General features: G+C 40.8%; 1 protein-coding gene across 1 annotated transcript; it reads right to left on the bottom strand.

Annotated features, from left to right (window-relative positions):
* Positions 1–6,200: 6,200 nt before the first annotated feature.
* Positions 6,201–93,686, bottom strand: cwc22 (CWC22 spliceosome associated protein homolog). Its single transcript, XM_072261771.1, has 21 exons — positions 93,499–93,686; positions 66,701–69,168; positions 60,481–60,671; positions 56,923–56,990; positions 53,881–53,994; positions 46,977–47,213; positions 44,816–44,944; positions 42,090–42,258; positions 41,920–41,973; positions 33,868–34,003; positions 33,575–33,781; positions 28,543–28,605; positions 27,381–27,482; positions 25,347–25,431; positions 21,983–22,043; positions 16,390–16,467; positions 16,023–16,175; positions 13,857–13,984; positions 11,083–11,184; positions 10,775–10,998; positions 6,201–7,167 (listed from the first exon to the last, which is right to left on the bottom strand). Exons 1-21 carry the CDS (start codon positions 93,507–93,509, stop codon positions 6,578–6,580), a joined length of 5,370 nt encoding a protein of 1,789 aa, XP_072117872.1. The 5' UTR covers positions 93,510–93,686; the 3' UTR covers positions 6,201–6,577.
* Positions 93,687–125,511: the final 31,825 nt, after the last annotated feature.

Raw genomic sequence — 125,511 nt, 5'->3', positions numbered from 1 at the left:
AGCTCAACAATACCTTACAATTTGTAATGGTGTGATAAATATACTATTACAATCTCCAATTATGCATGCCCACAATTCTCACACAAGCACAATTATATTAACTACAAAACAAAATAAACAATTCTCTTGAAGTTGCTTCAGTACTTCATTACCATTGATCAAATCTTGGAAATCATGATTAAAACAAGTAAAATCAAAAATGCCCTTTCTTAAGAAAAGAAGGTATAAAACATTAAACATTTATGCATTCACTGAAACATATGTGATCAGTTTAGCTATGTAAAACTTATATTTTACTTGGACAAAAATTCCAGCATACTAACAAACTCATATAAGTTTACAAGGTCATGCAAATTCTTAACCTGTTCAAAAATTATGCTGTCCTAATTTTTCAACATTTAAAAATAGTAAAATATTCAATTTTTGGTATTAGTTTGAAACTGAAGGTGTAAAAAAAACAGCAAGTGCTCTTCACAACACACGTTAATGCAAATTTAGATACCAATTAATTTACACTTTAAACATTTTTAATTTTAAGACAATTTAGCAGCCTATGAAACTAAAATGGTGGGATTGATCAGACATCCTGTCGTTTGGCAATTGCCACATTTCACACAAAAAAATTGAAAATTGCGGCACATTGTCTCTCAATTGCTGAGGTAACATTAATCCTCAAACTCAGACTGGAGTAATCCCAATCTGTAAAGGGTTGCATACGTGGTTCAAGATCCTTCTACAAAACCTGAAAACCTCAGTGAAGGAAATGCCTCCCAAGCTCCAGCAGGTTTTTAAGATATACCAATGATGAACTAGATGAAGAACTACTTCGGTTTAGCACTTCCATGTATCATTTTATTGCTGCTCCTCTCAAATGCTCCCATCCCTTTTTGTTTCTGCTGCTCTAAGTTCCTCATTGAATGCTGGGCCACATATCCAAGATATCCCAATCCCTTTTGATAACCAATACAATTTCAATTCTGTATCTGAGTTTCAAATTTCCTGACCCTCATTTATGGTTTCTCTCTTACCAGTGAACCATCTAAGTTCTTTACACCAGATCCCCTTTCTCCTCAACCTTGGCTGTGACCTGTTTCTGGCCCACTCTATCTTACTCATTCTCAGTCTTTCAATTGCCCACCCCTGGGTTTTTATCTCATGCATTTAATTTTTTTGGTAATTCTTTTCCAGTTGAGCCCAATTCAGCCCCAGAGCTTGTCCCACCTCCATTTTAGCTGAACTGCAATCAGCTAACAAGTGAAATTGTTTTGCAAGCCTTGTTGCAAAATTTAAAAGGTTTTTGTCTCATGGAACTTTCAAAGCAGTACCCAAGTTTGGGAAATCCATATATCATGTACTGTGAATTAATCTTTGGTGTTGCATCCACTTGATAACCCTAGTTCACCATGCAGTTTAACTTGGTCAACATTCTTTGAAACCTTCATGGAACGAGAGAAATCTTACAATGTGACAATATATGACATGCTGTTTTGAAGGTAAGAAAAATTGAACACAGTGTGTCATCTGTTCAGAAATACCTCACTTAAGTTTTCTGAAAGCCAGTGACAATTTAGGTACTTCAACAAATACTTGTCCAAGTGCCTTGAATAGTGATAACTGTAAACATGACAAAGACTGTGATGCACTCAATTTACCAACACTCACTACACGCTGGAGGAACTCAGGTCAGGCAGCATCCATGGGAACGATCAGTCACCGTTTCCAGCCCGAACTCTTCATCAGGACTGAAGAGGGAAGGGGCAGAGGCCCTATAAAGAAGGTGGGAGGAGGGTGGGAAGGAGAAGGCTGGTAGATGCCAGGTGAAAAACCATTAAGGGGAAAGATAAAGGGGTGGGGGAGGGGATAGGCAGGAAAGGTGAAGAAGGAATAGGGGAAAGCACAATGGGTAGTAAAAGGAGGCAGAACCATGAGGGAGGTGATAGGCAGCTGGGGGAGGGGGCAGAGCGAAACTGGGATGGGGAGGGAATCACTGGAAGTTGGAGAATTCAATGTTCATACCAAGGGGCTGGAGACTACCCAGACTGTATATGAGGTGTTGCTCCTCCAACCTGAGTTTAGCCTCATCATGGCAGTAGAGGAGGCTATGTATGGACATATCCAAAAGGGAATGTGAAGCAGAGTTGAAGTGGGTCGCATCCGGGAGATCCTGTCTGTTGTGGCGGCTGGAGCGGAGGTGCTCGATGAAGCGGTCCCCCAATCTGCGTCGGGTTTCACTGATGTATAGGAGGCCACACCGGATGCAATAGATGACCCCAACAGACTCACAAGTGTTGCCTCACCTGGAAGGACTGTTTGGGGCCCTGAATGGTGGCAAGAGAGGAGGTGTAGGGACAGATGTAGCACCTACGCTTGCAAGGATAAGTGTCAGGTGGGAGATCCGTGGGAAGGGACGTCTGGACCAGGGAGTTGCGGAGGGAACGATCGCTGCGGAAAGCGGAGAGGGAAAGATGTGCTTAGTGGCAGGGTCCTGTTGAAGGTGGCGGAAGTTGCGAAGGATAATGTGCTGGATCCGGAGGCTGGTGGGGTGGTAGGTGAGGACAAGGGGAACTCTGTCCCTGCTGTGGTGGCGGGAGGATGGGGTGAGGGCCGAAGTGCAGGAAATGGAGGAGATGCGGGTGAGGGCATCATCGATGACAGCAGAAGGGAAACCACGATCCTTAAAGAAAGAGGACATTTGAGATGTTCTGGAATGGAAGGCCTCATCCTGGGAGCAGATGCGGCAGAGACGGAGGAACTGGGAATAGGGAATGGCATTTTTGCATGTGGCAGGGTGGGAAGAGGTATAGTCGAGGAAGTTATGAGAGTCAGTGGGCTTAGAGAAGATGTCAGTGGACAGTCTGTCTCCAGAGATGGAGACCGAGAGATCGAGAAAGGGGAGAGAAGTGTCCAAGATGGACCAAGTGAATTTGAGAGCTGGGTGGAAGTTTGAAGTCGATGAAATTGACATGGGTGCAGGAAGCAGCACCAATGTTGTCGTCAATGTAGCGAAGGAAAAGTTGGGGAGCAGTACCAGTATAGGTTTGGAGCATAGACTGCTCCACATAACCAACGAAGAGGCAGGCATAGCTGGGGCCCATGCAAGTGCCCATAGCTACACCCTTGGTCTGAAGAAAGTGGGAAGAGCCAAAAGAGAAGTTATTAAGTGTGAGTACCAGTTCCGCCAACCGGAGGAGGGTAGTGGTGGTAGGGAACTGGTGAGGTCTATTGTCCAGAAAGTAGCGGAGGGCTTTGAGGTCTTCTTGATGGGGAATGGAAGTGTATGAGGATTGGACATCCATAGTGAAAATGAAGCGGTCGGGACCGGGGAACTGGAAGTTACTGAAGAAGTGGAGAGCATGGGATGTATCCCGGATGTAGGTGGTGAGGGGCTGAACTATGGGTGACAAAATGGAGTTCAGATAGGCAGATACAAGTTCGGTGGGGCAGGAGCAGGGAGAAACTATGGGTCTACTGGGACAATCAAGCTTATGGATCTTGGGGAGGAGGCAAAACCGAGTAGTGCGGGGTGTGGGAATTATGAGTTTTGTGGCTGAGAATGGAAGGCCTCTGGAGTTGATAAGGGCGATGATGGTATGGGAGACAATGGTTTGATGTTTTTTAGTGGGGACCTGTTCCAGGGGTAAGTAAGAGGATGTGTCAGAGAGCTGCCGTTCAATTTACCAGCGGTCAGTGCCTTCACAAGCACTTGATGCATTCGACATGCAGAAGTTGTTGGCTCCTTCAGAGACTAGTGCTGCTTCATTGACATTCAAGACTCTTTTAGAACATTAGAACTACTTTATGTTAAGAAAGAACTGTAACCTTTGAGACTTTATCAACATCAGCAATATTAGTAGGGGGAGTGACTACCACACAGTCCACATGAACACAAAATCGTTTCACTTTGAAGATTGCATTGTACAAGATTAGAAAAGTTAACAATGAGGTGAAATGATATGCATCACTCAAGGGAAAAAAAAACAAATAGCAGTAACATGACACTACATATACCGTAACATTGCAGTAGAGCAAGAGATATTCCAGATTGATTTTAGTTCAATGAAGTGAGCATGAAGATGAACACGTCAACAATAACTATAGATAATAATTGTTGAACATACTCCACCTCCTTGTCAAAATACAGCCATTACAGTCCATGCCTTTTCTAGAAAAGCTATCACAGTGACGTTTACCAAACTTAAAAACTCTTCGTGTATTCCCCCCCTCCACATCTTGCACCTCCAAAAGCTGAATGCCTGAATGATAGACCAATGGCTAATTTAAGTTTGCACCAATCATCACTAACAGAAGGAACCATTAACTGCCCCCTCAAGGGATATTTACTTAAGAATTCTAAGTTGTATATTATCAGCAACACTCAAATTACAGGCTTCATTACAGCCTTATTCCAATCGTGAGAATGAAAGCTGATTAGGAGAGAGAGAGAAAAAAATCAAAGGGCACCAAGTCAAAATAGATATGATTACATTTTAACTCTGAATTCTGTTACAATCCAGGTTAACTGAGGCACTAGGTGAAAGGGATGCAGGAAAATGTCTTGCCTGGAGGCTACTATCACGGTTTCACTTCTGAAGGTTCCGTGAAGGGTTCCTTTGACCTCGGTAGTTTCATTACTGGTCTGACATAAAGTTGAATGGACATTAGCTAATGATTCGGCTTCGTTCTGAGCTCTTCTAACAAGGTCAAAGGGCTTAATAATTTACTGCACAACTAGACCAATAACTATACCTGGGTTGATGACTGGAAATTCCAACTAAGGACCAGATGACACTTCTTTACACCAAAGTGCAGAACAATAATGATTGAACAAAAGCTGGCCTAAACCTGACCAAAATAACGAAGTGTTTACACTTCAGCAGATTACTTCTTGAGATTACTCTCAGCAAGGCTCATTCGGCTTATGACAGTTTATCTGTCATTCACCTGGAGGGGTGCAGCTGCAGCATCATTTAAGAACTTCAACTTCGTTCTTGATCAAGAGGCAACCTATCTGCGAAATTCAATCTTCTTTTGCTACAAGGTATAATGTAGAGATGCCCTGCAAATAAGACTCACTTCAGAAACACTGGCAAATGTCCTGATTTTGAAAACTGGCAAGAACCTTAATAAGCTATGCAAATATTATTACTTTCTACTTCTCCTTGTCCCCCATACTATTCTGAATTGGATGTGCACTGACATCCTTTCTTTAATGTTCCGTCGATATTCAGGAATTCCCCATCTAAAACAATCAAGAGAGCTGAATCAATAGAAATCCTACCGTAGTTCAAATATTCTCATCACCATCACCTCCTCAGGAAGTAGTGAATGAGGTCTTAGCAGTATCACCCAAATCTAGAGAGAATACTTTTAAATTTATTAAGTAGGTCAGTTTTTTAATAGCTACAAGTAGACTATATTTTGGTAATTTTAAACATGTATAAACTATTGTGAAAGGGCCACTTTCTCATAAACACGATGAATACGACCAAAACAAATAGATCTCATGTAGCCTTTTTGGAAGGCCAAGCTACCTCCAATAAATGCTTCAATAGTGAGCTGAACTCAACAATGAAACTTTTTTTTTGCCTATTACAAAGTAACATTATGCGTTTTGGCTTCCATCATGCAAGATAACAAAATAAAAAGGAATTGATTTTGGTATCTGGTTAACAAAAAACACGAAGTACAACAAAAATCAACATTTTTCTTTCCATCGAGTAGTTTTGAATAAGCTAGATTTTAAATTTTCAAAAGCAAAACTAGGCTTTAAACTATCCAGGCAAATAATAAAATGAAACAATCACATTTCACAGTGGCAGCACTGGAATATTGTTAACATCTCAAGATTAAAGTAGTAGTGCAGTGTTTTCCAGGACAATTTGCCTATATTGTACATCAATTAATGTTAATTATCCAAGCTTCAGAAAAGGCACTTTAAGATATTAATTTGAATATCTACTATACATATACACTAGGTAAACATAAATGTAGACAAATTTTTATGGCATACACGTCAAATTAATATAATACATATATCCTAACATTTAAAAATACTATGGCACATTTTCAAGAAACAAACTATATCTATGTATTTCCAAGTCAAAGGTATATTGGTGACTATTTTAACCCGTTTTAAATGCTAATGTAATATAGATCGTAGAAAAACAAAAAAAATAGTTGATTAAAAACCTCCAAAATGGTGACATATCTGCACGATTTTTATTTGAGCTGACAAACAAAACATTTACATGAAATAAGAGAATGTCAAATCCTCTATAAATCCATTATCAAATGTATCACTGTCCACAAAATAAATCTGCACACCTTCCAGGTTTGTCCAAAAAGAAGACTTGGTTGAATGTATTTACTCATTCTTTTTAAATGCAGATTTCACTAATTACAAAAGATGACAACTGGAAATAGCAGTTTGTGAGATTCCAGTGGAAACTACGTACAGATCGGCAGTTCTATTCAAGACCTGGTTCCTTTTTCTTTAGTTATTGGATTTCTGTGGCCTTCATCAGAGCTTTGGCAATGCAGTTTTTTAATTTTTGCTTAGTAGCAGCATTGTAAATACTCAGTGTCTTCTTGGAGAACTTTCCCTGTACCTGCCGTCATCTTTTCTGTAGTCCTTAGAACGTTCTGAATATCTACTCTCAAGACGATCGTGCTTTCCAGATCGCTTATCTACACCATTTTTTGGGCGGTCTTCTTCACTATTTCTCGAGGTTTGGATTTCTTCACGACACTTCTCTCTAGATTTTGACAATTCTCTGCTATGACTGTAATGATCATTGCTATCCTTGTTCCTGGAGCTGTTCCTATCATTTTCAGAACGAGAATGGTTCCTTGCATCTTCTTTTCTGTATTCAGTATGTTTATCTGTAAAGTCACGGTTTCGATCATGTTCTTTATACCTATCACTGCGTTTGCGATCTCTTTCATTCCTGTCCTCCCTATCATGTCTGTCTGAGTCATCTCTTCTCTCTCTAGGTTTCCTATGTGTTCTGACACTACTTCTTTCCTGTTCCTCACTTCCACCTCGATATCCACGTTCTTGCTCTTTTCTAGATCCTTCTCTCTCACGTGGCCTTTTTCTGTTGTCTATTTTTTCTTCACCTCGGTCCTTTTTGTTCTGTATTTTCTGGTTCTTTGAATTTAAATCATCTGGAAAAAAAGGATTTACTCAGTCACTTTCAATGTGCAGACTATAAATATTTCCTTTCTCAGCAAGCAATGGAATTAATATTTAAATATAATTCTCGATCACTGGATTTCCTGAAAGCGTAGCTAAGAGTCGCACAATCATTACAAGTTCAATGACATTAGTTGTACAATCACTATGTGTGAGAAGCCGACATTTATATATCAAATGGTTAGTCAATATATTCCATCCAACTGCTGGTGGGAATTACAATTTCAGTTAAAACAAATACCACAAAAGCAACATGCAGTAAAGCTTTAAACAAAAAAAAAAATGAACCTGCACTAGCATTGTAATAGGCCAACAAAACATTGAATATGGATTTTTACACAACGAGCCTTGGCACGACTAAAGAAATGAGGATCTTAAGAATGTAACTAAAAGCAAAACAGAGTAACACTTTTATGCTCAGTTACTGTTGATATTTACAGATGAAAGCCCAGCTACTCAACTACAGGTCCGATGCACTTGGCCATCTGTCCGGTTTGGCTGGGCTCAGTAAAAATTTAAGCTGCAAATGCTGAACCCTAAAACTAAATGAGAAAATGATGTAAATACTCAAGAGGTGCTTCTGACCTACACCAGTAACTTTGTTATACTCTCCACAGATGCAGATGCTGAGTATTTCCAATTGTTCCTGTTTGGTCAGGGTGGAATCCTGGCAAGGAAGTGGAGGGTGAATTTTGCTAAGACTTGGGACACATTTCTTGAATGTCAGTTTCAAGTTTAAATTTAGTGCCACCATCAGGTGGTGACAGGAATCTATTTCAGTGGGGGGACTGTAAAGGAATTGTTCCAGCCTACACCAGGACTGCCTTTTCCTTTCATGGATATCTAGTATGACTCAGTGTCAGTGTGGGCGTGATATGCTGTAAAAGACTCTGATTTGGGTTGTGTATGAAAAACAAACGCAAAAGCAAGACTCGGCATGTTGATAAAATGCTTGTGGGAAAGCTGGAGAAGTGAAAAAAAAATCTTTTACAGAAGGATATTTTGTGACTGGCTCAGTTTTAGTCAAACTATGAATATGAACAATAGTTTTGACAGATTGCCTGCAGCTATTCTGAATTATTGGACAATTTGTCTGTGTGTGTACACATTTAATATTGCTTCCTTCAAATCGTTGGTGCAAAATTAATCCCCAAACATATCACTACTAACTGAATTTCCAATCTGTTTCCTAAATTTCAATCACATTAAAGTAGATCTGTTGAGAATGATGGCACAACATAATTATTACACTTCATTATCTTTCTGTTAAATTTTTACCATTATTCAAACTAAATACTGAATGTAAAAATCCGGTATACCTCGGGAAAAAAAAATGTTGCCATCTTGAGAGTAAATTAAAATTGCCCTTAACTATTCAGGCAATTCAATAAGCTGGGGAGTAACATCGTTGCTATGATTTGGCATTTTAAAAATACAAATAATATGAAAGACTAAGCTCAGCTTCACAGAAGAATAAATCAGTGGAGATACATGGCACCTCATTTTCAAGTTATACCAAATACTTCTACAGATCCACAGCTGTCCATATGACAACCACTAGACCCGCAGTGGGTGATTCAATTTGCTTTTCTGATTTTATTCTTGGTATGTTTTAATAGGCCATTTTTTCAAAATTACTCTTAGGAGTTTGAGGTTGCTGGCAAAACCCTTCTTAATTATCCTCAGAAGGTGATGATGCGCTGCTTGCCTGAACTACAGGTCACGGTACTCCAATGGTGCTGTTGGATAGGGATCTTCACAACTTAAAACCAGTAATAAAGCAATAGTGAATTTTTCAAATCAGCAGTAAGATGATATTTCCATGTGTTCCCGTCCTTATACTTGGTGGTTGGGAGTGCTGTGGAGGAATTAGCCTTTGTGAGCAAATTTGGTGGATGGTACATACTGCAGCCATGATGCAATTAGTGGTAAGAAGTATGAATTTTATGAATATCAATTTAATTGAAACATTCAAGATGCAGAGTACGCGATCCCTGGCTTCTTGTGGGGTGGGGTGGGTGAGAGTGGGACAGATATAATCAAAGAGAAAGAATACACACTTGGGACTGAGAATCTGCCATGATCATACTAAATTGCAGAGTAGGCTCAAAGGGCTATTTCTATTTTTTTGTTAACATTATGATAATGGGATACTGTGCCCTGGATATTACCAAGCTTACTGAGCTGCTCTCATTCAGGGAGGTTGTACGTATTCCATCATGCTCCAAATTTATGCACAGAACACGACGCAAAATCTTTCTGATACTTGCTACAGAATACCAAGTCTTTTCCCCCTTTTAAAGTTTTTGGTATGATCTTTGTCAATCAAAACAGTACAAATCGAAGCACTTCACTTCAAATGACATTCACTTACTCCGTACATTTAGATCACAAGTGCAAATCACATTTATGCAGGGTTAGAAAAAAATGAGGGATTGTTTTTTTCCTAATGCCTTTTATGTTTTTGACAATCGTGCATTATAAATACAAAGCCATGAGATATAGGAGCAGAATTAGGCTATTAGGTCCATCAAGTCTATTCTGCCATTTCATCATGGCTGATCTATCTTTCTTCTCAGCCTCAACTTCCTGCCTCCCCACACCCCACTCCCAAGATGGAATATAAAACAGAAGATGGAAAACTACATTTTATATGTATTAACAACTTACCAAAAACTTATGAAAAATAGTTATTTACTCAAGTTGTTGATGATTCTTGTTAACTAGGAAAAAATTAAAATCATTTAACGTAATTTGAGTTTTTAGGCTAATAAACTGGTTTAAATGGTGAGCCTACTCAAATGACTTCACTTCTCTAGATAAAAGCAATCAGAATGGATGATAAAACATTGGGCTTGCCGGTGATCCCCTAATCCACAGATTAAACAAGTTTAACAACAACAGTCAAGCTTTCTTTCCCTACCAACTGCTGGCACTCATTCCAGACATTCTAAGCAATTGAGTCCATTTGAGCAATCAGAACTCAATTGGTGCACATGGAAGCCTACCTCATCAGACATTATTGAGGGCAAAAGGGCTTCTGAAAATCTTGTTCCCAGAAAAATCATGTTCATGGAACAATTGTCAAATAATTTCTGATCAGTTTAAAGTATTTTAAATATGTGTTTACAAAATACTTCAGTTGATATTCTAACTTCACAACGTAGGCTTACACATTCCCAACTTTTTCTACAAAATATATATAAACACAATTTAAGAGTAAATTGAAATCTCTTCAACACAGTAGAGATCAAATTATCTCATTTATATTGTTGCTTTTGAATCATGACCCTAGTATCTGCCAAAATTAATTATGACCAAATAGAAGAAATTAAATTTTCCCTTCATAAAATATGTCTTTATTCATAGTTGCATTTTATAATGAGAGGAAGAAATGAGAAGCCACAAATGAGGAACTTCACAAGATTTTTGTCATAGGTTGAAGAAATAAATTCCGCAACAAAAGTAACAGAGGTGAGAGAATAATGTGCAAAAGGATTTGTCTTATTTTTTCCTTCTATGTATGTAAATATTCTTCAGTATGGAGCAAGGCTCAAAAGCTATCCATGAAGAACATACCTGAATCACTGCTACTGCTGGAAGATGAGCTACTGCTAGATGATCCTGAACTGCTATCACTATCACTGCTACTTCCACTACTTCCCGATTCTGAATCGGAGGAAGAATCTGAATCAGAGTCCGAGGAGGAAGAGGATGAGGAAGAAGAATCTGATGATTCAACATCTTGCTGCTGTGTCATTATGATTTTCGGAGCATTTTTTAAATGTTCTCGTAATTCGTCTCTGTATTGGAAAGAAGAAACTAATATTATTGGAAGCAGAAGACAATACTAATCTTGTGAAGGAACCAAAAAAACCTATACATACGTTAGTCCTCCAAGACCAATAGAGGTAAAGAAATTGATAGCAAATCGAGTATTGCGTGGATTATCCCTGGGAAAGAGACCTTCAAAGAAAGGCTGCAGAGTTCTGTAATAAAAACAATAAGAAAAACTACTTAAAAAACAATATTATGCTTTAAAGCAATAGAAACTTTAATACAAGGTCAAATAATCTTGGTTAGCTGTATTATACAGTGCCTTGGAAAAAGTACTCAGCCTCCACAACTATCACATTTTACTAACTCAGTTTCTAAAGTTAAAATATATTGAACTAGTAATTTATTTGAGTGTATCTACAAAATATTGTGCATGTCAAATCAAAAGAAAAATTCCAAAATTTGTCAATAATTTACTAAAAATTAAAAACCAAAACTGTGAATCTGAAAATGTGCACATCCCTTTGTAATTACTATGCTAACTTTCCACAGGTGTAACAATGTACATTAAGAAGAAGAAGAAGAAGAAGAAGAAAGCCCTTAACTCCCATCGGGACGCCGTCATGACGGTGTTTTTTTTAAGCTTTCTTATTTTTACGAGGCCGAGTTGCTAGCTCGACGCTCAACCCAGCACGGATGGAAAGCGTGCAAGGGAGCCGGCTGTATTCGAACTCTGGTGCTTTTGCTCCGAAGTCCGGAGCTGATCCCACTACGCCACCAGCCGGCTAACAATGTATATTACCCACCCAATTTGTTGATATAGAAAATTGGAGAATTATCTGAATAAATACCCCCTCCACTCTACGTTCCAACAGTATGGTAGATTTTTAACAGACCAAACCAAAATGCAGACAAAAGAGTATTCAAGGTAAGTCAGGGAAGTGCTATTAAGAGAAGCACAAATCTGGGGAATGATACAAGACCATTTGAAAGGTAGTGAACATACTTTGGTGCTCATTGCTCAGTCCATCATGAAAAAGTGGGAAAAATACGAAACCACAGCCACATTACCTAGGTTAGGCCACCCCTCTAAATTTGTCGTCAGAGAAGAAAGGCATTTGCAAGAGAGGCTATTGAGATGCCAACAGTTACTCTGAATGAGCTGCAAAAGTCAATAGCAGTAAATGGAGATGAAATTCATGGTTCCACACTCTTAAGGCCTTGAACAAAAGGAGCATTTATGGAAGAGTAGCAAGGAAGCAGATCTGGCTTAAAGAAAAGCATTTGCTTGCCTGTAAAGACTTTGAAAAGTGTCACTTAGAAGGTACCATAGATATGTGCATGAAGGTCATGTTGCAGATGACAGTGAAGTGGAATTTATTAAGTGGCAAATGTGGCGTAAATCTAATACTGAACATCAGGCAGGTAACATCATCCCTACAGTAAAATATGGTCGAGGAAGCATTATGCTATGCTTTTCAGCTGCAGGGACTGGAAATCTGGTCAGGATTGATAGGAAGATGAACGCTGCTAAATACAGACAGATCCTGGTAGCCTCTGCCAGAAAGCTTAAACTGGGAAGTAAGTTAGTCTTTCAACGGGACAATGACCCAAAACATACTGTCAGAGCAACCATGGAGTGGCTTCAAATGAAGAAAAGTGATTATCAAACAAGAGAAAATCTGCAGATGCTGGAAATCCAAGCAACACACACACACACAAAATGCTGGAGGAACTGAGCAGTCTAAGGGAAGATTTAAACTTCCTGCCGAAGGGTCTCAGCCCAAAACACTGACTGCACTTTTCTCCATAGATGCTGCCTGGCCTGCTGAGTTCCTCCAGCATTTTGTTTGTGTTGAAAGTGATGTCCTTGATTGGTCCAGTCAGAATTCTGACCTTGATCCGACTGAACGTCTCCAGCAAGACCTCAAGATTGCTGTCCACTGCCACTCCTCAATTGGTCTGACACAGCTTGAGCAATTTTGCAAGGAGGAATGAGCAAATCTTGTTCCATCACATTGTGCAAAGCTAAGAGACTTAACTGTATCCAAACAGACGACTGGCAGCGAGAGGTGGCTCAACTAAATACTGAACAAAGGCGAATGAATGCTTTTGAACCACTGACAGGTTTTGAATTTTTAGTTTTTCACACTTTACACAGGTTTTTCCCAAAAAACTTGGGGAAAATTGTAAAGCAGCATGTGATTCACAAATAAAAATTCTCAGTTAAGTTGATCCCTAGTTGTAGTCCTCATTTACGTGAACGAAGGGTTGGAGGCTGAAAATATTTTTACAACACACTGTACAAATACCATTACCCCACCTCTGCTCAAGACTTTGCCGGTTTTCCTGTATTGGAAATAAAGTGCTCAAGCAAGTCCATGCATTTCTATTTGACATCAATGTTATGCAAATTCAATCCAGGCTAATCCAACTTCTATCTTGGTAGCAAGCATATGAGTAAGCACATCTTTGACTGAATATTTATGGAAGTGACTCCAATAAAAAAGATTTTTAAAAAATAGACCACTAAGACCAAAGTACTGTTACTATCCATCCCTAAACACTTTCAGAACAAATTTAAAATGAACTATCATGCATTCTTTTAGTCATCAGCACATGCAGCAATTAAGTACATGCAAATATTTTATTTGAATAAAAAACAAAACTAAGGCATTGAGATATATTTCAAGAGTACAAAAAAATCTAAATTACTGGATCTCTTAGATCCCCTTTTTGACATCAAATCAGCAATATAAAAACATGAATGAACATATAATAACTGAAAAGAAATGCATGTTGGAGCATTCAGCCTATTTAGAAATCTTAATTCAGCATAGAACTCAAAACAAAATACACTGTCCTGGAGCACAGTTACACATACATGTCCTGTAGTCTTTGATTTAGTTTGGGGAGTCCCATATATTCACAAAGCTCTTGAAAAAGGATCTTTACAAAGATTCTGCTGGAAGATGTTGTTGTTTCTTCACTTAAATGGACACATTCGAGAACCTACAAGTATGCAGGGAAACTGAAATGAAGTTTGCTATTTAATTAGCTACTTTTAAAACATATTTCATTCTTCAGCAGTGTTTTAAACAATTCAAAGACAATAAATACAATGACATTTATATAACTCGACCATTTACCATAAGACACAGGAGCAGAACTAGGTCATTCAGCCCATGAAGAGTGCTTGATTTAATTTTCCATCTCTACACCATACTCTTCTCCTCCCAGTAACCTTTGACATGCTTACTAACAGAAAGCCATCAATCTCTGCTTTATTATACTCAAATGATTTGACCTGCACTGTTGTCTGGACATTGAATTCCACAGATACAGCACCTTCTGGCTGAAGAATTTCTTCATCCGTCTTATGATATGCCCTTCTATTCTGCGGCTGTGCCCTCTGGTCCTAGACTTCCCCACTACTGGAAACATTCAATCCACGTCCACTTTATTCAGGCCTTTCAATATCCATTAAGTTTCAATGAGAATCCCCCTCCCCATTCTTCTAAATTCCAATGAATTTTAAGGCCCAGAGCCAAACACACCTCATAAGGTAACCCCTTCATTCTCGGGACCATTCTTGTCAACCTTCTCTGGGCCGTCTCCTATGCCAGCACATCTTTTCTTAGATGAGCGACCTAAAACTGCTCACGATATTCTTAAAAGTGGGGTCTGACCAAAATCACAAAGCATTAGCATTATATCTTTGCTTTTTATACACTAGTTCTCTCAAAATGAATGCTAACATTGCATTTACCTTCTTTATTACCAACTCAACCTTGAAGTTAACCTTCAGGGAAATCTGTATAAAGACTCAAGTTCCTCTGCACCTCCAATTTCTCAATGCTCTCCCCATTTAAAGAATAATCTACACATTTATTCCTTCTATAAAAGTAGATGACATCCACTTCACTACACTGCATTCCAGCTGGCACTTCTTAACCCATTTTCTCTACCTAAGTCCTTCTGCAGACTCCCGGCTTCCTCAGCACTGTCTGCCACTCTACCTACCTTTGCACCATTCACAAACTTGGCTCCAAAGCCATCAATTTCATCAGCCAGATCATTAACATACAACATGAAAAGGAGGGGTCCCAACACCAACCCCTGTGGAACACCACAAGTCACTAGCAGCCAACCAGGAAAGGCCCCCTTTATTCTCACTGTTTACCTTCTGCTAATTAGCCAATCTTCTATTCATGTGAGTACCTTTACTGTAATACCACAGGCTTCTACCTTGTTTAGCAGCTTCATCTGCAGCACCTTATCAAAGACCTTCTAAAAAAGCAAGTAAACACCCGACTCTCTTTTGTCTATCTTGTTTGTAACTTCCTTCTCCCCTTCAGGAAACCATGCTGACCTCTGCCCATTTCAGCATGTGTTTACAAGTACTCCAAACCTTCTCAAGATTCCTTTAATTTAAACTCTCAAATCAAATCTGGTTCATTGCACACACCAATTCCAGGATTGCCTTTACCCATAATTGCATGACCACAAGCTGCTCTAAATAGCCACCATCTAAGCATTCTACAAATTTCTTCTCTTGGGATCCAGTGCTAATCTGATTTTCTCAATCTGCCTGCATATTGGAAGCTCTCGTAACATTAACTTTGCCTTTCTTACAAGCATTTTCTTTCTCCATCTATAACCTGAATGTCTGTTGCTGGCAATAGTTAAAAGATAACAAGAAACTGCTTAGAAAATTCCGTATTGGAATTAGTAACTCGAGCTAAGATGATGGCAATGCTTAGGTGTTTAGCATACAGTGTGATAAAAAGGAAATAAAGGAAAATGGGTAGGGCAATAATAATGTATTACCACTAAGTAAAAACTAAACTGACTGGCTCATTACAGAGCAAACCTTTTACTCATTTATTATTCTGTTCAAAAAATATATTTTCATTTTCTGATATAAAAGGTATTTATTTTAACCTTAATCAACCTGAAATATTCACTGGGCCTCAAGATGTATATCGGAGAGAAAAAATCTTCAAAGAAAACACAAATAAATGGAGTACTGCCTCTGACCATGACTTACACTCCAAGGAATTGAATCTGTGTACAGGAGGTGTGCAAACATCTTGGCCACATTGCGCAGTTTGTTGGTTTCTAACCGATGTATAGTTTCATACTGTTCTTTGTAGATTCCTTCAAAAGCTTCCATATAGTCCTTTTTTAACATGCAAAAGCGCTGCAATGATATTGAAACAGAGCGTGAAGCATACAATTCCCCATTTACCAGAATAAATGCTTGACATATTATGTTCAGAGAGAAATAGGTAAAACATTTAGAATTTATGGACTGAGGGATACCACAATACAAAGCAATTTTAGCAACAGTTTTTACATGATCAGTTCTTAACCACTGACAAAACACATACAGTAATATTTACAACAATACTCACCCCAGCCAAAAGACCGAAAAATTTTTCATATGTTCTTTGTTGTGCACAGCAATCTAAAATCATATTGCATAGTTCTTTCTGTGAAGAGAAAGACAGGTTCAAAGCTTTAAAAAAAAAAACAAAATTAAGGTGGCCATGAAAACAATCAGGAGAGCAAGACCAAGAAACATTGCGGAGGAAAGTCTTCTATGGGGAAAAATATCAAACAAAAGCTTGATTTTATTATTACAGAGTTTAATTTAGACCATATTTTTACAAACGTATAATCCTACTATTACACATTAATGATTATTCCATTTGTCATGTGAATTGTAATAAAACACACATTTTAATTTGTGAAAATAGGTTATATATTTTAAATATGTAAATTTATAATGCCTCCATTTTACTCATGTTATTTATTTGACCAAATTGAAATCGTACTGTTATAACCACTCTATGATTGTTTTAAATGATTTCATTTTAAAAGCTGCATTCAATGGCATTTTATTAAGTACCATCTTACCTAATAAAGTGGCCACTGAGTGTATGTTCATGGTCTTCTGCTGATGTTGCCCATTCACTTCAAGGTTTGACGTGTTGTGCATTTAGAGATACTCTTTGACACACTACTGTTGTAAACCGCAGTTATTTGAGTTACTGTCACCTTCCTGTCAGCTAAAACCAGTCTGGCCATTCTCCTCTGACCTCTCTCATTAACAAGGCATTTTGCCCACAGAACTAGATTTTTTTGGGGGGGAGGGGTTTTTGCACCATTCTATTAAATTCTGGACTGTTGTGCATGAAAATCCAAGAGTTTTCAACCCTTCCCAATTTAAATTGTTAGCATAAACTACAGTAAAATTCCAATAGTCAATTGATTGGTATCTGGTTCAATGGGACCTGTTTCTACATTACCATCAAACACACCAGGGCCCCACTCCTCACTGGGATCCCATTCCTGCACTCCCTTTAAACTCGTTTGATTCACTTTAAAATATACCACTGCACAACATCTCAAAAAGGTCGATAAAAGTACATTGGTATATCAGAAAGGGTAACAGTCGAAAGTCTGGAAAAACTGCCAGTGTAGCACCAGAGTTCCTAGGATACGATATACCGTGTATGGAAGCTAATGCCCTCTGCACCCTCTCTAGAGCCTCTACATTCTTCCTGTAATGAGGCAGCCAGAACTGAAGACAATACTCCAAGGGTGGTCTAATCTGCATTTTATAGAGCTGCAACATTACTTCATGGCTCTTGAACTTAATCTCACAACTAGTAAAGGCTAACACACCATACATTAAACAAAGAAAATGTTAAATCCAAATCCCAAAATGACATAAAAAGTTTGAATGTAAGGAAAAGAGACAAATAAATAATGAGTCTGTGCCAGCTCCTGAGTGAGACAGCTTGTTTAATTCATCCCTGCAACACCTTCAAATGCAACCCCTCATGCTAGGTAAAGAATTTGCGTATCTTGAAAAACTCCCCCAGCGGGCACCTTCAAACTCTAAAGCAAATTGTGGGACATTAGAAATTGATTGTTAAATTCAGTCACTGAATGTTAAATAGAAGGCCCTGTAGCACCACTTAGTGGTTACTACACTTAATTGTTGATAATTCTGTGATCAGAATTTCCAATGGAATATTTAACAAGACAAAATTCTGACAAAAAAAATAGAAACCATGTTAACAAGTAGAAACCGCTGAAGTTTGAATATTTTAAACCATATTTAGAAATTAAAAACTGCTCACCCTTGAAATAATTGCTCTAGATTGCATTAGTTCTTAAATCCACAATGCATGATTCACAGTTTGGCCTCATCTGGTTTCTAATTCACCAGAATTACATATATTATAATTTCAAATTAGTTTCATTCCACTGTGAAAAAAATCTCAGTTCATTTTGAATGTTATTCCTATTCATGTATTTTAACAATTTGATATTGGTTTTTGCATAAGTAGCTTTAACTTTTTTTTATGAACAACCTGGAATATCTTGCCTGACATGTACTTCATAGATACTTCTATTTACTGTTAAGTTAGAAACAAAGTAAATGTTTCTATACTGAAAAATAATATGTACAATATTTGTATGTTTCAATATTGCACTCCTTAAGATTTTGCCCATATGCCATATTCATCAACTAATAATATCGTGATTGTTGTGTAATATCCAACCAAACTCTTGGAAACTCATAAGTGACCTTGGATTTGCGATCATTTCAAGTTTCAAGGAGTGCCATTGGAAAGGCATCCTCTGTAACTCTCAGTTCAGCTAACGGCTTAATCTAGGGGAAGACAACCCACGGCCTGGCCAAACTTAAGAAATCTTTTTTGGGTGGATGCTGCGCGAAGTGTCACCTGTTACAAATCAGTACCACAAAATAACAAACAGTACACAATATGCGATTAAATGATTGAGCTTTATAGTTCTTGATTTGAATATATGGTTAGTAAAGATACCAAAAAAAAAGGAAAGGGCCCATTCTCATGAAACAGTCTAAATTGAAAAAAAGTTTAAGGAGTAAATGGATAATTTCAAAACTATAACTGAAAAGTATTCAATCAAGAAGCAAAATTGCAAATCCATTTTATTTCCTGCAAAACCTGCAATTGATTTACTTCTGTCAACAATAGGTTTTCAATAAAACTAGTGTTTTTTTGTTTAAGAACTAGTGACATTAAGTAACACCATTATTTACTGTGTAAAACGCAAACAGGAATTCTGCAGATGCTGGAAATTCAAGCAACACACATCAAAGTTGCTGGTGAACGCAGCAGGCCAGGCAGCATCTGTAGGAAGAGGTGCAGTCGACGTTTCAGGCCGAGACCCTTCGTCAGGACTAACTGAAGGAAGAGTGAGTAAGGGATTTGAAAGTTGGAGGGGGAGGGGGAGATCCAAAATGATAGGAGAAGACAGGAGGGGGAGGGATAGAGCCAAGAGCTGGACAGGTGATAGGCAAAAGGGGATACGAGAGGATCATGGGACAGGAGGTCCGGGAAGAAAGACAAGGGGGGGGGGACCCAGAGGATGGGCAAGAGATATATTCAGAGGAATATAAGGTGTTGTTCCTCCAACCTGAGTGTGGCTTCATCTTTACAGTAGAGGAGGCCGTGGATAGACATGTCAGAATGGGAATGGGATGTGGAATTAAAATGTGTGGCCACTGGGAGATCCTGCTTTCTCTGGCGGACAGAGCGTAGATGTTCAGCAAAGCGGTCTCCCAGTCTGCGTCGGGTCTCGCCAATATATAAAAGGCCACATCGGGAGCACCGGACGCAGTATATCACCCCAGTCGACTCACAGGTGAAGTGTTGCCTCACCTGGAAGGACTGTTTGGGGCCCTGAATGGTGGTAAGGGAGAAAGTGTAAGGGCACGTGTAGCACTTGTTCCGCTTACATGGATAAGTGCCAGGAGGGAGATCAGTGGGGAGGGATGGGGGGGACGAATGGACAAGGGAGTTGCGCAGGGAGCAATCCCTGCGGAATGCAGGGGGGGGGGGAGGGAAAGATATGCTTAGTGGTGGGATCCCGTTGGGTGTGGCGTAAGTTATTTACTGTGTGTCTGGCTAATAGAGCAAAGTGACCTAAATATGTTTCCACTAAAACTACTTTTTTTTAAATAACTGTCTACACCTTATAAAATATATTTTTCTTGTACTGAATGATGACACCATTTTTATGTTTTTATTCCCCTTTCCCTGCTCCTTCCTGTAATGCACACAGATTGTCCAACAATAAAGGAATAACAGGTCATTATCCTAGTCAGTGAGTCTGTCTGAAATTTTCAAAGGCAGCCTTGTATCACTGCTGTCCATCATGAGTTGGAAAACCATAGAAAACACGTTCTAAATGTTGCAGCCCTAGATGAAATAAAGACTGTACAGAGCCCTCCAGAAAAGCTAAATAAAGCACAGGTCAGTATCAAGACCATAGATGATGAATGGCAAAGAGATTTTTCAAGAATATACTTGTCAATAAATAAAATATATTCCCCCACATTAAAGTTTGAAATTTTAACCCATGTATTTATTAAAGTGTAGAGTGAAGCAGCTTAATGCATTTCAACATTTTGTTTCAGTTACCTATATGTTTGCTAGTAACAAGAATTATATTCTTTCCAATGCTGTTTTCAGATAAATATACAAAAATAACATTTAAAGTTCTTCAGAGCAACAACTTGCAATTACCAAAGTTAGCAAAACAGAAGGAATATGCATTTTGGATAACCAGGTATCCACCTTGGTACATACAATGGAAGCAGCATATTCCTTAAATGGAGACGAAATAACATGAATTAATGAAGAGAAAAGTAACATTACATCAGTACACAGACACAATAAGTAATTAGGAAAACAAAACTGAAGTGTTTTTTTTACAAAAGGCATGGAGCAAAAATATCAAATTTCTACTTCATTCAAATGAACTGAGCTTAGAACATACCCGGAGTGCTGCAAACAACTTTGGTCGGATTTGATCGACGACAGTTCTGCATTCAATAACATCCTCCCAGTACTAAATCAATGCAGACTGGTAATATCTCCTTGCTGACAATCAACACAAGCACACCTCAACCTTAGCCCACTGCTCCACTCTCTCTGCACTTACGACTGTATGGCTTGGCACAGCTCAACCACCAACTAGAAATTTGTCAATGAAACCTCTGTTGTAGAATGTCAAATGGCAACAAGGAGGTATAGAGGAGTGAGACAGATAGGCTGGTTGAGTGGTGTTGCAACAACAACAACCTTGCACTCAATATCACCAAGTCCAAGGAATTGATTGTGGACTTCCAGAAAGGGAAGTCAGGAGAACACACACTAGTCCTCATTGAAGGATCAGCGGTGGGACAGGCAAGCAGCTTCAATTTCCCAGATGTCAATATCTGAGAAGATCTGCTCTGGGCCCGATACATTAACACAATCATGAAGACAGCATGCCAGCAGCTCTATTCCATTATGAATACTCTTGCAACTTTCTATAGATGTATAGTGAAGTTCATTCTGTCTGGTCGCATCACAGCCCAGTATGGAAGTTCCAATGCCATGCTCTCTTCACATTACTACCATCAGGGAGGAAGTACAGGAGCCTGAAGATGCACGCTCAACATTTGAAGAATGTTGAGCATTATTTAGTTTTTGTAACTTCGTAACTTTTTTTAAATGCCTTGTACTGTACTACTGTCACAAAACAATAAATTTCACAATGTATGTCAGTGATAATAAACCTGATTCTGAACCTGTAGAATCAAAAACTCCACCCACGCTGGATACTCTCTCTTCTCCCCTCTTCCATCAGGCAGAAGATACAAAAGCCTGAAAACACATACCACAAGGCTCAAGGACAGCTTCCACTCTACTGTAATTAAACAGTTCCATTGTATGATAAGTTGGGACACCTGAACTCATAGTCTATCTTGTTATGATCTTGCATCTTATTTTTATCTGTACTGCACTTTCCTTGTAACTGTAACACTTTTATTCTGCATTTTGTTTTACTTTCTTCTAACTCAATGCCAGTGTGAAATGATCTGATCAATAGGTACCAACACAGATTGCGCCCTCCTGCATCAATAGAGAAATCCAAAACATGCAAATTAATACTCACAGTTTGACTTTCAGGAAATTCCATCTTCAATAATTTATGTGCACATTCTTCGAAATCCAAACTATAGAAATACAATAATGTTCTCTTACAACAAAGTCCCAAAGTATGACCTGACCAAATTTTAATTCAATTCAAATATGTAGAGATAAATTAACCAATGAGAGGTAAAATGCAAAAGATGAATACTCAATTTTATGAACTAATCAGTTGTTCAACATTACACAAATCTTGAAAAGTACCAAAATGTCAAAGTTCTTGAAGATCATAGCACGCACACTATTCGAAATATTATTGCCTTATGCTTAAGAATCCATTTCCATTTGTGACCCAAGGTAGCTTTGTACATTCCACTGACCCAACCTCAATTCTCTATCCTGACCCAAGATGATATTTTTTTCAATTTACAGTTCAAACTGTTAAGCCTATCTACTGTCACCTTAAAGTGATGCCCCAACAAAAGGCAATTGATTGAAAACCTTAATAACTTCAGAGTAATTGAACCAAACTGCACATTTTATGATAAGTAGATTAATGCCGATATGCTATTTTCCTTTTATGTACTTTGAAATGGTTCTTATGTATGCACACTGCATCCTAATTTAAATCTTCTACAATTTCACATCCACAACTTTCAATATATTACAAATTCCATTACATTTGTTATATCAAATCTAATACCACCTTCAATGATCTATATAGCTACAAATCAAGATCCCCTCAGCCCATATACATCAAATAGAACTGCAGTTTCTCTAACTTGTATTTTCATAAATATTGTTTGATTTTTTTTTTACACTGAACTGAGTCAATAATAAAGCAAGTTCTTCAACAGTATGTGGGCCAAGTGACCTTTTGTATTTCGGTAATCCCAAAGGAAACAAATTTGATAACATTAGGAGAGAAAGCGGGAAGAATGGATAGTAGAAGAAAAAAAAACACTTGAGGTATGCAAAATCATGTGATTTGTTACTTGTTTCATTATATGCAGTCACCATTCAATCAGCCTGGCACTGTCCAGAGAGGAGACAAGTTCTTCAGGTTAGATAATATTTCTCTTTGGAAGATTAATTTTACATTGTGCACTTCACCTCCTTAGTGCCACAACTGTCACATCAGGATACAGGGGGAAAAAAAAAAGTCATTTCAGATTATATATTATGATAATGTAATGATAAGTAATACAATTAACTCAGCACTATTTAGATTCTTGGTGATACACAGTATCAGTATTGCATCTGAAACACAACTCAAATTGTTACAGCTGTTGAACATGTATCCAGTGACCAAGCAGCAACAGTAAATATAGTTGCAGCATAACTCCCTGTTCTTACAATCTAAGCCTTGGCTAATGAAGGCAATATCTTCAAAGGAGCCTATTTCAGGAGGAAGTCACAATCTGAATCATAATAAAACCAGAAGATCTGTCCTGGTTTAATGAGGAGTGAAAAAAAGGTCTGCTGGAAGCACTAGATGCGAGCTTAGGGAAGTTGTAGAAAAGGAAAACGTGGATGGTGAAGAGCAAAACAATGCAACAAAAAAATCTAAGCAAATGTGCTGGCAACACATTAGTTAAATGTTCTGCACTCCTGCTACATGGCTTCATCTTGAGATCTCCAGCAAAGAAGCCAGGCTTGAGCCAATTCAATCCACTTCAAAACACATCAGGAAATGACTGGCAGCACTGGAACACAGCAAAGAGCATGGGATCTGATATTACATAGGTTGAAACACAGAAATCTCGCACTCCATAACCAATTGGTACACGAGCCTTAGGACCCATACCACCAGATTCAGGAACAGTATTACCCTTTAACCATCAGTCCACTCTCAAGTCATTAACCTGGACCCACATATAACCCAAGTGATATCCAAGCTACACATGTGCAAGCCAATGACTATTTCCAACAAGAATCTAATCATCTAACAGTAACATTAATTGCTCTACTATCGCCAAGTTGCCATGTTATAAACATCTTGGGGAATCACCCAATTCAATCGGACTAGTCAAATACTTTGATTGCTTCGTGTGACTTCTGTGACCAGTAACTCACCTCCTGATACCAAAGACTTGACAGCAAAAACAAGGCACAAGTTGAGATTCTGATAGAATAGTCTCTGCTTGCCTGGGTGAGTCTTGCTTTGACAACAAAGAGGTCTAACACCATGCAAGACAAAGCAATTGGCATCCTATCTACCATTTCAAATAATCACTTTTGTCATCACCAGCACACAGCAGCTGCATTATGTGCCATCTATGAAAAGCAGGACATTTACTCAATCAGGTCACTATGAGAGCACCTCCCAAACAAACTACCTTTACCACCGAGAACGAGGACAACAGACTCTGAAGTTAGCTATCTCCAATCTTCATTTCAAATCGCACAATATCATTACTTGAAACACATTGCTGTTCATTCTGGAAGTACATTCCCCTGGAGTACTGCAGCAGTTAAAGACTGCTGCTCACCACCATCATCTCTTTAAAGGCAATAATTGCAGGCCTTGCCAGCAATGCTCAGATTCTGATAAATGCATAAATTTGTAATAAAAGAAATCACTGCTTAAAGCAAAGAAGGATTTAAACTTATCCTACAATACTGGCAACGAAATAAGCAATACTGCAGCTGGGAATGATTGAAAATGGACCAGATTTTACTCGAGACGAAATTCACATGCATAACAAATTTGTTACCTCAAACAATATTTTTCCTCAGATATGTAATAATAGGATCAATTTAAAATTAATGTTTAATCCCTCTCCCTCTTTTGCAGTATCTTGTAACACTAAAGAAAAATATCCTAAAATATCATAAAAGCAAATCAAAATATCTACTGCAAATACACTTTGTCATTTTTATTCACCTCCCAAAATTTCTTAACATTCACTTGCTCTCCAATTAGATAATTTCAAGAATATATTTTCCAGAAACCAACTGGCAGTAGAAAATTGAATGCATAATTTGGACTCTGTTTTTACACTGTTACATGTGGATTCTCTTTTGCCAGTGCAGCTTTGGATTTTTAAAAAATCTCTAATAATTGTACCAGCTTAGCTGGGGCAACAGCAATAAATCTGTGGGAAAAGATTTGTTGCTGCATTCAATGTCAAGATGATAACCAATTCAACAAAATAGACAATAAATTCAGTGTCCAATGTGTTTAGTGTTCATACTTCCTTAAAATAAAATCAATGCACCATGTCCTTCTTATTAAAGACAAAGTCTACACAAAATCAGTTCAAAATAACCATACTATCTTTAATTATTGCTATTTGGAATCATAAATATTTTTTAAAACTTTTACAAACAATGAGTTCCGATAAAAAGGTGAAAATATTCAAGTGGCACTGAAGACATTTACTTACCTGGACTGGATAGCAAGATAAATGGTACGACGAAATGAAACAAGGTTTACTTCAGTCTTGTCATGTATGGTTATTTTCTTTACACCTATAAGTAAAATAAAGTAAACTTCAGCTTTTTGTAAAACTTAAAAAGTGATTTGTGGTGAAAATCTGCCATGTTCAGTGCTCTATTCGTCCTTTTCCGTAAGTTCTACATTGATCTCTAACAGACATAGAACACAGGCCAGGAACAGGCTATTCGGGCCACAATGCTGTGCAGAACCATCATAAAAGCAAATCAAAAACACTAATCCTTCCTACCTATACCATGTCCATATCCCTCCATCTTCCTTACATCCACGTGCCTATCCAAATGTCTCATAAAAGCCTCTTCCACCATACCAGGCAGCACATTCCAAGCATCCAGGACTTGCTGCATAAAAAAAACTTACCCCTCACATCCTCCTTGAACCTATCCGCTCTCACCTTCAATGCATACCCTTTGGTATAGACCTTCCCATCCCAAAAAACATTCTCTGTTCACTATGTTTCTCATAATCTCGTAAACCTCTATCAGATCTCCCCTCAGCTTCCAGCGCTCCAGAGAAAACAACCCAAGTTTATGCAGTCTCCCGTGATTGCACATTGCCCTCCAAACCAGCCAACATCTTGGTAAACCTCTTCTGCACCCTTTCAAAAACCTCACATCCTTCCTATAGTAGGGTGACCAGAACTGTATACTATACTCCAGATCTGGCCTAACTTGAGCTTTATAAAATTGCAACTTCTTGACTTTTGAACTTAATGCCTCAAATAAAAAAAACAAGCATTCCATAAACATCCTTAACCACCTTACCAAACTATGCAGCCTCTTTCAAGGGCAATGAACTTGGAACCCAAGACCTCTTTGCTCAGCGACACTGTTGAGGACTTTGTTATTAACAGTGTAACGTCCCCTTGCATTTTCCCTACCAAGATGCCACACCTCACATTTATCCATGTTAAAACTCCATCTACCATTTCTCTGCCCATATCTGCAACTGATCTATATCATACTATATTCTTTGCCAGTCTGCTACACTATCCACAACTCCCAATTGTGGTATCATCCCCAAATACAAAAATAAAAAAACACAGAACTATAACTTGCTTAAATACAAAGCACACGAAGACAAGACCAGAACAGCTACGACCCAAGGAACACAGACAGATAAATCACAAAGTAAATTGAAAAAAGGCTTCAGAGAAATAGATGCCATTGGTATGTTTCAGAAGCAACTCCATTCATGCAGCCTCTGTCACCAAGAACAAGAGCAACAATTTTGCAGCAACAGCATCAACATCAAGTGACATATTGCCCAAAACATACATTACAATAATAACTACATTTATTGAAATAGTTCTGTAGTTCCTGGTTCCCTACCCACCATTAGCCCTGTGGTCAAACTAACCACTTATTGTTCACAAACAATTAAAAACACTCAAAATGAATTCTAAAATAACTTCAAATATATTTGAAACAGTAATTACAGCAAATTATGAAAAATATATCCTGAGAGAATAAAAAAATGTTAAAATTACCATTTCAATGTAAGTTAACTGGCATAATGCTATGGCAAAAAAATACAAAGTTCATCCATCACTTCAGCTCAAAAAGATACAAATCTCAATAGTACAAGAGCACAGTGAGAGGTTTTATATATATATCCACATCTGACCTCAAACACATTTTATACTTGGTGTTCATGCATGGAAATCTCAGTTTCCAATGAGCTATCTGTACAAACTGACCTATTTTTAAAAGTTCCCAAAATGTTCAGGAGACAGAAATGAAGAAACAAGGCCAACATCAATTGGCCCAAAACAGTTAGAAATGGATGATAAATTTAATCAACACACTGAGAACAAACTAACTGTCAAAATCATCTTTTGCAAATGAAGGCAGCATTTTTAAAAAACTTGAATTTGAATAGCTTGAAAAAAAATCTGACAGAATCAATAGAAAGCACACATATGAATAAACATTGTAGAACTAAGCAACAAATATTTGCATACCTTCCTCGGTCTCAGCTTCATCTTCATCATCATCACTTTCTGTATCATCATCACCCTCTTCACCACCAGAAGCAGAATCACTACTACCTTCATCAAGAATTTCTGTGGGTAATACATTCATAAATTACAATCAGCAATACGAAACCTGTTTACTTCCCAACACATTTGAATCTTTTATTGCAGCAGCGCTGCTCCACAATCTTTATTGAAACAGATTTAAAAGGAGAACAGATGAGCAATATGAAAAGAATAAATGAATGACAAGCAGAAAATCAAAGACCAAATTTATTCTTGATCAAAATTTCAGTGAAATCCAGCAGGAGTTGAAGAAATATCTGTTTTGCATGCAGTAGGATATTTGACCATCAACAGAGATATAAAAATAATAATTGCGGGTGCAGCAAGAAATTAACAAGGGTAAATACGTTGTGTTAAAAAAAACAGAAAACATTGGAAATCTGAATTGGTCATCTGTGGAGAGACACACACTGAGTTAACATTTCAAGTTGTTTATAGAATATTAGCTCAGAACTAACAGCTGCTCAAACTTCTGAGTATCTTAAAACAAATTCGGGTTTGATTTCATATTTTCATGTGGCCTTTTTATTAGTTAATATCAAATGTTGAGATGAGGGGTTATCTAAATAGACAATTGACCAAGCTTAGTTAAAAACTCACTGAAGTCGACAAAAACGTGTTTCATCAAATTGAAACATACAAGTTTCAGAGAGGGATGAACAAAGGAAATGTTGAAAAATGGTTTCTTTTCAATGGAATTTCAAAATGTATAATATAGTTTCAAGATAACAGATCAGCCAGTTAAAGAATAAGATGTAGAGAAATTACCTTTACTTCAAGGGTTGTAGGTATTTGTAAATCTCTACATTGGTGAAATACAAATACTGTATTGAGTTGCTCAGCAAATATTCTTACTAAATGGTAAGAGTAATCAAAGGACAATATGGACAACTGCTCCTACCATGTAAAATGTATTGCTATTTATACCTTTGCATCTACAGAATAAAGTTAATAGTGCAGGTCATTTAAAGATCATTAGCCCGAAATATTAGCCACTGCCCAAGTTTCATTATTTGAAACAAATAAAGGTCTTTTTTTCCCCCTCAGACTAGCCTGTGTATATAAATGGAGTTCGAGATCTCACCTCTTTTTAGATCCTTGTACTTCTGTTCATTATCAAGGAACTCTGAATCCATCCTGAAGACGTCTGTATTTGAAAGAATATTTAAAAGGAAAGATTTAACATTTCAACCATCCAACGTAAAGTTTACCACGTTTATCACGTTAAATATAAATAACCAAAGGACAACCTAAATTAGAAGATAAACTTAGAAAAAAAATTGCAGTGGTGATGCAGACAAAACAGATCAAGTGTGAAGTGGTTCATTTTGGTAGGTCAAATACGATGGCAGAATATAATATTAACGGTAAGACTCTTGGCAGAGTGGAGGACCAGAGGGATCTTGGGGTCCGAGTCCACAGGATGCTTAAAGCAGCTGCGCAGGTTGACTCTGTGGCTATGAAGGCGTGCGGTGTATTGGCCTTCAAACATGGAATTGAATTTAGGAACCGAGACATAATGTTGCAGCTATACAGGACCCTGGTCAGACCCCACTTGGAGTACTGTGCCCAGTTCTGGTCACCTCGCTACAGGAAGGATGTGAAAGCCATAGAAAGGGTGCAGAGGAGATTTACAAGGATGTTGCCTGGATTGGGGAGCATGCCTTATGAGAATAGATTGAGTGAACTCAGCCTTTTCTCCTTGGAGCGAAAGAGGATGAGAAGTGACCTGACAGAGGTGTATAAGATGATGAGAGGCATTGATCGTGTGGATAGCCAGAGGCTTTTTCCCAGGGTTGAAATGGTTGCCACAAGAGGACACAGGTTTAAGGTGCTGGGGAGTAGGTACAGAGGAGATGACAGGGGTAAGTTTTTTTTTTACTCAGAGTGGTGAGTGCGTGGAATGGGCTGTCAGCAACAGTGGTGGAGGCGGATATAATAGGGTCTTTTAAGAGACATTTAGATAGGTACATGGAACTTAGGAAATAGATGCCTATAGGTAAGCCTAGTAACTTCTAAGGTAGGGACATGTTCAGCACAACTTTGTGGGCCAAGGGGCCTGCATTGTGCTGTAGGTTTTCTATGTTCTATGTTCAAATTGCCAAAAAGTTATTTTTATCATAATTGCAGAAATATGCAGAGGTCAGTTCATATATTTTGAAGAGGTGATTGTGAAAACTAATATTCATGTGAAAAGAATTCAAATTACACTATAAATCACATTGAAATTTAATCTAAGCAACTACCTTTCTTTACCCTCCAAGTACACATACATCAGTAAATTGCACCGGTGTGAACTGGTTTCCTCTGCAGGAATTGCTACATAAAGAAGAGACTCTCTGGAAGTTTTTATAATTTATTCATCGATATAGACATAGCCAACATCTATCAGCTATCCCCAAATTGCCTGTGAAAAAAACAGTTAACTTCAAAGAGAATGGTGGGCTTCCAGTTTTATATAGACTAGCTTGATTATGAAGAGGTTTTCCCTCCCTAAAGGATATGAATGAATCAGAAGGGCTTTGTTGTCAACCAAGTAGATTAATGGTTATTGTTATTGGGTGAAATTTAATTTTTTTTATTTAAGTGTTTTCTTTGATTTAAATTTTCTAGTTGCAATAATAAGATTCAAAATCATGTCTCTGGATTGTGACAAGAATACACATAGATTAAGATGTTAGCTGGCCTGGGCTGGCACCAGTGGGATCAGCAGTTGGTCTGCCACCTGTCTTCAGGAGAGAGAGAGATAAGGAAAACAATGGACCAGCATTTGGAGATGTGTAATGAAGGGACGGGAGAGAGAGTAACAGAAGGAGAGAGCTGTCAAGATCGGCTCCCCCTTTGAACCCTGAACTGTTTGAAGTGATGGACAGGCGATACCCCAGCAGGGGGATAAAAAGGGACAGGTTCAGGCAAGACACACACACGACACCCGAGGTAACAAGACCCTGGAAGCGGTGCGTCTCTCACAAGTCGGTGGGAAGTTTTGGAAGGCTGGTTGCGGGACCGGGCCATAGACACACAGGGTGGAAAGGCACGATCGGCGGGAACCTGGTGGTGTCCACCCTTGCCTGGGTGCCAGGTTCACCGCAGGGAAACGATTGTATCTGGAAATGGAGGGGTCACGGTCGATGACCTCAGATGACATCACAAAGGACTCGCCCAAAAGCTGACTGCGAAGGTCTGTGTGGAAGCCTTGAATATTCATTCGTTTTGCTCTCTCTCTCCTTCCCCCCACTGTCCATCGCCACGGCAGCCATTACTGCGAACTGAACTGAACTAAATTGAACTGAACTTTGCATCACTTTGAAAATGGTCATTTACCCCTAGACAACGATAGAGCTTGATTGATCCTGTTATCTTAATTCTGTGTACATGTATGTTTATCATTGCTGAACTGCTGCATTCATTATCCTTTTGATTAGAGTACTGTGTTGCTTGTTTCTTTAATAAAACTTTCTTAGTTCTAGTAATCCAGACTCCAACTGAGTGATCCATTTCTGCTGGTTTGGCAACCCAGTGACGGGGTACGTAACAGGATCAATAGTCAAACTAGTTACACCCTATGCTCCTGAATGCACTAAGGCAAGGGGAAGGTAGAAGAGCTAAGATGGTGGATAGTCTGGTCCACTTCCCAACTGGTGTGATATTGCAAAATCCATAATATCACAACTGAACATAGAACATAGAATAGATCAGCACAGTACAGGCCCTTCGGTTCACAATGTTGTGCCGACCCTCAAACTCTGCCTCCCATATAAGCCCCCAACTTAAATTCCTCCATATACCTGTCCAGCAGTATCTTAAACTTCACTAGTGTATCTGCCTCCACCACTGACTCAGGCAGTGCATTCCACGCACCAACCACTCTCTGAGTAAAAAAACCTTCCTCTAATATCCCCCTTGAACTTCCCACCCCTTACCTTAAAGCCATGTCCCCTTGTATTGAGCAGTGGTGCCCTGGGGAAGAGGCGCTGGCTATCCACTCTATCTATTCCTCTTATTATCTTGTATACCTCTATTATTTCTCCTCTCATCCTCCTTCTCTCCAAAGAGTAAAGCCCTAGCTCCCTTAATCTCTGATCATAATCCATACTCTCTAAACCAGGCAGCATCCCAGTAAATCTCCTCTGTACCCTTTCCAATGCTTCCACATCCTTCCTATAGTGATGCCACCAGAACTGGACACAGTACTCCAAATGTGGCCTAACCAGAGTTTTATAGAGCTGCATCATAACATCGTAACTCTTTAACTCTAGCCCTCAACTTATGAAAGCTAACACCCCATAAGCTTTCTTAACTACCCTATCCACCTGTGAGGCAACTTTCAGGGATCCGTGGACATGTATCCCCAGATCCCACTGCTCCTCCACACTATCAAGTATCCTGCCATTTACTTTGTACTCTGCCTTGGAGTTTGTCCTTCCAAAGTGTACCACCTCACACTTCTCAGGGTTGAACTCCATCTGCCACTTCTGCATCCTATCAATGTCTCTCTGCAATCTTTGACAATCCTCTACACTACCTACAACACCACCAACCTTTGTGTCATCTGCAAACTTGCCAACCCACCCTTCTACTCCAACATCCAGATCGTTAATTAAATCACGAAAAGTAGAGGTCCCAGAACAGATCCTTGTGGGACACCACTAGTCACAATCCTCCAATCTGAATGTACTCCCTCCACCACCACCCTCTGCCTTCTGTAAGCAAGCCAATTCTGAATCCACCTGGCCAAACTTCCCTGGATCCCATGCCTTCTGACTTTCTGAATATGCCTACCGTGTAGAACCTTGTCAAATGCCTTACTAAAATCCATGTAGATCACATCCACTGCACTACCCTCATCTATATGGCTAGTTACCTCCTCAAAGAACTCTATCAGGCTTGTTAGACACCATCTGCCCTTCACAAAGCCATGCTAACTGTCCCTGATCAGACCATGATTCTCTAAATGCCCACAGATCCTATCTCTAAGAATCTTTTCCAACAGCTTTCCCACCACAGACGTAAGGCTCACTGGTCTATAATTACCCGGACTATCCCTACTATCTTTTTTGAACAAGGGGACAACATTCGCCTCTCTCCAATCCTCCGGTACCATTCCCGTGGACAACGAGGACATAAAGATCCTAGCCAGAGGCTCAGCAATCTCTTCCCTTGCCTCGGAGCAGCCTGGGGAATATTCCGTCAGGCCCCGGGGACTTATCCGTCCTAATGTATTTTATCAACTCCAACACCTCCTCTCCCTTAATATCAACATGCTCCAGAACATCACCCTCACTCATATCATCCTCACCGTCAAGTTCCCGCTCATTGGTGAATACCAAAGAGAAGTATTCATTGAGGACCTCGCTCACTTCCACAGCCTCCAGGCACATCTTCCCACCTTTATCTCTAATCGGTCCTACCTTCACTCCTGTCATCTTTTTTTTCTTCACATAATTGAAGAATGCCTTGGGGTTTTCCTTTATGCTATTCGCCAAGGCCTTCTCATGCCCCCTTCTTGCTCTTCTCAGCCCCTTCTTAAGCTCCTTTCTTGCTTCCCTATTTTTCAATAGGCCCATCTGATCCTTGCTTCCTAAACCTCATCAATGCTGCCTTCTTCCACCTGACTAGATTTTCCAGCACACTTGTCACCCATGGTTCCTTCACCCTACCATTCTTTACCTTCCTCACCGGGACAAATTTATCCCTAACGCCCTGCAAGAGATCTCTAAACATCGACCACATGTCCACAGTACATTTCCCTGCAAAAATATCATCCCAATTCACACCCGCAAGTTCTAGCCTTATAGCCTCATAATTTGCCCTTCCCCAATTAAAAATTTTCCTGTCCTCTCTGATTCTATCCTTTTCCATGATAATGCTGGCCATTCTGCACAACCAAACTGATGACTTTGTTAAATAATGTGCATTGAATAATTTTGATTTAATTTTGTGACAACAGTTTCCTTTGTATTCTAATGTATTACCACATTCTTTCAAATAGGTAAATATTTCGCAAATCCCTTTAAATTTTTACTATACCAAGCAGAACTGGGAAAAAAAATGAAAAATGTCACAGTTCATGAAAAATGTTAATAAATTTAACACTGGCAAGTTTGAAGACATACTTAACGCATCTTCAGGATTATAATCATCCTCTAAGGGAAGCATATGAGTAAACTGATCATCTTCCTCAACCAGATCGAGACCTTCGGGTATGACGGGGTGATCCTTAAATCCATCCTTACGAATTGCAAACATAACCTCTATCATGTATTGGACTCGCTTGTCAATTTGAGATTCATGAAGGATATTCCGAAGACGTTCAAATATTGCTGAAATAGGAACCAAATAACTTTAGCAGCAGCAAAAGTAAGAATTAATGGGTTCGCTATATTACACAGGTTCAAGTCACAATTACCATTAATGCCTCTGGGAGAAACCTCTGTCAGTTTCATTCCACACTCTTTCAGAAAAGCAATTGCCACTTCAACACTGTCATCCGTAGGCCGTTCCAGTAATAATGTGAGCATTTCCAAAGATAAGACTTCATGGGCCTAATGTGAAAGAAATAAACACGTTTTTTTTCAAATGTGCTGTTCCCTTTAAATCTCATGCCTTCATTTTAAGTGACATTTCTTTTCATCCATTGAAACAGGCAAAGGTGTCCAACTTTACTTCGCTTCAAATACTTTTAGCTTTCCCTTTCAATTTCCTACATTTCCATTGCATCATTATTTAGTACAGTCACAATACATTTTCTTTTCAATGACTGACAAATGATGGATTCATTTTTATTTGAAAATAACACATACTTAAGCTTCTCTTGACAATGGGTAATGTCATGAGACAGAGGGTAATGTCTATAAATCATACTAATACTTTAATGCAACACTGAAATTCCATATACTGAACTTAAGGTAAAATATTTAAAGAAATTTAAATGAACAAATCAAGCAGGTATTAAAAGAAATGAGCCAAGTTTCCTCAGTGACTTGATCAACAATGTCCCCTTAATGAATTTTGCTAAAAATTGGTAAACTAAGCTCAATTTACCAAAATTCTGCTGCTTATCTGAAACTTAAAACCACAATTACATCAAAATAAAATTCATAGGTAAGTTGTTAATGATTAAACATCTCTGTGCAATGAATAAAACAGGTAGACATTATTTGATCAGATTTTATTAAATTGAACCCATCATCAATACCAATTAAATGCAGCCTGCATATTTGAATTATTCTGATCTCACCATACTGTTCATGCTTCTGAAAACGAATGCTTTTGGAAAGTTACCTCAATTTAATGCACATTTTCAAATGGTTTTGGCAAAGTTCTCCTCAATAAAAAGTTTTATTGGAAAGAAAGGTCATCCAACTCCTCAAAGGACCTTTGCCAACAGTGATTACTGCATTTCAATGCAAACTTGATTAACTGACATTTTTAATATAAAAACATTCCTTCCATTATTGATATTTGCACAAAAAGATCCCAAAAAGATAATGACATGGGACAAGTGTTTTCAACATTCATTTCATCTTCAAGGAGCGGTGCCTCAAAAAGGCAGCGTCCATTATTAAGGACCTCCAGCACCCAGGGCATTCCCTTTTCTCATTGTTACCATCAGGTAGGAGGTACAGATGTCTGAAGGCACACTCTCAGCGATTCAGGAACAGCTTCTTCCCCTCTGCCATCTGATTCCTAAATGGACATGGAACCCTTAAACACTACCTCACTTTTTTTATATATATTATCTCAGTTTTTTGCACGGTTTTTAATCTATTCAATATACGTATACTGTAATTGATTTACTTATTATTACCTTTTCCTTCTCTATTATGTATTGCATTGAACTGCTGCTGCTAAGTTAACAAATTTCACGACACATGCTGGTGATAATAAACCTGATTCTGATTATAACATCTTTAACAGAAACATCCAAGATGCGTCATTAAAGGGAAAACAAACATAAAAGATAGCTGGGAAACAGTTAACAGCAGGCTGGAAAGTTCTCAGAAGTGTGTAATAATACATAGTGAACTGATTTGATGCTGGCTAAACAATGATGGAATTATCAGTCAAAAAGTATTGAAGGCATGAGCTAATCGATGGAAAGACAAGGGCAGAGATGATGCCCAATAAGTTAATGGGCAATGTGAAAGTTAAAGTGCCAAGAATCCAATGAAAATCAGGAGAGAAATTAAAATCTGAACAAAGCTATATTTGTCTACTCATGAAAAGAGAATCTCACTAGAAATGCCAATATTTATTATGCAACCTCAGCTACAGTTGATATGGTGATAAACCACCCTTATAAATCATTGGGTATCCAAGTCACTCCCACTACTGTTAGGTGGGCATTTCCAAGATTTTAAAGCAGCTCTGATCAATGAATTGCCATTTATAAAAAGGGAATCTCATATAGAGTCAGAGTCACAGAGCATTACAGCATGGAAACAGGCCTCTCAGCCGAACAAGTCCATGCTGACCATGGTGCCTACCGAGCTAGTCAAAATTTCCTGCGCTTAACCCATATTGTTCTAAGTTCCAGCCCTCCAACTACCTACCCAAGTGGTTTTTAAAGGATACTATTCAACTTACCTCAATGCCTTCTGCAGCAGCTAATTCCATATACTCAACACCCTCTCCGTGAAAGCATTTTCCCTCAGGTCCATTTTAAATCTTTCCCGCCTCACCCTAAATTTATGCCCCCTTCCCAGCTTTGGTCTTCTCTACTCTGAGGAACAGACTGTTACCATCCTCCATTCCTATGCCTCGGCGAAGGCTAAGGATTTCAGATTGTATACTCTATCCATTCTTTGACATTAAATTGAACCAGTGAACCTCTCATAATCTCAGTGAACACTTCTTCAAGATCATTCCTCATTCTTTTACAGATTTAAGGAACAAAGATCTAACCCGGCCAACTTCTCTCATTACTCAGGCCTTCTAGTCTTGATAGTATCCCTGTAAATCTTCTTGGCATTTTTTCAAGTTTAACCACATCCTTTGTATTATACCATAACCAAAACTGCTCACAGTACTTCAAGTGCAGTCTCATCTAAGACTTAAATCGCTGCAACGTAATGTGCAAGTCCTATATTCATGTGCGAAGTACCTTTTTCACCACCCTGTCAAACTTCCAACACCACTTTCAGTGAACTGTGCACTTGTATTCATAAGTCTCTTTGTTTCTTTACACTCCCCAATACATCCTTTCCCTGCCCCTACATAGTACTAAGTTGTTTTGACTTTCCAAATTGCATCACCTCACACTTATCTGTATTGAAATCTATTTGCTACTCTTCAGCCTATCTCTCAAATTTAACCAGGCCAGCTTGAAATATGTCTAACTATCACCAACATATCACCTATGGAACCAGAAGAGCCAACACCCTACCACTGTTACACCACCATCAAGGACACTTGCTTGGCCATCCCACGCCCACACCTTAGGAAGTTTGATCACCTGGCTGTACTTCTACTTCCGACATACAGGTATGGTCAAGGGAGGCAGAGGAGCACTTATTGGACTGCTTTGAGTCTGTGGACTGGATAACGTTCAGGATTAATCTCGGATCTGAATGAATATGCAACAGTAATCACCGACTTCATCAAGACCTGTGTCTATGCGAGGAGTAGTGCCCCACACAGACTTCCAATCTGCACCTTGTAAGGCATGAAAATGCCTGATGCAGGTCTCTCATGGTCTGAGTCAACGTTCCCTCCCCTCCCCCTCATCAAGACCTGTGTGGATGAGTGTGTGCCTGAGAACATAAGCAAACCAAAATGTAATGTAATTTGTCATGACTTGTAGTAACAACATCAGCCAGTGATGAACTTCATTCTGATCAAGATCTCCTTGTAATCAATGATAGCCTTCTTGATGATCAACACTTCCCAATTTTATGTTTTTCACAAACCTACTGATCAAATCTTGAGCAATTGCATCAAAATCGCTTATAAGTAACAAATAACAAAGGTTCAAGCACCACCTAGTCACTAGCCTCCATTCTGAGAAATAACCTTCAAACACCACTCTACCTCCAGGCCAATTCTGAAACCCTCAATTGAGCTCCCCATGGACCACATAGCACTTAATCTTCCACACCATGTGCAAACTTGTTGAAAGCCTTGCCCTACCATCCATCGCCCTACCCTCATCTACCCTTTCTGTTACCTCTTCAAAGTGGGACCTTTCCCACCACATGCCTGCTGTTCCCTGGTTTGTCTGTGCTTCACTTCTTAAACAACAACACATTAGCCACCTTCCAGTCGTCTGGATCATCAATTGTCAGGCCCCGGGGAGTTATCCACTTTAATGCCCTGTCAGTCTGTAAATACACCTTCTCTGTTAATATGAATGTTCTCCAAAACATCTCCATTTGTTTTTCCATATTCTCTGACCAACTATGATTTTCTCCTGAGTAAATACCAAGGAGAAATATCCTAATAAAAATCCCACCCATCTCCCGAGGCTCAAGACATAGGGGGCCCTGCAGATTTATAAGGGGATCTGGATTCTCCCTGGTCATCCTTTTACTCTCATAATGCAGTTTTCAAAACTTTTAGGCTTTTCCTTTACCTTGCCTGCCAAATCCATCTCATGACCTCGCCTTGCCCTCCTGATTTCCCTCTCTAAGAGTACTCCTAATCTTATTATAGTCATCAAGGAATTTGCTGGATCGCAACCTCCTACACCTAATGTATGCTTCTGTCTTTTTCTTGAGAAGAGCATCTCTCTCTCTTATCAGCCAAGGTTCCCTCAACTTGCCAGATTTACCTTTCACCTGAACAGGAAAATGTTGCTCCTAGGCTCTTGCTATCACTCTTAAAAGTCTCCAACCTGCCATTTGACTTCATTAAGATCAGCGTGGATGAGTGTCTTCAACAGCATACTGACTATACACAAAACAGAAGCCCTGGATGAAACAGGCTGCTGCGAGCTAGATCAATGGCTTTCAAGACAGTGAACTACAGCCCAACAAGTCAATGTATGACTCATGAAAGGCCACTGTGAAAACAAAACTGCAGCTCTCTGTGAAGCTGAATACATAATCAGATGCATGACAGCTCTGGTAGGGTTTGCAGGCCATTAATTCCTACAAGGTGAAAAGCTAACAGCATAAATGGCTATATTGCTTCATGCCCTGATGAGAATGCTTTTTATGCACGCTTTGAAAGGGGGAAAAAAATTACACCTGTGCAAATCCCAATAGTTTTTGGCGATCCCATAATCGTTGTCTCGTTGGCCAACATTCGAACATCATTCAAGAAGGTGAACCCTCAGAAGGTGTCAAGCCCCAAAAGTATACCTGACAGGGTACTGAAAACTTGTGTTGATCTACAAGCTGAAGCATTTGAGCACATCTTCAACTGCTTACTGCTACCGTTAAAAGGTCATCAATCATATCAGTGCCCAGTAAGACCACCATGGCAGCACCTATCAACAAGGACCCTCACAATCAAGAATATGTCCTCATCTCGTTAGGAGGTGGAACCTGAAGACCCATACTCAACATTTTAAGAAAAGCTTTTTTTTTTTCCCCTCTGCGATCAGATTTCTGAATGGTCCATGAATACTACACCGGTATTCTTCTTTTTCACAACTGACTTATTGTAACATACAGTATTTTTTAAATGTTCTGCACTGCTTCCACAAAATAACAAATTTCATGAGATATGGTAGTAATAATAACTCCAATTCTGATTCCCTTCAGAGAGGCTCACCCAATCAACCTCTGCAAAATCCAGTCAAATTCCTCCAAAATTTGCTCTACTCCAGTTTAGGACCCTAGCCTGTGGACCTGTTTTATACTTTTTCATCACCAAAGTACATCCTGACTTCCATATCATTTATTTTCCTTGCTTCATTTCTTAAGAGGTCCAGAATTGCACCTTTGAATCAGTGCCCTTTCTATATACATTGGCTCAGGAAACAATGTGGAACATATTTCACAAATTCCATCCCATTTAGACCCTTAACACTCTCACTAATACAACCCAATTATTCTTACAACTATGAGCAATTTCTCAACACAAACACACCTGCTCCTCAAGTTGCCACTGACTATTGAGGGGGGAAAGGGGTCTATAATACATCCCCTCCTCACTTACCTTTACCTCTTCCATACTGGTAGCATCTGTGTTATGGAACACCAAGCTGCAGTCCCACTCTTCTCTCAGCCATGGCTATAACATTCCAATTCTCAGAGCCAATTCATGTTCTGAGTTCATCTGCCTTACCTATTAAATTTCACGTTTGAAAATAAACCGAGTTTTTTAACTGAGTATTCCTTTCCCTGCCTTTACTAAGTCTCTGGCCGTCAGATTGCTAGAATTGCTTTTGCTGACTTCTGCTTTATTCCACAACTTGCTCCTGTTCAGAATTCTACCCTCTGCCAATTTAGTTCAAACCCTCCTGTGCAGCACAAACAGATTTCCCTGCAAGGATATTGGTACCTCTTGTCGAAGTGCAACCCATTGCTCTTGTACAGATCAACCGCATGAGGAAGCCTACAGTTATTTTTACAGGTTATTGTTTGAAAGGTGTTGTCAAAGAAGCTTTGGCAAGAACTACAGTTCATTTTCGTAATGAAGCCATCGTGTTCTTGCATTGAAGGAATGAAGTTTAAAGGTGTGGATGGATGCGACTGCCTAAGGCAAGTGGAGAATATTCTTTCATGCTCCTGACTTGTGCCTTGCAGTCAATTGAAAGACGCTGGGGCGAATTTTATGCAGCCTGTCCTTTGGGTCACAACCTGGTTGCATCACTTGCGTTTCTGGTCAGTGATGACCCCTGGAATGGTGGTGGGAGAATTCAAGGGTGATGCCAGCAAATGTCATGGATAGTTAGATTTTCTTTTATTGGAGATGGCAATCTACTGACATACACCTGGCACGAATACAAGTTTATCTGTCAGCCCAAGTCAGGATCTTGCTGCCTGTAAACACGCATGCACTTCTTGCTAAGGAATGGTCAAGTACCAAAGAACTAACAGAGTTGAAGTTGAACCAAGAGGGAAACTGCAAGATCTGCAAGGTGAATGCTATTAATGAAATACAGGCCTATAGAGGAGAGGTATTACAAATCAAAATGATAAAATCACTCAAATGTATACACCAGTAATGGTCAAAAGGATTCAGTAATTTGATGTTCAAAAACCAAACTAAAACGACTTTGTATTTCATTCTGTTATTGTCAGAGTTGCCAACTGTGCTCACATCTTCAAGATTTCAGCTTACATTTAAACTAGAGCGACTAATTCTGAATTAGATGCTTTTCCCCTCGTAACACAACTTCAAAAACTTAATCTACACTAGTTTGAGCTCAAACTCATTTTGGCAATCTGAAACCAAATGGAAACTTAAATGGCATATGCTTTCACTGGACATAGTCCCACCCCTGTGGGTTTCAAAAGGTGACCAATTTCTGAGAATCTCCTAAAGTTTAATCTAATTGAACAACACATCCAATCAAAAAAAATTAGTAAGACCCGTGCATTTCATTCTTGCTGAGAAGAGCTCAAAAGTTAAAATTGTTTTGTTCTTTTGTAAGGATCGGGGTTATATTTGCAAGGCCAGCACTTTATTTACACACTGAATTGAACTGACACGTTTCCCAGGCCATTTCAGGGGAGTAATCACAAGGGTGGATTTTGAGTCAAGTAAATGTTAAGAGTAAGATTTTCTCACTTTCAGGAAATTACATACAGATGGAACAAAAGTCATTCTAATTTTCTAATGACTCAGTCTGTTAAAATTCCAGCTTGGGAGATATGAAAACCTGAATTTAAATTCCATAGTTGTCAAGATGGTATTGGAATGTCTATCTTTGGATTTCCCCGACTAGTCACTGATTTACTAGCTTTGTAATTCAGAAATCACGCCATTCCCACACAGAGTAAAATCTCATTGATTTATGGACTAAAATTAAAAAAAGAATGTTACAGAGCTTGATATGATGGGTACAGGGAGCATGCTTCCCCCTGACAGGTATCCAGAATCAGGCATATCCATTTAAGATTGAGACAAGTAGAAGTTTCTTCACTCCAAGGGCGGTGAATCCTAAACTTCTCTGTAAAGCTGTGAAGGCTCAGTCATCAAGTTCATTGGTAACGGATTGATAGTTTTCTGAAAATCAAAGGATAGAGAGAGATGGTGCAGGAAAATGGAGCCTAGGCAGATGATTTTGACGAACAGTAAACTAGCTCAAGGGCAAGATGGCTTACTAATCATGCTCACATATAAAAGCTAAACATTCCTGACTCCAATAATAGGAACTCGCCATCATACCAAAAATACCAGAATTACCTTGCAATTTGTAGAGGAAATTAAAACGTTCAGCTAATTCCCAGAATGTTCAATAACTCCAGCTAAAAGCAAATGCAAATCAAGTCCCACTCTACAAATGAAACTGAACAATTTTCCTTACACACACTCGCAGGAACAGAAATTTTGAAGCCATACTTACAACGTTCTGATTAACAAGATGACCTACAAACTTGCAGGCTGAAAGGCACAGTTGCTGGAAAGAAAAAAACAAAAGTGTTAGATTTTTAGTCAGCAAATGGAAAAAGGTTTGTGGATACTAAAAACCTTTTCGATATCTAACTGGTACCTCTAACAAAAATACCTGCTCACCTTATCATTTCTGCGATAACCTTTGCGAAAGTTCAAAATCAATCTTTTGAGAATCAGCTCCCCAATTTGAGGAAACTTAGAATTTATGATTGCCACAACAGCAGCATAAACATGTGTAAATATAGGAGATGCTGTCTGTGCCTGTATAATATATCTTGAAATCAATCCCCTGTATGAAAAGAACACAGAGATGAGTACTGGAGAGCAATATATATTATCAAAGGTTTATTTTTGAACACATTTTGAAATATTTGGAAAACAGAATCTCAGTACCTTCAAAGTGTTGAGATTTAAACTTAACTCAATTTGAAATATTACTGAATTTAAGAATTTCTCTCTTATTTCCCGTTATCCATACTAATACTCCTACCGAGCAAATCATTTTGGTAACAATCACAATAAATCTAAATATACAACATGTATAAATCTTACATATGCTTCTTTACAACAATAAAGCATTAGTTTTTATTTAAGAATGTGAAAGTAGTGGTTACATTTTTAAGTTTTGGATAAATTTTCTATAAATGCCAAATAAAGGTCTAGGGTTTTCTTATAAGTGCCAATGCTTCAACATGGAATTGTTAACATTTTCTCACCCTCACTCTTCGTTAGCATTGTGCCAATAAGGGGATCTCAAGGGCACGCGGGAAATACTGAAAATTCTCAATGTGCTTGTGATTTGATGACTGTCCACACATGGAGTTAAGAGGCAGAGTGCTAACTATAACACAGCTTATCATGTCAGACCTGATGCAGGTTCAATAACTCCATTCACTTTCATGGAGAGGAAATGCTGCAAGGCAGAGCAGTAACAGATTTCCTTTTAAAACTGCAAAGAAGAGAAAATCTGCAGACACTGGAAATTCAAGCAACACAAACAAAATGCCAGGCAGCAGCTATGGAAAAGAGTATAGTCGAATTTTGGGCCGAAAATCTTCATCAGGACTGGAGAAAAAAGAGAGAGGTCAGTGTAAGATGGGGTGGGGGAGAGCAGAGTGGAAGAAATAGGTAGTAGGTGATAGGTGAAGAGGGGGGGAGGGGTGAAGTAGAGCTGGAAAGTCGATTGCTGGAAGAGATAAAGGTTGGAGAGGGGGGAATCTGACAGGAGTGAACAGAAGACCATGGAAGCAAGGGAAGGAGGAGAAGCACCACAGGGAGATGATGGGTAGGTAAGGAGATAAGATGAGGAAGGGAAATGGGAATGGGTAATGGTTTGGGTGGGGGGGGGGTATATTACCAGAAGTTCAAGAAATTGATTTCATGTCATCAGGTTGGAGACTACCCAGACAGAATACAAGGTGTTGCTCCTCCAACCTGATTGAGGCCTCGTCGTGGCAGTAGAAGCGGCCATGGACTGACATGTTGGAATGGGAAGTAGAACTAAAATTGATGGCAACTGGGAGATCCTGCTTTTTCTGGTGGACAGAGCGTAGGTGCTCATCGAAGTGGTGTCCCAATCTATGTTGGGTCTCACCAATATACAGGAGACCACACCGAGAGCACCAGACACAGTATATGACCCTAACGGACTTAAAGTTGAAGTGTTGCCTCACCTGGAAGGAATGGCAGTGATGGAGGTGGTGTAGGGGCATTGTGGTACTTGTTCTGGTTGAAAGGATAAGTGCCAGGAGGGAGATCATTGGAGGTGGACAAATGGATAAGGGACTTGCGTTGGGAGTGATTCCAGTAGAAAGCAGAAAGTGAGGGGAAAGAGATTTGCTAGGTGGTGGGATCCTGTTGGAGATGGCAGAAATTACAGAAAATTATGTGCTGGATGAGGAGGCTGGGGGGGGGGGGGGGGTGATAGGTGAGGACAACAGGAGTCCTGTCCTCGATGGGGGTGGTGGGAGGATGGCGTGAGGGCAAGTGCGTAAAATGGAAGAGATGCGGGTGAATGCAGTGTTAATGGTGACAAAGGGAAGCCCCTTTCTTTGAAGGAGGACATACTCTTAGTTTTGGAATAAAAACCTTCATCTTGAGAGCTGATGCAGCAAAGACGGAAGAATTGAGAGAAGAGGATGGCATTTTTTTTAAACAAGTAACAGGCTGGGAAGAGGTATAGTCCAGGTAGCTATGAGAATCAGTGGGTTTATAAAAGATATAAAAAAATAAGCTGTCTCCAGAGATTAGAGACAGAGAGATTGAGAAAGGGGAGGGAGGTGTCAGAAATGGATCAGGCAAATTTGAGGACAGGGTGCAAGTTGGATGCAAAGCTGATGAAGACAACGAGCTCTGCATGGGTGCAGGAAACAGCATCAATGCAGTCATCAATGTAGTAAAGGAAAACTTTAACACTGAGTCAACAATGGATTTTATTACTCCTGCAGTTTGATTTTTCCAAAGGATAGTTTTCTTTCAGCAAATAATTTAATAGCTGTGAATGCCATTGTTACTGTCATAATGGGGAACGGCTTAACCCACTGTCAAAGCATTATGGCCTTCCCACATGATGCTGTTTAGATGATACAATAGCCATGCACCACACTGGGTCTCACTTAAACCAGTGTGGTAGATAAAGTAGTATTCAGGCCATACCCTTCAATTAAGAGGAGACCGAGAAGAAGGGAATCAGTGAACATAGAATACAGAGTATTTTTCTGGAACTCCAGCCGAATGTTTGCAGTTATGTAAAACAATAATGACACTTAACCTACGAGCTACAAACGCTTTAACAGAGCACAAAAAATTGCTCAGGATGCAGACATATGAAGTGCACACATACATACCTTCCCCGAACAATATTTTCTTGAAGAAGTTCATGAATAATATTAGCTATGTTTGAGACATTCACTTTGTTGATGAGACCATTAATTGACTTCTTTAATGCTTCCCAACTCATTCGCTGATATGCCAAACTACAGCAAAAAGACAAAGTTTTATCAGCACAGAAACAGACCTCAGTGCATTAAAAGGAAAAGAAAAATAATAAGACATTGAAAAAGGGAAACAAAAGCAACTTCTAAATTATTTGAACTTAGAAAAACAAAAGTCCTACAAAGTTAGTAGCTTTGGAGGTGGGAGTGGTGAGAGAAGAGAAAACCAGAGGCTAGAGGACATTACAAAGGGAACCAAAGACATTTACTTATACTAAAGTTAAACTGGATAACGTAACATCAAACAGACAGCTATGCAATGGAACCAGTGATACGGATGAATTAGTAAATCTGGCATTTATTGTTAGCACATGGATTGTGAATGTCTGATTTTCAAGATTTCTCAATAAAGAAAAACTGAAGGTGTTGGTCACTAGGTCAAGAAGTAGTTAGGTTTTAAAAGGAAATAGAAAATATGTAGACAATACAAGTCAAGGATAATTGATCAGAAAGATCCTTTCTGGTGATCCAATCAATGTATTTTCTACATGCAAATAAGCAATAAACTTGCTGTACTCTTGATAGTTTTCTGCTCATCTTTCCTTTTTATTCACCTCACCTCACCCTCCAAAATTCGAGACTTGGTACTTCCACCCTTTCTCTTTGTAGCAACATGCTTACCCTGAACTCCCCAAATTTCCTCCTTAAATGCCTCCGGTTGTTTTGAGAGAGACTGGCCTTCTAGCCTATTCTTGTTCAATCATTTCACAGTTCAGTACCACTAGTTCTTCCAGTTTGATTCACAGCAAAGCTAAATTTTCTGTTATGATCATTGCCTTAAAACTGCCCTCCAATTAATATTCTTTCTATCTAGTAGGCGCTAAGCCAAACTCAGAATTACCCACCATCTTGTTCGGTTCGCTAAATATTGCTAACGAAAGTCTTGTGCTTTGTAAATACTTAATGTATCTCAGTTAGTATTGGCATAATTCTAATCCAAATACTATTCTGCTGTTTTTGCCATTGACAAAATTCGAAAACTCTTTTACGCTTCTGTCTCAAACAGTATGTTTGGAAGTCTCGGGTGTGCTCCCAATAGTTGTTCCTCACTGATAATCCTCCTAATTTATCATCCTTTCCTGTGACCATGACCATTTTAACCAAAACTACCAATCTACAGACTCCTAATCGCTTTACTCCTATCCACAACCCATCTAGGCAGCACTAGCGCCATATACTCCAGAACCAATCCCAAAGACAAGTCATCCCAAATGCATCTCAGCAGTCATGAATTCATGTGAGCACTCATGAACTTGCTGACATTAAAATAATCTGGATATTATTACCTTTAAAATTGAATAAAAAATTAAATGGGCTGAAATCAACAAGCATTGGAAACTAGCTTCAGGACAAAAAAGAACAAGTTTTTTCAGGCTGAAGGAAGGTGTGCAATGCCAATCACCAAGGATTCATGCTAAAACCACAGTTTTCCTTGAAGTCTACTAATGTGATGGATGAACAAGACGGCACTTCACAACCAACAGGTTAGGTGAACCAACTGCTGTAGAAAATGAGGACTTTTGTGGCAAATTTCCCATGTATAGTGAAATGCAACTGTAAGCAGGAGGTGAAATTATGCATTTGGTAGGATGAATGAAGTAGGGTGATATAAATAGAAAGGGTACATTACTGAAGGACATGCAGAAAAAAAAGAGACCTGAACATATGCAAACCCAAATTCTAAGGTGTCAAAGCAGGTCGAGAGCATGACTACAGCACACAGGATCACATGCTCCTTTGGTTGGTGTTATAAGGCAACTTGACTGAGATAATCAACATAATGGCAGCTCTTAAAGAAGAACTGCTCTTGATAGAAGTATTAAGAACCAGAAAACAATGACTGAAATTTTAGGAAAAGAAAGAGCTAGGTTGAAAAAGGCTTCGATATTGAGAGAAATCATAAATTAAAATTGGGGTAAAAAAAAAAATCAGAGATACACTACTCAGAATACTATATTTATTCACTGCCTTAGTTATGCAATTTAGAAACAGATTTTGACAATTTACATCTTACCTGCTTTTGTCTGCAATTTGCTCTTGCATCATTCTTAGTCTTGCAGGAGGAATGTACGCCCCACCTGTCCGTGTTAGAATAGGATCCAATTCTGCCTTTTTCCTTTTCGATGGGGGCTCATTGGAACTTTGAGTGACATCATCTTCCTCATTCCTTGTTATAGGTGATGGTGATTTTGTCCTCTTCTTGTGATCTGATTCACGATCTATGTTTACGTGTCTCTCTTTGTCTTTATTTCTAAAATGAAAATATCTTTTTTTTTTAGAAGTCCATACAAAATATACACGGTAAACAATTTCCAAATTTGGCAGGTTATTTATTGTATCCACAAAACGTACATTACTGTCCCATTTGTTGTGAAAATTTCAAACATTTTCATTTACAAATACCCAACATCACATTTGTAAACTGTCCGTGGAAGTATCTTGTTTTAAATGTGAGCTGGATTGAGAAAAATTAATGTTGCCCATTGATCCTACTCTACGAAATCAAATCTAACTTGATCCACCTCTTTGCTCTTTCCCCTTTCCCCAAAGCTCTGCTGTTGGTTTCCCTTCATGTATTTATCCTATTTCCCTTTGAAAGTCATACAATCTTTCATTTGTCTCAGTGTAACTAAAATCACTTATGTATTTCTCTGAATTATTTCTAGTGACTGTGATAAAATTCTCCTTGTCGTATTCGTGTTTTCTTGCAATTTTGCACGTCCCATTTCTTCAAGCATGCACAACTCCACCCACCTGCACATCTTTGACCCACTGTAATTTGCCTACCATCATAACAGGTCCAAAGTTACCTTTCCCCTGGCCCAAACGACATCTCTGGAACACATAGACAGTAAAGAGAACTACAGTTTACGAGAGCTTATTTACTACAACTCCACATTCTATATTCCAAACAAACTCATCTCAAAACTTCTAGACCTGGGACTCAATGAGCTCCCTTTACAACTAATCAAAAGACTTGATCAAGCATCCAGTGTAACGAATGACCCGTTCCATCCTGAATATTCTCTCTCCCCTCCTCCACACATCAAGCAGAATATACAAAAGCCTGAAAGCAAATACCAACAGGCTCAAGGACAGCTTCTCTCCTGCTTTTATAAGACTATTGAAAGCCTTCTCTGGAATGATCAGATGAACTCTTGACCTCACAATCTACCTCATTATGGCTTGCACTACCCTTCTGTAACTGAATACTTTATTATTTCTCTTTACTACCTCAATGCACGCACAATGGTGTGATTTGCTCGATTACTGTAATGTGAAAAGCATACGTGTGTTATTATTAAACTTTGTAATGTTACAAAGGAGTATTTGTCAAAAGAATATTGAAGTAGAATGTGGACTGCATGATATCCGTAAGTGCAACAGACCCTTCTGCAAAACCAAATGTTCTCTGTACCTCAGTTCATTTGGCAAAAATAAACCAATCCCAAATTTGCCAATTTCATTCGCATAATATCCTAGCCAAATGGCAAACTTCTACTGCAAATCAAATGGACTGAGAGATTAATACCAACCCATATAACCTATTCATCCATTTGTCCAGGAACAAAATAGTCCAAACCAAAACACATGAAGATAAATTACCTTGTATATCTTGAGACTTGTTATTTCAAAATAATTAAGTCCAAAGTACTTATGAAAAAATGACCTTTAGTACTATATCAGCTGTGTAAGCTTTTAAATTCCTGACATAAAATTTTGCATAAAGAAAACATGTCTTTCAAAGGTCCAAGAGGGCAAATGTTAATTGCATGAATATTGAAATGAAAGGTTTTGCTTCAGTAATCTGCAAGAAACCTATACAAATTACCAGAAAGGACTCAGCTAAACTTTCCAAGGACCGAAGACATTGGAGCAGAATTAGGTCATTCAGCCCATCAAGTCTGATCCACTATTCCATCATGGCTGACCTCTCAACCTCATTCTATTGCCTTTTCCCTGGAACCTTTGAAGCCCTGACTAAACAAGAAACAATCAAACTCCTTTAAATATACTCAATGACCTGGCCTTTGCAGCCATCCATGACAATGAATTCCACAGATTCACCACACTCTGGCTGAAGAAATTCCTCATCTCTATTCCAAGGCTGTGTTCTCTGGTCATAGACTCACCCATAGGAAACATCCTCATCATATTAACTCTATCTACACCTCTCAATATCTAATAGGTTTCAATAGGATCACCCTCATTCTTCTAAATTCCAGCGAGTGCAGGCCCAGAGCAATCAAACTCTCCTCCTCGCTCTTTCATTCCTGGAATCATTCTCATGAACCTTCTCTGGAGCCTCACCATTGTCAACACACATCTCTGATAAGGAGCCCAAAATTGCTCACAATACTCCAACTGCGGTCTGATCAATGCCTTATAAACCCTCAGCTTCTCATCCTTGTTCTTACATTCTAGTCCTGTCAAAATGAATGCCAACATTGTATTTATATTCCTTATCACCAACTCAACCTGCAAGTTAACCTTCAGGCAATCCTGCACAGGAACTTCCAAGTCTCTTTGCACGTCTGATTTTTGAAACTTCTCATTTGGAAAATATTTACATCTTTATTCCTTCTACCAAAGTGCATGAACATACACTTCCCTACTCCGTATTATATCTGCAATTTCTTTGCCCAATCAGTCTAAGTACTTCTGCAGACTCCTTAATTCCTCAACACTACTTGACCCTCCATCTTTGTATTGTCTGCAAATTTGGTCACAATTCAATCAATCTGTCCTCCAAATCGCTGACATATAATGTGAAATGAAGCAGTCTTTATACCGACACATGCAGAACACCACTAGCCCCTGGAAGCCAACCAGAATAGGTCTCCTTTATTCTCACTCTTTGCCTCCTGCCAGTCAGCCAATCTTCTATCCATTTTGTATCTTTCCTGTAATACCATGCAAATATATTATTAAGCAGCCGCACGTGTGGCACCTTGTCAAAGGCCTTCTGAAAATCCAAGTAACAACATCCACTGACTCTCATCTATCCTGTCTGTTATTTCCTCAAAGAATTCCAAAAGCTTTGTCAGGCAAGATTTCCCCTGAAGGAAACTGTGCTGACTTTGGCCTGCTTTATCATGTGGCCCCAAGTACCCCAAAACTTCATCCTTAGTAATAGACTCTAACATCTTCCCAAACTTTGAAGTCAGGCTATCTGGCCTACAAATTCCTTTCTGATTAAATCTTGCCTCCCTCCGTTCGTATAGAGTGGAATGACATTTACAATTTTCCAGTCCTCCAGAAACATTTCAGAATCTACTGATTGTTGAAAGATCATTACTAATGCCTCCACAATCTCTTCACCTACCTCTTTCAGAACCCTCGGGTTTAGTCCGTCTGGTCCAGGTGACTTATCGACCATTAGACCTTTCAGCTTCCTAAACATCTTCTCTCCAGTAATATCAACTATACTCACTTCTGCCCTCCGACACTCTTGAGTTTCTGGCATACTGCTAGCATTTTCAGCAGTGAAGACCGACTGAAAATACTTAAGTTTGCCTACTGTTTCTTTGTCCCTCATTACTACCTCTCCAGCATCATTTTCCAGCGGTCTAATATCCACTCTATTTTGTTCTTCATATTTCTGGAAAAAAATTTTATTGGCTAGCTTAGCTTAATATTTCATCTTTTCTGTTTAGTATATATTTTTAGTTGCCTTCTATTGGGTATTTTTAAAGCTTCCCAATCCCCTAACTTCCCACTAGTTTTTGCTATATTACATGCCCTCTCTTTTTCTTTTATGCTGTCGTTAACTTCCCTTGCCTCATCCTCCCTTGAGAATATTTATTCATTTTTGAGATGTATCTGTTGTACGCCTTCCAAATTGACACCAGAATCATCAGCAATTGATGTTCTGCCGTCATCCCTGCTAGTGTCCCCTTCCAATCAACTTTGGCCAGCTCGTCTCTCATGCTGTAATTCCCTTTAATCCATTGTAATGCTGAAACATCTGACTTTAGCTTCTCCCTCTAAAACTACAGGTTGAATTCTATCATATTATGATCACTGAGTCCTAAGGGTTCCTTTACCTTAAGCTCCTTAATCAAATCTGGTTATCATACAACTCCCAATCCAGAATTTCCTTTCTCCTCATAGGCTTAGCCACAAGCTGCTCTCAAAAGCAATCACATAGGCATTCTACAAAATTCCCCTTTTAGGATCCAGCACCAACCCAATTTTCCCAATCTACTGGCATGTTAAAACCCCCCATGTCTATTGTAAAACTGACTTTCTTATTTGCCTTTTATCTCCTGTTGTAATTTATATCCCATATCCTGGCTCCTGTTCGGAGGTCTGCGAATAACTCCCCATCAGGGTCTTTTTACCCTTGCAGTTTCTAACTCTATCCACAAAGGTTCTACATCTTCTGATCCTACATAACCTCTAAGGATTTCATTTCATTTTTTACCAACAGAAGTAGCCCTCCCCTTCTGCCTACCTGCCTTTTGATACAATGTACATTCTTCGATGTTAAGCTCCCAACTATGATTTTCAGCCACAATTCAGTGATGTCCACAATGTCATATCTGCTAATCTCTAACTTCACTACAACACCATCGACCTTATTCTGTATAGTGCATGCATTCAAGTATAACACCTTCAGTCCTGTATTCATCAGCCTTTTCAAATTTGTCCCCGTGTTAAACTTCAACTCATCCCACTGATTGCAATTTTGCCCTATCATCTGCCTATCCTTCCTTACCGTCTCACTAATAATGCATCTACTTATATTTCTCCACTGCCCCATCCTTCAGTCCTATCACGCCAGTTCCCATCTCCCTGCCAAATTAGTTGGAACCCTCCCCAACAGCTCAAATGAACCTGCCCACAAGGATATTAGTCCCTCCCTTGAGCTCAGGTGTAACCCTTCCTTTTTGTACAGATCATACCTTCCCCAGAAGAGATCCCAATGATCTAAAAATCTGAAACCCTGCCCCCTGCACCACTCATTCATGTGTACTATCATTCTATTCTTGGATGTCCCATTCTTCCAGCCTCTTCCTTAACTCCCAACTCTCTCTGTACAGGACCTCTTCCCTAACTCCCAACTCTCTCTGCACAGGACCTCTTCCCTCTTTCTAATCATATCATTGATGCCAATGTGTACTACAACCTCCAGTTGTTCACCCTCCCTCTTGAGAATCTCCTGCAGTTGCTTTGAGACATCCTTGATCCTAGCAGTTGGGAAGCAACACAACATCCTGGCGTCTCTTTTGCAGCCACAGATTCTCACGTCTGTCCTCCTAACAATCAAGTCTCATGTTACTACCGCTCTGCCTGGCTTTACCCTTCCCTGCTGAGCCTCAGAGCCAGCCACATTGTCACTAGCCTGGCTGCTGCTTCTGTCCCTGATGGATCATTCCACTCCAGCAGTATCCAAAGGGGGTATACTTGTTGCTGAGCAGAATGGCCACAGAGGAACCCTGCACTGACTGCTCACTCCCCTTATTTCTCCTGGTCGTCACCCATCTACTATCTGAAGTCTGCACTCTGGGTGTGATCACCACAGTAAAAGCCTCATTTATGAGATTTTCAGCCTCCCTGATAATCCTGACTACATCCACTCCTGCTCCAGTTCCTTGACCTTGTCAATTCTGATCTGAAGCTGCGTGCACTTCCTGCAGATGTAGCCATCAGGAAGACAACATGTAGACATCAGATGGCCAGTCCACTTACACCTGACTCTTGTTTATTGGCCCCTTCTGAGTGCCTGCTGAAAAGATCTAAAAGGCCCCAAGCTCGTTTTAAACCTCATGCTGCCTCACTAATGAGCAACTTCTTGCAATGATTGCAGCACACCAAAAAAAAATTGATATACTCTTGATTGAAGGACATTTGATTGTAAATCTATTTCCAGGTATCTTAAAAGATTAAATTAGCAGGATGGATTGAAAACAATTAAAAAATCACCAGATAGAATTATATAGAATAAATGGTGATTGGTTTTGTAAAAAGCTCTCATGCACTTTGTTTCAGAATATTATGCAATCCACATAATTGGACTTTAAACTGCGAACGTGCAGGGAAGTGCATAGTTAGATGTGGAGTATATGCACAATGAGGTAGCACTATTTCGGAATTAACTAATATTTTAGCAATTGGAGCAAAGTCACATCGGATATATTACTTTACCTTCCACGAGATATCCTTGAACAAATGCTATCCGATTTTATTAAGACCTAATGCTATCTGAGAGGGAGGATGAAGCAGTGAGGATGTCAAATCTTTAATCCTGAGACATTAAAAACAGACTTGCATACAAATACAGTTTCAATGAGCAATGCTCAAATTGAACAAGATACAAACACAAACTAAAATAAATATCAATAAGCAGTAAACATTTGGGAAGCACAAGAATTATGGGTAGAGGTTAATTAAAACATCTGCAAAATAACAGATAGCTCCTATGCTGCCAGGCCAGGATATGGAATGCAGAAGGGGAGAGAAGCTAGCTATAGTTGAACCACAAATTCCTAACATTTGACAGTTTCCCTATTGGAATAGCCAATTGTGAAGATATGGCCAAGGGCAAGAGAACTGGTTGATCTGTCAATACAGTACAACTCTGACAAACTACTACCCACTGCTTGGAAATCCTGATCATTCTGTGAGAGAACAAATACCCCCAAGGATTCAGTTTCCTGAACTCAGCAATCACTGGGAAGCTTGTATTACTGTATAACACCCTAAAGGTGAATTCAAAATATGTTAGGGTTGAGATTGGGAAAAATACCTAGTTGTACAAAAAATATGCTAGTCGAGGACTATCAAAATCTTGAGAGTGCTACATTAACATGATGTTACTTAATGTAAGCTACCAGTGAACTGCAGGAACAAATGTTACAGAATGAAGTTTTTTATTATCTCAGTTATTGAATTAAAACTGCAAAATTAAATACCTAGACTGTAAATTTTTGTCATTATATCTGCCATTGCTGGATACTCTTCTGTCACAAGCATTCCTGCCTGTATCTCGAGGGGATCTAGAGCGCGACCTTTCACGACCTTTATGCCTGTAAAAGAAAAACAGATTAAACACATTTTCTGAAAGCTATGGAAAAGAGTCCTTGACCTTAACTACTTTTAATTGCCTGTCATACAGGATTCCAGACAAACTTGTAGTTATGACCATATACACTTACCACTGAGTTCACTGCTCCATTTTCATCAAAAATTTCTAACTTGCAGGAAAATTAGGCCAACAAAATGAACTATTCCACTCAGGATGAAAACTTGGATCTCAGGAGCAGTTGCAGCAAGCATTAAGTGTTGTTATTTTGCCAACTCAAGGAAAGACCCTTAACTTCATTTAACCAAATTTACGACCAATACTTACCATATATGTTATGTACCATCTAATAATACTGAGCAAGAAAGTTAAAAAAAAAGATTTTAATCAGAGAATTTCTTTAACAGCAAGAAAATGAGCAAGCCAAATGAAAGTTTTATACAAGAGAAAACACTTATACAATTATTTCAAGGGACAAGAAATCAGTTTTTCCGCAGTTATCAAAGTCAAATTAAACATTTGCTGATATAAAAACTAAGTTCACAGCAAAGGTAATTTCTGTAAATATAAATGAACACTTGAGAAGTTGCTTTTGCCAAATTCAACACAATGAAAACGTAAGTGATGTTCCATGTTTGTTTAATACAGGTAATCAAACTCTTATTTTCTGAGAATCAATAAGCATTTCAAAGTACCCTCTCAATTCCTTTTACCCATAGAATAAAGAAAACTATAAACATCTGTAAATCATAGCTCTGTGAACAAATAGCAAATGGTCCACAGATCTATAGTAAAACACTCATCCATCTGACATGTTTAGTTTTCTTCTTAAATAATTTGTTCTTTCACTCGTTCTTTGCTAAAAGTTCAGCATTGAACAAAGCTTGAAGAACTAATTAACATTATTTCTATAATTACCTTAATTTCTGGAATGAATCCCCTTTTTTTGTTTACAGTCAGTGACTCCTCAGAAATGATGCAACGAATTTTTAACTTTATTCAAGGTGAATGAAAATGTCAAAGCTGCTTTGTCACCAGCTTCAAACTGATCAGTGTATCCCAATGGTCAGCTACTTTTTCCCCACATTGTCCATTAGTATCATTAGTTTCATGACATGTCAATTTGTACTTCTGAGAAAAATAACAAATCTTTGAAACTTTACTTGTTTAAAAGCCTTATAGTTGATCTTAAACTTCCATTATCATTTATAGGAAAGCTTTTAATATGCTTTCCAGCAAATTAATAGTTTGAACATGAAGCTGCATATTCCTACACATTTGGCTCTACTTGCATCTTCCAGGTTTCTTTCCTTCTTTTTTGTTTTGGTGTGTGCCTGCATGCGTGCGAGTCTGTGCGTGTGCTGTGCGTCTGCGTGCCTCCGTGATGATGTCTTTTTCATGGCTTTTACAAGGCGCAGAGCGAGACAGAGACTGTGTGGCGCGCCACTCCTCACACAGACATTTTTGCAGTATTTTCCCTTTATTTTGTGAGGTTGAGTTGCAATCTCGACACACAACCTGGCACGGATGGAAAGCATACTCGGGAGCGGACCTGACTAGCTTCGAACCTGGGAACCTTTTCCCGGGTCCGGCGCCGTTGTCGTTGCGCCACCAGCCATCCTGCATATTCCAGGTTTCAAATCACTTATGATTTAATGCTATATCATCTAAACACTGACAATCCAACTGACCTAGAAATAATCGTTAAAACAAGACTTGAACTGTTATAAAAAAAAATCCCTTTTATCAACCAAGCAAAAGAGCAAACTAATCCTTTACTGCAGAACCTTAATGCATGTTTTTGTCACTTGACAAAGAAAGTTATTTCACTTTAACTTTCCTTCCATTTTTCAAATTATGCCACATCTAGCAGCTTCAAAGATTAAACCAGGCTCCAAACATCTCATTGCATTGCTTCACAAAACTTCTGCAATATCTGACTGCCTAATTGCCTAAAATGCGTCACTTGTCTTACAGTTCTTACCTATGCGGGTATTTTTTCTGCTGGCTTCACCAATTCTGCAATCAGCTTCTGATTACTTCCTAGCCCCTTTGTCCCCCATTAAAAAACTTATAATCCTATTTTTAAAATAGGCTTCTGGTTATTCCATCTTTGCTCTTTCTTCAAGAGTCATTGCTAGTTTCTGTTTCTATCTGTAAAAGAGTTTTAAGTCTGTTTTGATTTAAATTTTATTTTTGCTGTTAACTACATGAGTCAAGCTATGCTTCTTTCCAGATTGTTTCTGTCCTTTCCAACTGTATCTTGATTTTTTTTTAAACATGCAGATTCTTTTCAATTCCTTTCTCACTTTCCTTGAGAGATTTCTGAGGATATTGCTTCCCTTTCAGCGCTTAACCATCAGATTGCTTTGTATCATATGCTATACTTTAATCCAAAGGGCAAAAATTGTGCTATGAAAGATGCTCTACTTGTGTTGTAAGAACTTCCTGAATATTCTCTTTCGTTCAATTACTGGCCCTTTTTTATTCTCAGACTGTACTGCAAAATTAAAACACAATTAGTTATGAAGTGCTGACCATTTTTTCTTTGAACCATAAAAACTTCCCTCTACGTGTTAACTGTCCATTTCCACTACTGTCTATATTTGCCTACATCAGTTCATTATATTCATCTACTGAAGTGTCAGAAAATGAGAACAGTGCCTCTAGAAAGTGCAAGTCCTAATTCCTGAAGAGGTCAGGTATGTGGATCTTGTAGCTGCTGCATTTCATACTTACAACATATTCATAATCAGAGAAATGGCTGACTCAATAGCTTATTTTACTACAGAAATGGAAAGTATAGGCCAGCAGAAATAAACAAACTTTTTTCCCGTTCAAATTATAGGCACGTGAAATCAGAATCAAAATCTTTGTGTTACATTAAGTTTTGCTTAAGCACAAGCCCAAATAACTCAAGGTCCAACTTTACCTGTGTTCAGGAGAGGAACTTCTTCGACGTGGACTATGGCTGTCTGCCCTCTCCTCGTTTGAGTTAAGCTGAGAAAATAGAAGTAACATTAAGATCATACAAGCAATTAAGCAAATAAGCCATTTTTCTCCTGACACGATTTAGGTAGCTTTCAAAGCAGAAGTAGAATTCCCAGTTTCTTCCTAAACTGCAGAAGGTAGTTTTAAGTTTGGAGTGGCACAGCACGGGAAGAAAAAATATATAATTGATGAGTTCTGAACCCAAAAAAAGATATAAAATTGGGTTGGTTTTGAGAGTGGGGGATGTGGAAGTTTTAAGAGCAAGTCACAAGGAAAGGTAGCTGCTCAAAGTATTGGAGCATGGAGAGAGAAATATTGTACTGAGAATGGTCAATTATCATTTGTCAACAGTGTGGAGTGATGATATTAGAAAAAGAGAATAAAAGTGACTAAAGTGGTTTGAATAATCCTGGTCCATAGAAAAAGGATGCTCAACTACTGGTGATGACACTAAACTGAGTGGAAAAGCAAATTGGACAGAGGATGTGGAGAGTGCAGAGGGATACAGATAGGTTAACTGAGTGGGCCGAGGTCTGGCAGATGGAATACAACGTTGGTAATTGCAAGATCATCCACTCTGGAAGGAATAATAGAAGAGCAGATTATTATTTAAATGGTGAAAGACTGCAGCATGCTGTTGTGCAGAGTGAGTTGGGAGTGCTTGTTCAAGAATCGCAAAAAGTTGGCTTGCAGGTACAACAGGTTATTAAGGCGGCAAACGGAACGTTGGCCTTCATTGCTAGAGGGATTGAATTTAAGAGCAGGGAGGTCATGCTGCAACCATACAGGGTACTGGTGAGGCCGCATCTCGAGTACTGTGTGCAGTTCTGGTCTTCATACTTGAGGAAGGATACACTGGCTTTGGAGGCAGTGCAGAGGAGGTTCACCAGGTTGATTCCAGGGATGAAGGGGTTAACCTATGAGGAGAGATTTCGTCACTTGTGACTATAGTCTCTGGAATTCAACAGAATGAGAGGGGATCTTATAGAAACATACAAAATTTTGAAAGGGGTAAATAAGATCGAAGTAGGAAAGTTGTTTCCATTGGTAAGTGAGACTAGAACTAGGGGACTTTGCCTCAAGATTCAGGGGAGAAAGTTCAGGACAGAGATGAGGAGAAACTGTTTTTCCCAGAGAGTGGTGAATCTGTGGAATTCTCTGCCCAGGGAAGCAGTTGAGGCTTTTTCATTAAATATATTTAAGATACAGTTAAGATAGATTTTTACATAGTAGGGAAATTAAGGGCTATGGGGAAAAGGCAGGCAGATGGAGCTGAGTTTACAGACAGATCAGCCATGATCTTATTGAATGGCGGGGCAGGCTCGATTGGCTGGATGGCCTTCTCCTGCTCCTATTTCTTATGTCCTTATGGTGAATACCTCATTGAAATCATCTGCAATACATATCTGGATCTTGGGTAGTGCATCCAATGAACTTGTTGCTGGTGCAATTAGCTTCCCCCACCCCCCCCGCCCCCAATGAAGTAAAGACATTAGCACAACAGGATAATCATGAATTTAAACTTGGCCATTTCACTAATGATCTGCAGTATCAGTGACAATCCAATGCAAAACAGTGGGCACAGCTGCTGTTGCCAATGCCATTCTTTGCTAGGGTTTCCGAACAAGTTTGAGCTCATATCCCATAGGACCATAAGATATAGAAGCAGAATTAGGCCAATTGGCTCATTGAGTATCTTCCCCAATTCCGTCAAGCTGATTTCTTTTTATCCCTCTCAAACCCATTCTCCTGGCTTCTTCCCATAAAGTTTGATGCCTTGACTAATGAAGAACCTTACCAACCTCTGCTTTAAGTATACTCAATGACCTGGCCACCACAGCTGTTCGTAGCAATGAATTCAACAGATTCACCATCCCCTGGCTTGAGAAATTTCTGCTCATTTCTGTTCTAAAGGGATGTCTCTCTATCCCGAGGCTGTGCCTCTGGTCCTTAACTGCCCCACAAAAGGAAACATCCTCTTCATACCTATTCGAACTAGGTTTTCAATACTCCATAACTTTAAATAAGATACACCCAATTCTTCTCAACTCCAGCAGGTATAGGCCCAGAACCATCAAACGCTCCACATATATTAATCCTTTCATTCCCAAAATTATTCTTATGAACATCCTCTGGACCCTCTCCGATACCAGCACATCTTTGTTTAGATTGTAGCCCAAAACTGCTTACAATACTCCAAGTGCGGTCTGACCAAGGACTAATAAAGCCTCAGTATTACATCCTTGCTTTTAAATCCAAGTCCTCCCGAAGTGAATGCCAACAATGCACTTGAACTCAACCTTTAAGTTAATTTTTAGGGAATGCCACACGAGTACTCCCAAGTCCCTTTGCATATATGATTTCTGAATTGCCTCCTCATTTGGAAAATAGTCTACGTATTTATTCCTTCTACCAAAGAGCATGACCACACACTTCCATCTGCCTCTTTTTTGCTCATTCCATGAATATGCCCAAGTCCTTCTGCAGAACTGGAGTAAAGGCCCCCTTGTTTATCACTTTTGCCTCATGCCAGTCAGCCATTCTTCTATTCATGCTAGTATCATTTTTGAAATACCACGAGCTCTTACCTTGTTAAGCAGCCTCACGTGTGGTACTTTGTCAAATGCCTTCTGAAATTCCAAGTAAACAACATCAATTGACTCTCCTTTATTTATCCTGTAATTTCCTCTCAGAATTCCAACAAATTTGTCAGACAAGAATTTCCCTTTCGAACATCGTGCTGACTTTGGCCTATTTTATCATATGCCTTTAAGTACCACGAAACCTCATCCTTAGTGATGGACTCCCAACATTTTACCAACTAAGGGTTAACTGGCCTATAATTTCCTGGCTCTGCCTCCCTTCTTTCTTAGACTGCAGTGCCATTTGCAATTTTTCAGTCTTCCAGAATCTAGTGATTCTTGAAAGATCATTACTAATGCCGCCACAATCTCTTCAGTTACCTCTTTCAGAACCCTGGGGTGTAGTCCGTCTGGTTTAGTTGACTTATCTACCTTCAGCTTCCCAAGCACCTCCTCTATAGTAAAAGCAACGACACTCACTTCTGCCCTTGACACTCTTGAATTTCTAGTATACTGCTGATGTCTTCCACAGTGAAGGCTGACGAAAAATACTCAAGTTAAGAAAGGATCCAGTGCTCTACTCATTAAGTTAGTCTGCCATTTCTTTCAGAATAAATAGTCCATTTAGAACAGAGATGAGGAGGAATCTCTGTAGCCAGAGGATATGAATCTCTGGAATTCATTGCCATTAATGGCTGTTGAGGCCAAGTTATTGAGTATATTTAAAGCAGAGGTTGATAGGTTCTTGGTTAGGCAGGGCGTCAAAGGTTACAAGGAGAAGACAAATGGGGTTAAGAGGGATAATGGGTCAGCCATGATGGAAAGGTGGAACAGACTTGATGGGCTGAATGGCCTAATTCTGGCCCGATATCTTATGGGTTTTACGGTCTTACATGTTAACTGATGAATAGCCTTACCTGTATCTGTACCACGCTGCTTTTCATTTTTTGCACAGCTGTACCACTGCTTGCCGCACTTTCCTCACTGTCTGAGCTACCTGAAATCTCTCCACCTCCAATTCTCACAGGATTCTCCAAATTAACGGGAGCTTCACTGGCAGAGACGATTTCTCTCTCATTCTGAGGAATGTTTTCAACCATTTGTATGCCTGACCAAAATTTAACAGAGTCACAACTATATTTTGGATCATAATTTTAAATGTTTTAAACTAGAATCTCAATCTTCACACACAAGCTACTTAAATAAAAGTAAAAATTAGTATATACCTAATTAAACTCTGAAACATACTACAAAATTCAAGTGCTTATTCTACAAAGTACAATCCCAGCAAGGTATTTCAAATTATGACCAACCAAACTGTTATAACATTTACCAAAGTATACTTCAATATTACAGCTCACTAGAAGGAAAGAGTGGATAACAAAGATAGTTTTCTTTATTTATATTAATTATATTATATTAACTTGTTTTAAAAAAAGAAGCATCCATAACCAAACTGCAGTTTAGTGCTAATCAACATGCACCTTGCTTTATTGACACAACAGACAAGGTACAAAAGACAGATACAAAAGATCTTTAGGGAGCGGTGTCTCAGAAAGGCAGCAACCATTATCAAGGACTTCCAGCACCCAGGGCTTTTCTCACTGTTACCATCAGGTTGGAGATACAGAAGCCTGAAGGCACACACTCAGCAATTCAGGAACAGCTTCTTCCCCTCTGCCGTCCGATTCATAAATGGACATTGAAGCTTTGGACACTGCCTCACTTTTTTTTTTACTATACAGTATTTCTGTTTTGCACACTTTTTAAAATCTATTCAATATACTTAATTGATTTACTTTTAAAATTTATTTTAATGTTTTATTTTATTTTTTTTCCTCTCTGTACTAGATTATGTATTACATTGAACTGTTGCTGCTAAGTTAACAAATTTCACGTCACATGCCAGTGATAATAAACCTGATTTGAGACAGAATTCAAAACGTTATACTTTTATACTTTATTGTCGCCTAACAATTGATGCGAGAACGTACAATCATCACAGCGATATTTGATTCTGCGCTTCCCGCTCCCTGGATTACAAATCCATAGTAAATATTAAAAATTTAAATTATAAATCATAAATAGAAAATAGAAAAAAGGAAAGTAAGGTAGTGCAAAAAAACCAAGAGGCAGGTCCAGATATTTGGAGGGTACGGCCCAGATCCGGGTCAGGATCTGTTCAGCAGTCTTATCACAGTTGGAAAGAAGCTGTTCCCAAATCTGGCCGTACGAGTCTTCAAGCTCCTGAGCCTTCTCCCGGAGGGAAGAGGGACGAAAAGTCTGTTGGCTGGGTGGGTCGTGTCCTTGATTATCCTGGCAGCACCGCTCCAACAGTGTGCGGTGTAAAGTGAGTCCAAGGATGGAAGATTGGTTTGTGTGATGTGCTGCGCCGTGTTCACGATCTTCTGCAGCTTCTTCCGGTCTTGGACAGGACAACTTCCATACCAGGTTGTGATGCACCCTAGAAGAATGCTTTCTACGGTGCATCTATAAAAATTAGTGAGGGTTTTAGGGGACAGGCCAAATTTCTTTAGGTTTCTCAGGAAGTAAAGGCGCTGGTGGGCCTTCTTGGCAGTGGACTCTGCTTGGTTGGACCAAGTCAGGTCATTTGTGATATTGACCCCGAGGAACTTAAAGCTTTTGACCTGTTCCACTTGCACACCACCCATGTAAATTGGGTCGTGCGGTCTGCTACTCCTTCTGAAGTCAACAACCAATTCCTTCGTCTTGCTGACATTGAGGGATAGGTTATTGTCTTCGCACCATGCCACCAGGCTCTTAATCTCCTCTCTGTACTCAAATTCATCATTACCCAAGATACGGCTTACAATTGTTGTGTCATCAGCAAACTTCTATATTGAGTTCGTTGGAAACTTGGCTACACAATCATGGGTGTACAGTGAGTACAGCAGGGGGCTGAGTACACAGCCTTGTGGGGCACCGGTGCTCAGAGTGATTGTAGAGGAGAGCTTGCCCCCTATTTTTACAGCCTGGGTCCTGTCTGTGAGGAAGTTGAAGATCCAGCTGCAGATCTGAGTGCTAAGGCCCAGGTTCCAGAGCCTAGGGATCAGTTTATTTGGAATGATGGTATTAAAGGCAGAGCTGTAGTCAATGAAAAGGAGCCTTATGTATGCGTCTTTATTCTCCAGGTGTTCTAAGGAGGAATGTAGAGTCAGAGAGATGGCATCTGCTGTTGATCTGTTGCTCCGGTAGGCGAATTGCAAAGCTTCGAGGTTGACCAGTAGGCTGTGGTTGATGTGTGCCATAACCAATCGCTCGAAGCACTTCATAGCAATTGATGTCAGAGCAACAGGTCGATAGTCATTCAGGCATGCCACCTTGCTCTTCTTCGGCACCAGGATTATCGTTGCCTTCTTAAAACACGAGGGGATCTTAGACTGAAGCAAGGAGCAGTTGAAGATGTCAGCAAACACTCCAGCTAGCTTGCTTGCAGAGTTCCGGAGAACCCGTCCCAGGATGCCATCTGGGCCCGTCACCTTCCTTGGATTTACCTTCAGGAAGGCCCTTTTAACGTCCTCCTCGGTGACGATGAATCTCAATGCCACCAGGTCCGGTTCATCCGGAGGGAGTGGGACGCTCCTCTTCTGTTCGAATCTTGCGTAGAATACGTTAAGTTCGTCAGGAAGAGAAGCGCCTACTGATATGTGAGGGTTCCTTAAGGCTGTCAGAGTCCGGGAGGAGGGGAGGGTGTTAGTGTGGATAAACTCCCACTACCTATCAAATGCTCCCAATGCGTACGTCTCAAATAGCCTCTGACAACCAAGTTCTGCTCCTGACCTTCATGCATTTCATGTATGGTTTAGGTAAAAAACCCGGCAGAACCATTTCTACTGACAGGAGAAAGGGCAAGAGCAGGTTACTAGCATCCTAAAACCAGTTGCTCCAGGAGATGGAGCTCGTCAGCCTTGGCGGCTCGTCCAGGAAGGAAAACAGTGAACTCAAACCTCAACTGCCTTGCGGGCTATATCCCCTCATAGGTAAGGTTTCAGGAGTAAACCCAGGGGGAAAAGCTGGTGCTGGAGTCCCGCAGGTAGTCCTATATTCAAGTTCAATGCAGACTGGCAACTACAATGCTGGTGCTGCTAAACTGTATTGGTCTCTACCATTCCTTTGGATTCATCAGCTCCATGGAGAAGAGAAGCTTGCTGCGAGGGCAACAGTTTGCTCTCCATATTGTACTGTCCTGGCTTGCACATTGATATGTAGACAGCTAGGAAGTTATATCCGTGGGCGACTTAGATCTGCTCAAATTTGCCACAATAGGTCCACAGCAAATGCCATTTCATTAGCTCTTCACTTAACCCCGGAACATCCAGACAGCAAATATGCATACATCAGGATGCTCTTTATAGGCTGCAGCTCGGCAGTCAATACTATCAGCCCCTCGAGACTAATCAATAAGCTTCAAGACCTTGGCCTCACTACACTCTTGTGCAATTGGATCCTCCATTTCCTCACTTGCAGAACCCAGTCAGTTGGAAACAACATCTCCTCCGCAATCTCTATCAGTACAGGTGCAACACAAGCCTGTGTGCTTAGTTACACACTATACTTGCGACTGTGTGGCTAAGCATAGCTCCAATGCCACATTCAAGTTTGCTGATGACACCGTCAAAGGTGGTGAAGAATCAGCAACCTCTCACTCAATGTCAGCAAGACTAAAGAGCTGATTATTGACTTCAGGAGGAGGAAACACGAGGTCCATGAGCCAGTCCTCATTCAAGGATCAGAGGCGGAGATGATCAGTAACTTTAAATTCCTCTGCGTTACAGCAGCGCCTCTGGTTCCTTAGAAGTTTGCAAGGATTTAACATGCCATCTCAAATTTTGACAAACTTCTATAGATATGTGGTAGAGAGTATACTGACTGGTTGCATCACAGCCTGCTATGGAAACACCAATGCCTTTGAACAGAAAATCCAACAAAAAATAGCGGATATGGCCCAGTCCATCCTGGGTAAAATCCTCCTCACCACTGAGCATTATCTGCACAGAGCACTGTCGCAGGAAAGAAGCATCCATCATCAGAGACTCCCACCAATCAGGTGCTGCTCTTTTCTCGCTGCTGCCATCAGGAAAAAGGTACAGGAGCTTCAGAACTCACACCACCAGGTTCAGGAACACTTAATACCCCTAAACCATCAGGCTCTTGAACCAGAGGTGGATAACTTCACTCATCTTCACTTGTCCCAACATTGAAAAGTTCTCACAAACTATGGAACCATTCTCAAGGACACTTCATCTCATTTTCTCGATATTTATTGCTTTTCATAATATTTTTTTGTATTTGCATTGTTTGTTTTGCACATTGGTTGTCATCTTGTTGATACGGTCTATCATTGATTCTAGTATGATTATTGGACTTATTGAGTATTTTCACAAGGAAATGAATCTCAGGGTCGTCTATGGTGACATATATATACTTTGATAATAAATTTACTTTGAACTTTGATCCCAACCAACTGATGGGTGAAAGACAATTAGATAATACAGGCAACCCCCTGCTTCATGGAGGTTTGTGTTTCTAGAAAGTGGTCCATGTCCCTATTTTCTGTATTGCAAAGCCTCTTCATCTGTGCATGGATCAAGAAATGTAAGTTGAAAAAGAAAAAAACCTCTATTTCTTTGTTTATTCCTACTGCCAAATCCCTCCCTACACTACCACATGTGCACACACATTTCTTGAGAGTGAGTGTTACTTTATATCTCAAATTTTTGGGTAGTGACTTGTAAATTTTGCAAGGAATTATTGACGTTTCGGGTTGAAACTTTGCTTTAGGGCAGATACAGAGTTTAAATGTGCAACAGCAGCAACACCTTTCTTCTCAGAGATGCTGCTTGACCCACTGAGTTCTTACTGCAAACCATTTGTCTCCTATTTTAGGCTTGCTAGCCAGAAAATAGTGGGGTTGAGGTAAGTGAATATATTCAAGATGAAGAGCCTCAGATACTTCAGCTATAGGGGACACTGCAGAAGAATGGTTTCAATGGGCTGACTGAACTACGCCTGTTGCTGGTTCTAACATTAGGAGTCCGGTAGTACGGCTCAAGGTCAGATGTGAAAGGATCTGATCTGCTGTCCTCCGTGGTACATACTTCCATTTTGCAATATGCAAGCAGGGGTCTTGTCAACGTCCATGCAACACACTGACCTATATAAAACTATTACTTGACAATCTCTGAAGAGGAGTGATGGAGCTGGTAGAGCTGCTGCCTCACTAATTCATTGACCCAGGTTCAGTCCTGACACTCGGAGCTGTCCTAATCAAAGTTTGCACATTCTCCCTGTTGCCATGCGGGTCTCCTTCAGCAGCTCTAGTTTTCCCCACATCCCAAAACTGGATTGGTAGGCTCATTGACCTTTGTAAATTGCCCAAAGTGACTGAAAGCATCTGCATTAAGGTGATGGGAATGCAGGGAAAATAAGATTGGTGTAAATGGTTGCTTGAAGGTCATTGTGGACTCGGTGTTTCTGTGTGGCATGATCTTAAGTTTTTGCAACATAAATCCACTGTACCTAGTTTAGCGTTACCCCACAGAATGTCTAATTTGTTTGAAGCTTAAACAGCAGATTACAGTTTCAACAAACCAACTTCTTGAGAGTCGTCTCAAACTTCAGTGGGGTTTAACACTAAGCTAGGTACAGAGGATTCATGTTGCAAAGGCTTGAAGTCACACCACACCGAAACACCCAAGTCCACAATGACTTTTAAGTACCCATTTACAAAGAGTAATGAGAAAGACTTTTTTTTCTGTTGGAATAACTCTTTACAATTATGTATTAATTCTTTAAACAAAAATATAAATACCATGATCATTAAATAAAAATAGCCAAATATTCAAAACGTACTGAAATGCAGTAGTTATACACTTTAGACAAAAGGTTCAGTAATTACACTTCTGAAATGACTCCTACGTAAGTTATCATTTGTATTTCTTTATGTGGTGCCACAACCAAGTTGTGTAGCTCTCTCTGATGCATAGAATTTTATTTATTGCACCAACACATTAATACGAACTAAATTTAATAAATAAGTCTATTTTTAAAGAGGGTAGATTTTCAGTTACAAAAGTAAGCTTAATTTGTAGATTGACATATCCAAAATCACTATACCTGATTTGTCCCTTGATTTTCTGCTCTCTTCATCCTGCTCTTTGGGTGAAGATGACCGAGAATGTCCTGATAGCTTCCTCAAACTTGAAACTGGGCTACATGACTTGGATTTCATCTTCCGAGGAGGTGCACCCGGACTCTCAGATCCGGATCTGGATCCAGAACCATCCCTCCTCTCAGAGGAAGATGATCGTTGCCTCTTTTTCTGAGGATACTTCGGTTCCTTTCCATCAGTACTTTCTAAAATCGGACTCTGTTGTCTTTGACTGGATACATGTGGACTTTGGATATTTGAATTATCACCTCCCAGATCAGATGACAAAGTACTGTCAGGTTCTTTATTTTCAGGACTTATTTTTTGACTGCTCCTTTCATCTATTTTTTCAGTGTCTGACAGAAACTTTCCACTTTTTTGAGAACTCGGTGTAACCCGAACTGGGGAAGATTCTGATGCGTCGGAGTCATGTTTTTTCTCACTTGAAGATACTCCATTAGGACTCTGTATTTCCCTTTCAGGTGATTGATTTCCATACATTTGACCACACGAACTTGGCAACTGGGATTGGTCTTGGTCCTGGTCCTGCAGAGGACTATGACTTTGAGAAGGGATTTTTCCAGTACTGTCTGCAGGACAAAGCACCCTTTTTTCATCTGACGATTGAAAAGCTTCAAACCTGTCTTTGTTACCATCAGGTCCTGTTCTCCCACCATCGTCAAGTACAGATAATGGTGACTTCTCAGAATGAAGACCAGGAAGTGATATCCGCTGCTCTAAATCAGAGCCAGGCTTATCTTTGCTCTCTTCTTCACTGGATGTTGAAGACGATGAAGATGATGAGGATGAGGAAGAGGTAGAGGATGAAGAAGAGGATGATGATGATGAAGACGATGATGATGAGGAGGTGGAAGATGATGTACTGGACGATCTTCGTCTTGAACTTGCAGAAGAATTTCTACTTCTGTTTTTTTTACTTTTCTTTTTACTTCTTGATTCTTCATTGCTGATACTTGCAGGCAAATCTTTCTCCAAACTTGTAGGAGAGACAGTAAGAGTTCTATTGCTTGTGGAATGTATATTCTCGGACCAATTCTGTGTCCCTTGGTCAGGACTTGGTTCATGGCTACATTCTTCCTGGTTTGCAGGAGTTTTACTTTCTTCCAGACAATCTGGATGTACCATTCTGCTTTTCTGAAAATCAGAAATTTCATCATGTGATGATCTGGGACTTTCTATCTCTGATTTGTGTGTTTCTATTGCACTTGAATGTGGTGAAGCATCAGGTTTTTGTTGCTGTGCTTGAGGAGTACATTCACGATCATCACCTCTACTTCTGGAGGAGACACTTGGAGAATTTTGTTTTGTACTTTCAGGACTGTTATTTCGGGAACATTCTCCAACAGAGCATACTTCAGACTGTTTGGTGCTTGGTGATTTGGTGCTTGGCTCATTACTATCTGGACTTTCAGAAGCATTACCTCTTCCCTGTGTAACAATACATTCTTCTTTCCTTCTCTCTGGTTCAGATTCTACTATTTTGCTGTTTTTCTGGGATTTGTTTCTAAAATTTGAAGAATGTGAATCAGGACTCTTGGAACTTTTATGACCTTCTCTGTGAGGACTATGAGACGAGCTATCTGACCTTCGATGTCTACTCTTCCTGATTTTCTCCTTTGAATCACGACTAGAATGGAACTGCCTTGATCTTGAAGGACTATAGCTTCTTGAACGTGCTCGACGAGTATTTTCTTCTACCTGTAAACTTCTCCTGCTACTGGATGGGCGCATTTCTTTAGATCTTTTGTCCTTACTGTCTGGACTTCTTTTGTGACTGTCAGCCTTCTCTGATCTAATGCTATACTTTGAAGTTGTAGCCTCTTTCCTTGATGATCGGCGAGGACTGCGGGAAGTGGATCTGCATTCCCGCCTTTGTTGTCTGGGGGAAGAGCTATTAGATTTTCTTCTGCGTCTTCTATTCCTATCATCCCCAGTTTTACTCCTTGAATCTGGACTGTACCTTCGCCTAAACTCTTGAGGACTATGACTTCTTGAAGGTTCTTTCCAAGAAGGTTCTGGTGAACGGCGCCTCCTGACACTCTCTGGCCTTCTTTCCTTTGACCAGCTTGATTGTTTGGTATCTGAATGCCTTTCTTCTCTGAAGGTTAGCTTTTCATCTCTTCTGTCTCGATTAGATGTCCTCATCCGGTGGTCCCCATGTGAGGAAGTTCGCTCTCTTCTCTCAGAGTGCCTTTCTTCTTTTCTCCTCCTGGTATTTCTGGGTGATTTTCCCCTTTTCTTCTCGAGACTTGAAGAAGAACTCCCACTACTGCTTCCTGTACTACCACTGCTGCTGCTGCTGCTACTGCTGCTGCTACTTCCACTTGAATTGCTTGAACTGCTACTGGAAGAGCTGTTACTACTGCCACTGCTGCTGCTGGATGAGCTGGAATCACTGTCACTGCTGCTGTCTCTGAAGAGAGAAAAGAGAAATTTAAGAAATCGCTAAAAACTACTAACATTTTCTTGTATTAACTTTTCTTTTTAAACTTTATTTTTTTCCTCAACAATTATTCATTTTGGTCACAATGGACTGGCATCAAAGTCCGACATACAATAAAATCTCACTGCTTCTAACATGAGCCTGACTCACTATACTAATTGGCAATACTATTTTCAGTTAATCCTTTATATCATGGAATATTTTAAAAACATGGCAAAAATGCTATATAAAAACATGACTTCTAGCCCAACTAGCACAAACAATGGGGCTTTACTGGACATCGAAGCTATCAGGGTTGAGATAGAATTGGTACTTCCACAATGTGCCTCTCAGCCATGCAAGTTTTGATCTTCAGCAAAGCCTCGACAATTTTCCCAGTTTTCTGCTATTTTTTTTCATTCATTTTCATTCACACTGACAATGAGCATCTGCCGTCCATCCCAGATCACCAAAGAATGTATTAAGTTAAATATGCATCAAACTAACAAGAAACAATGTCACCCCCTGAAAGATAATAAGGCATTAAGACCACAGGAGCAGAATTAGGCCACTCGATGCATCGTCTGTTCTGCCATTCCATCATGGCCGATTTATTATCCCTCTCAAATCCACTCTCCTGCCTTCTCCCCATAATAGACTAATCAAAACATACTCAATGACTTGGCCTCCACAGCCATCTGTTGCAATGAATTTCTCAGATTCACTACCCTCTGACAAAAGAAATTCCTCCTCATCTATTTTAACTGGACACCCCTATATTCTGAAGCTATGCCCTCTGATCCGAGGCTCACCCACTACAGGAAAAATCCTCTTCACATCCACTTTAACTAGGGCTTTCAATATTCAAAAGGTTTTAATGTGATTTCCTACCCCCCTGCCCAAATCTTCTAAACTCCAGCGAGTACAGGCCAGAGCCATGAAACACATGTTAACCCTTTTATTCCCAGAATCATTCTTGTGAACAACCTCTGAGCCCTTTCCAGTATCAGCCCATTTTTTCTTTGACAATGGGCCCAAAATTTTTCACAAAATTCCAAGTGCTATCTGCCCAATGCCTGAAAGAGCATCACATCCTTCTCTTATATTCCAGTCCTGTCAAAATGAATGGTAACATTGCATTTGCCTTCCTTACTACCAACTCAATCTGCAAGTTAACCTTTAGGGAATCCTGTACAAAGACTTCCAAGTCCCTTCGCACCTTTGATTTTTGAATTTTCTGCCTGTTCAGAAAATCGTCCACACCTTTATTCTTTCTACCAAAGTGCATGACCATACACTTTCCCTACATTATATTCCATATGCCATTTATTTGCCTCTTCACCCAATCTGTTTAAGTCTTTCTGCACACTCCATACATCCTCAACACTACCTGCCTTTGCATTCTCTGCCAACCGGGCCACAAAGCCATCAATTCCATTATCTAAATCACTGACGTTTAACTTGAAAAGAAACTGCCCCAATACAAACCCTTGCAAAACACCACTAATCATCCTCAGCCAAATGGAATAGGCCTCTGTAATTCCCCTTACTCCACTATAATACTGATACATCAGACTTCAGCTTCTTCTTCTCAACTGCACAGTGAATTCTATCATATTATGATCACTTTCTCCTTAGGGTTCTTTTATTTTAAGCTCCTAAATCAAATCTGATTCATGTAATTAAAATAATGGTGAAACAAAGTAGAGGTTTTGAGAAATCCATTCCTGACACCAAATTTTCTTCTATGGATCTATTTGCACATGAGTTTAAAATCCCAACGGCAGTGGTGGGATTCAATTCATTATAATCAATTCTTCAAGATATTTTTCTCCAGCTTTTCTCTCACACGTGCTCATTACCAAACTTCTCCTATTTTTATATCTTGGGCTAGTTTACTTTCCTAATATATCTTCACTTTTTTTATTGCTTGCTTAGTAGTTCTTTATTGTTTTTTTAAGGTTTTCCCAATCTTCCAGTGTCCTACTACTCTTGGCAACTGTGTATGCATGAGCTTTCTGTTTGATGTATTCTTTTACTTCAAGGCTTATTCTCCCCACCCTCACTGTCCTTAATATTTAATTGGAATATACTTTTTTTTAAGAACCGTAAAGATCTCTTTAAAAGTCTTCCACTGTTCCTCAACTGTTCTACCATACAGCCTGTGATCCCAGTCTACTGCGGAGAGTTCCTCCCTCATCCCATTGTATCTCTCTTATTTAGGCATAACACTAGTTTTAGATCATTTTAGGAGGAGAGGAGAAGATGGCGGTGTGACGCAGCGCCCGCAGCAACTCCGGTGATGAATATCTGTTATTTGTCAAGTAGGGTGCCGTGCACAATTCTGATTTGATGGAGGCAGACATGAGAGCACAGAGGAACACCTGGTGAAACTTCTGAAATGCCTGTTTCGCTGCCGCTGCTATTGTGTGATCCAAAATCTCCAGGGAGGAAGGCCCCAAGTCCTCCGCTTTGCTTGTTGCTCGGGGCGGGGTCGAAGCACTCGGCAGAGACGGTGCTCGGTGTCGGAGGCTCGAAGTTTTCGGACGGACTCAAGAGTTGGCTGTGGTCGGGTGCTTCCAGGATGCTGCATAGGCAAGTTTGCGGCACTGGAGGCTCATGGCAGGGAGAGGTTCTCCCTTCTACCGTCTGTGTAAGATGTTGGGACTACCGGGACTTTGCGACTTTTTTTTTTACTGTGCCCATGGTCTGCTCTTTATCAAATTACGGTATTGCTTTGCACTGTTGTAACTATATGTTATAATTATGTGGTTTTTGTCAGTTTTAGTCTTGGTCTGTCCTGTGTTTCTGTGATATCATACTGGAGGAACATTATATCATTTCTTAATGCATGCATTTCTAAATGACAATAAACGAGGACTGAGTGTCCTCATAATCTAATCTAATTTTATTACATCCTCCAGTTCTATGAGAAATTCAATCATACTGTGATCACTCTACAATTGGATCCTCAGTTACAAGATCATTCATTTTTATCTGTCTCATTGTACAGGACCAGATTTAAGATAGCATTTTCCCATTAGTTCAATGACATTCTGTTCAAAAAAGCCACCACCGGATGCATTCCATCAAGCTCCCTACACATGCATGAGAAATTTCTTGGTATATTGCCCATGCCAATGTCATGTTATTATTCAAAGGTCTATAGATGACTCCCACCAGTGTTTCTTTTCCTTTCACTATTCCTAAACTCTGCCCAGATGGATTCAACATTCTGCTCTTCAGATTTTATATTGTCTCTCACTATCATCAAGATTTCATCCTTAATTAAGAGCACTGCCCCACCTCCCAGACTTTCCAGCCAATTCTTCCACATTACCTGATACTCTTGGATAGTTAATTCCCAGTCATCACCACCCTACAACTATGTTTCTGAAATGGCCATCTAATCATTTGAATTAAAGCTTGCTTTGAATACTACATGCATTCAGATAAATTGCCTTTACACTCAGTCATTTTAGAATCTAGTAAACTTTGTGTCCTTTGTGCTTGACTTTTCAATCTCTACTTTTCTCTTTTCTAACTTTTGCATTAGACTTGCATTGTTTCCCTATCTTCCTGACTCTGTAGATTCACATATTCTCTCCCAAACACCATGAGCAAACACTCCCAAGAACATTGATCTTTGCCCTGCCCAGCTGTAGGGCATCGAGTGTCTACTGGTTCCATCTCTCTAGATCCACTTACAATGCCCCAGAAATCTGAAACCTGCTCTCCTAACTATGTTGCTATTGCTACTCACATGTTGCATAGATAATAAACCTGAGATTATTAACTTTGAGTTCCTACTTTTCAATTTATCTCCTAATTCACTAAATTCAACTTGAACCTTCTCCTGCTTTTTTCCTATATCATTGGTACCTACATGCAACATAACTCGCTTCTTGAACTTTGCTTGAAATAATGAGTGAGAGAGCAACATCTTGCAGTACAAGAGCCATTTGAAAACTTCAAGAAACTTCAGGAGTAAGTGGTAAATGAAGCAAACAAAAAAAAAGTAGCTGCAGGTGGGCGGCCATTATTGGAGTGAGGCAGTGTCAGAATTGCTGGCTTTGGCTCAACAGGCGCAGACGCTGGCTGTAAGTAAGTTTCTAGTAATTTTTGTTTCTGTTTGTACATAGCTGATATGCTGAGAATGGATCCAGAGTTAAGCGTTATGTCCCTTGTGTGAGATATGGGAACTTTGGAAGAACTCCAGTCTCCCATTATATCTGCACAAAGTGCACCTAGCTCCAATTCCGAAGAGATCATATAAAGAAACTGGAGTTGTAGCTCAATGTTCCTCTGCTCATACGGAAGAATGAGGTGGTGATAGATAAGAGCTAATTTGCAGGAGACAGACACCTGGATGGCTGTCAAGAAAGGAAGTAGGCAGCCAATGCAGACCCCTTTGTCTGTTCCCCTCAATAATAGGTATACCACTTTGAATACTGTTACTGGGGGTGGAGGGCGAGAACGACCTACCAGAGAGAAGCTGCAATGAGCAGGCCTCTGCCACTGTCTAGCTCTGTGGCTCAGAAGAGAAGGGGGAGAAGAGCAGTGCTCCAGTAATTACTTGCACTGACAACTCGTTCCATACTCTCACCATGAGTAAAGAAGCTTCCCCCATGTTCCCCTTAACCAGTGACTTCCAGTTGTCCTACACAACCTCAGTGGAAAAAGCCTGCTTGCATTTACCTGAAATATATCCCTCATAATTTTGTATACCTTAATCAAATCTCTCCTCAACCTTCTACACTCCTGGGAATAAAAGTCTAACCTATTCAATCTTTTCTTATAACTCAGGACCTTCTGTACAGGCAACATCCTTGCAAATTTTCTCTGAACTCTTTCAATCTTATTTACATCTTTCCTGTAGGTACATGACTAAAATTATACACAATACTCCAAATGAGATCTCACATATGTCATATACCACTTCAGCATAACATCCCAATTCCTAAAATCAATACTTTTGATATACGAAGGCCAATATATTTCTATCTACCTGTGACAACATTTTCAATGAATTATGTATATAGAGAGAAAACCTACAGCACAATACAGGCCCTTCGGCCCACAATGCTGTGCCAAATATGCCCTTACCTTAGAACTACCTAGGCTTACCCACAGCCCTCTATTTTTCTAAGCTCTATGTACCTATCCAGGAGCTTCTTAAAAGACCCTATCATTTCTACCTCCCCCACCACCGCCGCCAGCAACCCATTCCAATCACTCACCACTCTGCGTAAAAAAACTTATCCCTCACATCTCCTCTGTACCTACTTCTAAGCACCTGAAAACTATGCCCGCTCGTGCTAGCCAACAATGTACCTTTAATCCCAGATCCCTTTGTTCTACCATACTCCTCAGTGTCTGCCACTCACTGTGTAAGAACTATTGTGGCTGGTTCTCTAAAGTGCATCTCCTTACACTTATCTGCATTATATTCCATCTGCCATTTTGCAGCCCACTTTTCCAGCTGGTCCAGATCCCACTGCAGGGTTCAATAGTCTTCTTCCCTGTCCACTACGCCACCAATCTTGGGGTCATCCGCAAATTTGCTGATCCAATTGACCACATTATCATCCAGACTGTTGATATCGATGACCAACAACAATTCCTGCAGCACTCCACTAGTCATATGCAACCACCTACTTCCACTCTCTGACTTCTCCTGCAAAACCAGTGTTTTATCCAGTTTATAACCTCATCTTGAATGCCAAGGTTCTGAACCTTCTTGAGCAATCTCCCATGCAGGACCTTGTCAAATGCCTTGCTGAAATCCATGTAGACAACATCCACTGTCTTGCCTTCATCAATTTTTCTGGTAACTTTCTCAAAAAATTCTAAGATCAGTTAGACATGATCTACCACATACAAAGCTGTGCTGCCTATCCCAAATCACTCCCTGTCGATCCAGATACTCATATATTCGGTCCCTTAGAAAATCTTCCAATAACTTTCTGACCACAGATGTTTGGCCCACTGGCCTATAATTTCCTTGTTTATTCTTAGAGCCTTGCTTAAACAGTGGAACACCATTAGTTATCCTCCAATCCTCCAGTACTTTACTTGTCACCAAGGATGATTTAAATATCTCTGCTAGAAGTCCTGCAATTTCTGCACTTGCCTCCCACAGGATCTGAGGGAGAACCGTGTCAGGTCTTGGAGATTTGCCCACCCTGATTTACCTCAAGACAGCAAACACGTCTTCTTCTGTAATCCGTACAAGGTCCACGATCTCACAGCTGATTTGCTTTATTTCTTATAGACCATGTCTTTAAGAAGTAAAGTAGTAATCTCCAGGCATAGATTACCCATTCTGATCTTCCAGAGGACCAATGCAAGGATTCCCTTGCAATCCTTTTGCTCGTAATATATCTGTAGATGCCCTTAGGATTCTTCTTCAATTTATCTGCCACAGCAACCTCCTGCCTTCTTTTAGACGTCTAGATTTCTTTCTTAAGTGTTCTCTTGCATTTCTTCTTCTCCATAAGCATCTCATTTGTTCCTACCTGCCTATACCAACTAAGCAACTCCTTTCTTTTTAACTAGGACCTCACAATCTATTAAAAAACCAAGGTTCTCTAAACCTATCATTCTTGCGTTTTATTCTGACAGGCAAATACAAGCTTTGTACTCTCAACATCTCACTTTTGAAGGCCTCCCACTTACCAAGTACACGTTTGCCAGAAAACAGCCTGTCCCAATCCACACTTGCTAGATCCTTTCTGCTACTATCAAAATTGGCCTTTCTCCAATTCTGAATCTCAACCAGAGGGCCAGAACCATCCTTTTCCTTAATTACCTTGAAACTAATGGCAATATGATCACTAGGTGCAAAGTGTTCCCCGACAAAATCTTCTGTCACTTGCCCTGTTTGATTCCCTAACAGCAGATCAAGTATTGTACACGCTCTCATTGGGACTTCTATGTACTGATTAAGGAAGCTTTCCTGAACATATTTGACAAACTCTATCCCATCTCGTCCTTCTACAGTGCGGAAGTCCTAGTCAATATGTGGAAAGTTAAAATGACCTACTATAAAAATGGCACAAGCGGGCGACTTCTCCCAGCTCATTGGCAAAACAGTCAAATCCTTCCTGTTGCAATGTCTCTATTTTCCTTCTCATGGTGGTTGGGATCCTATCCGGATCTTTGATATACAGTGACACTCAAAACAACTGCAGTCCTGCACGACGACCTGTTCCTGCTCTTGGAGCTCAATCAGCGGTGTTTCAATATGTCCAGGTGCGGCCTGAAGTCCAGCGTGTTCGGAGCCTGCGCGGCCTTGTGGACATCAAAGATAGCTAAAATGGCTGTCGGAAGGCTCTGCACTTGGAAACCGATTTGTCAGTTCTCGTCAAGGAACTTGAAATAAAAAGCAATGTTTTAGACTGACTGTAACATCAAAATAATGACTGTTGTCTCCCCTGTCACTGTAGGAGCGGTATTTGTCTCTCCTTTGTTAGTGAGAGAGAGCCTGTGGGATGTCAAAAACATTGGAATGAACAGTTAGTTTTTGATATACTGTAGACCATGGTCTCCCTTTGTTGCTTGCATGGTGGGAGGAGGGAGTACTGATCCCTGATGCTTGAATAAGTGGGGAGTGGGAGGGGAGCATTGGTGCTGCTTGCTGCTGCCTGTGTATGACGGGGCAGAGGGCTTTGGAGTTCTTACTTTTTTTTGGGGGGGGGGGTTCCCTTTGGTTGTCTGAAGAGTAAGAAGTTGTATATTGTATATATTCTGTGATATTAAATGGAACTATTGAACTATAACAATGTTGTTTTTTGCAACAGTTTGTGATATCACTACAAATTTGTTCCTCAAAATCCCACAGACTGTTGGGTGATCTATAATATAGCCCCATTGAAGTGATCATACTTCTCCGATTTTTCAGTTCCATCCATAAAGCCTCACTAGACGAGTTCTCCAACCAGTCCTGAGCATTTTCCCTGACCAGTAACACCACCCCGTCCACTTTAATCTTTCCTGCTCCATCACGTCTAAAACAAGGGAACCTGGAATACTGAACTGCCAGTCCTGCCCCTCCTGCAACCAAGTCTCAGTAATGGCTACAATATCATAATTTCATGTGTTGATCCACGCCCTGAACTCATTTGCCTTTCCCATAATACTTCTTGCATTGCTCAAAACATTAGTCCCACAATACACAACTTTTTGTTTCCTGACTTTGCCTGAAGTCTTTACATATATCTCCATAACCACCTGGCTTTCTGGTTCCCATCCCCCTGCAAAGAAATCTGGGCAGAATTTTGCCTCGCAGATGCCAGGATCAGGGATGTCTCAGATTCAGTCCAGAGTGTTCTGGAAGGGGGAGGAAGAACAGCCAGAAGTACATATTGGCACTCATGACCTTAATAGGAAATGAGAGGAGGTCCTAAAGAGAAAATATAGGGAGCTAGGTAGAAAGCTGAAAAGCAAGACTTCCAGAGTAGTAAACTCTGGATTGCTGCCTATGCCACACACCAGTGAAGTTAAGAATAGGGTGACTTGGGAGAAGAATGCTCAGCAAGGAATTGGTGCAGTGCGTCAGATCTTCAGATCATTTGGATCTCTTCGGGGAAAGGTATAATCCATACAAAAAGGACAGGTTACACCTGAACCCGGGGGGGGGGGGGTGAAAGAGGCCCAACATCCTTGTGGGCAGGTTTGCTAGAACTATTGGGGAGGGATTAAACTAATTTGACAGGGGGATGGGAACCAGAATGAGTATGAGGTAGTTGATATACAAGTGGAGGCAGTGTGTAGTGAGGCTGAGCTGCCAGATGATAGGGCAAAACTGTAGTCTGTGGGATGATGTGAAGTGGAATATGGAGGCAAAATCGAAAAGGGTGATGAATACTGGACTGAAGGTATTATATTTGAATGCACACAACATACAGAATGAGGTAAATGATGTTGTAGTGCAATTAGAGATTGGCAGGTAGGGCGTTGTGGGTGTCAGTGAGTCGTGGATGAAAGAAGATCGTACTTGGGTGCTTAACATCCAAGGATATATATTGTATTGAAAGGACAGGCAGGTAGGCAAAGGGGATAGAGTGGCTCCATTAGTAAAAAATGAAATCAAACCCCTGGAAAGAGGTGACGTAGAATCTTTGTGGGTAGAGTTAAGAAATTGCAAAGGTAAAAATACCTTGATGGGAGTTATATACAGGCCTCCAAATAGTAGCCAGGACATGGGATATAAATTACAATGGGAAATAGAAAATGCATGTCAAAAGGACAGTATTATGATAGTAATGGGGGATTTCAAAATGTAGGCAGATTGGGAAAATCGTGTTGCTGCTGCATCCCAAGAGGGGGAATTCGTAGAGTGCCTAGAAGATGGCTCTTTCAAGCAGTCTGTGGTTGAGCCAACTCGGGGAAGGGCAATTCTGGATTAGGTTTTATATAATGAATCATATTTGATTAGGGAGCTTAAGGTAAAGGAACCCTTCAGAAGTAGTGCTCATAATATTATAGAATTCACCCTGCAGTTGGAGAGGAAGAAGATAAAGTGAGATGATTCACTATTACAGTGGAGTAAAGGGAATTACAGAGCATGAGCGATGAACCGGCCAAAGTTGATTGGAAGGGGACACCAGCAGGAATGACAGCAGAATATCAATGGCTCCAACTTCTGGGGTCAATTTAGAAGGCTCAGGATAGATACATCTCAAAGTTAAAGAAGTATTCTAAAGAGAGGATGAGGCAACTGCGGCTGACAAGGGAAGTCAAAGACAGCGAAAAAGCAAAAGACGGCATACAATATAGCAAAAAGCAGTGGAAAGTTAGAGGATTGGGAAGCTTTTAAAAACCAACAGATGGCAACTAAGAAAGCAATAGGAGAGAAAAGGTGAAATATGAAAGTAAGCCAGCCAGTAATATGAAAGAGGATACCAAAAGTTTTTCAGATGTAGAAAGAGTAAAAGAGAGGTGAGAATGGATACCAGACTGCAAGAAAAATGCTGAAGAGATAGTAATGGGAGACAAAAGAAATGGCTGACAAACTTAAGTATTTTGCATCAGTAGCTGGGAAGTTGTTGGAGTCCTTTATCAAGGATGAACTTATACAGTACTTGGACACGCATAATAAAAATCTGTTGGTCCAAGTCAGCATAGTTTCCTGATGGAGAAATTTTGCCTGACAAATCTATTGGAATTCTTTGAGGAAATAACAGGCAGGATAGAGAAAGGAGAGTCAGTGAATGTTACTTACTTGGATTTCCAGAAGGCCTCTGACACGGTGTCATACATGAGATTACTTTATGAGATAAGAGCCCATGGTATTACATAGAAGATACTAGCATGGATAGAAGATTGGCTGACTTGCAAGAGGCAAAGGGCAGGCACTAAGTGGGCCTTTTCTAGTTGGCTGACAATGACTAGTGATGTTCTACAGGGTTCGGTGTTGGGACCACTTCCTTTCACATTGTATGTGAATGATCTGGATTATGGAATTGAGGCCCTTCTGGCCAAGTTTGTTAACAATTCAAGGATGGATGGAGTGGCAAGTTGTGTTAAGGAAGCAGGGAGTATAGAGAAAAACTTGGACAGATTAGGAGCATGGGCAAAGAAATGGGAAGATGTAATACAGTGTAGGGAAGTGTATGGAGTTTGTTAGGAGCTGCAGCTGGTCACACTTTCGGCACTCATAGTCATCAGAAACCCTGGCAGCCTCCGTGTTCCCACACTGTACAGGAGGAGCATGACATGAGGCTGAGTTCACCGGCCATAGCAAAAGCTCTTTTCAATCCTCCTGCTCTCGCTCTAAGTCCAAATTCCTTTGCCTCCATCTCTTCTTGCTGAAGCCTCGAGCCAAAGCCTCAGTTGTCTATTCCCACAACGGCTGCTCAGCTTAAACCTAACCTATTTTTTCCTTTCAACAGCAACAAAGCTACTCAGTTCATCGTTCATACCATTACTATTTGTGAGACTTCACAATAAACAATAGTTGCTACATTTGAGAATGAAACCAGTAACATTTTTCAAAGATTACTCATAGGTTGGGAAACATTTCTGTTCACACAGGGGTTAGAGGCAACAGTCTTCATTTCCAATTTTGGCCACTTCTTCAATGTGGTTTTTTTAAGTCAGTGCGAGCTTTCATTAAGATGTAGAAGATTCATACAAGTTGAGGCATTACTCCCATGCTTGTTGTTATACCATAGTTGTTATACTCAGATTTCAAGACCACACAAGAAAGAATAATTTGATAATATTCTCCTTAAAGAAAGATTAAAATTACTGTCCACACCAATTGTGATAATTAAGAACAAACAAAATCCAAGAGTTTTACTCATTTATATATTCACCACTGTGAGACACGAGCTAATTGAACTACAGTTACTCTTGCTTAAAACATTTAGAATAAAATCATTCACTTTCCTTGCAGAATTGTTATATAGGTACAATTGGCTACTGTACTGCTGCCAGATAACAAATGTTATATGTTAGGGATAATAAACTGGATTCTGATTCTAAAATAATTTAGCTCCTACCTGTATTTACCAAGGCAATCAATTTCACCGTGAACTCATTATTTAATTTTGTATTTGTACTAAATAATGGGATTTTCTGAAGCAATGTCCAGAGTTTGGCAATGAAAATACAGTTATATCCATCCAAGGTAGTAAAACAGCTCCACTGTCAGGCTTCAAGAGGTAGAGAAATAATAGATGACAATCGTAATTTCTCACTTTCAGAAATGTATGAGAGAAGCATCTGGATAAGAACTAAAGAAAGCCATGACCAATTGATGTAATTTTCTCAGACTGAAGTTATTAATAGTTTTCAAACTGCATCCAGGAGGCTGAACCAGAACTTATACCAAATAAAAGGTCACCTGCAAGTCAAAAATTTTCTTTATCTATTTACATATTTTTCTCACCAAACTACTAGAAGCAATCAGGGAAAATCCCTAATAGTGCTATTTATGTAATTAATATCAAACCTTGCAAAACATGCAAGATTGTTTAATTTTTGAATCTTAAAGCTAATTTTCTATAGGTGAATGCAGGCATGTGTCAAAAAATGAAGTTTGCTTATAACAAAGAAAGGCAAGCAAATATTAACAAGAATAATGGTTCCAGCTTTTAAACCTGTCCAGAATTTCTTTTATAATTCATGTTTTTTCTTAAATTTACTACTCTCAGGGTTTTTATTAGCGTGGAAGAGCAGAAACAATCCAAAACTTAATAGATGAGTATTTCTAGTCCGATGTCTTTATTAAACATCCAAGCAAACAAGAATTGATAATATAACAAGGAATTTCAACAGCACCATAAATGTGACAAGGTGTCTAAGCAATCAAAGCTTTTGAATATTTTTAATGCTACAGCTATGCAATGTAAGAATAAGGAAAGAAAAACTAAATTAGTAGTTCACACAAAATGCTGGAGGAAAACAGCAGGCCAGGCAGCATCTACAGTCAACATTTTGGGCCAAGACCTTGAGTCTTGTCCCGAAACATCGACTGCACTTTTTTCCATAGATGCTACCTGGATTGCTGAGCTCACCCAGCATTTTGTGTATGTTGTTTGGATTTCCAGCATCTGCAGATTCTCTCGTTTCCAAATCAGTAGCTAGTCATTTTGTTGCACTGCTTGAAGAATAAATAATGGCAAAATCTTAAGGAAATTCCCCGATTGTACCACTTATATGGTTCGTGCACGAGCCCAGACCACATGCATAAATCTTTGGTGAGTTTTTTAAAAGTAAAAATGGTAAGTAAAAGGATCAATAATCTAGTGAGATATAACAAATAATCATTTCTGAAAAGTATGTATAAATACCATCTTTCACAATGATAAAAAGGGCCAAGAAGTTTTTTTGACTGATCCAAAACAATATCACAAATTTTGTTAGTATTTCTATGGTTGCTTGAATTCTGGAAAAGGAGTAATGAACATTTTGCAGGCCAACTGCCGCTGTTCTAAGAATAGCAAAAGCATGCTGTTGCCATTTGCAAACTTAATTCAAGTGCAGTAATGCCAAGGTGGAGGTGTTTTGTTCGAGATGTATACTTTAACATTACTTGCAATATGCAAGTACTATTTAGAGATAGAAAATGTTCTTCTTTCACTGAATCACCAGCCATCAGCATTTCTAACATAAATCAATCCCATTTTGTCATCACAAACTTCCATCCTGAAACTCATTCATATTTAATTACAGTCCAAATAATTTATCCTTTTTAATCACACACTTATTTGCAGAATATCTTACTTATTTTCAATTCTCTTGTCCCAAAGAACAAAAATTTCCCCAGTGGGAGCAGAAGAAAAAAAATATTAATTTTTTGTTCAAAGATATACAATTGGAAACCTTCACTGATCAATCCATCATCTCAAAGCACAATACTACAATGTAATTTTCATTAATCTCACTTTTAAATCATGTATCAGCATAAAGTCAAATACAATCCAAAAACCTAATTTGGCTGAAAAATATGTAGTATTTAACCTCCTCACACACATTAGACAGGTATCAAAATACAGAATCCAAATAATTTTCTATTTCTCTAAGCACATCAGAAAAATTTACAGTACTCCCGAAAAGACAAATAAATGGAGGCAAAGATTTAACATATTTCTTCACCAGGATCAATAAGCCCTTTTTAACAGCAATAGATATTCTGCTAAATTTCCATGATTCCTCTTTAAAATATAAAGTTTATTTAGCTGCAATTCTATTTAGATTACTACCTTTACATTTCAACATGATCACGAAGTTAAGTTTCAGAGGACAACAAGACCTGATAGTGCAATATTTAGTTGAGTCAAGGATGACAGTGAATGGTTAATCCTACTACTTGTTCTATATATTCATTACTGCATGTAACTGCTGTAAATTTTTTTTTAAAAATCAGGTTTACGGCAGGGTTAGCACCGAGAATGAAAGAATTGCCCTTTTGATTCCAAAACCAATGTAAAAATTAAAACAAGATTTTCAATGCATTTTGTGAAAACATAATGGACATCTACATGAAAATCAATCATAGTAAGATATAGCAAAAAAGTCCCCCAAAATTAACAGGCAAAATATTAATTTGTTCCAACATTACTGGTGATATAAAATATCTAAAATGTAGTTAATACAAATTAATGTCATTTACATGCTTAGAAGAGATTATAAACATGAATCCAATTCCCAGCTTCACACAACAGACATGTACACATCCATTATGGCATTTGCTGCAATTTTATGCCTTTAAAGCCTATCAAAAATAAGAAGTCTGGTTGTCAGGGATGTCATAATTTTGAAATTGAGTTAAGAGCTGTAGGGAGAGTGCGTTTTAGAGAAAGTAGATTTCTTCCATCTATATCTATAAAATGAAATAGGTTCAACCCAACAATGGCATCTTCAGAGCCAAATTCATCACAAAATCCTCCACGACTGACATTTCCGCATACATCACAGATAAATACAAATTACTCCAAACAGCCCATCAGCCACTGGAAGATTTAGATCGCTATGCTTCCATGAAGCCCACACAATTAATCACCCATGTTCACTGCAGAATAAGCATAACATTTTCAAGTGAACTCCAAAAGAAAAATTGAAGTGAAAAAGAATAATAGGGAGCTTGCATAAAACATGCTCTTCGTCAAAATATTTTGTTAATTCGTAGTATCAGAGAAAAGGATGTTTAATAGTCAATCTTTTCTCTTTTAAGAGCTACTAACCCCAGTGTACCAATTAATATAAAGACATCTGTATTTGGAAATTGCATACTTAATCTATCTTCGAATTTATAACTTGACAATCCCACACAATGTTAAAACCTAGAAGAAAATTCCCATGCCAGAAAAGTTTCTTGAGTTTTGGTGTAGATCCAGGAAAACATGCAGATCAAACCTGCAAAGCTGTTTGGTTTGAGTTCACACGAGGAATTCTGCAGATGCTGGAAATTCAAGCAACACACATCAAAATTGCTGGTGAACGCAGCAGGCCAGGCAGCATCTCTAGGAAGAGGTACAGTCGACGTTTTGGGCCGAGACCCTTTGTCAGTCCTCTTCCTAGAGATGCTGAATGGCCTGCTGTGTTCACCAGCAACTTTGATGTGTGTTGCTTGGTTTGAGTTCAAATTGGAGTGCCGACTCAAGGTTTGGAATTTTGTGCTAGATAACATGGCCATCATTGTTCCTGCTAATGCTTTGGATCCTCCAAAAAAAATGCACTCCATCTGCACATACCAATAAAACGTAGCAGGGCATCAAGTTTCAAAACCCATCCTTCCAGATTGAAGATTGTGACAATGATACCTCATTCTGAAGATTAGCGAAATCAAGGACAAACATTAACAGACACGAACAAAAAAAACAACAAAAATTCTCCATCGTTATTTTCTTGAAGGATTTAATTCACTCAATTACTCTCAAACTAAAATGCTTTTATGATGCCGTTCAATGATGCTTCAATTACTAACCTAACTGACGGAATATGCATTTCAGAATGTCAAAATAATTTAACTGCAAGACAAAATATTTTAAAATTGTAAAAGAGCAGATAGTTAACTTTTAAGAAAGGCAGCTCTGTGAGAATTGCTGCAGCATCTGGCAACCCTGCAATATCCGTCTCGGAGGCCAATGTCAGAACATCTTTCAAGAGGAAGAGGTGTCAGGTCTAGATGATTTACTTGGCAGTGCACTGAGCTGCCTTAACGACTATCTCCTGGTAGCACACATATCTACTGTGATGATGTACCTTGGGAGGTTGGTCATGTCTAGAATTAACTCTTGCCTGAGCAAAGACTAGCACCCACTGCAATTTGCTACCATCACAGCAGGTCTGCAAAGGATGCAAACTCATTGGCTCTCTACTCTGCCTTGAATACCTATATCAGGCTGCAGTTATTTGCTTTCAACTGAATGTTCAACACGTACCCTCAGTACAAATCAACAAGTTTCAAAACCTATGCTCTGTAGCCTCCTCTGCAACTGGATCCTTGATTTTTTCATCTGGAGACCACAGATCAAAAACAACATCTCCTCGGTGACAGCCAAAATAGGTGCACTTCAAGGATACCTGCTTGGTCCACTGCTCTGCTCTCTTTACATTCATGACTACGACTGGGCACAGCTCACGCCATCTATAAATCTCAGATGGTGAGATGGTGGAATGTGATAGATCAGCTGGTTGAGTGGTGTCACAACCACAATCTTACACTTGAAGTCAGTATGACCAAGGAACTAATTGTGGAGTTCAGGAAGGGGAACACACACCAGTCCTCATTGAGAAGTCAGCAGAGGAAATGTGAGCAACTTCAGGTTCCTGGGCATCAACATCTCATAGGATTAATCCCAGGCTCAACATGATCATGCAATTACAAAGGTGGCACATCAGCAGCTATATTTCATAAAGAGTTTGAGGAGATTTTGTATGTCATCAAAGACTGTCGCAAATTTCTGCAGTTGTACCGTGGAGAGCATTCTAACTGGTCCGTCACCATCTGGTCTGGAGAGGCCACTGCACAAGATAGGAAAAAGCTGCAGAAATTTGCAAACTCAGCCAGCTCCAACATAGGCACTAGCCTCCCCACAATGGAGGACATCTTCAAAAGGTACTGCTCGAAAAGGCAGTATCCATCATTAAGGACCCTCATCATCCAGGACATGCCGTCTTCTCATCACTACCATCAGGAAGGAGGTACAAGAGCCTAAAGACACACTCAATGTTTTAGGAGCAGCTTCTAACCCTCTTTCATCAGATTTCTGAAAAGTCCATGTACATCATTTAATTTGCTCTCTGTTTGCAGAATTTTTTATGTTTCTTATTGAAACTGAAAATAATTTTCTATGTATTGAACTGCACTGCTGCAAAACAATTTCCCAACATACAGAGGTGATAATAAAGCTGATCCTGACCATGCTCAGCATTTAAAAGGTAGAACTCATTCCAGATTTTAGTAGATGCATTTAAAGAGAATCCAGAAGAATTCACGAATGAGAATGCAACACAGAGCTAACAAATGGAGTTAAATGAAGTAGCTCAAGAGAGCACCATCAGTTTAAACCTGCTAGAATGAAAGGCTTGTTTGTACTTTGAACACTGATACAAATGCCAAGAACACTTGCTTATAAACATTAATTTCAAGTACCATCAAGGAACTCCCAAAATTTATATACCTTGAAGATTTTATTCACTAACAATGCATTCAAAGCTCTAGCACATTGCATAATTTCAGCACATATGCTTGACACAATAGAACAGCGATAATTTGTAGTCACTAAAACCTTAAAGCAGAATACCCCAAGTGCTTTAAGATTTCTCAAACAAAATTTGATAATGTCACCTAAAAGAAAAACCAGTTTCTGAGTATGGATATTATATATATATCCTTTCATGTTCCAATGAAGACTTCAAAATACTCCACTGATAGTGAAATACAGAGTCAACTACTCTGAGTAGTTCAGAGTAAAGTGGCAGTTAATTTACACACAGCAAGCTAAAAAAAAAAGCAACATAAATAATGACCAGATAATCTATTTTACTGATAAAAATAGAGGGTTAAATTTGTCCAGGACTCTATGGATAATTGTCCTGCTCTTCATTGAAATGCTGTAATGGTATCTTGTGCACTTATCTAAGAGGGCAGCCACCGAGTCTCAGTTTAACAACTCAACCCAACCCAGGGTCTTCTAAAAGAAATAAACCTTAGGTCAATTTACATAGCAATTTCATATCGCAAGGAAAGACGAAAATTGATAGGATGAGCAAGAGTCTTGGTTGGTAAAGATAAAATGGACAGCGGAGGAGCAATTAAAAGATAATGATTATATTTTTACCCCTAATTATGTGATGGGCCAAATGGCCCAATTCTGCTCCTATATCTTATGATAAACTGAATTAAGGTTTTCAGGTTCAGTCTCTGAAGAGATTTGTATAATAGTACCATTCCCTTCAGTTTAGAATGAATTAGGAGTAATAGGCCATTTGGCTCCTCAAACCTGGTCCGCAATTTAATAAGACCACAGCTCATCTCATTCTGAGCAAAATTCTGCATTCCCAGCTACCCATGGTAACCCCACACCACCTATGCTCACCTCAGCATTGAAAATATTCTAAGTTTCTCCTTCCACTACCCCTTTTTTAAAAAAAATGGGTTTTCAGAGAGAAAAATTACCTGTCTTAAAATGGTTGACGCCCTCATATTTAATTGGTAACCCCTAGTTCTGAAGCTCTCAAAAAAAGCCTAAATCTAGTGCCTTCACTATCTCCAACCTCAATCAAAATTCCAAGTGGTTAGTCCAAACAGATGAAGTCTACCTAAATAACACCATTCAGTCTGATACCTGGTCAATTGGAAAAAGAAACATATCCTAGATCAGTCTGGAATGCAATTTGATGGATTCTGGTCAAGTTAGAATTTTTATAAGGGTTTTTCTAACACTGAGCTGCAAGCAATTTCAACAAGATATCCACATCATCTTGCTTTACCAATATGACGTTGTAAGCACCCTTAACGTGCTCAATCGTTAACACAGCTCAGCAACCTAAAGAATTGTTAGTGTGGAAAGTTTGGTTCCACAAATCCTCCTAGACCCCCTCCCCAAAATGAGATAAATAATTAAATCAGAACATCCACCACCCCCCTCAGCCCAATACACTATCTACATTGACCTCACTAGTGTCCCTCCCCAATACTCCAACACTCAACATTTCTCAGTGCTTTCAAATCCCAATATCCTGATGCTTGTTTTCCCATCTGGTTAATCTTCACCACAACACAGCACAATTATTTTCTCTCACCACATCTTTTACTGCATTATATCCATATAAAACATTAATTCTAATAGCTGAAGGAGATGGGTGAGATCTTAAATGGATTTTTTGCATCTGTATTTACTCAGGAGATGCATACAGTCTACCAGACTGAGGCAAAACAACAGTGAAGTAATTGACCATATCCAGATTACAGAAAGGGAGGGCCTGCTGTCTTGAGGCAAAATTAGGGTGGAAGAATCTCCAGTGCGGCAAGTTGTCTCCGCAGACCTTGTGGAGGCTAGTGCAGAAATGGCAGGGTCCCTGGCAGAGATATTTAAAATGTTCTTTACCACAAGTGAGGTGCGAGAGGACTGATGGATAGCTCATGTTGTTCCATTGTACAAGGAAGGCTCTAAGAATAAGCCCTGAGCCTAACATCAGTAGTGGAAGGTATTCTAAGAGACAGGATATAAAAGCATTTGGATATACAGGGTCTCATTAGAAATAGACAACATGGCTTTGCACATGGCAGGTTGTGTCTTTATCAATCTCATACAGTTTTAAGAGAGATTACCAGGAAAGCGGAAGGAGAATAGGAAGTGGACTTTGTTTATATGGACTTTAGTGAGACCTTTGACAAAAACTCTTGTGGGAGGATAGTGAAGAAGATTCAGTCACTTAACATTCAGGATGTAGTAGTAAATTGGATTCAACACTGGCTCAGCAGAAGCAGCCAGGGTGGCAGGAGATGACTGGCTCACTGACTGGAGATCTGTAACTAATGGTGTGCAGCAAGGATCGGTGCTCAGTCCGTTGTTTATCATCTATATTAATAATACACCCATAAGATCTTAACTCATAGGAGCAGCATTAGGCCATTTAGCCGATTGTGTCTGTTCCGCCATTCCATCATGGTTGATTTATTATCCCTCTTAACCCCATTCTCCTGCCTTCTCCCCTGAATTTCAGCAAGAACCTATCAATCTCTGCTTTAAATATACCCAATGACTTGGCCATCTGTGGTAATGAATTCTAAGGATTTGCCACCCTCTGGCAAAAGAAATTTCTCGTCATCTCTGTTATAAAGCGATGTCCTTCTATTCTGCTGCTGTGTGCTCTGGTTCCAGACTCCCCCACGATAGGAAACATCATCTCTACATCCACTCTATCTAGGCCTTTCAATGTTCAGAAGACTTCAATGCAATCCCTCCTCATTCTTCTAAATCCCAGTGAGTACAGGCCCAGAGCAATCAAACGCTCCTCACACAAGCTCAATTGTCAATCATACATGAATACAGCCAAACAAAACAGCATTCCTCCGAGGTCAAAGTGCAAACCAACAGCGCATATAGTTACAATAGAAGAAAAGAGCATACACACAAAAAAATATGGCCTGTAGTGGCATGGGCTGTAGATTGATGGTGCACTGGGTTTTGTCCTGGTCCAGCTTGTCTTCCAGTGACCGAATACTGGAGGGCAGAACCCCCAACCCAGTAGATTCCAGTGCACTCTCTCATTCTGCCTCAGTGTCTTCTCTCCTGGGAGGCTGCACATGTGACATTAAGTCCAAGTCTGTGGAACAACCAAGGCAACATGGCTGCCCAGTGAACCGGACTTGCTGTATTCTGCATTACTAATGTCCAACAGGGTCTTGCAATTACAAAAGAAATGTCCAAGACAATCACTTACACTGTTTGTAAAACCATGCACTGTCTCCACCCAACAACAGTATGCAACAAGTCCACGTAACAACATGGTATGCAGTTTCAAGTTCTTAAAATGCAGCAGCGTCTTGCTATCATAAAGTATACATAAACAACAAACAATTCTACCTTTGGTTAGACCCAGAGAGGCTGCTGTGACTGTACAAGCTGCCGTCTTATCAGATTCCATTGAAGGGTTAACTATATTAACCCTTTCATTCTCATGATAATTCTTGTGAACCTCCTCTGGACCCTCTCAAATGCCAGTACATCTTTTCTTAGATAAGGAGCACAAAACTGCTCACAATACTCCATATGGGGTCTGACCAATGCTTTATAAAGTATCAGCATTATATCCTTGCTTTTGTATTGTAGCCCTCTTGAAATCAAGTTAACATTGCATTTGTCTTCCTTACCAATGTCTCAACCTGCAAGTTAACTTCAGGGAATCCTGCACGAGGACTATCGAGTCCTCTTGCACCTCTAACTTCTCAATTTTCTCCGTTTAGAAAATAGTACGTGCCTTTATTCCTTCTATCAATCCTTACCACACTATATTGTATCTGCCACTACTTCACTCATTCTTCTAATCTATGTCCTCCTATGCTTCCTCAACACCACCTGCCTTCCACCTAACTTTATATTATCCACAAACATGACCACAAAGCCATCAATTCCATTATCCAAAAATCATTGATATAAAACGTGAAAAGCGTTCCCAATACTGATCCCTGTGCAACACCACTAGCCAATCATTAAAAGATCCCTTTATTCCCATTCTTGTCCTGACAGTAAACCAATCTATCAATGCTAGTATCTTATCTTGTCACGCAGCCTCATGTCTGGCACCTTCTCAAAATCATACTCACTTTGGCTTTTTTTTAATAGTGTGCCTCAAAATCTACCAAAACGTCATCCTTAATAGTGGACTCCAATATCTTACCAACCACTGAAGTCAAACTAACTGCCCTCTCATTTCCATTCTTTTGCCTCCCTTCCTTCTCAAAGCGTGGAGTGACATTTGTAATTTTCCTCTGGAACCATTCTTGACTCTGGTACATTTCATACAGATTTAAAGTTCCTTAAAAGTGTTACAAGTAGATAGGGTTGTGAAGAGAGCTCTTGGAACATTGGGCTTCATAAATCAAGTACTGAGAACAGAAGTTGGGATGTTATGTTGAAGTTGTATAAGATGCTGCTGAAGGCAAATATTGAGTACTATATGCAATTAGTATAGGAAAGGTGTTGAAAGGCTTGAAAGAGTGCAGAAAAAATTTACAAGGATGTTGCTGGGACTTGAGAACCTGAGTTCTATGGAACGGTTGAATTGGTTTGCATTTTATTCACTAGAATGCAGAATGAGGCGCTATCTTAAAAAGAGAAAAATATGAGGGGTAAATATCATGAGATAATAAACTAGATTATCCTCCTCCATCCTTTATCCATGGAATTTATTGCTTCCTTAATGATACCAGATTCCACTCTAATTTAAGCTTAAGTCATTTCACACAAGTAATTGAAGCGATGGAAAAGTTGATATTAAGTTAAAGAGGTTTGACACTTTCAGTTTAAAGTTAAGATGCTTAGAACAAAATGAGAACACTCTAATGTGAGTGGCTTGGATTTCATCTGAAACTGGAAAACCCCATGAGATAATCGCAAAAACAATGGACAAGCTTTTTATATTATCAGTATGTTGAATATTCTTTATCGCCAGAAAATGCAAATGACGTTCGCAGAAAATTGTCTTCAGACAATCTGAACACAGGAAGTTCCTACAACTAAGAAGGCTTTCATCCAGAATAAATACCGAGCAAGAAAATGGGTGAATTCTCATGACCTTGCAATAACACTGTAGAGGGGGAACATCAATCCAATACAATGCAAAAAGTAGTATTCCTCAGAACATTTGTATGTCTAGCACAGTGCATGGAAAGAAATTGGATGGAACCATGATCTACAGAGGACAAGAACAATGCCATTAAAATAGCATTTAAGCATGAACAACATTACAATTGTTGTGCATTAAAAAACAAATCTAGTCACTTCAAAACAAAGTGGTTGTAGATATGACGACAAAAGAAATTATATGCTGATTGTTAAAGCTTTTCAACATTCCAAGGGCCATTGGTACATAATAGGGGACCTACATCTTTTCACAAAAATAGAATCAGAATTATATATAAAAGTTGCTGGTGAACGCAGCAGGCCAGGCAGCATCTCTAGGAAGAGGTGCAGTCGACGTTTCAGGCCGAGACCCTTCGTCAGGACTAACTGAAGGAAGAGTGAGTAAGGATTTTAAAGTTGGAGGGGGAGGGGGAGTCCAAAAATTTTGGATCTCCCCCTCCCCCTCCAACTTTCAAATCCCTTTTCAAATCCCTTACTCACTCTTTCTTCAGTTAGTCCTGACGAAGGGTCTCAGCCTGAAACGTCGACTGCACCTCTTCCTAGAGATGCTGCCTGGCCTGCTGCGTTCACCAGCAACTTTTATGTATGTTGCTTGAATTTCTGGCATCTGCAGAATTCCTGTTGTTCAGAATTATATTTGCTGACTTTAAGCTTTTTTGATAAGCTCTATTCCCAATAATAAATTTCTCCCATTGTATAGATCGACAGCAATAACATATCTGGTGCCTTCAATAGAAAACAACATCCCTGTAACTTTGCAAACACGAGGAAATCTGCAGATCCCGGTAACTTTACTGAATTGTTGCTACTACTCTACTCCTGTTCCTATTCTTCATGTAACACACACAAAACGCTGGAGAAACTCAGCAGGCCAGGCAGCATCCATGGAAAAAAAAAGTACAGTCGACATTTCAGGCCCAGACCCCTCTCTCACCCTATTCTGCATGTTCTTATTTTGTCAGGTGCTTTCAAACAAACTGACCAAGCCACAAAGACAGAGTCAAGTACAGTCCAAAAGTGATTATTCAACTGCATTAGTGTGTTCATTTCGATTGTGTTTACAATGCTTGTGATGGTTCCCACTTACCAAATGCTAACTGCTGAAACAAAATGACTTTACAAATTCTCCAAATGAGATCAAATAATTCAGAAACAAGTCTGGAGCCTTGTCCAAATAGCTATATTTGCCAATCTAGATGTAACAGCCTATTTTGTTCATAAATGCATATGAATAATTTTAAATCAGTATACTGAAGTAAAGGTATGTCTGCCAGCACCTTGTATTGTCATATTTAACTTATGATGTTAGTTTCCCAATAATTTGCATTTCAAAGGTCACCAAATTCATATTTGCTACAAACTACTTAAGGGACTCAATTTCGACAGTTTGAGCCTAAATACTAATTATTTTACCAAATTCAGGACTAAATATCCAACATGATTTTGCTTTACCAAAAGTTGACCTGATCGCATTCATAGTATTTCACATTCTACAATAAAATATTTACATTTAAAAATTTATATATAAATTACAATACTGCCCAAAATAATAACCAGCAAATAATATGCAGAAGAAATTGACAAAAAAAAAGCTGTTTCCCACCAAGTGAACAGCAATTTAGCACAGAGTTTTAAACTGGAGTTGGAAACCCAGTTCCAAGTTTGAAATTACCAGTTATGTCAGGACACAAGCTCCTATCTTAGGGGTGTAGCGAAGGACCCACTCGCCACCACCATCACACTGCGAGCAATCCTGCTTTCTCCCAACCTAGCAACTCCTGAACGATGACAACTTAACACGATCGAGCCCAAGTCAGTCCGACCCGGCTCGGCCGGCCGCACAAATACGCAACACTTGGGCCCCAACCTCAGCCTGCCGCGCCTCCGCTTCTGCTGCCGAGCCCTGGCACTCCCTGGCCGGCTTCTTAGTCACCGACAGCTCCAGGCATCGCGGCCTGCGCTCGCCCGAAAGCAGGCGGAAGAGAAGACAACTCACCGCCTGGCCATTTCTGAGAGCAAGGCGGCGGCCCCCGCTTTGTGCACCGCCGGGCACCGCACTCTGCTGCGCTTCCGAACAACGAAACTTTACCACCTTAGAGCCGTAACTTTCACTTCGCCATATGGTGGGGTCCCAGTGCAGCGAGACACAGGGAGGATGCGCCGCGCACGCCGGTGCAGCTGTACCCAGCCAGAACGCGCACCCCCTCAGGCTGGAGGAGTGAAGCGCAGCGCCCCGACTCCCGCCTTCAGACCGGCACTGGGGAACAAGCGCTGTCATTCGGCAACGCCACCTCACGTTCCGCGTCTGGAAACTTCCGCGTTCACGCCAAGCTGCCAACTGCAACATTAGCTTCCTTAAGTGCAGACATAAGCGATTCCCCGCTTTCAGATCACCTTCCATCTAATTGCAAGCGCCTTCAACAGAGTAGTGTACAACTCTTCAGTGGGGAGACGAGTCTTCCCATCCAAAACCACTTCCGAGGGCCATTCAAGAGAAGGAAACATTTCGCCGGTCATATTTTCTTTAAAGCTATCTTTCGCTTTCTGAGGGTCATTTCCCACTCACTAAAGTCAGTAAGCTGTACGCGCTTTCTACGGTTTGCCCTTAATAATCATTACTTCACAGACCCCTTTCACGAACAAGAATAAAATCTGGAAGGAAGGCCGAGGTAGGTGAGGAACTTGAAATTGTAAGTACAGTAGTGTCATGTACTGTGATAGATCTGCAATATTATTGTAGAGTTATATGCTCACAGGTTTGTGCCTAGCACCATAGTACCTTAACAATCTTGCACAGTAACAAACCTGAGACACCAATGCAGTACCCCAACTATGAGAGACCTGAACCCACTGGTACAGGACACCTGCATCTTGAGCTGGGTATTGACCTAAATCTGATTGGACCTAGGAGTTTGCCTTGGATCTAATCTGGTTCCTGGGTTACTGTTCCCCAAGCACAGGAGAACCAAGGAAATAGCAGGAAATGGGAAGGGAAAAGACTCAAGGCTTATCTTTGGTCACTGTCACCTACAATGCAGGGATAGCAAGTATTGTTGAGCGATATGGATCTATTTTATGGGTGGACCTGCCCTCTTGGCTCTATGTGCTTCAATCATAAAGGAACATGTCTGAAGTTCTCAGATATCTTTTATGCCCCATATTTTAGGAGCTGCAACAGGTGGAGCAGTTGTGATTCCTTCCAAAGAAAATAAAGCCATAGATACAGCTTGGAAACAGGACCTTTGGCACACCAAGTCCACATTGACCATGAGCCTCCCAAATTCTATATTTATCCCATTTTAATGCTTTATTCTCCCCACATTCTCATCACCTTCCCACTCTCCCCCCCCCCCACAAATTCAACCACTCACCAACACACCAGGAGCAATTTACAGAGCCAATCTAACCTACGAGCCCACACTTGGGAGGAGACTGGGGCAAAGAAGAGGAATGACAGGGAGAACATATAAAATCCACACAGGCAGTGCTGAAGTTCAGGACTGGATCTGTATCTCTGCTCCGTGAGGCAATAACTCTACTTACTAGTTGTGCTACTGTGTCACAACAACCAGAACCAAGAGATGATAGGGAAAGAATTCATCAGCTATTTGTTGCACTATCTATTGCATATTTGGCTCCAGAAGAAAGAACAAAAGGAAAAAAAAAGAATTGTGTTTATAAACTACCTTCAAATCGTTTTGAGAATGTTCAAAGTCCTGCTAATTCAGTACTTTCAAAGCAGTCACGGTTGGTCCCATCTGGACTTGATAACAGATTCTCCAACTTCTTGTAACTTGCTTTCTCTCTTTGTACCAAGGGTGGTTGTTTCTGCTATAAGTCGTGACCTCTCAAATCAACACAATTTATTTTCTCTATGAGTAGAGCCTGGCCTGTCGGGCATGTCTCATAACACTGTTACGTGCAACAATTAGACTTCTTTGTTTGTATTATCATTTTCTAGCCTCCCCACCAATCTATTTGACTGAAAGACATCACTAATTTATCCTCACGGCCACCATGATTATGGAGTCATACAGCACAGAAACGGGTATTTCAGTTCACCAGTGCACACAGGACTCCATCTGTATCCCAATCAATGTTACATGAAGTTGTATAAATCCTCCCTGCTCTGATATTCTATGCCCCATTTTATCTCCTTCTGCTGCCACCTTATGGCCCCTTGGCCTTGCAGTTTCTCAATATGCTTGTAGGCTCTACCATTCATTAATATGGTCTCACCCATTCAAAGATATGCCCTTTGTCCAATCCATCCCTCTCTCCACCTTCTATGTAACTTAAATGAACTCGATTTCTCTCTCTGTTCCAGTTTTGACAATAATCTTTGATCTGAAACTTTGGTTTACTTCCACAGACACAGCCAGACATACTGAGTGCTTCCAGAACTTTTTGTTCTTATACGGCACAAATGGCAGTAGAGTAAAATAAAGGTGAATGATCTGTTTTACGTATTGCAACTTTGTAAATATTGGTCAAGATATATTGGAAAACCTGTTCTTTGAAAAATTGTTATTGGCTAAGAGTCATAGAAAACTACAGCACAGAAAGAGGCCCATCGAGTCTGTGTTGAACAATTCAAACTGCCTCGTCCCATCGACCTGCACCCACACCATAGCCCTCCCATCCAAATGCCTATCCAAACTGCTCTTAAATATTGAAATCAAAATCGCATCCACCACTTGTACTAGCAGCTCATTCCACACTTTTCACCACCCTCTGAGTAAAGAGATTTCCCCTTATGTTCCCCTTAAATATTTCACCTCACCTTTCACCCTTAACCCATGACCTCTAGTTGCAGTCTCTCGCAAAGCCAGTGGAAAAAGCCTACTTGCAGTTATATCCCTCATAATTTTGTATGACTCTTATCAATTCTTCTTCAGTCTAAGGAATAAAGTTCTAACCTATTTAATCTTTCCTTATAACTCAGGGCCTCCAGTCCCAAGAATATCCCTGTAAATTTTCTCTGTACTCTTTTAATCTTATTTACATCTTTCCTGAAGGCACACGACCAAAACTGCACACAATACTTCAAGGCAACACACACAAAATGCTGGAGAAACTCAGCAGGCCAGGCATCATCAATGAAAAAGAGTAAACAATCATTGGTTGGGGCTGAGACCCTTCATCAGGACTGGAAAAAAAAGATGTAAAGTCAGAATAAGAAGGTGGGGGAGAAGAGGAAGAAGTACAAGGTGGTAGTTGAAACTGGGAGAGGGTGAGGGGGTGAAGTAAAGAACTGGGAAGTTAATTGGTGAAAGAGATAAAGGGCTGGAGGAGCAGGAATCTGATAGGAGAAGGGAGTGGCATTTTTACAAGTGATAGACTGTCTCCAGAGATAGAGACAGAGAGATCGAGAAAGGGAAGGGAGGTGTTGAAAGTGGAAGAAGTAGTAAAGTTGAGGGCAGGGTGGAAGTTAGAGGCAAAGTTGATAAAGTCGATGGGCACATGAAGCAGCACTGATGTAATTGTTGATGTAGCACAGAATACTCAAATTCGGCCTCACCAACATCTTATACTTCGTCATAACATCCCATCTCCTGCACTCAATACTTTGATCTATTAAGACAATGTACCAAGAGCTTTTTATGACCCTATCGACCTGTGAAGTCACTTTCAATAAGTTATGGACCTGTATTCCCAGATCCCTCTGCTCTACCGCACTCCTCAGTGCCCGACCACTCACTGTGTAAGAACTATCGTGGTTAGTCCTCCCAAAGTGCAACTCCTCACACTTGTCTGCATTAAATTCCATCTGCCATTTTTCAGCCCATTTTTTACAGTTGGTCCAGATCCCACTGCAAGCTTTGATAGTCTTCCTTGCAGTCCACTACACCCCAGTCCTGGTGTCATCCACAAATTTGCTGATCCAACTAGTTACATTATCATCCAGATTATTGATATTGATGACACATGACAACAGACCCAACACCGATACCTGCGGCACTCCACTAGTCACAGGCCTCCAGTCAGAGAGGGAATCATCTATGACCACCCTCTGGCTTCTCCTGCAAAGCCAATGTCTAATCCAATTTATCTTGAATGCCAAGCGACTGAACCTTCTTAACCAGCCTCCCATGTGGTACCTTGCCAAATGCCTTGCTGAAGTCTATATAGACAACATCCACTGCCATGTCTTCATCGACTTTCCAGGTAACATCCTCGAAAAACTCTATAAGGTTGGTGAGACATGACCTACCATGCATAAGGCCATGTTGACTATCCCTAATCAATCCCTGTCTATCCGACACTCATATATACGGTCTCTCAGAACACTTTCCAGTAATTTTCCCACTACTGATGTCAGACTCACTGGCCTATAATTTCCTGGTTTATTCTTAGAGACTTTCTTAAACAGTGGATTAGCTATCCTCCAATCCCAGGCACCTCATTTGTTATTAAGGATCATTTAAATAGCTTTGCTAGAGCCTCTGCAATTTCTGCTCTTACCACATGATCCTAGGGAACTCCTTGTCAGGCCCTGGGATTTGTCCACCTTGATTTCCCTCAGGACAGCAAACACCTTCTGCTGTGTAATCTGTAGAGGGTCCACGGCCTCTGTGCTGCTTTGCCTCACTTTTATAGACTCTATGTCCATCTCCTGAGTAAATACAGATGCAAACGATCCATTTAATATCTCCTCCATTTCCTCTGGCTCATACAGAGATTACCATTCTGATCTTCCAGAAGACCAATTTTGTCCCTTACAATCCCTTTTCTCCTCATATATCTGTAGAACCACTTAGGACTCTACTTCATCTTGTCTGCTAGGGCAACCTCCTGATTTTTTTCATAAGTGTTCTCTTGCATTTCTTATACTCCTCAAGTACCCCATTTTGTGGCGACCCACGTTCTACACAAGCGAACTGGCTCACTAAATAGCCTGCACGTGGGGAGAGACTTCTGTAATGCACCTCTGACGTCATTTCCACCCGGAGAGGGCTGGAAGGGAACTGCTTAAAAGCCAGTGCTGCAAAGTTTGAATAAACGAGTCTCGAGTGCGACTTACAGACTGCGTGTCGTTATTTCTAGCTCTGTGTGTAGCACATCACTACATTGGTGACCCCGACGGTCCAAACGGGATTTGGACCAAAGATGATCGAATCTTCATCTGTTCACACAGTTTCGCTAAAACTGCCAACCTTCTGGACACTGCGACCACGCATGTGGTTTGATCAAGCAGAAGCCCAGTTCCAGACTCGGCAGATATCTTTGGATTCCACACGTTACTATTACGTGGTGAGCTCCCTTGACCAGGAGTCAGCCGCATGAGTTGGGGATTTCATACAGTCACCCCCCAAAGAAGGCAAATATGCAGCGTTCAAAACACCGCTCTTAGAGACCTTTGGCCTCTCACGGCGTGAGCGAGGTGCCCGCTTGCTGCACCTGGACGGTTTGGGAGACAGGCCGCCGTCAGCATTAATGAACGAGATGCTGGCCCTGGCTGAAGGACACAAGCCCTGCCTCATGTTTGAGCAGGCATTCCTAGAACAACTGCCCGAGGACATACATCTGCTGCTGGCCGATGCAGATTTCAGTGACCCCCGGAAGGTGGCAGCGCGGGCAGATGTGCTGTGGAAAGCCAAGAGGGAGAGCGGGGTGTCTGTCGGACAGATTACCAAGCCACACGCCCAACAACAGGTCAGACCAGGCCGGCAACGGAGTGCACACAACCCAGAGGCAGGAGTGAGGAGGCCAATGAACAGTGGTGTTTCTACCACCAGCGGTGGGGCACAGAAGCCCACTGCTGTTGCCCGCCCTGCAAGTTCCCAGGAAACGCCAGGGCCAGCCGCTGCTAATGGCTATGGCGGCTGGCCACCAGGACAGCCTCCTGTACATCTGGGACAAACAGTTGGGACGCCGCTTCTTGGTCGACACCGGAGCGGCGATAAGCTCTTACCCCTGACGAGCTATGACACCTGCAACAGGGCGATGGGACCCACCCTGAGGGCCGCAAACGGCAGCACGATTCGGACCTATGGCACCCACACAGTGCAGCTACAGTTCGGTGCCAGCTGGTTCACATGGGACTTCACACTGGTCGCCGCGGCCCAACCACTCCTGGGGACGGACTTCTTGCGAGCCCACAGCCGGCTGGTCGACTTGCAAGGGAAAATACTGGTCCATGCCAAGACCTTCCAGACGTTCTCCCTGGGTGAAGCCAAGTTGCCGGCCCCACACCTGGACCCCATCACGCTGTCTGACAACGAATTCACCAGAATCCTGGCGGACTTTCCATCGGTTCTGGCACCGCAGTTCACAGCAGCCATGGCCAGACACATTCCGACCCAGGGACCACCCCTCCACGCCTGCACACGAAGGCTCCCACCGGACAAGCTCCACCTGACGAAGAAGGAGTTCAAGAGGATGGAGGAATTGAGGATTGTACGGCGGTCCGACAGCCCATGGGCCTCCCCCTTGCACATGGTGCCCAAAGCAGCTGGGGGCTGGAGACCATGCAGTGACTACCACAGACTGAACGAGGCTACAACTCCAGACCAGTACCCCGTGCCGCACATACAGGACTTCACAGCAAACCTGCATGGGGCAAATATCTTTTCCAAAGTAGACCTCGTCCAGGGGTACCATCAAATCCTGGTACACCCTGAAGACATCCCCAAAACAGCACTCATCACCCCGTTCGGCCTGTTCGAATTCCTCCGAATGCCGTTCGGCCTGAAGAATGCCGCACTGACATTCCAGCGACTAATGGATGCAGTGGGACGCGACCTGGACTTTGTGTTCATCTATTTGGACGACATCCTCATAGCCAGCAGTAGTCGTTAGGAGCATCTGTCCCACCTCCGCCAGCTCTACTCCTGCCTGAGTGATTTCGGCCTCACGACCAACCCGGCCAAATGCCAGTTCAGACTCGATACCATCGGCTTCCTGGGCCACAGGATTACCAAAGACAGGGCAACACCTCTGCCTGCCAAGGTAGACGCGATCTGCCACTTCGCCTGGCCCAACACAGTCAAAGGCCTGCAGGAGTTCGTTGGTATGGTGAACTTCTACCACCGCTTCCTTCCTTCAGCAGCCCATATCATGTGCCCTTTGTTCACCCTGATGTCGGGGTAAAGGCAAGGACATTACTTGGGATGAAGAGGCGACGGCCGCTTTCGTTAAAGCCAAGGAAGCCTTGGCAGACGCCGCGATGCTGGTGCACCCCAGAACGGACGTTCCAACCGCCCTCACAGTGGGCGCATCCAACACAGCAGTCGGTGGGGTGCTGGAGCAACTCATCGAGGGGCGCTGGCAACCCCTGGCATTCTTCTGCAGGCACCTGCGGCCACCTGAACTCAAGTACAGTGCCTTCGACCAGGAGCTGTTGGCACTATATCTAGCAATCCGGCATTTCAGGTACTTCTTAGAAGGCAGGCCGTTCACCGTGTTCACGGACCACAAACTGTTGACCTTCGCATTCACGAAGGTGTCCGATCCCTGGTCAGCCCGCCAGCAGCGACATCTGTCCTACATCTCCGAGTACACGACGGACATCCAGCATGTCTTGGGAAAGGACAACGTCGTGGCGGATGCACTCTCCAGACCAGCTATCCAGGCCCTGTCCCAGGGGGTGGACTATGCAGCTCTGGCGGAGGCGCAGCAGGCAGGCGACGAGATGCCCAGCTACAGGCCACAGTCTTGAGTTTGCAGCTGCAAGACTTCCTCATAGGCCCAGGTGAGAGGACCCTCCTGTGTGACGTGGCTACCGGCCAACCTCGCCCCATCGTCCCGGCAGCCTGGTGGCGGCGAGTTTTCGACTCCATACATGGTTTGGTGCACGCATCTATCAGGACAACCATCTGGTTGGTCTCCAGCAAGTTCGTGTGGCACAGACTTTGCAAACACGTCGGCAAATGGGCCAAAACATGCATGCAGTGCCAAACAGCCAAGGTGCAGTGGCACACCAAAGCCCCGCCGCAGCAGTTCGAACCCACCCGCCAGAGGTTTGACCACATTCATGTGGATATCATGGGGCCCCCGCCAGTGTCGCGAGGAGCGCGGTACCTCCTAACTATGGTAGACCGGTTCACGAGATGGCCAGAGGCGGTCCTGCTCAACGACACCACCGCCAATTCCTGCGCCAGAGCGCTGATTGCAACCTGGGTAGCACACTTCGGGATACCGGCCCACATTACCTCAGACAGAGGTGCCCAGTTCACCTCCAGCCTGTGGTCGACTGTGGCCACCCTGTTGGGAACACAATTACACCACACAACTGCCTACCACCCACAGTTGAATGGACTAGTGGAACACTTCCACCATCACTTAAATTCAGCTTTCATGGCCTGCCTGAAAGGGCCTAACTGGGTGGACGAGCTTCCCTGGGTCCTGCTTGGAATCCGCACAGCACCCAAAGAGGATCTGCACACCTTGTTGGCTGAGCTGGTGTACGGCACACCCCTGGTCGTCCCAGGAGAGTTCATACCAGCCTCAAGGGGGCAAGAGGAAGAACCCGCAGCAGTCCTGGACAGACTACGTGAAAGGCTCGGCAACCTGGCCCCTGTACCGACTTCACAGCACGGGCAGATCCTGACCTGCGTACCCAAAGACCTGCAGAACTATAAGTTTGTATTCGTACGAAGGGGCGCACACCGGGCACCGCTACAGTGGCCGTACGAGGGGCCGTTCAAGGTGATCAGTAACAACGGGTCCACGTACGTTCTGAATCATGGACAAGGATAGATCTGGTCCTAGGGTTGAGGTTCTGAACTGGAAGAAGGCCAAATTTGAAGAAATGAGAAAGGATCTAAAAAGCATGGATTGGGACAGGTTGTTCTCTGGCAAAGATGTGATCGGTAGGTGGGAAGCCTTCAAAGGAGAAATTTTGAGAGTGCAGAATTTGTATGTTCCTGTCAGGATTAAAGGCAAAGTGAATAGGAATAAGGAACCTTGGTTCTCAAGGGATATTGCAACTCTGATAAAGAAGAAGAGGGAGTCGTATGACATGTATAGGAAACAGGGCGTAAATAAGGTGCTTGAGGAGTATAAGAGGTGCAAGAAAATACTTAAGAAAGAAATCAGGAGGGCTAAAAGAAGACATGAGGTTGCCTTGGCAATCAAAGTGAAGGATAATCCAAAGAGCTTTTACAGGTATATTAAGAGCCAAAGGATTGTAAGGAATAAAATTGGTCCTCTTGAAGATCAGAGTGGTCGGCTATGTGCGGAACCAAAGGAAATGGGGAAGATCTTAACTAGGTTTTTTGCGTCTGTATTTACTAAGGAAACTGGCATGAAGTCAATGGAATTAAGGGAAACAAGTAGTGAGATCATGGAAACTGTACAGATTGAAAAGGAGGAGGTGCTTGCTGTCTTGAGGAAAATTAAAGTGGATAAATCCCCGGGACCTGACAGGGTGTTCCCTCGGACCTTGAAGGAGACTAGTGTTGAAATTGCAGGGGCCCTGGCAGAAATATTTAAAATATCGCTGTCTACAGGTGAGGTGCCGGAGGATCAGAGAGTGGCTCATGTTGTTCCGTTGTTTAAAAAAGGATCGAAAAGTAATCCAGGAAATTATAGGCTGGTAAATTTAACGTCGGTAGTAGGCAAGTTATTGGAGGGAGTACTAAGAGACAGAATCTACAAGCATTTGGATAGACAGGGACTTATTAGGGAGAGTCAACATGGCTTTGTGCGTGGTAGGTCATGTTTGACCAATCTATTGGAGTTTTTCGAGGAGGTTACCCGGAAAGTGGATGAAGGGAAGGCAGTGGATATTGTCTACATGGACTTCAGTAAGGCCTTTGACAAGGTCCCGCATGGGAGATTAGTTAGGAAAATTCAGTCTCTAGGTATACATGGAGAGGTGGTAAATTGGATTAGACATTGGCTCAATGGAAGCAGCCAAAGAGTGGTAGCAGAGAATTGCTTCTCCGAGTGGAGGCCTGTGACTAGTGGTGTGCCACAGGGATCAGTGCTGGGTCCATTGTTATTTGTCATCTATATCAATGATCTGGATGATAATGTGGTAAATTGGATCACAAATTTGCTGACGATACAAAGATTGGAGGTGTAGTAGACAGTGAGGAAGGTTTTCAGAGCCTGCAGAGGGACTTGGACCAGCTGGAAAAATGGGCTGAAAAATGGCAGATAGAGTTTAATACAGACAAGTGTAAGGTATTGCACGTTAGAAGGAAAAACCAAGGTAGAACATACAGGGTTAATAGTAAGGCACTGAGGAGTGCAATAGAACAGAGGGATCTGGGAATACAGATACAAAATTCCCTAAAAGTGGCGTCACAGGTAGATAGGGTCGTAAAGAGAGCTTTTGGTACATTGGCCTTTATTAATCAAAGTATTGAGTATAAGAGCTGGAATGTTATGATGAGGTTGTATAAGGCATTGGTGAGGCCGAATCTGGAGTATTGTGTTCAGTTTTGGTCACCAAATTACAGGAAGGATATAAATAAGGTTGAAAGAGTGCAGAGAAGGTTTACAAGGATGTTGCCGGGACTTGAGAAACTCAGTTACAGAGAAAGGTTGAATAGGTTAGGACTTTATTCCCTGGAGCGCAGAAGAATGAGGGGAGATTTGATAGAGGTATATAAAATTATGATGGGTATAGATAGCGTGAATGCAAGCAGGCTTTTTCCACTGAGGCAAGGGGAGAAAAAAACCAGAGGACATGGGTTAAGGGTGAGGGGGGAAAAGTTTAAAGGGAACATTAGGGGGGGCTTCTTCACACAGAGAGTGGTGGGAGTATGGAATGAGCTGCCAGACGAGGTGGTAAATGAGGGTTCTTTTTTAACATTTAAGAATAAGTTGGACAGATACATGGATGGGGGATGTATGGAGGGATATGGTCTGTGTGCAGGTCAGTGGGACTAGGCAGAAAATGGTTCGGCACAGCCAAGAAGGGCCAAAAGGCCTGTTTCTGTGCTGTAGTTTTTCTATGGTTTCTATGGACATTGGGGGGAAAGAGGAGGTTTTCATGGTGGACCGACTCAAACTGGCCCATGTGGACTTGGCGCAGCCGGTCGAGGTTCAGGCACTGCGGCGCAGAGGCAGACTGCCCAAACAGAGACTGATCCAGACTGTGGACATTGGGGGTGTATCGCTGGTTCTTGGGGGAGGGGGCGGGTTATGTGGCAACCCACTTTCTACAGAAGCGAACCGGCTCATAAAATAGCCCGCACGTGGGGAAAGACTTTTGTAATGCACCTCTGACGTCATTTCCGCCCGGAGAGGGCTGGAAGGGAACTGCTTAAAAGCCAGTGCCGCAAAGTTTGAATAAACGAGTCTCGAGTGCGACTTACAGACCACGTGTTGTTATTTCTAGCTCTGTGTGTAGCACATCGCTACAATTTGTTCCTGCCTACCTATACCTGCAATGCACCTCCGTCTTTTTCCCTCCTTCTTTGCATTTGCTTAAGACAGCAGATAATTCAATGTCTTTTTGAAAACCAGCACCTTTGATATTATGGAACGCTGTCAATTAAATTTGCATGCTCAAGTTCTTGGAATGAGAAACCACAACCACAAACCAGACACAAGAATACTAGCAGCATGGTTCATACAAACAATTATAATTGTATTTGAAACATCGCTGAGATTTACATGGAAAAATTCAAGGAAAATGACAAGCTTTAAACACAGCATCTCTCACAAATGCCAAGTTTTTGAGATCCTTCTCTGTTTTCCAAATGTCTTATTACATCATAGGCACTATATAAAAGCTTGCTTTTCGTTACTTAAAACATTCAATGAATGCTTTTATGCAATGCCAGCGACCAGAAGATCGGGGTTCAATTCCTGCGGATGTCTGTAAGGGGTTTGTACATTCTTCCTGTGACTACGTGGGTTTCTACCAGGTGCTCCGGTTTCCTTCCACGTTCCCAAGATGCACACGTTAGGGTTAGTGAGTTGTGGCTATGGTATTTTGGCTCCGGAAGCATGGCGATACTTGCGGGCCGTCCCCAGCACATCCTCAGACTATGTTGGTTATTGATGCAAATGGCAGATTTCACTCTATGTTTCAATCTAACCTAATCCAGAGTAAATGGAAACTGGTATCAACTGAGAATAGGTTGAGAAGTTTGATTCAATTAAACTATAATTGCTGCATTAGACATCCCATTTATAGCAGAACCTTTTCAATGCTTAAATTATTTTATATCTTCATGTCTAGAAGGCTACCTTTTGCTGTTGACTACATCTAAGTCATCAAATTCAGCAAATCACCAGTTGTCACAAAAATTGTCCAGCCTGTCTCAGTGAATGGTGAATCACCTGTGCCCATCACTCACTGACTAACTCACAATGGCCTGGAGCGAGCTACTGATCAGCAAGGCCCAGCACAGCACAGAGCTCTCTAAATATGATTGGGAAGTCCCCTCCCAATAATGCTTTTAAACCATGCCCTCAGGTTTAGCAGCTGTCATGGCTGTCAGAGAACTGGAATATGCCTGGCATTCACAATTAATGAAAGCATTTTCAAAAGATTACAAACATTAATCATGCTATTACAGAGTTAAATATTAAAAACTGAAAGACTAGATAGCTACTAAGTATGTTTAAAATTAAATTTGTGCCAGTAACTGATTTTAAAAATACACACATTAATTGAAACCTACCTCTCTCTTTCACAAGGCTGCTTTATGTCAATGAAGCCTCTAATCTTGCCTAGTGCAAATTCAAAACTCAGATTTTGCATGACAATTGCTGGTCAACCAAAGGCTGCTGACAACCTGCTGCGGATTCCATGAGCAGTATTATTTTGATGCACATTCAGAATGACAATAGCATGGACCTTTTGCTGATTAGATTTCTGTTGCTCTCTGACTCTTTGACCATGTGCTCACCTTGACTTTGCATTCCTGTGAAATGCTAAAAGTGGAGGATAGGGGAAGATGTGTCTGGTGGTGGAAGGTCACAGAAATTACAGAGAATGATCTGTGAATGTGAAGGCAATGGGGTGGAAATGAGGCAGAAAAGGTGGAGTGAAAAAGAGGCATGAGAAATAGTTGAGATGTGGTGAAGTCCATTGTTCATAGTAGCAGAGGGAAAGCAATGGTTCAGCAAGGAAAACAGCCATCCAGAATGACTGGATTACCTTCTTTGAGATGCAGGAAACAGAGTTGATCTTGGCTAAGTTTGTGTATGCTATCTGAACCTGGTTGGGGAGAAACTGTAATCAACTATGAGATCTTCAGAGTGAGGTTTTCAAGGATAATGATAAACGCAAGGAAGACGACAGAGGAGGGGGAAGATGATTACAAGGATTCTTCAAGGTCTTCTTCGAATCATGTAGCAGTGTGATTAGAGAACTTACTAATGCATGGGTAGATCTTTACACTGATCAGCAACCGATCTAACTCCCCTTTTTAGCAACTATAATCTGATATAAATTGCTTCTTCATGAGTGCGTCAACAAGGAACCCTGCTGCAAGATAAGGGGTTCATAACACAGTCAAGGTGATTATAAAGAACCTCAGCAAAGGAAAATCTATAAACCATAATTTCTTCTTTAGGAAGTCCATGATGGAATGCCGTATGATTGAGGCCAAGGACATCCACTGTCTCCAGGACTCCACAGGTAACTGATATTTCAAAGTTGCCTTCAAGTACACTGCAGGATGACAGAAGCTGCTGTACAATTTCCAGGACAAGGGAAGTGAAGCATCACTGTGAACAACAAAAAGTAAGCAAATAACATCAGAACTGAAGTATATGAAAGTGACTCCACAGCCATGAAGCCAGTTCATGCAGCTGGTCCAGGAGCCCACGCAACACACGCAAAATGTAAGGGGAACTCAGCAGGCTAGGCAGCATCTATGGAAAAGAGTACAGTCAACGTTTCAAGCTGAGACCCTTCATCAGGACTGGAGGGAAAAAAAAGATGATGAGCAGAGTTAAAAGATGGAGGAAGGGGAGGGTGAAACACAAGGTGAAAGGTGAAACAGGGAGGGGGAGCTGTCCAGGAGCCAGTTGGTTGTAGGTCACAGCCTCAGTTCAGCGCACACATGAGTAAACCTCGCACACAGTGAGCTGACCTCCAACTCGCCCTTTGCCTCTGGCCCTGACACCCTGATCTTTTCAATCTGGCCTGGTGCTTAAGTCGGCCAAACAGCGGATTATTCCTCACACTCAGACCTGAGCTCTGCTGTTCCAATACACTCTTGGTCCCAAGCCTGCCACCTCGATTCGACCTTTTATACATGTGTACAATGATCGTACATTCTCACCAAGGGAAGAACAGGTGGGGTGATCAGTGCTAGTAGCTTTGTGGGAAAACAGTGTAACAATTTACAAAAGCCAAGGCCATTGATCGACCATTGTCCAGTGAACTTCAAAAACCACGAACTTTTGGTGTGAACGTTGCATCAATCAAAGTGCATAGTGTGAAAACCACTGCATATTGTGTTGCAGCCTTGGCAAGGTGACGGCTGGTTTGATGTTTTCTGCAAGAGTGTAGATACTGCATCTTCACAACATTCAAATATTATTGTGACTGTGGTCCCATAGGTTGTCAGTATGGTCAAGGGTCACTGCAATTGCCAGGCTCCTAGCTTGAGTATCCTGCTGTGGGGAAGCAACTTTACAATCACCGTAGCCAATGATGTGGCTGATGTAATGTTAAGAAATACTCTGCTCCAGTGGATCAACATGTATATCGTTCCCATGCTTATTAAGAAGCTGGCTCCTCCCAGTGTTGCCATCAACGTCATCTATGCAACTGGATGATGTGGCATGCTAATGGTGGACTGGATATCATGTCCAGGCTCCAGATGGAAACACTAAAAGATGCTGAGCAGTACAATCTGCAGCTGGAGCACAGCAGCAGTTCATCAAGTTGAGACCAGATGGCTCAGTTCCAGTCCTGACTGGGTCTGCTTCATGATTAACTCATTGTGGCGCGCAGACGTGGCAGTTCAACCTCAATCCTGCTCATCTGACCTGGAACATTTAGTGGTCAAGTGTCATCCATTTTATCTGCCGAGGGAGCTTTTCTGTCTTTACCCGCTAGCGGTGTACATTCCATCCTTGGCTGATGCCAGGCAAACATTGGAGGAGCTGAGCATCGTGATCAGCCATCACAGATCAACGCACACTGATGCCTTCATTGGACGCTATTTCATCGGTCCTAACTGAGTGGAAAGCATCATGTGTGGTACCAGTTCCCAAGAAGGGCAAACTGAAAGTCTTGAATGAGCCCAGTGGCCCTGACCTCACACATCGTGAAGACCCTAGAGAGGCTGGTCCTGGCTCACCTCCGACCCCCGGTCAGATCAACCCTCGGTCCCTGCAGTTTGCCTAGCAGGAGCACATTGGAGTCGACGATGCTATCATCTACCTGCTGAACAGAGAACACTCCCATTTGGATAAGCAGGGCAGCACTGCGACGATCATGTTTTTTGATTTCTCACGTACCTTCAATATCATACAGCCCTCATTGCTGGGGGATAAGCTCCGTCCAATGCAGGTCGACACTTTCATTGTATCATGGATAATGGACTACCTGACTGGCAGACCACAGTTTGTGTGGCTTCCGAGCTGTGTGTCAGACATGGCTACAAGCAGCACTGGGGCCCTGCAGGGTACTGTATTGGCTCCCTTTCTGTTTATCCTGTATACCTCAGACTTTAGGTACAATACTGAGTCAAATTATCTGCAGAAATTCTCTGATTACTCCGCAATAGTTGGGTGTATAAAGGGAAGATAGGAGGATGAATATAGAGCCCTGGCGGAGGACTTTGTCAAATGCTACAAGCTGAATCATCTGCAGCTCAACATCAGTCAAAGGCGATGGTGATGGACTTTAGGAAGACTAAGCCTGCACTGCTCTCTGTTACGATTGATGGTGTGTACGTGGATGAGGTGAGGGCCTATAAGTACCTGGGAGTGCACCTGGGTGACGGACTTGGTGGAGCACCAACACAGAGGCTGTTTACAAGAAGGGCCAGAGTCTTCTCTGCTTCCTGAGGAAAGGGAGGTCCCTTGGAGTATGCAGACCTCTCTTTCACATGTTCTACCAGTCTGTTGCTGCCAATACAATCTCCTATGCAGTGGTGTGCTGGGGTAATAGCATCAACATGGGTGATGCCAAGAGGCTCAATAAACTGATTAGAAAGCCTGGCTCTGTTCTAGGAGTCAAACACACTGGAGGCTGTGACAGAACAAAGGACCCTATGCAAAATCCTGGCAATTCTGGACAATGTTTCTCACCCTCTGCATGCCACCTTGGCTGAACAGAGGAGCACTTTTTAAAGACAAAACCAACTGCACTGCTCCGAAGAGACTATATGAGGTCATTCTTATCCTCGGCCATTCGGCTCTATAATGAGTCAACCTATAGCTGAGGAAGTGATGACCCCCTCCAGTTAGGCTGTTTGAGGAAATTTATTTTTTATTCTTTCTTATTTCCTTCAAATATTTGTATTTTGGTATATCTGTGCACTTGTAATGCTACTGTGACACTAATTTCCTTTGGGATCAATAAAGTACCTATTGATCTATCTGTTTGTTTGATCTATGTGCTACTTTTTTTAAACGCGAACGTTTTGATGTGCTTCAATGGATAAGTAGTCATCTTGGGTTCTTTTTCAAAATACCCCTAAAACCATGTAACTCTAAAATGTTAACTAATTCAAAGGAAAGCAAGAGAGCTGAGAGATGCGAGTCTTAGTTCATGTTTACTTCAAGCAAAGCACGCATATATCACGTGGTGGCCTCATGGCATATGCAATTCACTTACTTTTACATATAACCTGTAACCATTGTTTCAAATAAACAAGAATGTTTAATCAAACAATATATTTACTGTATTTCTCAAATACAACTAAAATATTGAATAATCAACAGGGGTGAATGCTGGCTCACCACGACATTCCAGGCACAATGCTCTAGCTGCGGTTTTTTACCATCCAACACGTGTAGCGGACAGCAGTGTCAGGTAAAGGCAAAGGGACTTGCTTCACGATTAACTCTTTGTGGTGAACAGTTGGGGCAGTTCTTTCTCAATCCTGCTCCCCTAATCTGAAACATCTAGCTGTCAATTGTTGTCCATTCTATCTCTCAAGAAAGTTTTATGTTGTAATCCTAGTAACAGCACAAGCAAATCATTAAACTGAACTCTGGGAGAGCTGAGCACTGTGATCAAAAGTCATGAGACGATGCATCCTCAAAGTTCAAGGTAAATTAATTTTCAAAGTACATACATATATGTCACCATATACAACCCTGAGCTTCATTTTCTTGCAAGTATAATCAATAAATCCATAATATAATAACAACCATGACAGAATCAATGAAAGACTGCAGCACCTTGGGTTTTCAACCAATGTGCAAAAGACAACGAACAATGTAAATACAAAAAGAAATAAATATCAAGAACATGAGATGAAGAGTCTTTGAAAGTGAGTCCATAGATTGTGGGAACATTTCAATGATGGGGCAAGTGAAGTTGAGTAAAGTTATCCCCACTGGTTCAATGCCTGATGGTTGAGGGGTAATAACTGTTCCTGAACCTGGTGGTGTGAGTCCTGAGGTTACTGTACCTTCTTCCTGATGGAAGCAGCAAGAAGAGAGCTTGTCCTGGGCGATGGGGATCCCTGATGATGGATGTTGTTTTCCTGCCACAGCACTTCATGTAGATGTGCTCAATGGTGGGGAGAGTTCTATCATGATGGACTGGGCCACGTCCACTATTTTTTTGTAGGATTTTCCATTCAAGGGCATTGGTGTTTCCATACCAGGCTATGATACAGCCAGTGAATATACTTTGCACAACATATCTTTTGAAGTTTGTGAAAGTTTTAGATGTTATGGTAAATCCACAGTACGCAAACTCCTAAGGGAGGAGAAGCACTGCCGTGTTTTCTTCATAATCGCACTTACATGCCAGGTCCATGGGAAGTTCTCTGAAATAATAACACCAAGAAATTAAAAGTTGCTGACCCTCTCCACCTCTGATCCTCCGATGAAAACTGGATCATGGACCTTTGGTTTCGTCCTGAAGTCAATAATCTGCACCTTAGTCTTGCTGACATTGAGTAAGAGGTAGTTGTTTTGAGACCATTTTGGTCTTCCTCCTCTATCCTTATTCGTCAGCACCTTTGATTTGGCCGATGACTGTGCTGTCATCAGCAGACTTGAATATGGCATTGGAGCCGTACGTAGTGTTACGTGCCTCAAGGAGATCTGTGTTTTTTTTTTGCGAGAATGATGTAATGGTCTTTTGGAGGTCACCTGATGTAATTTTCCCGCCGATGTGAGGTCATGTGATGACATGTGCACCATGGGTATATAAAGGGAAGATCCAGATGATGCAGTTAGTTTTTAGTTTGTAGATTTCCAGGTAGAACGTGTTGTGTCTCCGTTTCTGTTGCATATTTGTTTTTATGACGCAGGTTCATTTTTAAAACGGAGTTTTGCTTTCTGTTGCAAGATATAATATTATTGGACTGGAAATTTTTGGTTAGATGTGCTGATTGACCTTATTCCAGCAGTAGAAGGGAGAGTGAAGACTTTATCAAAGTACTGGACCGAAGGATCGAGAGGAGTCGTCCTCGTTCAGCAGTTTAACAAAGGATCGACCTTACTGAGTCTTCGTTGAAGGAGTAGCGACCTGCATCGAGATAACTCCTGCCAAAAGAGAAAAGAGTTCATGCAAAGGTTTGCTCTCTAGAAACTAAGGTCAGTTGTTTTAAACTGTTTATTTACCGCATCGTGAATCCTTTGGACAGAACTGGCAGGAAAGTCGCATCTATGAAGAAATCCTTCTCCAGAGAAGTCTCTCCCAATTGAACGTATAAATCTGTTGGACTTCCGAATTTACCATTTTAAGAACTATATCTGACTTTATCGCTTTAAGAACTGTTTTCGCATTTAACACTTTAAGGACCAGTGCCGAGTGACAATTTGTTGAACGGCTGCATATCGATTAACTTCTGGTTAAAGTTTTCATTTGTTTTTTTTTATCGTTTATCCGTGTTTAATAAATGTTTGGTTGTTTTTATATAACCTGTCTCAATTGATATTCATTGTTTCCATTTATGTAACAGTAGCCACACACTCATAACGGTAAAGCAAGTCAAGCAAGGGACTAAGCACACTGCCTTGTTCACCTGTGCTGATGGAGATCAAGGAGGAGATGTTGCTGCCAATCCAAACTGACTGCGGTCTGCAAGTGAGGAATTCGAGAATCCAATTGCACAAGGAGGTATTGAGGCCAAAGTCTGTAGCTTATTGGATTGTTTTGAGGTGATGATAGTATTGAATGCTGAGCTGCAGTCCATAAAGAGCATCTTTGCTATCCAGATGTTCCAGGGTTGAGTGAAGAGCCAATGAGGTGGCATCTGCCTGTGTACCTGTTGCTAATGTAGTCAAAATGGAGCAGATCCAAGTTGCTTCTCAGGCAGGATTTCATATGTTTCATCAGCAAACTCTCAATACACTTCATCACCGTGGATGTATTTGCTACTGAATGATAGTCATTGAGGCAGTTTACCACGTTCTTCTTAGGCACTGGTATATATTGAAGCCTGCTTGAAGTAGGTGAGTATCTCAGACTGCTGAAGTGAGAGGTGAAGGATATCGGTGCACACTCCAGTCAGTTGATCAGCACAGGTCTTCAGCACTTGGTCAAGCACCCTGTCTGGCCCAGATGCTTTCCATGGTTCACCGCCTGAAGGCTGTTCGCATGTTAGCCTCAGAGACTGGTATCATAGGATCATTGGAGGCTGTGGGAGGTTGTGAAGGTTCCTCCATGTTTTGATGGTCAAAGTGAGCAAAAAAGGCATTGAACTCATCTTGAAACGAAGCCCTGTTGTCACCCAAGTCACTTGATTTAACTTTATAAGAGCTGACCGATATTCAAGGCCTGCCATAACTGTTGACCATCCTTCATTGAGTCAAGTTTAGTCCAGAATTGTCACTTCACCTGTAAGATGGCTTTCTGGAGATTGTACCTGGACCTCTTGTGACTTTCTTGGTCACCAGACTTGAATGCCTCTGCTCTAGCCCTAAGCAGATTGCTCATCTCTTGATTCCTTCAGAGCTTCTGGTTGAGGAAGAATCCGAATAATTTTTTGGGGGGCACACTCACTTGCAACTGTTTTAATAAAGTCTGTGACAGCTGCAGTGTATTCATTCAGATCCACTGATGAGTCCTTGAACACAGCCCGGTTCACCGATGTATCCTGACCCCTTTCCAACTATCGTGGGGCCAGCTTCAAGTAGTCTCTGCCAAACTACCACCAACATGTAACCTGTGGAACTAGAGGAGCCAATATTATCAATCTCTTTGTACCATCAACAAGAATGCTTATCATGCCATCCCAGGCCTACTCTTTGGCAAGTCAGATCAACTGGCTGTATTTCTACTCCCAGCATGCAGTCAGAGCATGGGGACTACAGCAACAGTGGTGAGGACTGATTAGGGTCTAGGAAAGCAGAGGGGAGTTCACAGGGCTGATTTGAATTGGTGAATTGGACCGTATTCGGCATTTCATTTTCATGTATGAATGGGCATGCCATGGCAGTTATTGTTTTCTTCAAGACCCATGTGGATGAGAGTGTGCCTTGAAAACATTCTGAATTTTCCAAAACCAGAAGACTGTGATGCATCAGAAGATTTCCAGTCTGCTGAGAGCTTGGTCTGTGGTTTTTAAGACAGCCAATCCAGAACACCACAAGTCCGGGTATGATCAGTGGAAGGCCATTGTGCATGTCAAAAGGCTGTTCCATGAAAAATTAAAGACACAGTTGGATGAAAGAAAGCTGTTACAGAGCTTACACACCATTACTTCCAACAAGAAGAAACCTAAAGGAGAATGAAGTAATGCCTCACTCCCTGATGAGCTTAATGCCCTTTGTGCACTTTTTGAAAGGGAGAATAGAACTACACATGTGTGTTCAGCATTCAGTGACCTTGTGATATCTGTCTTGGAGGCCGATGGCAGAACGTCCTTCAAGAGGGTGAACCCCACAAGGTGACAGACCCCAATGGTTTATCCTGCACGGAACTGAAAAGCCTGTGCAGACCAGATGACTGGAGAGTTCAAGAACATCTTCAACCTCTCACTGCTGCAGTCTATTCCCATCTGCTTCAAAAGGGTCTCAATCATACTGGTGCCCAAGAGAAGCAGGGTGCACAGCCTCAACAATCGTCGACCTCTGGCCCTCACACCAACTGTGATGAAGTGCTTTGAGAGGTTGGTTATGCCTAGAATTAATTACTGACTGAGCAAAGACCTGGACCTGCTGCAATTTACCAACCATCACAACACATCTACAACAGATGCAATCTCACTGGCTCTCCACTCTGCTTTGGAGCACTGAAAAACATGTCAGGTTGCTGTTTATCAATTGTAGCTCTTTGTTCAAACCCCTCAGTGTTAATCACCAAGTTTCTAAACCTGGGCCTCTGTACTTCACTCTGCAGTTGTATCCGTTACTTCCTCATCAGGAGACCACAGTCAGTATGGATTGGCGATAACATCTCATCATTACAACTGTCAGCACAGGTGCACCTCAAGGAAGTGTGGTTAGCCTGCTGCTCTGCTCTTTCTCTGTGTGGCTAAGCACAGCTCAAATGTCATTCGTATTCACAGATGGTGCCACTGTTGCTATTATCTTAGATGGTGATGAGGGGGTGTACAGGAGTGAGATAGATCAGCTGGTTGAATGATGATTATCAACTTCTTTGTCGACTGTACATTTGCAAGGAGGTCCTGAAAAAGGATGTGAGCATCCTTGTTGAGGCTCATAACGGAGAACTCTCTGATCCATGGGCTGTTCTTTAGACATGGATATGAAGATAAACCGTAAGTGCTGTTGGAAGATCATCAATAAGGTGAACAATGCACTTTGGTCTGCCTGAAACTTGTTGGTCTTCCGGTATTATGAGATGTCCAGAAGTAAAAGCTGCTGCCTGGCACATTCCAGGCTGCAGGAGCATGTGGAAAGAGACCCACTAATGCTTGGTGCAATCAATGCAAAGGCTTTGTGGTGAAGGACTGCAGTCTAAGGTCCTGCCTCCAATTGACACAGGAGTGCTGTGGCCAGTGTAGAGTTAAAGTTGTATTGTTCAAAGAGGTTTTATAAATACAAGGTTTTGACTTAATGGCACAATGAATATAAAGGTGTGAACTGATTATATTGTATTTTCTGTATATACACGATAGAAATTATTTCCAAAATTAAAATGTTATTCCTGCAAAAAACTCAGTTATTGTGCATAACCGAGGTTAACGTAATCATCATACATAAATGAATGAACAATATGCATCTCTGCTATATTAATACAACAAATGAGAGAGGTCTCTGTTGGTCAGGGTTGACCATGGATGTTGTGTCCAAGCCATCTGTATTATATACACAAGTCAGGACAGTACAATATGGAGAGCAAGCTGTTGTCCATGCATTAGCCACCCCCATGCAGCTGATGAATCCAAAGGAATGGCAGAGACCGATACAGTTTGGCACCAGGAGTTTCCAGTCAGAGTTGAAATCAACACAGGATTGCCTTAAGGACCCCAGCTCAAGATTTTTCCTTGGGATTTACTCTTGAAACCTTCCCCACGAGTGGATATAGCTGCAAGGCAGCGGAAGTTTGAGGCCAGAGTTTTCCTTTTCCTAGATGAGCCGCCAACCAATGCTGATGAGCCCCATTTTGACTGAAGCAACAAATGAAACATATTTAATTTTCTAGAACAATAAATTAAATGTATCATCAGTGAACCTGCAACCTGGAAACAACATTTTAATCTGTTAACTGACGTGCAATAATGTTTCTCTGAGATCTCAGTTGCTGTATAGACTCAACTACTCTGTGGAATGCTTTCTAGGCCTCCCACTGTCCACCATCTGTTACTTTTTAACCACTGTTCCTTCATTACTGCCAGTGTCTTAAGAACAGGGAGTGAGGCAAAGGAATGTACATCTGACAACAGGCTGATTCATGACCATCTATATTGTTACTGTTAAAATTCTGCTTCATTCCTTCTATTGTTCATAATAGTATGCTTCAATTAGTGCAAGGAACTTGCTGGCAGGTCATGTAGATCAAGGGAGCACAGTTGCCTGGATTTGGCTTCAATCTCAGCATCCTCGGTTTGATCCTGAACTCCAGTGCTCTCTGTGAAGAGCTAGAAGATTCTTCCTGTGGCCATATGGGTTCTTCAAATTCCTTATACTTTTGAAACAATTAGCCATCAGGAGGTTTATTGGCTACTGTAAATTGCCCAGGGTGTAAGTGGGTGGGCAGAAACGCAGTGGGGAGTTGATGGACATCCGAGAGAGACGAGGTTGCAGAGAACTAAGTTGGGAATAGGAGTGATAAAATTGTTTCAAAAACCAACATAAATTCCATGGGATGAATGGTCTTTTTTAGTATCACAATGAAATACAGTCCCTGTAAAAAGTATTCACACACACATTGAATCACAGTGGATTTAATTTGGCCTTTTTTGATACCAATCAACAGAAAAAGACTCTTTTGTGTCAAAGTGAAAACAGATCTTGCTGTGTCTGTGCACAACTACATATCGATTAAATAAAAGCATGCATGTGGGAGATGCCTTTAACTGGTGAATTCACATTGTAACGAGAGAAAGAGAGAGAACAATGTGCATACGTAGACAACAGTGCATATGTAGACAACCCATCAATCCATAGTGCTGGGGGGGGCGGGGTCCATTGCTCTAAAAGAAATAGCTCCATACATTACACACTTCCCCTTTAGATTAATGCAACATAAAAATGTATATGAACAAAACATTCAATTTCCCTTTTATAAATCCATATCCAAATAAATATGCTTTCACAATAACAATCCGTAACTAACTTCACAGTTCACAGTTCTAAAGGTTCAGTCTTTTGGGTGGCACTCTGTTTCTTTCAGGATAGAGCCTTTGGACCTGCGGAGAGGCATCAGGTTTGGCAGCTGTCTTGTCAATGATAACATTCTTGTCATGCCTCTGGACCTGTGGAGAGGAATTGGGTTTGGTAGGTGTCTTGTCCAAGACAACGTTCTCGGTTTTCCGTGTCACTGATAGTGACATGATCATCACTGAGAGGTAAGTCCGGTGACTGTAATGTGTCTGTCTTATTGGATGAAATTGACTCAGGTATGTTCTTCGGTTGAGCATCCAGTATCTGGTCCGCATGACATCTCCAAGTCTGATCTTCATCCCACTCTGCTCCTGTCTTTAACAATGCATTCAATGGATGCAGCACTGTAGCAATGTTTGAGAGAAACCAGTGCTAGTAGTTTACAAGGGCCAAGTATGACATGAGTTGTGGCATATTTTCCAGTTAGGGTGCCTGTAGCACTGCTTCAATCTTCTCTTGTGACTTATGTAAGCCATGCTTGTCAACGACACGTCCACAATATGAGATTTCATTTTTCAAAAACTCACAGTTCTCTCTCTTAGCATGCAGGTGACACTCATTCAGCCTGGTAAGCGCTTTACCAAGGTTCTGTAGGTGCTCTTCATCATTTTTGTCAGTCACGATGATGTCATTGAGGTAACACTGTATTCCTGGGCTATCTTGGAGCACTTGGTCCATTGCTCTTTGCCAAATTGCTGGAGCTGATGCAACGCCAATGATGAGACGATTATACTGGAACAGTCCTTTGTGAGTGTTGATTGTGAGGAATTTCCTGCTTATCTCCTCAATCTCCATTTACAGATAGGTTTGTGACAAGTCAATCTTTGAAAGCCTCACCATGCCTGCCAAAGATGCAGAAATGTCTTCTATTCATGTCAGGGGATACAACACAGTACGCAGCATTGGGTTGATGTTCACCTCGAAATCCCCACGTATGCCAACAGCTCCGCTTTCCCTTTCTTGATCACCGGACACTGGGAGTGGCACAATCGCTCCACTCAACCTTAGAGAGAACTCTAGATGCCTCCAAGCTCTGCAGTTCAGCATCCACTTTAGGACATAGTGCATAAGGCACTGGATGCACTTTATGGAATCTTGGTGTTGCTGTTTCATCCAGTTCAATTCTGGCCTTCAGCCTTTGAGATTACCAATCCCCTTCTCAAACACCTTCTCAGTAGCATTAAGCAGCTGTGCCCGTCTCTGGTCAGTGCTACTATTTGGGCTGCTATTGCCTGTTGATGTCACACTGAGAGCTTTGATTGAGTGCTAGTCTAGTTGGACTTTTCTCAACCATTCACATATGAAAAGTGCTGGCCCTTGACTTTCCAATATATAAAGCTCTAATTGTTGTGTTTGACCCCCATACATCACATTTACTTTCAGTTTGCCTTTGGGAGACACTTTTTCACCTGTGTAAGTCTTTAGCATCAATGATTTCTTATCTAATAGTACCTTAGAAAATAGTCTGTCTGGAACTATGGACAAAGCTGGCCCTGTATCCAGTTCCATTTTCAGTTTTACACCAGACACATCTATTGTGCTCCAGATGATTTTGTGACCTGCTTCAGTTATACCGCGCAGTTCTAGGCATTACAGTTCACCTTTATTAGACTCTATGTTGTCTGATTCTGTTTTACATTCGGTAACTTTATGTATTTGCTTAGTTTTGTGTTTGAGGCTTTTCACTTGGTTGTGCTTTTGTCTACTTTGCTCATTCTATGTGACCTTGTCTGTGACACTTTCTGCAGTCTTTTTCCTTGAACCAACAGTAATTTGCATCATGGGAGGATTCGCCACATCAATAATATTTTAGGCTTTTTACACCACTCATAGACATTTTGTGCATTTCACATTCTAACCTTTTCTGTAGTTCTGCTGCATCCTTTGCTGCAGTCTCTAATGATATTGCGATGGGCAATGGCCGTTCTATGTTTTGGTCTCTTTTGGATAGTAGCCTCTTTTGAGTGTTTTGACTATGCATGCCACCTTCCTCCAGCTGTCTTCAGAGTCTCCCATGTGCTTTCTGGCAAACTCTAGCCGAGCTTTCATGTGAGTTTTTTTCAACAGTGGCTTTCTCTTTGCCACTCTCCCATAAAACTGTGGCTGGTGAAGCACAGGGGCAACAATTGTTGTATGTGCAGTCTCTCCCATCTCAGCCACTGAAGCTTGTGACTCCTCCAGAGTTGTCATAGGTCTCTTGGCGACTTCTCTCAATTGTCCCCTTTTTGCATGGTCACTCAGTTTTTGAGGACGGCCTGCTCTAGGTAGATTTACTGCAATGCCATATTCGTTCCATTTCTTGATGATTGACTTATCTGTACTCCAGGCAATATTCAGTGGCCTGGAAATTTTCTTGTATCCATCTCCTGACTTGTGCTTTTCAATAACCTTTTTACGGAATTGGTTAGAGTGTTCCTTCGTCTTCATGGTGTAGGTTTTGCCAAGATACTGGCTCACCAGCAATTGGACCTTCCAGATACAGGTGTAGTTTTACTACAATCAATTGAAACACCTTCACTGCACACAGTAATCTCCACTTGACTAATTACGCAACTTCTAAAACCAATTGGCCATACCAGTGATGATTTGGTGTGTCATATTAAAGGGGGTGAATACTTATGCAATCAATTATTTTGTGTTTGATATTTGTAATTAATCTAGATCACTTTGTGGAGATCTGTATTCACTTTGACACAAAAGAGTATTTTTTCTGTTAATCAGTGTCAAATCAAGTCCACTGTGATTCAATGCTGTAAAACAATAAAACGTGAAAACTTCCAAGGGGGAGGATGAATACTTTTTATAGACACAGTGTAATAAAACATTTTCATTATACAGTATAGCAGTTATTGGCCGAACTGTAGACAAAGTGTTCCACTTTCACTTTCATGTCATTTTCCGAGTTGCAAGTTCAAAGTTTAAAGTAAAGGTTTTATCCAAGTATGTATATGTCACCATATACATATTACCGAGATTCTTGCTGGCATTCATAGTGGATCAAAGAAATACAATAGAATCAATTAAAAAATACATACAAAGAGTGACAACCAACCAATGTGCAAAAGAAGACAATCTGTGCAAATACAAATAATAATAATAAAGTAGTAAATAAATTATACTGAGAACATGTTAATTGTTCTTGAAAGTGAGCCCATTGGTTGTGAAATCAGCACAGAGCTGATATGAGTGAAGTTATCCATGGCATTGAAGGGTAATAACTGTTCCTGAACCTGGTGGTGGGGGCCCTAAGGCTCCTGTACCTCCTTCCCAATGGCAGCAGCAAGAAAGGAGCATGGCCTAGATGGTGGGTGTCCTTAATGATGGATGCCGCTTCCTTTTGCCAGCCTTTTTTGTAGATGTGCTCAATGGTGGGAAGAGTTTTTAATTAATGTAAAAGGCAGTAGTAGGTTACAATGGGGCATTGGTAGGATGCAGAGCTGGGCAGAGAAGATACAGATGGAGTTCAATCCAAGAAATTGTGAATTATGACAATTTGGAAGATCAAACTTGAAGGCAGAACACAAGGTTAATGGATGGATTCTTAGCGGGGGGAGGAACAGAGTGATCTTGGGGTCCACATCCATAGATCCCTTAAAGTTGTTGTGCAAGTTGATAAGGTGATTAAGAAGGTTTATAGTGTCTTGGCCTTCATAAGTTGGGAGATTGAGTTCAGGAACTGTAAGATAATCTTGCAGCTCTATAAAACTTTGGTTAGACCACATTTGGTGTATTGTGTTCATTTCTGGTCACCTCATTATAGGAAGTATGTGGAAGCTTTCATTGTAGTTGTGGTCAATGGAGGGGAAGGTGGAAGGCTTATCCTATGATAGACTGGACTGTATCCACCACTATTTGTAGACTTTCCCATTCCTAGTCATTGGTGTTTCCATACCAGGCCTTGATGCAGCCAGTTCTGACACTCTCCACTGTTCATCTATAGACACTGCGCCAAATCTACGCAAACTTCAAGTCAAGTCAAGTCACTTTTTATTGTCTTTTTGACCGTAACTGCTGGTACGGTACACAGTAAAAACGAAATGTTTTTCAGGACCATGGTGCTACATGAACAATACAAAAACTACACTGAACTACGTAAAACAACACAAAATTACACTAGACTACAGACCTACCTAGGACTGCATAAAGTACACAAAACAGTGAGGGCATTACAATAAATAATAAACAAGACAATATGCACAGTAGAGGGCAGTAGGCTGATGTCAGTCCAGGCTCTGGGTATTGAGGAGTCTGATGGCTTGGGGGAAGAAATTGTTACATAGTCTGGTCGTGAGAGCCCAAATACTTTGGTGCCTTTTGCCAGATGGCAGAAGGGAGAAGAGTTTGTATGAGAGGTGTGTGTGGTCCTTATAAGAAAGTAGAGGAATTATTGTCCCTTCTTTGTAATGGCACTTACGTGCTGGTCCCAGGACAGATCCTCAAATATGATAACACCAAGGAATTTAAGATTGCTGACGATCTCCAACTCTGATCCCCAAATAAGGACTGACTCATGGACCTCCAATTTTTTCCTCCTGTACTCAATAATCATGTCATAGATCTTGCTGATATAGAGTAATAGGTTGTTGTTATGGCACCATCCAACCAGATTTTCAATCTTCCTCCTATATGCTAATTTGTCACCACCTTTTTTTCAGCCAACAGTGGGGTCATCAGCAAACTTAAGTATGGAACTGGAGCTGTGTTCCACTTTACAGTTATGAGTAAAAGCAAGTAAAGTAGGGGGCTGAGCACACAGCCTTGTGGTGCACCTGTGCAAACGGTGATTGTGGAGGATTCACTGATGTCCTTAAATAATTATTGAAAATCATGCTCTTTTACACACTAAATTTTGTCTACATTGAAGGAATATTTCACAGATCTCATGATATTTCTTTTCTTAGATCCTTTGAAATTCATGTAAACAATTGTATTTTCTCAAAAACTACTGGATCAAAGACATGATGAAACAGATCAGGAGCTCTGCTAGGGCTCACATCAGACTGAGCTTTTGCTGAGGAGTGGTGTAATAGATCAAGAAAAAAATATTTTGCATAACAAGAGGGACAAACTTGAATTCAACAATTTGCTTGGAACTTTGCTCATATACAAAGCAAATCAACACATCAGCTCGGTACTTGTATGTTTGACGCTCGTTGCAGAGGATATTCTACATTCTTGCTAAGTTGGACCCAGGCTTCATTAATATTGTCAAGAGTGCTGCACAATACGTTTAGCATTTGTTTTTTTTTTAAATGGGTGAGTTTGAGACATCAGTGTGATGGGACAAAGTAGATTTATACAGATTTACACATGAAAAAGCTTCAAAGGTCTGATAACCTCACCACTTATATATTTCATATGATCCCTGCATATTTCCTCTGAAGCCTTGTCCTATTTTGGAATCGGACGCGTTTCAGAGCAGTCATGATTTTCTAATATTGATGCCTCATTCTGTACACAATTTTTTCAAACTTACAGCCAGAAAAATTGAGTGTCAATATAAAAAGAGAAATAATAATTTTGTGTTCTCATAAGAGATCGGCATAGGGAACGCAGTATAAATTCATCCTCCCATTTTCCAATTTTGTAGTGCCATGAAAGTAGTAATTTTGGAGATTTGGATTTCTCTGTGGAATTTCTGGATAACCAAACTTATAGTATCAATTGTGATTATTAGATACGTGAGTTCTGGCCCAAGGAAAAAATGGCTGTAGTTGCTTAGCACTTTAATACAAGGGTGTTTATTAAATGTGTCAAAAATCAAACTTCCAAAGTCTGCAAAATTAGAGAAAACTGCCAATATTTACAAAAGATATCTACTAGAAAACAATAATAGCTCCATACTATTTTGTCCTGGCAGCCCCAATCTCCCTCTCCTACTGAGGGCGAAAAGCCTCATTTTATTCGGCACCAGGACATACCATCTTTTATTACCCACAAAATTAACTTAAGACTACACATGACTTAGAATATGATGCACCCCATAATGTAGTTACAATCGTTACAAAATAAACAGAAGTTCCTACATGAAATACTACACATTTACACATCCTCATTCCGAAAAAAATGGAATATTCTGTCTTATATGGTGGGAAAGGCACCATAAAGGCAACCTGAGTGTATCAGCTCGGTTTAGGACCCATTATAAGAATATATCGGGGAAGACATTGAAATGCACACACTCAGCGCAATGATAGCAGAGTGACAAGGCAGTGTGTGTGTGTGTGTGTGTGTGTGTGTGTGTGTGTGTTTGTTGTTACGGAATGCTCTCCGTCACATTGATCATGCCAAGTACGTGCAGACTGTGGGTTCAGACAGGTCATATTAACAGCATCAGAATCAAAATCAGGTTTGTTATCACTGACATATACAAATGTTTGTAGAAGGAAAAAAATAAGTAAATCAAAAAAGTTAGATTAAAAATAGTGCAAAACAGAAATATAATTTTAAAGAAGTGAGGTAGTGTTCATGGGTTCAATGTTGGATGGCAGAGGGGAAGAAGCAACATGGCATCTTTCACACAGGGACAACAAAACTAAGATACCATTTATTTATGAATGGTAAGACATGATTAAAATTAATATGGTTTGGCAGAAGCAATATGGGAAAGAAGATCCTAATATCAAAACTGGGACAGTCAAATACAGAAAGTTGTCTCACTGTCACAAGAAGACAGTGAGACAAAAGATGAATCAGAAAATGTACAGAAATAATCTGTTCCTCATTTACCTCTTCAGTATCCTTCTGGAGTGTGAAGTGGTAATGCTTGCCTGCCTCTTGTTCCTTGGCAGATTCAGGACACAATTCCAATCCCTCTAAAGATGTTGGATCATAGATATCTCATGATCTCATAAAGCTTCATCTGATTGATTTGTAATTTCTGCACCATGATGACATCCACATTGATTCTGAGTATTTTTTTCCATCACAAGTGACCCTAACTATCCAAATCACTACTATGACCATATTAACCACTTTACCCTAAAATGAACTTTGCTATGTTCTAATTGTGTATTTTCTCATGAAAAAATATATAATTTAGGTTTTATTTATGTTTTCTGGTATCTGTACATATGACAAACTCAAATTTGACCTTGATGTCTTTTATATCAAACAATTTGTCTTATTGTCTGCATCTTCCTTTGATTCTTCAAAACATTTACACACTTTTTTACATTACTGAATCCTGGACTTCTTGACACAAATGCCACAGACAGTTTGTGTTGTTAGAAACATCTCTAGCTCCATCACACTGAGCACTGGTGCGTTCCAGGGCTGCATGCTCAGCCCACTGCTGTTCATGCTGTTGACACATGACTGCACTGCTAGATCCAGTTCAAACCAAGTCATCAAGTTCGGCGATGACACAGCAGTAGCTGACCTCGTGAACAACGATGACGAGGCAGCATACAGACAGGAGGCAGAGTGGCTAGTAGAATGGTGCGAGTACAACAACCTGAATATCAACATGGGCAAGACTAGGCAGATGAATGTGGGCTTTAGGAAGGTGCAGGCTGACCACTCCTCACTGCACATACACAGTGCCCCTGTGGAGAGAGTCATGAACACTGAGTTTCTGGGGGTGCACATAACAGACGATCTCACCACACCACCATTTTGACCAAGAAAGCACAGCAGCATCTCCACTTACTGAGAGGACTGAAATGAGTGAGGCTCCTCCTCCTCTCCCCATTTTAATGAATTTTTACAGCAACACCGTCAAGAATATCCTGACCAGCTAAATCACTGTCAGGTCCCAGAATTGCAAGACATTTGACTGCAAGTCCCTACAAAGGACTGTGAGGACTGCTGAGAGGCTCACCTGGGCTCTATGAGAGATACTTATCAGGAACGCTACATACACAAGATCCTTAGCATTGTCAGTGATCTCTCCATTCATCGAACAATCTCTATGGCCCCCTACCATGAGGGAGGAGATACAGTAGCATTCCAACAAGAACTATTAAGATGGGAAACAACTTCTTCCTCCAGGCCGTAAGACTCCCTGCCACCACCTATGAATCTTATCATATACTCCCATCCTGTATGAAATGCCACTAGACTATACTGCTTATTTTTTAAATTGTCTCATATATTTGTTATTATTTGTTAATTTATTTGTGGTAATAATACTTTATGTGTGAGTTATATGTACTGTGTA

Source organism: Mobula birostris, chromosome 6 (assembly GCF_030028105.1).
Source record: "Mobula birostris isolate sMobBir1 chromosome 6, sMobBir1.hap1, whole genome shotgun sequence".
Taxonomy (NCBI): domain Eukaryota; kingdom Metazoa; phylum Chordata; class Chondrichthyes; order Myliobatiformes; family Myliobatidae; genus Mobula; species Mobula birostris.
The sequence above is the reverse complement of the archived record's forward strand: the minus strand, read 5'-3'. Positions and strand labels throughout refer to the sequence as shown.

Bases quoted from the DNA above. Each gene is read 5' to 3' on its own strand.
- cwc22 (XM_072261771.1), bottom strand. The intron at 11,185-13,856 runs GTATGTGTAACT...TTTTTATTACAG, and splicing joins AATCAAAGACTACAGGACAT to AACTCTGCAGCCTTTCTTTG. The intron at 7,168-10,774 runs GTATGTTCTTCA...CTTTTTTTCCAG, and splicing joins CAGCAGTAGCAGTGATTCAG to ATGATTTAAATTCAAAGAAC.